The sequence below is a fragment of the Caloenas nicobarica genome, chromosome 17 (assembly GCF_036013445.1).
Source record: "Caloenas nicobarica isolate bCalNic1 chromosome 17, bCalNic1.hap1, whole genome shotgun sequence".
NCBI classification, from domain to species: Eukaryota; Metazoa; Chordata; class Aves; order Columbiformes; family Columbidae; genus Caloenas; species Caloenas nicobarica.
In genome coordinates, this window is record NC_088261.1 from 13283564 (window position 1) to 13426546 (window position 142983).

The 142983-nt window shown below is 41.9% G+C and overlaps 4 protein-coding genes and 1 pseudogene across 4 annotated transcripts; 1 reads left to right on the forward strand and 4 right to left on the reverse strand.

Annotated features, from left to right (window-relative positions):
• Positions 1-5949: 5949 nt before the first annotated feature.
• Positions 5950-6882, reverse strand: LOC135995621 (olfactory receptor 14J1-like). The gene has a single exon (XM_065647073.1). The coding sequence runs from the start codon at positions 6880-6882 to the stop codon at positions 5950-5952; it is 933 nt and encodes a 310-aa protein (XP_065503145.1).
• Positions 6883-17143: 10261 nt separating this feature from the next.
• On the forward strand, positions 17144-20063 carry LOC135995539 (olfactory receptor 14A16-like). The gene is made up of 2 exons (XM_065646916.1): positions 17144-17190; positions 19109-20063. Exons 1-2 carry the CDS (start codon positions 17144-17146, stop codon positions 20061-20063), a joined length of 1002 nt encoding a protein of 333 aa, XP_065502988.1.
• Positions 20064-30819: 10756 nt separating this feature from the next.
• Positions 30820-31803, reverse strand: LOC135995721 (olfactory receptor 6E1-like). The gene has a single exon (XM_065647237.1). The coding sequence runs from the start codon at positions 31801-31803 to the stop codon at positions 30820-30822; it is 984 nt and encodes a 327-aa protein (XP_065503309.1).
• A 4476-nt stretch (positions 31804-36279) lies between these two features.
• LOC135995774 (olfactory receptor 14A16-like) lies at positions 36280-37212 on the reverse strand. Its single transcript, XM_065647306.1, has one exon. The coding sequence runs from the start codon at positions 37210-37212 to the stop codon at positions 36280-36282; it is 933 nt and encodes a 310-aa protein (XP_065503378.1).
• Positions 37213-41981: 4769 nt separating this feature from the next.
• Positions 41982-83324, reverse strand: LOC135995506 (maltase-glucoamylase-like; annotated as a pseudogene).
• Between the last annotated feature and the right edge of the window lie 59659 nt (positions 83325-142983).

Genomic DNA, 142983 nt, shown 5'->3' on the forward strand with positions numbered 1-142983 from the left:
TGAGCTGTTTTCCAGCCCCTTCCACCTCTAACTCAGCTCTAGCACTAACCCATGTCCCTAATGACCTCCAGTCTAAACCTCCCCTGGCACAACTTGAGGCCATTTCCTCTTGTCCTCTCACTTGCTCCTTGGGAGAAGAGACCAACACCCTCCATGCTCCAACCTCCTTTCAGGCAGTTGTAGACAGCGATCAGGTCTCCCCTCAGCCTCCTGTTCTCCAGGCTGAACCCACCACTTCCCTCAGCTGCTCCTCATCACACTTGTGCTCCGGCCCCTCAGCAGCTTTGTCGCCTCCTCTGCACTCTCTCTAGTGCCTCAATGTCCTTCTTCTGATGAGGGGCCCAAAACTGAACACAGGATTCAAGCTGCGGCCTCACCAGCGCCGAGCACAGTGGCAACAATAAAGTGTGGCTGATGTTCTCTCTTGACCACACTCCCTTCCCCACTAAGGAAAGGGAAAAGGAGGAAAAGGGAGAAAGACTTACAATTTGGATAGATTTATAAAACAAAACAAGACAAAAATTAAAACTTTCCTCGTAATACTAATAATGAGACAAATAAGGCAAAATATACAAAACCTATATTGTATTGCCCAGAGTAGCCAAAATGCTGCCACAGGGGCTGGTGTCACAGCAGAGGCTGCAGCGAAGACGTCAGGAAGTCCTGGACTGGACTCGGCAGTGCACAGGAACTGGATTCAGGGATGCAAGGACTGGAACCAGGATCAGGGTTGCAGACAGGACAACGGGCAGGCTCCTCTTGAGATGCCAGCCATGGACCAAGAGCCTGAGACCCTTGTGATCTCCCAGCTTTAAGCTGTGCATGACGTGGATGGCATGGAACAACTCAGTTTTCAATTGGCGTCACTTGTTCTGTCCACCCCTCCCTGCAAGTACAACCCCCTCACTTAAGGGACATAAGAGATTCACCAGTGATGTTGGCTGCTATAGCAATAAGATCTAGTCCTAGGCCTCTTCTGCATACCAGCCCTACTGTTAGCTCAGTAAAACTGTCAATATTGGCCGTTGTCAGCTCTGGAGCAGACCGTGTTTGAAAAACATGCATCCAACTGCAGAAATATGCAGTTACTTAGAAGAGCTTAAGCTGAAAGGAAAATTCACTAAAAGAGAATTAGTCTTGTTTTAACCAAAATCAAGACAGCCCTCATCACAGTCTGCACCTTCCTCAGAGAGGCAGCAGAGGTGAGGGGCCAATGTCCTGTCTCAGGTGACCAGTGAGAACAGGACAGGTGGAAATGGAATGAGGCTGCGTCAGGGGATGTTCAGACTGGACATTAGGAGGAAGTTCTTCACTGGAGGGTGGTCGGTCACTGGAACAGGCTCCCCAGGGAAGTGGTCACGGCTCCCAGCCCGTCAGAGGTCAAGGAGTGACTGGACGATGCTCTTTGTCTCGTGGTTTAGTGTTATGTGGTCATGCGAGCAGCGGGGAGCTGGACTCATTGATCCTAATGGGGATCTTCTAAGTCGAGATATTCTATGACTCTGTGATGTTCGAGCTCAAGAATAGTCCATCCCAGACCCATTTGTGCGTGTGTGTGTTTGTCTCTTTCTGGGCTAACTGGGGAGATGAGGAGATCTCTGGGAGGGATCTAAACCTTATGTGTGTCATATGGATGAATGATTTCCACTAACACAGTCAAGTGTACAGAGAGACATGGCGGGGTTGGGGAGGTGAGGAGCAGGTTCTCCATACAGTGATGGACCTCAGGCAGACTGCTGCTCCTTCCTGTCCACACCTCCTCAGGGGACACTCTGCATCAGTATCAATGGGAGAATTCTCCTGTCACTTCTTCTAAGTGCTCCTTCTGTACCTTCCTCCTTCACTCCACGCTTGAAACTTATCTAATTAAGCGTACAAGTGTTGAAGACCAGATGTACATGATGGAAGCGACAGGGCTTTATCAGCCCTGTCTGCTAATTGCCAGTCCCAGGCAGATACCTCAGGTACACTGGGGCCTCTGGAGGTTTGCACTGGGGCCTTATGGTCAGACCATGGAGCTCTGCCTGAAAACATGACAACTGCTCTCAGTTCTTCAAAAAACAAACAAAAAATATAAAACCACAACTCACTCATCAGCTGACATGATTCAATGTTCAAAATAAAATGTCCATGATTTTCTATCCTGCCAAAATATGGATTTTTACAATATGTATGAATTGCAGGAGAAGAAATATCGTAGTTACCCTGTGCTTGTATTTCCAGAACTCTGCCTATGATACTGTGTATTTAATCCCCCTGAACATCCAGGTGTTTCTACCTGTCCTTATTCAACCCACGTCTGCAGTCAAGTCTTCAGAAGCCTGTCTGGACATTTGCACTTTACACTGTTCTCCAGAGTTTCTTCTCCTCTCACTCTTCGCTCTTTCAGATCTCTCTCACCTCTCTCCCTGCTTTGAGCTTCAGGCAGGTAAAGCTGAAGTGTCTTTCAGCAATTGCTCTCATACTCCCTGTAGGCAACTCTTCAGTTGTGGTGATGGACCTCACTGGAAGTTGCTTAAACTAACGACAGAGTATATTTTATTCTTCGTTATGTTCTGTTGTGTTTTCTTTCTCATTATCTTTTTTGCTTTTGCCAATTAAAAAAGCTTCTTTGTGCCTATTTAAATCCAGATCTCTAAGGAAAGCATGAAGTAATTCATGGAGAGAAGCTGTAACAATCAGGTGCAAACTTGAGTGGAGAATCTGATGTAAAGAAAAGTGATGTAACTCCCAGGGGGCCAATGAGCCAAACACGGAAGTTGGAGAGGTGAGGAGCAAGGGTGTCCATCCCGTGTCTGGCCTCAAGGGACTGCTTTTCCCACCTGTCCAACCTCCTCAGGAGACACTCTGCACCAGTATCCATGGGATCCCATTCTTCTCTCACTTCTCCCTAGTGCTCATTCAAAATGTCCTCTTTACCTACCCCCCTGAAACCTCTCTAATGAGCTCTATAATTCTTCAATACTTGAAGAAAATGATGGAAGAGACACGGCTTGTGAGGGCTTGGAGAATTTTAGTGAGCCCATGGAGTATATGAGGCTCATGAACATCAGTTACTCAGAAGAGACTCAACAAAGCTCTCAAGGAGCCAAAGGCAAAAGCAAACCCCAAAGTTCCTTGAAGCATTAATGGGCCCCACTGAGGGCTGTTCCTGACAAAGCCTCCCCAGAGACTCGTTAGAGCAGATAATTGGAGGCTGTGATGACAGGGAGGCCAAGGCCCTGTGCAGGTGGCTCTGATGCTCAGAAACCCCTTGGTTTGCTTTCTGAAGCAGAAAGGAGAAGCCCTGACCTCCAGGCAATGGGGAGGGGGATCCTGTCGTTCACACATGGCTCAGGGCTCTTGCTGGGACCGTGGGATGTGGGTGTGCAAGGCCGAGGGAAGGACAACACTGGTACAACAACCTCCAGCTTCCCCATGCGCCTGCAAGGAGACAACGAGGCCCCAGCACCATTGGGACAACATGTCTTCTCCTAGGCCTCAGTGGCAGAGACAACTGCCATGGCCAAGGGGACAGAGACCTGGGTTGTGTTGGTGCCTTCCAGCCTTGCCAGCACCCTTTGCCATCTCAACCACAGGCTGTTCTACATGGTCCTACACCTGCCCCTCTTTCCCTGCAGGCTGTAGACACCCATCTCTCTTCCCCACCTGCTCTCACCCCAGCATTTCTGTACCTTCACTGATGTGTCTGCACCCTCACTGGCTGTTCTTTGGAACACAAACCATGGGCTGATCCAGCTCCCTCTGGGTGACCTCTTGCACCACGGCACTGCCCTTCTAGGGACATTTCTTCCTCCTGCTGTCCAGTCTCTACCTTCCAAGTTGCACTTTGTGACTTTTTTCTCTCTCCTGCTCTTTCCCATATACCAAGGAAACCTCAATCATTCCAGAACTTACCCTTCAAGCAGGGAGTCCTGCCTGTTAGGCTTCTTGTGGTCTTTCAGCTGCCCAGAGAGAAGGAACCTCACCATGAGCTCCTAAATCCCAAGACTGATGCTGGCGTTTCAGCTTCTCTGATAGACACAACCTTGTTCCTGCTGCTGTCCCATCATGTACTCGGGTGGGATGGACATGACAACCCGTCTCCAAGGCCTCTTCCTGGGTAGAGCCTGTGGGCACTTTGGAAGAGGTACCTTCCCAGGTGACACTAGTAACTGGCTGCACAGAGGACTTTGTACCACTGATGATATTTGGGCTTCATGGTTCACCCAGCTTCCCACTCAGCATCCACTTCTTCAGCCCAGTCAGCACCACTCTGGCCAGAAGGAGACCATGTCTGACGTCTTGCAAACTCCCTGTACACAACATGCCTTTCTTTCCCTTGCACATTTTGGTTCAGCAATCCCTTCCTTGTCCTTCACATTCCTAGAAATGGCTGCAGGAGGACGTGTCCCATCCCCTTCCCAGGGATAGAGGTAGGCTGGCCAGCTTGTAATTCTCCCAGTTCTTGTTACTGCTCTTCACGAAGATGGGTTTGAGGTTTGCCTCTTCCAAGGATCCCAGAACTTCTGATTTTACTGTTCTCATGAGAGCACAATCCCGCATCATGGTCAAAGGTGACGTAGCAGACAGCAGCACTTGCAATTTGCCTGTCCAAGGCAGCTGAGATGAGTCACACTGGGCCAGTGGGGTTTGTTCCTGGAGTCACACGCACAAATGTCAGGGTTCTGTCAGGTGCCCATCTCTCAGCTGGCCTCATGGACTCCTTATGCACCCAGGGATGCTCATAGACAGAGTCTGTCCCTTTCACACACAGAGGCAGGAGTCACAGTGTCTCTCTGGCCTCCTGTTGCCACTCCCAAGGGACAGGAGACACCTCAGCCCTGTGGTGTGTCCCCCTGCTCTGCACTCATCTGAGATGTCCCACGTCATGAGGAATGGACATGGGGACCTCAGTTCAAGGAAGCACATCCCAGTGCTGCATTCAGGTGGTTTCCCATGGGCTGTTATTCCCAACATGATGTGACCTTGAGAGACTGTCTGTCTCAGAGGCCTTCAAGGCACTCCAAAGAATAGCTGATGGCATTTCTGCTCACGTACATGATGTGCATGCTCTCTTCTCCTCTGTACAATGCAAACATGGACTGCTGACCTGCTCATTCAGGAACAAATTCTCCAAGCTGGTGTGACAGCCCAGGGCTGGAAATGGTGGCTGTGAGGGCCAGTCCATGACAATTGCCCTGGGGCAGCTTCCACGGGGTGTCCAGTGCACAGGGGCAGAGCCCAGACCCTGCTCTGCTGGTCCTGCAGGTCTCTGGCAGGAGGCCTGGCTGTTAGAGGACACTGCTGAATGCCCCAAACCTGCAGGCCTACAGTTTTTCACTTTTTCAATCTGTCAGCCACTGTAATGGGAATGTTCTTGAGAGAAACTTTGTAGGAAGAGATAAACCTTCAGGCCCTGTCCATAGGAGATCACCTTGCCAGCTGGAAAGGCTGTTCTGAGGCCACCTCTGTCACTCAAGTGCCCATTGCCTGTCCCTGCCTGCGCTCACAGGACTCACACAGAGCAGGACGGTGACCAGGCTGCCAGAGCACTCAGGCCTTGCACCAACACAAGGGATGAGAAGGAGAGTGTGGGAGTGGAACGAGAACAGCTCTGGAAGGCCAAGCGCTGGTGCTCCCTGGCAGTGCTGCCAGGCTGGACTCTTTTCCCCTCCTCCCATGCACACAGGAATTTTCCCTGAACCTCCAAAAAGGCCTTAGAGGAAGGATATAGTGAAAAACAAGTTACTACAGGAATGTTTATTTTGTTTAGGAGACAAGACGAGCACGGCTCCTCATTTACACAGGCAGTGGCTATAAAAGAAAAGCAGAGAGAGAATTAGAACGGGCATGACAACATTATCACAATAAAAAACCAAAAAACCAACCAATAACAGAAAATGCAGATGACAGGCTGGGCCTGCAATTAGCTACATTAAAAGTCTTATGTAGAAGCAGATGGGCAGTTTATTGCTTCAGAAAACAATAAGATATGAGTTTCCACAGGGCATCCTTGAGCTCCTGGTTCCTCATGCTGTAGATGAGGGGGTTCACTGCTGGAGGCACCACTGTGTACAGGACAGACACCACCAGATCCAGGGATGGGGAAGAGATGGAGGGGGGCTTCAGGTAGACAAACATGGTGGTGATAACAAACAGGGAGACCACGGCCAGGTGAGGGAGGCACGTGGAAAAGGCTTTGTGCCGTCCCTGCTCAGAGGGGATCCTCAGCACGGCCCTGAAGATCTGCACATAGGACACCACAATGAAAACAAAACAGCCAAAAGTTAAACAGACACTAACTACAAGAAGCCAAACTTCCCTGATGTAGGCATCTGAGCAGGAGAGCTTGAGGATCTGGGGGATTTCACAGAAGAACTGGTCCAGGGCATTGCCCTTGCAGAGCGGCAGTGAAAATGTACTGACCGCGTGCAGCAGAGCAGTGAGAAACCCAGTGGCCCAGGCAGCTGCTGCCATGTGGACACAAGCTCTGCTGCCCAGGAGGGTCCCATAGTGCAGGGGTTTGCAGATGGCAACGTAGCGGTCGTAGGACATGATGGTAAGCATAGAATACTCTGCTGTGAACAAGAAGATAGAGAAAAAGATCTGTGCAGCACATCCTGCGTAGGAGATGGCCCTGGTGTCCCAGAGGGAGTTTGCCGTAGATTTGGGGAGAATGGTGGAGATGGAGCCCAGGTCGAGGAGGGCGAGGTTGAGCAGGAAGAAGTACATGGGGGTGTGCAGGTGCTGGTCACAGGCTATGGTGGTGATGATGAGGCCGTTGCCCAGGAGGGCAGCCAGGTAGATGCCCAGGAAGAGCCAGAAGTGCAAGAGCTGCAGCTCCCGTGTGTCTGTGAATGCCAGGAGGAGGAACTGGGTGATGGAGCTGCTGTTGGACATTTGCTGCCTCTGGGCATGGACACTGTCAGAGGAGGTAATGAAAGTAACACGTTAGGGGAGACTTCTCTGAGCAAAATCAAAGCCATTTCTCACACACCCTCCCCTGCTCCACACCCCCTTGTCCTTTCCCAGACCTTCCTTCAGCTCCGTGGCTGAGCCCTGGGTGCTGCTGGCTGGAGGTGCCGTGAGGAGCAGGGCCTGTGCCCGCTGGCTGCCCAGGAGTCAGCCCTGCTCTGCAGCAGGGGTCATGGAATGGGGGGCAGGGGCCAGTCCTGGGGTTCAAAGTTGTCACCTGAAACTGCTGATGCTGAAGAAGAGCCTGTCAGCATCTGCACTATCACCAAGAATGAAACAGGACGGTAAAATGAAATTTGAAATGTTTGGGTTTTTTAAAGCTTCACAGAATCACAGAATGTTAGGCAGTGGAACGGACCTTGAAAGATCATCTAGTCCAATCCTGAAATTCCCCTGGAGAGTGTTCTTGGGTGTCATAAACCCTCAGCATTTCTCCTGCATTCAGGGAGAACAGAGCAAGTCCTGCAAGGCAAGAGAATGCCTGTGGGTCAGTGCAGAGTGAGGGCAGCTGCTCTGTACCTCTGTCTTGCTCCAGCTGCCCTGGGCTGGCACCTTGCTGAGATGGAGGCTGATCACACTGCCATGTTTCCATGAAAAGCCACCAGGCACTGCTGAGAGCAGAGGTTTGCAGGTTGGAAAAAAGGACAGGTCAGACTAAAGCTGATGGGTTCAGCAGATGTGGTGCTGCTGCTGTCCATGGGCAGAGGAGTGGGTGAAGGGATGTTCTGAGGCTTCTGGCAGATATGCTGATTAATCAGAGTTGCAGTTCAGGAGTCTCAGTGACTTGTTAAAACTTGAGAGCTCATTTTGCATTTATCCTTTCCTACACCTGCCTTTCCACTAGCCTTGGAATAGGAAACTGAAAGGACAGACATGGGAAAGCTTCTTATCTTAAGAGTAATATCTGTAACCAAGCAGCAGAAGGACCCTCCCCTGCCAGGGGTCGCTCCTTCCCCCCACAGCTTCTCCCCTCAGTGTTGCTGGGATCTCCCCGGGCAGGCTGAGCGCTGACCCTGGCAGGCGGCAGAGTCCCTGCCCCGGCACAGCCCTGGGGTGCAGGGACCCTGCTCTGCAGGACAGCCCTGGCCACCCCTGCCTGCACATTTGCATTTACACCCCACAGCCATCCTTGGGAGAATGCAGCATTCATGTCTTGTCACTCTGACAGTGCAGAAGGCAATCCCTGCTCTGCAGCACATCCTTCTCCTCTGATCAGAGAATCTCTGAGAGTTGTACTTACATCTCTTGCAGGCTCTGCAATGTGACAGCTTTCTGAGATCCTACCAAGATTTGCAGATGCATGCCCTGCAGCCACAGGCTTAATATCTGTGAAGATTTTTCTCCAAGTGAGCTCTCCTCTGTCCTCCCACTCCAGACTGTGTTTCCCCTCTCTGTGCCTGGCTCCTGTCCCCTCGGTGCTGCAGGCAGAGCCCTCAGCCCTGCTGCGCTTTGCAGAGGAGCTGCTCCTGGGCAGAGCTGTCTCTCTGCAGCACTGCCGCTTGCCATGAGCTCCCTCTGTCCCAGGAGCCCAGCCCAGCTCAGCAGCACAGGAGCAGCCCATGATGTCCCTTTCTCTGGCTCCTCTGGGCTCCCTCCAGTAGTCCCTGGGGCTCCAGGGGCACGTTCTTTGAGACAACCTCAAGTAATCACTGATCTTGATCCTCTCTCGTCTGCAGAGACACTTCTTTCCAGCATTGTGTTCTTTGTATTAAAAAATAAATTGGTATGAGAATCATCTTTTCTTGTCCCAGGCAGAGCTGACTCAAGCGGGGACGCAGGCCCTGTTAAGTTCAGCCCTGCTGGAAGATCACTGGGCCTGCTGAGCTTCCCTGTATTTCAAGGCTTCAGGCAGGCGCAGCCTCCTGCTCTTTCTCACAACAAAGCAGGAATCTCAGACATAGTGATAAGGTTCCTAGAGTTTCTCACAGGCCTATGTTATCTAACACAGACGTTCTACTCATCAAGCACACAAGGTCAGTAAAACAATTAGCGTGATGTATGTGCTTTTCCTACAGACAGGTACAAGTCACTTGAGCGTATTTACATTTAACTAACCTCCTCGCCAAATCTTCCGCTACATTCCCATACACATGGGCTCTTGGACACTTGGTACCAGGTTTCCTTGGGGCAGGTCAGAGCTGGGCTGGATCCACAGCTGGCGTGGTTCAGCCCAGATGGGAGGCAATGTCCTCAGCCAGGGACCTGATTGGCTGAGCTGGAGCTGTCAGTGTTGCAGACAGAGCTGTGACACGGACGGAATAAACTTGCAAGGCAGGGTGGCAGAAGTTAGTTCATCTGGTCTTCAAGGACAGCAGCCTCCAAGAACAGCCTGGAGGCTAGACCTGTAAGGCAATTCAAGAGCCTCATGATGAGCTGTTACTACTTCAGGACCAGTTAAATGAGAAACAAAGATAACGTGTGGCCATTGATGAATTTAATCAGGGTAAGAATTGGTAGTCTCTGTGTCCCTTGTCCTCCATCTTCACCAGCAAGGTCTCTCTGGACTCTGTGACTGGAGGCAGAACAACCAGCAGTGGATGGAGATCAAGTCAGGGGTCACTGGAGCTAACACAATCCTTTCCAGTCTATGGGACAGGAGGGGCAGCATCCCAGGAGCTGAGACAGCAGGACCATGTCACAGTGAGGCCACTCTTCCCCATCTTGGAAAGCTCATGGAGACTGGGGGGACTCCCTGACCACTGGCAGTTCTCACACATTGTGTGCACTTTTCAAAAATGGCCAATGGGTGAGCAGGGGAACTAAGGGCTGTGCCCCAGAACATGGCCACTGGGACCCCATTTCTGGGTGTCTGGAAGAGAAGGTGACGGGGTTTACCCAGGGTAGGTTGTGTCTGTCCATCCTCTTTGCTTTCTGTGAGGAAAGGACAGGGTTGCACGATGTGGGGAGAGCAGTGGTGGTCTGTTACCTGGCAGTCAGCAAGGCATTCAGCACCATCCCCCACAATATTCTTGTGTCCAAGGAAGGATAATAGGATCTGCATTGGTGTGTAAGTAGATGGGTAAAAACAATCTGGATAGTTGGGCTTGGAAAGGTGCTATAGAAAGGGAGAAACTTCCCAGTCATGAGGACAGTCAAGCACTGGAAGCTGTTTCCCAGGAGTGCGCATTCACTCTACCCAAGTGTCCAAGATGTTTTTGGATAAAGCCCTGAGTAATCTGGTCTGACCCTGCTTTGAGCAGGAGGTTGGTCAAGACACCTCCCGAGGTCTCATACAGCCTGAATAATGCTGTCCTTCCTTCCCCTTCATGTTTTCAATTGAGGTAGAGCTCTCAGGATCTCTCTGACCACAGAAGTAATTCACATGAGGTCCAGGGCTGCTTTACAAGTGCCCCCAAACAGTCCTGACCACATCTTGTGCATCCCTTTTCATTTGCCCCAACCCAGCGTCATCTTTTTTTGCTGTCGTCATGCCCACCTTGTTGATCCTTTCAGAGCAGGTTGCTCAACAGGTGTCAGCATCCGTGTACAGAGTCTGCACATCAGCCAGGCAGCAAAGCCATTGTTACAGAAATGGAGACGAGGCTCTTGACCAGCTCCTTGTCTGGCTTGTCTCCTGACCCATGTGGTGCTTCGGGCTGTGAAGAGAATCAAAACCAACTATTTGACTGGGGTAGTTTCATCTGACGTGTCACGCAGGGCAGATGAAGGGAGCTCAGAACTCCAGTCTCCGCTGCACAGTTGGGACTTCAGAGACTGGAAATGCAGGTGTAAGTGTGTGTCAGTGGACACCACATAAAGATTCTGGATTCCTTTGTGCCTTTGCAGTGAGCTGGCATCTGCTCCTTGGCCTTCTTTGGCTAAAAATGAAACTATTCTCCTATGCCACCTCCACCTCACAACAGGAAAAAAAAAAAAAAAAAGGAGAAAAGTTATGAAAGAAGGATGATTTTGGGGTAATTCTGTCCAAGATGTGTACTCATTAAATGATTAAAAACAAAAAAAAAAGTGAGAGAAAAAGCATTGTTCTAAGAACATCTTTCAAGACACAACTACTAAGGTGTAGCAGCTGTTTTGAAAAGCAAGAATGACTGCTAGGAATGAAATTAAACATCTTTAGTTCATCATCATCACCAGTGAGAATAAGGAGTTCCCTGTTACTGCTATTAGTTGGTAGTACCACTCTTCTAAAACATCCTTGAGAGCATCTCTGTTGTCCCTCGGCTACAAAGCTCGGACTGCTCAGAATTTGAAAGGATTGTTTCAAACCTCTGTGACCCAAATCTCTACAGCCATCTCTCCTCAACAGTCTTTTACCCCAGGAAGAGGAAAAATTCCAATGCAGGCACCAAACCCGTGTCCAGTCTGCCGGGAGAGCCAGGACAGTTGTGCCACACAACAGCAGCCTCTGAGGGAAGCTGGAGGTGATGGGAATTGAAATGGTTTCCACCCAAATCACAGAATAATGGCATCATAGAATCATTTAGGCTGGAAAAGACCCTTAAGAACATGGAGTCCAACCGTAAATCAAACAGTGCCAAGTCCACCACTGAACCATATCCCTAAGCGCCACATCTCCACATCTTTTAAATGCCTCCAGGAATGGAAGCTCCAATCCTGAGCTGGCAGGACACCATTGGCTGCAGTTAGACATAAGATACTTGTCATGACTGTGAATTCAGACCTCACTGGCAGGATGTCTCACAGCCCTCACTGAGGAGGGCAGGGTGTTGGGGAGATGGGAGCACGTTCCAGTTTCCCAGATCCCAGGACAGAGCCCAAACCATCCTTCCCTTGAACTCTGGCATCCAGTTTCCTGAGACGCAAAGCTGGTGGGCCTTCTGTGGATAATCATGTTAAAAGGCATGAAAAGTCCTTCAAATGTTTTTGTAATTTATCAAGGAATGCCAGTTTTTAAAGAAAAAAAAAAAAGTTTAACATGCTTATATTTACATATCTGTAAAATAGTACTCTGCATCTGTGGTAGCCCCTAAGTGGTTCAGATGACGGGTGGCCTGGCAAAAGTCACCCTGTTCCTCCCCAGGTGCCATGGACACTGCTCATTTGCCTCTCCAGAGAGTGGCAGAGGCTGCATTGCATTCTCGGGACAGATTCCTTCCAGGAGAGACACAGACACAGGGGTAACTCATCAGGTCTTCATGGCATTTCACTCGGCATCTGTTTTTGTGTAATTGGTGATTTCCTGTGACTGCCCTTTCTGCACAAATGATCATAAAAACACAATCATTTCGTAACACATGGTCATAAAGGGGCTGTTATGGACAAGAAAGCTCAGCATGGGCTCTGGAGAGAGCGAGGAAGTTTATAATAAGCACCAGGAAGAACCAAGAAGCTCAAGGCCTCTTCTGAGGAGCAGGAGACCCTGAGCGGCCGTGACTGGCCATGTGTAGGTGTGGGAGAGGGTCAGGGCATGTCAGGGAGAAACAATGAGATGGCCGATGGCTTTAGTGAACCCTTACAGCCATGTCTGAGCCCCGAAATGGAAAGCAGTTGACGTGTGCAGGTGGAGGAGGAATAGGAGGAAGATTTTCCTGGGAATATGGAAGGAAGAAAGGCCTCTCTTGGGCTAATCGTGTATGGTAGTGACATTTCCATCTTGTGGGCATGGCTGTGCCTGGGAGATGGGGAGTGGCCGCTGCTGGGGGTGGCTGTGCTCAGTCATGGCCCATGAGCTGACCTTGCTCTGCTCCTCTCTTACACTGCCCACACTTGGATGGTCCTCAGGAACCATCCATGAACCTGGTAGATGCTTGAACATCCTGGAGTGATGGGGTACAGCTACAAATAGAGGGTTCAAGCAAGTTTGGGACTGGGACATTGAGGTGACTGGTGACCATTGCCAGGTCTATGAAAGAAGCTGGATGAGTTGTGAGGAACTCACAGGCATTTCCAACTCCACAGAAAACCAGAGCCTTGCAGTTAAAGCAACAGCACCTGACATAAAACCCACCCCCAAAACACAAAACACTGTCCACAGGCAAAGCCTTGAAAAACATTTGAGAAAAATTTGCAAGGTCCCAGGGGTCAGGTCTCAGCCATTCTGGGTATAAACAAGCATCAAGGGCTGACATGGCACCAGAGCCACCTCCACATTGCCCTCACCACCTGTAACCAGTGCCTCCTAGTCTTTCCTTCACCAGCCTCCAGGGACAGGGACCTCGACTGGTTGTTTCCTTCACAGCTGTGTCAGTGATGGCCCTTCGTGGGGTCCCAAACACCCTCAGAACCTTGGGGTTTGCTTCTGCCTTTCACTTCCTTAGAGCTTTGTTCATTCTTTCAGTAGCTGCAGTTCAGGATCACGGCACCAGAGGGCTCACTAATATCTAAAATGCCCTTTCATGGCAATCCTCTCTGCATCATTTTCCAAAAGGCTTCAAGTCTGGTGTGGGTGATTAGGGAGATTTCAGGAACAGCCAAACAGAGAGCATTTCCATAATAAACAGCAATAAACCAGTATTTCTTCTGTTTCCTTCCCTGCTCACCCTTCCCTCCCTTTCCAGAACAGGTGGTCTCAGCAGTCTCCTGTTCATATTGATCTGGAGCGTCTCCTGATGAAGATTGAAGATGTCAGAAAAGTGGGTGCCTGAATCACCTCGTGAGTGAGGAGACAGGCCAGGACAGCTCAAGAGGAATCACACTCCTCTGGACCAAGAGGTGGGTGTTCCTGGGAATCTCAGGTGCCACAGCACAGCGATACTTGTGTTCAGGGAGCTGGTGAAATGACCCATTTCCTTTTCTGTAATGGTGTCTGAGTTTGCTCAAGTAACCCCTGACTTGAGCCCCATCCACTCCTGGGTGTTCTCCAGACTCCTGCCTTCAGGAACAAAGCCCCAGGAGACCTTGCTGGTGAAGATGGAGGCAAAGAAGCTGTGAAGTACCTCAGTCCTGTCTGCTTCTACTCTTACAAAGTTCAGCAGCAGGTCCATGTTACCCTGGTCGGTTATTTTACTGTAGGGAAGCAGTGTCAGCTCATCTGGCTGCCCTCAGCCTCCCCTGCAGGTTTCAAGTCCAGGGCAGCTGTGGCATCATCGCCACATCAATGGAAAACGTTTCTAAATTCCTCCTTTACAGCTCGACATGCTCCCACCTCCTGTGTGTTGCCTTTTTCCCCTGGAGCTCCGTCAGTTCAGACAAGCAGCCTCACAAGATAAATGCTACTTCTCGTAGGTACTCAGAGAGATCATTCCCATTCTTAGAGCAGGCTGTCCTGTAAGGCCTGTCAGATTTCCTGAGCTCCTTCAGCCTTCAGAGCTGCTTCCCTGGCACCACCTCTATCAGCGCCCCCAGTCATGTCAAAGTCTTCTCCTCTGGAGCCCACCAGCCTGTGCTCTGCTGCTGGCCTTCCTCCCTCCCCTCTGGTGCCTGGGACCCCACTGTTTCCTGCTCACACCAGCCAAGGTGGACACTGATGTTCACATCCTCGACCAGCTCTGCCTTGTTTGCCAGTTCCAGATCCTGGTGAGCATCACCCTTGTTGGCCCACCAGGCAGACATGTTAAGAACTTGGCCCAAGATCCTCTGGACTGTTGGCACCTGCCGCTTTGCCTGGCCAGTGAATGCCAGGGCAATTACAGTTCCCCATAGGAACCTGCTCATTGACTGGAGACTTCCTCTGGTTGCTGATAGAACATCTTTCCCATTTCTTCTTCATGGTCAAGGAGTTTGTAAAATCCAACACGTTGTCACCCTGTATTGGATTTGCATGGTCAAGTCTTGGAACCAGGCTGAGTGTGGCTGTGCTACACTTGTCACCTCTCGGAGAAAACAACAGGAGTTTGACCGATGTCAGACAGAGCTGATTTCAGCTGGCACCAAGATGGACCCACTCCTTGACAAATCTGAGACACTCAGTGATGCTGACAGCACCTCTGTGATATTGTATTTGAGAATGGGTAAAAAACACTGCACAACAGCTGGTGGGAGAGAGGAGGGAAAAAATGTGAGAGACAAAACACTATAGACACCAAGGTCATATCCCATGGGACCCAAGTAGGCTCCTCTCCTGAAATCGTGCTCTTTGCCTTGCTATCTTCTTCCAGGAGCCTCAGCTCTACTTTCTCATCCCTGACCAACTCTTTCTGGTTTGTAGGTGGGAAGTCCCACAGGGCACCTCACCTCACTGAGTCTTCAGTCACCCGTATCAAGAAGATGTTTTCAATGAGGTCCAAACACCTTCTGCATGGCTGGTACCTTGCAGATATTGAGATATCGTAAGTCTGCTGTGAGGAAACGGCCCTCCAAACATGAGGCTTCTTTCACTTGTCTGAAGGAGTCCTCATCTAATTCCTCTTCCTCATCAGTGAGTCTGTAGCTGATGTCCACCCACCACAACATTGCCCATGTTGTTCTGCCCTCTCATGCTGACTCCTCAGCTCTGAGCTGATATTCTCTGTCCCCAGGCAGAACTCCACACATTCCTGCTGCTCCCTCACATAAAGGGCAACTTCCCCTCGGAGTCCAGACCTCTGGCATGATGAGAACCAGACCCCCAAGACCCCCCAGTTTCTCCAGGAGGGGCTGTTTGTAGTGCCCTGAAACTCCTCATGCTGTTATCTTTGGAGAGACACTCTCATCAGGATAAGCCATCTGCATGCAAACATCAAGAGCTGACCACAAATGGAGCTTCACTCCAAGGAGGGTCCAGACCTTGAGAAAATCTGGGATTCCGCCATCACAAAGCTCTGAAAAAGCTTTATCGGGGTAGGAGAAGAACCCCATCCATCAGGACAGAGCAGGACCTGACACGCTGAGCAGTGACCCTGAGGAGAAGGGCCTGGGCACTACAAGGGCCACCACACAAGCCCGTGCTGCACGCTCACCGTGAACAAGGCAGCTACACACGGGGCTGCATGAGGAGGAGCGTGGGGACCCAGACACCTGGAGTTCTCATCCCATTCAGTTCAGCACTGGTGTGACCCCACACACAGGTGTGTGCCAGTGTGCGGCTTCCCAGTTTGGAGAGCTAGGGAGGAACTGGAGAGTGTAGGGCTCTGCCAAGGCAGGGTTCAGGACCTTGTGCACATGGTGTGGGATGCTGAGGGACCTGGGCTGCTTTGGTCCAGCAGCGCTGGGGAGGCTGCAGCAGTGTAGGAGGAGCCTGAGAGTGCTTGAAGGGTGGTTTCAGAGATGGTGGAGGTTTTCTTCATAGTGGGAAAGAGCTTGAGAAAGAAATAGCACCACAAAGTGCAACTGGGGAGGTTCTGGCTGGACATGTGGAGGAAGGAATGTGACTGGAAGGGCAGTGCTGTGGTGGAGCAGGTCACCCAGAGGGAGTCTGCATCAGCCCAAGGCTTTGTGCTTCAAGGAACAGCTGGGGAGGACAGAGAGAGATCAGCAAAGGAAGGAAGATGCTCAGACAAGAGCAAGGTGGGGCAGCAGGGGGGATGTCTCCAGCCTGCAGGGAAAGAGGTGCAGGGGATGCCACAGCATAGCACAGGCTGTTGTGGAGATGATCAAGGGATGTAAAGAGGCTGAAAGCCCCCAACAGACATGAGCTCCTTCTCCCCTCAGCTATGGCTGTTGTCTCCACCTCTGATGCCTGTGAGGAGACACCTTGTCCTTAAAGTACAGGGGCCTCATGGCCTCCTTGTCCCCAGCCAGGAACCTGGGAGGTGTCGGACCATAGTCCTGCCCTTGGCCTTGCACAGCCCCACATCACACTGTCTCAGGAAGAGCCCTTTGCAACATGGGAGGGACAGGATCTGCCTTCCCAGGGTTGGGGGTCAGGGCTTGGCCCTTTCGTTAATGAAACACAACCAGGTTTCCTGATCATCAGAGAGACCTTCACCTTGTTTTTCCTGACCTGTCATCTTTGCCTCCAGTTTTCTTCTCTAACCAGACACTGGGGTCAGTTCCTCAGTAGTGTTCCTCAGTGGGACCCATTAACATTATAAGAAACTTTGGAGTTTGAATCTGACTTTGACTTCTTGAGAGGTTTCTTCAACTTCCTCTCTGTGTCTGAGGTTCATGGACTCAACGCCAAAGCCACCAGAGGGGTCATTAAAGCGCCTTGGGCTGTTCCTGTGCTGCTGAGCTGGGCTGGGCTCCTGGGACAGAGGGAGCTCATGGCAAGCGGCAGCGCTGCAGAGAGACAGCTCTGCCCAGGAGCAGCTCCTCTGCAAAGCGCAGCAGGGCTGAGGGCTCTGCCTGGGGATCTCAGGGAGATGAGCGAGGCAGAGAGACCTTGAAGGTGGTCAGGACTGGGAGGATGACTGAGAGCTCACTGGAGGAGAAATCTTTGCAGCCCTTGCCATGGTAAGTCTCTGGGTGCAGGGCAATGCAGCTGTACATCCTGGAGGCATCTCCTAAAGTTAGCACAGGCACAGTTTGTGGGATCTGTAAGGAGGGGCCTCTTGTTCAAGCAATATTGAACAGCTGTGAAGCCGGGTGAGCATGCAGGTGTTTCCAGGGCTGTCCTGCAGATCAGAGTCCCTTCACCCCATGGCTGTGCCGGGACAGGGACTCTGCCGCCTGCCAGGGTCAGTGCTCAGCCTGCCCAGGGAGATCCCCATGACACTGAGGGGAGAAGCTGTGGGAGGAAGGAGCGACCCCTATGAGGGCAGGAAGGGATCTTGTGCTGTGGAGAGGGAGCTGTGTGGGTCAGGGCTGCTCACAGCTCCAGATCACCCCCAGGACTTTTTCCAAGTAGATGCCTCAAGAAGATCAATGCAAGGATTACCAGACAGGTAAGATGCTTTCCTGAGCCTTTCTTTTCATTTTCCTGTCCCAAAGGTTGGGAGGTGCACAAAAGGATAAAAAGAAAATGAGCCCTCATGCTTAAAGAAGTCACTGAGAATACTGAACTGCAACTTTGAGTGATGAGTACATCTGCCAGAAGGCTCATAACATCCCTTCACCACTCCTCTGGCTGTGGGCAGCACCTGCATCACCTTTGCTGGACCCCTCAGCTTTAGTCTGATTTGTCTTGTTTTCCAAGCTGCAAACAGGAAGATGCCCCCAGGCAGTGCCCTGCAACAGGCAGGGCATCTGTAGAGCCAGGGTGAGGGCACAGAGGGTGTGATGGAGTATGTGAGCACTGACAGGGAAAAGACATGACACATGGCAAGACCTCCCAGGGGGAGAATCTCCAGGCAGCAGGGAAATGATCAGAAATTAGAGGCAACTAAACCCGGAATTGTTATAGGAGGCAAAACACAGAAAACTCCCTGTGATCCCCCACAGTGCCGATCCCTCCTCTGAGCAGCCCCCTCACCTCCTCTCCCACCCAGAAAAGCCTCTGCCCTCAGGGCCGGGGGCTCCAAGGCATGAAGCAGCTCCTGTGCAGCCAGAGCTCCAGTTCCCTCTGCAGAGCACAGGGGCTGAGAGCAGCTGCCCGGCAATGCTGGTATGTGGGAGGTGGCTGCACAGCTGGGGAAGGGTGACGCTGTCTGAGTGCCCGGCTGCCTCTGCCCTGGCCTCTCTCACACCCACCCTCACCGCATTTTCCTTCTTGCTCCACTGCTCTGGGCCACTGTTGTTGTGAGCTCGTTCTTGCTGTCAGGCTCTCTGGGGATGGGAGTTTCAGCTGCAGTCACAGCCTGATCTTGTGGGTCCTTTCCTGCAGGTGTGTCCATGGGAACACATGTCCCAGCTTTCCTCTGCCCTGTGGGGTGTGGGCAATGCAGTCTGTGGGGCTGCAGAATGAGCTGAATCTCCCTGAATCAAATGCCGTCATTACAACACTTGGACATATCCTTCAGGTGTCCTTCCAAGCTGGGAGCTTTGCTCCAGGATGCAAACCTGTCCTACAGCATCTTTGTGTTTTCTGAAAGGCACACAGAGAAACGCAGAGTTGCTACAGCAGAGAAAATGCTGTCGGGTTTGTGCAATGTGCCATGTGTGTCTTGGGCTAAACGTGAGATGCTGAGACCTTAGGTAAGGGTGAGACATCTTGTGGTTCCATCTGACAAAGCTGAACCCCAGGACTGGCCCCTGCCCCCGTTGCCATGACCCCCTGCTGCAGAGCAGGGCTGACTCCTGGGCAGCCAGCGGGCACAGGCCCTGCTCCTCACGGCACCTCCAGCCAGCACCACCCAGGGCTCAGCCACGGAGCTGAAGGAAGGTCTGGAAAAGGACAAGGGGTGTGGAGCAGGGGAGGGTGTGTGAGAAATGGCTTTGATTTTGCTCAGAGAAGTTTCCGCTAATGTGTCGCTTTCATTCCCTCCTCTGACAGTGTCCATGCCCATCGGCAGCAAGTGTCCAACAGCAGCTCCATCACCCAGTTCCTCCTCCTGGCGTTCACAGACACACGGGAGCTGCAGCTCTTGCACTTCTGGCTCTTCCTGGGCATCTACCTGGCTGCCCTCCTGGGCAACGGCCTCATCATCACCACCATAGCCTGTGACCAGCACCTGCACACCCCCATGTACTTCTTTCTTTTCAACCTCTTCTTCCTCGACTTGGGCTGCATCTCCACCACTGTCCCCAAATCCAAGGCCAATTCCCTCTGGGACACCAGGGACATCTCTTACACAGGATGTGTTTCTCAGGTCTTTTTCCTTTTATTTGCAATATCAGCAGAGTGTGCCCTTGTCACTGTCATGTCCTATGACCGTTACGTTGCCGTCTGCAAACCCCTGCACTACGGGACCCTCCTGGGCAGCAGAGCTTGTGTCCACATGGCAGCAGCTGCCTGGGCCAGTGGGTTTGTCTATGCTGGGATGCACAAAACTAATACATTTTCACTGCCACTGTGCAAGGGCAATGCCCTGGACCAGTTCTTCTGTGAAATCCCCCAGATCCTCAAGCTCTCCTGCTCACACTCCTACCTCAGGGAATTTGGGCTTCTTGCTTTCAGTGGTTTTCTGGTTTTGGGAAGTTTTATTTTCATCCTGCTGTCCTATGTGCAGATCTTCAGGGCTGTGCTGAGAATCCCCTCTGAGCAGGGACGGCACAAAGCCTTTTCCACGTGCCTCCCTCACCTGGCTGTGATCTCCCTGTTTATCAGCACTGGTGCATTTGCCTACCTAAAACACCACTCCATCTCCTCCCCATCCCTGGATCTGGTGGTGTCTGTTCTGTACTCAGTGGTACCTCCGACATTGAACCCCCTCATCTACAGCTTGAGGAACCAGGAGCTCAAGGATGCTCTTAGGAAGCTGATGACTGGATGTTTTCAGCAGCCATAGGCTGCTTAATTCTCTCTGAAAATTGCTCCCAGTGTATGTCATGACAGGCTGAGTTTGTCTTTCCTTTGCTATATTTTTTTTCCTTTTCCTCATATGATGATGTCTTCAAAGTAATGTCACTAGACATCCCATTAAGTATCCTCACATCTTGTGTGACTGAGACAGTTTGTGTAAATGAGGAGTTTCTCATTGTATTTGAGTGAAATAAATGAACCTACAACAGCTTTTTTTTTTTTTTTTCAGTCTGAGGTCCATCCTCAGCATAGCTAGAATGAACAGGAAATGAAAACACCTTCCTGGATGCACCAGCGTGTGCCTGGAGCAGTAAGAGGTCTTGAGGACCTTAAGGGCCAGGGCTTTTCTGCTGGCCTGGAGAGAGGGGATGGCCTGGAGGGGCTGCAGACCTCTCAGGATCTGCTGGAGAGGAGAACAAAGGACACAGGTGCCTCCTTTTCCTTTTGTCGTGCATGTTCACCCACCTCTGGGGTGGCTCCTCTCGGAGCCCCAGGAGCTGCTGTGCCCTTCAGAGGGGCAGAGGCTGTGGGGTGACTGCCCAGAGCACCTGCAGTGGGCACTGGTGAGGGACCAGCCCCGACTGGGCTTTGCTGGGGAGAGGGTGTTGATGGTGGAGAGAGGGCAGGGGAGGTGGGAGAGACTCGAGGGAGTTGGGATGGGCTGGAAAGGACCTGGGAGAGAAAAACATCAGCATGTATCTCATGCTGCATGACCACGCAGGGTGAAGACTCACACCAGGGGTTGTGGTGCAGAGCCAAGGATTGTGAGAGGGATCAAGACATGCAGGTGCAGGAGAGAGGAGGCTGTTCTGTGCCCTTGGTGACATGGACAGACCAGGAAGGTGGCCCAGGGCCTTTGTCACCCCCCAGCCACTGGGCATCTCTCCTGGGCCATTTCCAGCACTGGCTGCTCACCCCAGGTTTATGGGTGAGGTTCCCTGTGAGGCCATTTAATAACAGCAGAGAGTGATGCTGGGGCTGAGGGACTCAATGCCTTCTGTGCCTGGGTCTTTACTGGAACACCCTCCCAGGCCTCTGTGCTCAGTGAAGGGGTTCAAGGAGGAGAGCACGTCTTGGCAGGAACCTCAGGAAACCCCAGCAGGACAAATACCAGCGTCTGCCCCTGCAGGGGACTCACCCTGGCAATGGCACAGGCTGGGGCTGCCTGGCTGCGAGCAGCTCTGTGGGAAAGGTCTGGGTGGGCAGGGAGCTGGGCAGGAGGCAGCGTGTGCCCTGGTGCGCGGGAGGCCAGGAGCACCCTGGGCTGTGCCACCAGGAGCACGGCCAGGAGATGGAGGGAAGGGATTCTCTGGAATACTCCATCCAGATCTCAGATCCCAATTCAGGAAAGATATTGGCCAGATGGAGTGGGTTGAGCAGAGGGCCCTGGGGACAGCCAAGGACTGGAGCACTTTGCCTGTGGGGAGAGGCTGAGGGAGCCGGGCTTGTGCAGCCCAGAGAAGGGAAGGCTGGCAGGGACCTCATCACAGCCCGTCAGTACCAACGAGGAGGTGATGGAGAACACACAGCCAGGCTCTTCACCATGGTGTGTGGTAGAAGAACAAAAGAGAATGGGTGGAAGGTGAAAGAGGACAGGTTCAGCCAGGACATAAGGAAATTTTTTTTTTCCCCAGGAGCTCAGCCAAGTGCCATCTCAGGTCACCCAGAGAGTCTCTGCAGCCTCTGTCCTTGTGGGTTTTCAATCTCTGATTGAAGGCTTGAACACCTTGGTCTGACCCAGTTTCTGACAGGTTGGACTGCAGACTCCTGAAGTCCCTTCAGCCTCAGTTCTCTTATGATCCCATTGTGATGTTGGGCTCTGTTTCTAACTGGAGCAGAGCAGACGATTATGGGCCATGAATCCACCTGTGCTGTAGGTGACCATCTAAACTAACATCTCAACCAGTGAACCAGTCAGCACCTCAGTGTGACTCGCTCTGGGCAAAGCGTGAGGAGTCCTGGGCAGGGAAGGTTTAGAGGGCATGGGGTGCTATGAAGACAAAAAATGATCTTGCCTTAATTCCTGCAGGCCCATCAGATGTCAGTTAATGTCAATGAAAATTAATAAGAACTGAAGACAAAGTTTCAAAGCAAAGAAAGGTGTCAACATACTTTTTTTTTTTTTAAGTCTTTGGGGGTTTTCTTTTCTTCAAAAGTAAAGTGTTTTCCAGAACTAAAAATGGATAGAGGTCACACATGTCTTCAGCTACACAGATAAGCTTTAAAAAGCTTTTAGCTTAAAAGCTTTTTCCATATTACTTTTTTACATGTTACACATTAGTTTTGTACATATTAAAATTTTTTCTTTTCCTTTTTTTTTTTTTTTTTCCCCCTAAGTCTTTGCGGGGGGTTCTTTTCTTTGAAAAGGAAAGAGTTTTCCAGAACTGGGAATGGATTTAGGACACAAATGTCTTCAGCTACAGGGACACAAACACCTGATGCCAGTGTAGATGCCCCAGGCCCAGGAACCCCTGCCCAGGCTCCACCTGCATTGCAAGGTGCTCTGGTCTCCCCCAGGTCCTCTGTGACAGATGCCAATCCCAGGCCAGCACCTCAGGTACACTGGGTCTTCCAAAATGGCACTGGCTCTTTATGGTGAGACAACTGATGACTGATGTCTGCCTGGAAAGGCGTACTTTTTATTTTTGTTTTTTGATTTTTGGGGGTTTGTTTGTTTGTTTATGTGGTTTTGGTTGTGGTTTGGGTTTTTTTAACATATTAACTAAAAAAAATAAAAGGCAAAAAAGTGAATTACTGGGAAGTATACTAAGGGTAGGAAAAGAAATATTGGTCTTCTCCTGTACTTCTATTACCAACACTCTATTATTTCATCTCCCTCGTCACTCAGGAAGTTTCCACCTCTCCTGATTAAATGTCCATGTCAAAGGACAACTTTGCAGCAGACTGTCTGGACATTCCCCGTTCCCAGTGCTGTCAGGTTTCGTCCTCCACTTGCTCTTTGGTCATTCAGTTGCCTCTCAACTCTCTGGTTTCTGCTTTGAGCTTCAGGGAGTTACAAACTTGCCCCATTCTTCAGAGATCCAATTAACCTGTTAGTCAGCATGTTAATTGTGTTTCTATCTATCCTTTCCTATCTTTCTGTCTAAACCAGTTCTTGTGTGGATGTCAGTTGTGGATGGTGGATCTCGTTAGATCCAGCTTACACACACAGTTGAGGGAAGTGTTTTAGCGTTTATTGCGTAGTGTTTACACAGGAGAGCGGGTGGATGCTGGTGTACAGGAGCTGCAGCATCCACCTGCAGAGCTCAGTGGAGAAGTCTGATGTGAGGAAAAGTGATGCAAGTGTCTGGTGGCCAATGAGGGAACTGGCAGATGGGGGTGGGGGGTGAGCAGCAAGGGTGTCCATACAGTGTCCAGCCTCAAGGGAGTGTTCTCCTGCCTGTCCAGATGTCTTCAGGAGACCCTCTGGATCAATGTCCATTGTAGAATGCTGTTGTAACTTCTTCTATATGCTGAAAAATGATAGAAAATACCCTTGAAAGAAAAAACCCTCCTTTATGAAATCTTCTTTGAAATCTTCATCAGTAAGTGTCCCATTGAAACTTCTCCAATTAGTTCTACAAGTCTTGAATATTTGCAGAAAATTACAGAAAGAAACATTGCTCGTTAGGGCTTTCTGTGTTTTAATGAGCCCCATGGCGTATTTGGTGCTGAGTCCACGAACCTCAGATACCAAGGACAGACTGAAGAATCTCCTCAAGAAGTCCAAGTCAGAAGCAAACTCCAAAGTACCTTGAAGCATTAATGGGCCCCACTGAGGGCTGTTACTGACAAAGCTTCCCCAGGGGCTCGTTAGAGCAGATAATTGGAGGCTGTGGTTCCATCAGGCAAAGGCAAAGTGCATCAGCACAAACCCTTGGTTTGTTTGATGAAGGAGAATGGCCAAGCCTTGAGCCCCTGCCTCTAGGAAGGGAGATCCTGTCCCTCACGTGTGTCTCAGGGCTCTTCCTGGGGATGTGGAGAGTGCAATGCCCAGTGAAGGACAATGGTGTGACACTTCCTGGCCTCCCTGGGGGGTGCAAGGAGGCGATGGGGTGCCATGGGCATGACAACGATGTGTCTCCTCTTAGGCCTCGGTGGCAGGGACATCAGCCATAGCCGAGGGGACAAAGACCTTGGGTCTTTCAGGGACATCCAGCATCATCCTGGGCCATCTCCACCACAGTCCATCCTACACTGTCCCAGGCCTGTGGCTGTTTCCCCACAGGCTGCAGACACCCCATGCACTTCTCCACCTTGTTCTCATCCCAGTGTGTCCCCATCTGTGCTGTTGTCTCTCCATCCCCCCCAAGCTGTTCCCTGAAACACAAAGCCATGGCTGATCCAGGGTTCCTCTGAATGAGCACAGCCCAGTGCTCAGAATGACATTTCTTTACCCTGAGGTCCACTCTGGACCTCCAGAGCTGCAGTTCCTGATGGTTTTCCTTTCTCATGCTCTTTCCCACTCAAAAAAAAAAAAAAGATAAAAAAATAGTGCCATCATCTTGGGAAGTGATTTTCAAGAGTTCTTGAGCTACTACTCTTCTTCCCTGTCATAGTTTTACCCCAGTCAGCAGCTAAGACCACAACAGCTGCTCATGTACTCCCCCAACTGACCAAGTGGGATAAAGAAGATAACCAAAGGGAAGGGCGAAACCCGTGGGTTCAGAAAAAGCATTTTAGTAAGACAATAAAAATCGTATAATATAATATACTACTACTACTACTAATATACTACTACTACGTATATAATGAAATAAAAAAATAAAATAAAATAAAATAAAATAAAATTAAATTAAAAAATTGAGAGGAAATATAAAAAAATCAAATTAAATTAAATTAAGAAAATATACTCAGTGCAATCCCTCATGTAAGTCCAGTCACAGAGAACAGCCAGTACTGGAGAAGGGAGCACCTTAGTCCCAAACAGCCCATCCCAGCAAGACAGAGCAAAAAGGCCCAAGGGCCAACTGCAAAATGGCAGAACAACAAAAGGCTGAACTCACTCAAAACTCCCAACAGAACGAAACTTCCAAACAAAACTAACCAAAGTAGCTGCAAATCCTGAACTAACGGAAGTAACTAGCCAGAAAAGTCAGCTCCAGCTTTATACTGAGCACAACACTAATTGTAGGTGTGGGAATATAATGGAAGATTGGCAAAGAGGCGATTTGTAAATACACTTAAGTGACTGTACCTGGGGTATAGAAAAACACAAATGACACTAAACTTTGTTTAGCCTTGTGTGCTTTGCAAGTTGAACCTCTGCCTTTATATAACAAAGAACTGTGAAAGTCTTAAAGGCACATCCTCAAACAACCTTGAAATTCCTGCTCTATTGCAGGTCAATATCAAAGCAGTGTGGTAAACCGCGCCTGCATGAATCCCTGATATACAGGTGAAACAAGCAGGTCCAGGGATCCAGCCAGGACTGAGCTCTGCAGCACCTGCACTCTTGCGAGTGTCACCTCTGTCCAGGTGCTTTTTTAGGGATCCCCCAGTTAGTGAGGTAAAGAAAACAAAATACACTTTGCATTTCATCTGCGGTTTTTGGTTGTTCCTGTGACCTGCCTGTGTTGGCTCACACATTTGGCACTGTCAGCACCACCAGAAACAGCCATGCCATGGTTTGCAAAAAGGTCGAGGACTGGGGCAGCTGTGCTGGTGACTCCCTGTGTTCAGGGATGGCCCAGCACCGAGCGCTGGGCCCCCGTGGCCACTTTCCTGGATCAATTGGCTCTGCCACAGGCACAGCCTGAGATTGATGACAGGGCAGTGGTTACCCCGCAGGCAACTGAAACGGCTCTGCATGTGTTGCCATGGAAAGCAGCATTGGATTCTTCTCACGAGTTAGCCAGCAGATGGGTATGGTAATTATTTACCCATCCTAGAGCTCCTGACCCTGAAGTTCTCGCATTACAAGGTATCAATGGTTGTGTGCAGGAGTTTTACCACCGTATGCTGAACCTGTCAAATCAGTGTCATCCCTCAGAACCTGGTGTGCAATGCAAAAATGTATTAATTGGACGTGGCAGATGGGGATGGCTCATGCATTGCTTTTACGATCCAATCTGGACAGTGTAGCAGTAACAAGCGTCAAAATGCAGTTTTTGAGAGGAGCGCCTGCCTCACTAAAACCCTTGACTACAGCAGCAGTGACAAATGCTACGGGTAATGTAGGAGCTCTAATAAATTCCTTGGGGGACATTTGGGCTCTAATTTTGGGACCCTCTGTTTGGGTGGTAAATAAAGGCAAGGCAGCAAAACCAAAAGGAATTACAGCATGGGTTATGAGGACACAAATGTAGAATGATCTTGTACAAGCTGGTATCCCATGGTCAGAAATAGATGGGATCAGAACATCAGAAATGTTTTGCCGACAGCAAAATTAATGCTTACGCAAAAAAGCCGAGCGCCCCTCGCCCCATCACCAGCACTGTGCCCACTCCCACCTGCCAGATCAATACAAGACCAGTTTGCCTTTACCTGGCAACAAAAGCAATATACTTTCCAAGTATTGCCTCAGGGATACACAGAATCATAGAATGTCCTGATTTGGAAAGGACCCACAGGATCATCGAGACCAACTCCTGTCCCTGCCCAGGACACCCCACAGTTCACACCATGTGTCTGAGGACGTTGTCCAGTCTCTTCTTGAACACTGTCAGGTTGGGGCCGTGACACCTCCCTGGGGAGCCTGTTCCAGTGTCCAGCACCTCTGGGTGAAGAACCTTTTCCTCATGTCCAACTGACCCTCCCCTGGCACATCCTCCTGACATTCCCTTGGGTTCTGTCATGACATCTCCAGCTCTTCAAGCAATCTTGGATGAATCCCATCAGGCCTCATTGACCTGTAGGGATCCAGCTGGAGTAGCAGATCCAGTACAATTTCCGGATCGTTTGGGAGTTTATCATTCTCGCAGGCATGGTTTTCCAGCCCAGGTTTATGGGGGCCCACAAGTCCATCATCAGTGTTGAAGACCAAGGTGAAGAAAGCATTAAACATCTCAGCTTTGTCTATGTCCCTGTTAATAAGGTGACCATGCTCATCAAGTAATGGGCCCAAGTTATTTGTAGTTTGATTTTTGCCATTAATATATTTTAAAAAGCTTTTTTAATTGCCCTTCTCACTATTGAACAGCTTCAATTCTAATTGAGCTTTGGCAGCATGAATTTCCTCCCTACAATAGCGAGCAGCATCTCTGTAGTCCCCCCACATTGCCTGACAAACACAGCCCCTCCATTTGCCACCAAATGATAGTAGCTAGTGTCACACTCTGGTCAGGTACCATTTCTGTTTGCCGTTATATTGCTGATCATGGCAGTGTCACAATAAGAAACTGAAGCAGCTGTCAAATCACTGAAATTTCATTTACAGGACCAAGGCTGGGCAACTAAGCCAATGAAAACACAGGGCCCTAGTGCTACTGTACTATTTTTAGGAATAGTTTGGCATGGACAGCTCAGAGAAATACCAAACAGTCCAGCAGTTTTCTGTACCAGCCACAGTAAAACAATCGCATGCCTTTGGGGGATTTTTAGGGCGTTGCAAAACTTTTATCCCCACATCTTCTGTGGAGGTGGATTCCACTTGTGAAGGGTTAATAGAAAAGCACAACAAAGTTGATACATTTAAGTCACAAAACACTAGGGAAGTAAATAATATGTCCTCTGCCAAGCTGCATGCTGAAGATGTAAATGTGCATATAGCTTGTGGACATCAATCAGCTTATACTGCACGTGCAGGGAACATGGCTCACAATCAAACCCCTTTGCTATTATAGACTTGTAAAACATGTGTACATCTTTGTGCTACTTGTACTCAGGTACATTTAAGGGCATTATGTAGGCCATGGGGAAGGATAAAACGGGGTCAGTGGGCCTTGTATACCTGTCAGGTTGATTATATTGGCCTCCTACCCCCATCTAGGGGATGGCAATATGTACACACTGCTGTGGGTACAGTGTCAGGACTAACTACAGGGGAAATGGAATTATTCACACCAATGGAACCAGTGAGACTGCAGCCTATTGATGCAGATGTAAAAAATCATATAACTCCAGAGAATGCTGTGCAGTTCTGTACCCTGATTTCTCCTCTTATGTTACATCCTTTGCTAATATCACATTCTCAAGTTCTCGTATTTCAGTTATCTTCAGTGAACACCTGTGTTTTATCTAGAGGTGACAGCATTGGAACAATGTTATTGGTGTCACAGACCCAATGTCTAACCGAAGTCCAATGTGAAACAGTGCAGGCCATGAGTTTCCAATCTGTGTGGGCAACTACCCCACACCAGGTTGTTAAACCCAGAGTGATACCAGCTGAAGGAGCAGGAGCAACAGCGTATGTATTACTGGAAGGTGACAACACTCCTGTTGATTAACTGAGATTTGTCCTGGTAAACTTAGATTTGTTCAGCCTCTACAGTATCATTTGCCTTTAATGTTTAGGAGAAATCATTTGCCTTTAATGTTTAGGAGAAATTAACAGCCGCAGATCTCTTAACAATGTGTTTCATTGGCATGACAACCCTGGTAGCTGTATTACAGAATTCTGCTCTGCTAAGGGATTTTGACATTAATTTTCTTATTGTTGCTTTCTCTGAGTAGGTAGTGGCTGCAAATGCTGCTTTGATTTTGAAGGCATGTGTTGCTTCAACATAGATGATGAACTAGCCAGCGTGGAAGGCGACATTTCACATCTTCGGGACTAATGCATTAAGTAGCGAGATCTGAACAGGCTGGAGAGTTGGGCAGGGAAAAATTTAATGAAATGTAACAAGGGCAAGTGTAGAGTCTGGGCAGGAACAACCCCAGGTTCCAGTATAAGTTGGGGAATGACCTGTTGGAGAGCAGTGTAGGGGAAAGGGACCTGGGGGTCCTGGTGGAAAGCAGGATGACCACGAGCCAGCACTGTGCCCTTGCGGATGGGAAGGCCAATGGTACCTGGGGTGGATTAGAAGGGGGGTGGTCAGTAGGTCCAGAGAGGTTCTCCTGCCCCTCTACTCTGCCCTGATGAGGCCGCATCTGGAATATTGTGTCCAGTTCTGGGCCCCTCAGTTCCAGAAGGACAGAGAACTGCTAGAGAGAGTCCAGCGCAGAGCCACGAAGATGATTAAGGGAGTGGAGCATCTCCTGTGTGAGGAAAGGCTGAGGGAGCTGGGTCTTTTTAGCTTGGAGAAGAGGAGACTCAGGGGTGACCTCATAAATGATTATCAATATGTAGAGGGTGAGTGTCAGGAGGATGGAGCCAGGCTCTTCTCGGTGACAATCAATGATAGGACAAGAGGCAATGGGTACAAACCGGAACACAGGAGGTTCCACTTAAATATGAGAAGAAACTTCTTCTCAGTGAGAGCCTGGAACAGGCTGCCCAGGGAGGTTGTGGAGTCTCCTCCTCTGCAGACATTCAAACCCGCCTGGTTCCTGTGTAACCTCATCTGGGTGTTCCTGCTCCGACAAGGGGGATTGGACTGGATGAGCTTTTGAGGTCCCTTCCAATCCATGACTTTCTGTGATTCTGTGAAGTGAAGCTATCTACTGATAATGCCTGGCTGAATTACTCATTTAATTCCTTGGCAAGATGAATGGGACACCTGAATCAAAGCAGTATCGTAGAGATATGTTTTTCGCTTTTTCTGTATGTGTTTATTGTGTCTCCCTGTAAATTGCTCTGTGCTGCACCTCACAAGCCCAAATGAACAACTCTGGCTTTGCTGTCCCCAGCAGGAGCTGTCTCTTGAGTGAGGGCGTGGAATGTGCGGCAATAACGCAAGAATGGGAAGGACGAGAATTGTATAATACGCTCAAGCGACTGCAGCTGTGTTGTGGAAAAACACATAAATCACAAGTAGAACCTCTGTGTTTAGACAACAGGCCTGTGAAAAGAGTCATAAAGGCACCTTATCGTACATGCTTGAGATTCCTGCAGGCAAAGATCAAAGCAGTGTGGTAAACTGCGCCTGCGTGAATCCCTATATGAAATTAGCAAGCTGATTGATCTTCTACCAGGGCTGAATCCTGCAATGCCCGCATCTCCGGTTGTGTGACCTTTGCCCAGGAGCTTAAGTCCTGTTTCAGGGATCTCCTGGTAGCGAGGTAACAAAAATAAATTTGCTCTTTGCAATTGCATGTGTGGCCTCTGGTTGTTCTTGTGACCCACCTGCGTTGGCTCACACAGACAGGACAGACGGCAATGGTTGGGGTCCTTCCCCAAACTTCTCATGATAAGTCCTGTGCAATCCAAAAACGTTCTTCCCCTGCATCGAATAATGTGTCCTACACCCCTGGGCAACAATTCTCCTAGTCCAAGTGATGATCCAGAGAGCTGCTCTCAGTGACTCTTCTTGATGGGTTTCACACCTGGACGACGAGGCTGATGGCTCTCCCAGGGCGGCCCTGGGACAAGATGTTCATTCCTCAGAGCCTGTAATCTGGGTTCCCACTTCCCACTGAGCCTCTGTGCTCTTCTTGGTTTTGGAGATGGGCTCTTGATGAGCTGGTGGCTCTCCAGTGATGGGGCTGAGAGCAGCTGGGGCAGGGTATTAACTGAGTTACTTCTCCTGCCATTGTTAGTGCCTTCTTTGTGTGTGCAGATGAGCTTCTAACCATTTAACACAATCCAACAAGAACACGTATTTCCTGAGGCATCTGTGTCTGGAGGTTACATACATATGCATTGGTATTATCTAACATACGATAGCAGATCACTGGTATTGCTGTCCAGAAATGCCGCATGATTAGGGGAAAAGCTGTGTTGTTATACGGGCAATGGCTTCATTCAGGGCCAGTATCACAGTCTTGTTTCTGAGACTGTAGATGAATGGATTTAAGAATGGGTACAGGACGGTGTTCAGCAACGCTACAATGCTGTTAGTCTCCAAGGAAACATATTCTGAAGGACATGCATAGAGAACAACACAGCTCCCATATACAATGGCCAAAGTGGTGAGATGGGAAGAACATGTGGTAAAAGCTTTTTTCCTCCCAGAGGCTGCTGGAAGATGTAGAATACAGAAAAGGATGCACATGTAAAATGCCAGAGTTAAACATAAGGAACCCAGAATGACAAATGATATGAAAACAGAGTCTATTTTCCAGAGCAGGCTGGTGTCAGAGCAGGACAGTTTTAATAAGGGGGAGTTGTCACAGAAAAAGTGGTGGATCTTATTTGAGCCACAGAAAGTCAGCTGGGAGAGGATGACCAGGCGGTAACTGAAGAGTGTGAAGCTTGTGACCCAAGCAGCAACAACCAGGTGGATGCAGAGCTGAGGCTTCTTGATGGCAGCATAACGCAAAGGTTGGCAGATGGCAACATAGCGGTCAAAGGACATGACAACAAGTAGAACAAACTCTGTACAGCCCAGGGCAAAATAGAAATAGGATTGGGCAAAGCAGCTGCTTAGTGAGATTGTTCTCCTACCAGAACCCAGGATCACAACCAATTTGATGCTTGTGGAGGATGTAAACCAGATTTCCAGGAAAGCCAGATTGCCAATGAAAAAGTACATAGGGGTTTGTAGGTGGCGATCCGTGTACACAAGGAAAATGATGGTGATGTTCCCCATCACTGTTGTCAGGTATATGAGCAGAAAGAACAGAGAGAGTAAGAGCTGTAGTCTTTGATCAAGCCCTGAGAAACCCTCTAGGATGAACTCAGTAACTGCAGTTCCATTTTCTGGTCCCATGTTGAATTTCGGTTCGTCATGCCGAGACAGGAACATGTCAAAAACCAAGTGTGATAATTCCAGTCTGGGTGAAAGGCTCTCCAAAACCTTCTCTGCTTCCTTCCTTTCTTCCAGTCTTCCTACAGCAGACAGAGTACTTCAAGCATTTCTCATACTCTGATTTTTCTATATCAAATATCAGTCGGAGTTCTCAGAGAATTTGTTGTCTTCTTTCAACCTTTTTCAAACACTCATAAAGAATTCTTTCTTCATAACAGGGGATTTTAAAGTCTCTTAGCTATTTATCCCATTCCTGGCAAATTCCAAATTCACGCAGACCTGTTCCAAACATCTGTCACACCTATGTGGCGAAGTCATCTCTTCTATTGCACAAACGCTAAACTATCAAATCAAATCAAATCAAATCAAGTCAAATCAAATGCAGGTTGAAATTTTTTCTTTCTACTTTTCAGTACTTGCCTTTTTTGACTAGGAATCCCTAAGTAACTACTGATTTCAGAATAAGCAGTATCAAGCATCTCTTTCGTAGTCCCCTGCTTTCTTCCACAGCTTCGTGCTCTCTGTTTCTTCAGGAAAGGGGAGGGGAGGCTGGAATAGGGACCAAGTATAACGCATCTTCTTTAGTACTCTAAATAATTACTGAAATTTGTTATGGTTCCACACAGTCTCATCTGACATCCATCTGCACTGAAATGTAGTTGCTTCCAAACAGTTGCTCATTTCTATTACTATCAAATGTCCTGAACCTTTTTATTTCTCTTTTTTTTTTGTTTCCTCTAATTAAAAAAGTCCCCCTGTGCCTGTTTACATCCAGATCTCTAAGGAAAGCACAAAGTAATTCCTGCAAAGAAGCTGTAACAATCAGGTGCAAACCCCAGTGTAGAATCAGATGTAAAGAAATGTGATGTAACTCCCTGGGGGCCAATGAGCAGAACAGGGCATTTGGGGAGCTGATTATAGATTTCCTGCTAACAATTTGAGTAGAGAAACATTATTCACTGGAACTGCTCTGTTTATGTTGGCACCTTTCATGTTTCCTCATCTGCCTTTTTAATTTTCTTCTTCTTTTCTTCCCTCCCTCCACCAATTCTGTCTTCCAAAACCTCTCCAAGGAAAAGAATGATAGAGTAAGTCAGGTTTGAAGTGAGCCCTGAGCACCACCTTCTCTCATTCTCCTGCTCAGGGCAGGGTGAACCAGATGAGGTTGTTCAAGGCCTCTGCCCAGCTTTGCACCATCCACAAAGGAGCTGAAGTTTCACTCCATCACATCATACAGGGGGAGAATAAAGACATTCAACGGTGTTGGCCCAAGTGCTGGTCACTGAGGGATTCCGCTGGTAACTGGTTCTATGGGGCACTTTGTACCACTGGGGACATTTGGGCTTCATCATCCAGCCACCTTCCCACCCAGCATCCACTTCTTTAGCCCAGAGAGCACCAATCGCATTATAAGGACATCACGGGACACCATGTCTGAGGCTTTGCAAAATTCCATGTCCACAACATGCCTTTCTTTCCCTGCCCATTTGGGTTCAGCAATCCCTTCCTTGTTTTCCAAGTGCCTGGACAAGGCTGCAGGAGGATTTGTCCCATCCCCTTCCCAGGGACGGAGGTAGGCTGCCCTTCTTGAAGACAGATTTGACAACTGCCTTTTCCAAGGACCTCAGAACCTCCCTGATTACTCTGGCACGTTTGAGACCACAATCCAGAATCACAGGTAAGTATGACATAGCAGGCAGACATGAAATTAATCTGTGTGGGACAGTGGTTTTTTTCTGGAGTCACACAGAAATGTCAGGGTTTTGTCAGGCGTCCACATCTGAGCTGGACTTGTGGACTCCTTATGCACCCAGAGATGTTCGGAAACAGAGTCTGTCCCTTTTACACACAGAGGCAGGAGTCACAGTGTCTCTCTGGCCTCCTGTTGCCACTCCCAAGGGACGGGAGACACCTCAGCCCTGTGGTGTGTCCCCCTGCTCTGCACTCATCTGAGATGTCCCACGTCATGAGGAATGGACACGGGGACATTGGTTAAAGGAAGCACATCCCAGTAATGCATTTAGACAGTTTCCATGGGATGTGACTCCCAATGTGAAGTGACCTCAAGACCCTGCCTGTCCCACAGAATCATTGAATGTCCTGAGTTGGAATGACCCACAGGATCAATCAGTCCAACTCCTGTCCCTGCACAGGACACCCCACAGTTCACACCGTGTGTCTGAGGACGTTGTCCAGTCTCTTCTTGAACACTGTCAGGTTGGGGCCGTGACACCTCCCTGGGGAGCCTGTTCCAGTGTCCAGCACCCTCTGGGTGCAGAACCTTTTCCTCATGTCCAAATGACCCTCCCCTGGCACATCTTCCTGCCATTCCCTTGGGTTCTGTCACTGGTCACAGAGAGAAGAGCTCAGCCCTGCCCCTCCTGCTCCCCTGCTGAAGCTGCAGCTGCCATGAGCTCTGCCCTCAGTCTCCTCTTCTCCAGGCTGAACAAACCCAGGGACTACACCCGCTCCTCATATGGCTTCTCCTCCAAACCCTTCCCCAACTTCGTAGCCTCTTCTGGACAGTCTCCAGTAGCTTTATCTCCTTTTGATCCTGTGTCCCCAGCCCTGCACACAGTGAATGCTCCAGGTGAGGCCGCCCCAGCGCAGAGCAGAGCGGGACAATCCCCTCCCTGCCCGGCTGGCCGTGCTGTGCTGGATGCACCAGGACACGGGTCCCTCTTGGCTGCCAGGGACACTGGTGGCTCATGTTCAACTTGCCGTTGACCAGAACCCCCAGATCCCTCTCCGCAGAGCTGCTCTCCAGCATCTCATCCCCCAGTCTGTATGTCCAGCCAGGGTTGCTGTGTCCCGGGTGCAGAATCCGGCACTTACTCTTATTGAACTTCATGTAGTTGGTGATTGCCCAGTTCTCCAATTTGTCCAGACTCCTCTGCAGGGCCTCTCTGCCCTCAACTGCCAACAGCTCCTCCCTATTTCATGTCATCAGCAAACTTGCTAAGCAATCCCTCAAGTTCTGTGTCCAAATCATTTATAAAGACATTGAAGAGTGCTGGCCCTAAGATGGGCCTCTCTGGAACCTGCTAGTGACTGGTCGCCAGCCTGACATGACCCCATTTACTAGAACCCCTTGAGCCCAGCCCGTCAGCCAATTGCTCACCCACTGCACTGTGTGTTTACCCAGCTGCGTGCTGGACATCTTGTCCAGGAGGATCCTGGGAGAGACACTATCAAAGGCTTTACTGACATCCAAAAAGATCATATCGACAGGCATCCCTTGGTCAGCTACGTGGGCAACTTTAACCCAGAATGAAATTAAGTCTGTCAGGCAAGACTTTCCCCTCATGAACCCGCGCTGGCTGGGACCAATGACTCCGTTGTTGTTCAGATGTTTTTCATCTGAATGAGTTACCCGGAGTTACCCCCGTGTCTGTGTCTTTCTGGCCAGGAGTCTGTCCTGAGAAGGGGACCCAGCCTCTGCCACTCTCTGGAGAGACAAACCCTGTGTCCATGGCACCGAGAACACAAAGGGTCACTTGTGCAAGACCACCCTTCATCTGAACCACTTAGGTATGTACTTGTGGATGGGGTATCAAGCCTTATAGCGTAAACGCCCGTGTAATTGGCACTGCCCAGAATGGCTACTGCAGACACAGACTGCTGTGCTGCAGAGCTTTATATTGAGGCAAATTAAGTGAGGAGCACTGAGGCCAATTCTGTTTCATGTCTTTATCAATGATCTGGACAAAGGGATCGAGTGCATCCTCAGTAAGTTTGCAGAGAACACCAAGTTGGCTGGGAGTGTTGATCTGCTGAAGCGTGGGAAGGCCATACAGAGGGATCTGAACTGGCTGGATCGTTGGGCTGAGGCCAGTTGTATGAGGTTTTACCAGGCCGAGTGCCAGGTCCTGCACTTGGGTCACAACAACCCCACGAACGCTCCAGGCTCTGGGAAGAGCGGCTGGAAAGCTGCCCCATGGAAAAGGACCTGGATCTGTTGGTCAACAGTGGCTGAAAATGAGCCAGCGCGTGCCCAGGTGGCCAAAAAGGCCAATGGTATCCTGGCTTGTATCAGGAATGCTTGGCAGCTGGACTGTGAGAAAGCTGCCAGAACACTCAGGCCTTACACCAACACAAAGCATCAGAGACAGTGGAAGTCGAAAGAGGGCACGGCTGGAAGACTAAGCACTGCTTATCCCTGAATGTTCTGCTGTCTCTCTGTTCCCTTCCACCCACCCACACATACAGGAACTGTCCATGCAGCTCCAAAATGGCATTGGAGGAAGGACCCAAGGAAAAAAATATAATTGCTCCAGGTACATTTCCTTTGTTGAAACACACAGGAAGCACAGCTCCTCATTTACACAGTCATAAAAGAAGACAGTGAAATCGAAAGGGGATGGCAATATTATTAATAAATAAAAAGCAACCACCAATAAGAGAAAAAAAAAAAAAAAAAAGAAAGTCTGAGCCTGCAATGATATAACTGTTAAGCAGAAGATGATGGGCAGTTCATTGCTTCAGGAAACATCCAGTCATCAATGTCCACAGGGCATTCTTGAGCTCCTGGTTCCTCATGCTGTAGATGAGAGGATTCACAACTTGAGGAACTACTGAGTACAGAACAGAAACTATCACACCCAGGGATGGGGAGGAGATGGAGGGGGGCTTCAGGTAGGCAAACATGGCGGTGATGATGAACAGGGAGACCACGGCCAGGTGAGGGAGACAGGTGGAAAAGGCTTTGTGGCGTCCCTGCTCAGAGGGGATCCTCAGCACGGCCCTGAAGATCTGCACATAGGACAACACAATGAACACAAAACACACAAAGAATAAAAAGGCACTAAAAAAAATAATTCCATCTTCCCTGAGGTAGGAGTGTGAGCAGGAGAGCTTGAGGATCTGGGGGACTTCACAGAAGAACTGGTCCACGACATTGCCCTTGCACAGTGGCAGTGAAAATGTATTGGCCGTGTGCAGCAGAGCATTGAGAAACCCAGTGGCCCAGGCAGCTGCTGCCATGTGGACACAAGCTCTGCTGCCCAGGAGGGTCCCGTAGTGCAGGGGTTTGCAGATGGCAACGTAGCGGTCAAAGGACATGACGGTGAGAAGAGAATATTCTGCTGTACCACAGAAAAAGAAAAAAAAGACCTGTGCAGCACATCCTGTGTAGGAGATGTTCCTGGTGTCCCAAAGAGAACTGGCCATGGATTTAGGCAGAGTTGTGGAGATGAAGCCCAGGTCAAGGAGGGCGAGGTTGAGGAGGAAGAAGTACATGGGCGTGTGGAGGTGCTGGTCACAGGCTGTGGTGGTGATGATGAGGCCGTTGCCCAGGAGGGCAGCCAGGTAGATGCCCAGGAAGAGCCAGAAGTGCAAGAGTTGCAGCTCCCGTGTGTCTGAGAATGCCAGGAGGAGGAACTGCATGATGGAGCTGCTGTTGGACATCTCCTGTTTCTTGGCATGGAGGCACTGTTCAAAAAAATGAAATGACAATTTAAAATGAGGGAAGAATCCTCTGAGAAGGCCAATGCATCTTTTCATAGAAATCACCCCAATTGAAATGCATTTCCTTTCTCTGGTCTGTGATGGCTGAGTGTGCTGTGAGCAGCAGGACCTCTGTACGTGTGCTGCCAAGCAGCCAGCTTTGCTCTGCTGCAGTGGGGACAGGGGAGCTGGTTTGTGACAGATCCAGCATTCATAGTGAATGTCAGATGTCATCCACCGTTAATGGAAACGTTCAGTATCTGTGCTCATGACTCTCAAGAGCATGGGCTGCAGAGGGGAGCCTTAGCATGTCTTTATAATAATACTGTCCATGGTTTTTATTTACCACCATCACATATGGTGAAGGGAACAAGTCTTCATTTTCATGACTGAAAATGCGAAGAGTCATGTGGCAGGACAGGCAATAGGGCTCAGCTTCCTATGGCTTAGAGCAGAGTCAGGAGGTAGCAGTGTCTTTCAGTTTTTTTACCCATCTCTTGAGAGATTTTTCTTGTGCTGCTTTGAAGATGATTTCACACACAAATAACTCTGAAAAAACCCAAACAACTGGAGTCATATAGAAGTGGGGGAGCAGTGTTTGAAAGGGCAGATCTGCAAACTCTTCTCAGTCCCAGCCCAGAGGTGGAGATCTGATGGAGAGAGCAGGACACGACCCCTCACTGAGAGAAGAAAGGACTCTGGCAGGACAGTGCGGACCCCAAGGAAAGGCTCAGCACTCCTGGGATCCTACAGCAGAGCTGGGCCTTTCTGGGGGCAGCTGGTGAGCCCAGCAGGACAGGCAGAGCAGAGTCAGGGCTCCTGAAGATGGGATGTGCTAAAGAGACAGTCAGATCATTGCCCAGCAGACAACACCCAGCAGCCACCTGCAGAGAAGGAGCAGAAGAGCTCCTGAACACCCCCTGCTCTGCTGCCTGGAGCTGTCCCTGCCTGCAGCTGTGTCTCTGTCTCCAGGTCTCCTCCTGTCAGTGTCACAGACCCCATCCCAGCCGCTGTGTGCTCAGCTCTGCCCCGCAGACCCCTCCCAGCAGCCGGGCACTGCCCAGGGGCAGCTCTGTGTGGGCCGGTTCTGATGGGAACTTCAGAGCAGCCCTGATGAGGCTGGAAAAGTCATCCTGATGCTGTCTGTAAGCCACAGTGTATTGATTTCTGATACTCCAAGGTTTATTTACCTCTAAGAGAAGCAGATTTGGGATTTCAGTGCGTCCTCCTGAACTGAGACATGAGTTTCTATGTTGCATTGCCTCTATGTCTATTTTGTTCCAAAGTAGGACATTGAAAGAACAGGATCCTCCCCTTTCAAGTAGCATTTGCCATGCCATGCTTCTTAAAAAGTCTCCTGAGTAATTTCCTGGGGTCATCTTCTGCTGTGAGCAGCCCTGACCCACACAGCACCTTCTTGGCAACAGGACTCTGCCCTGCCAGATGTTGTTCCTTCCCCCCACAGCTTCTCCCCTCAGTGTTGTTGAGATCTCCGTGGGCAGGCTGAGTGCTGACCCTGGCAGGCAGCAGAGTCCCTGCCCCGGCACAGCCCTGTGGTGCAGGGACCCTGCTCTGCAGGACAGCCCTGGGCAGTGCAGCTGCAAAATTGGCTGCTTTGATTTTCAAAACTGCTGAACAAGAGTCCCCTCCATAGAGATGCCACCAGCTGTGACTGTGTCAGTTTTAGGAGATGCCTCCAGGAGATACAACTACATTGCCCTGCACCCAGAGACTTACTATGTCAAGGACTGTGAAGATTTCTCCTCCAGTGAGCTCTCAGTCATCCTCCCAGTCCTGACCACCTTCAAGGTCTCTCTGCCTCGCTCATCCCCCTGAGTTCCCCAGGCGGAGCCCTCAGCCCTGCTGCGCTTTGCAGAGGAGCTGCTCCTGGGCAGAGCTGTCTCTCTGCAGTGCTGCCGCTTGCCATGAGCTCCCTCTGTCCCAGGAGCCCAGCCCAGCTCAACAGCACAGGAGCAGCACAAGATATTTTAATGACCCCTCTGGTGGATTTGATGCTGAGTCCATGAACCTCAGACCCTGGAGGAAGTTGAAGAAACCTCTCAAGAAGTCCGAGTCAGATTCAAACTCCAAAGTTTCTTGTAATGTTCATGGGTCCCACTGAGGAACACTACTGAGGAACCATCCCCAGGGTCTGGTTAGAGAAGAAAACTGGAGGCAGAGATGACAGGTCAGGAAAAGCAAGGTGAAGGTCTCTCTGATGATTAGTAAAACTAGTTGTGTTTCATCAATCAAGGGGCCAAGCCCTGACCCCCAACCCTGGGAAGGCAAATCCTGTCCCTCCCACATTGCCCAGGGCTGTTCCTGGGACAGTGTGATGTGGGCTGTGCAAGGCCAAGGGCAGGACTATGGTCCAACACCTCCCAGGTTCCTGGCTGGGGACAAGGAGGCCATGAGGCCCCTGTGCTGTAAGGACAAGGTGTCTCCTCACAGGCATCAGAGGTGGAGACAACAGCCATAGCTGAGGGGAGAAGGAGCTCATGTCTGTTGGGGGCTTTCAGCCTCTTTACATCCCTTGATAATCTCCACGACAGCCTGTGCTATGCTGTGGCATCACCTGCACCTCTTTCCCTGCAGGCTGGAGACATCCCCCCTGCTGCCCCACCTTGCTCTTGTCTGAGCATCTTCCTTCCTTTGCTGATCTCTCTCCATCCTCTCCAGCTGCTCCTTGAAGCACAAAGCCTTGGGCTGATGCAGACTGCCTCTGGGTGACCTGCTCCACCACAGCACTGCCCTTCCAGTCACATTCTTTCCTCCACATGTCCAGCTGGAACCTACCCAGTTGCATTTTGTGGCATTATTTCTTTCTCAAGCTCTTTCCCACTATGACGAAAATCTCCACCATCTCTGAAACCACCCTTCAAGCACTCTCAGGCTCCTCCTACACTGCTGCAGCCTCCCCAGCGCTTCTGGGCCAAAGCAGCCCAGGTCCCTCAGCATCCCACACCATGAGCACAAGGTCCTGAACCCTGCCTTGGCAGAGCCCTACACTCTCCAGTTCCTCCCTAGCTCTCCAAACTGGGAAGCCGCACACTGGCACACACCCGTGTGTGTGGGGTCACACCAGTGCCGAACCGAATGGGATGAGAACTCCAGGTGTCTGGGTCCCCACGCTCCTCCTCATGCAGCCCCGCGTGCAGCTGCCTTGTTCATGGTGAGCGTGCAGCACGGGCTTGTGTGGCGGCCCTTGTAGTGCCCAGGCCCTTCTCCTCAGGGTCACTGCTCAGCGTGTCAGGTCCTGCTCTGTCCTGATGGATGGGGTTATTCTCCTACTCTGATACAGAATTGGCCACTTGTCCTTGTAAATCCTCTGAGGTTTCCGGTGGCTGAAAGTGAACTGAACTGAAGCTGAACTCCTCCCTGAACTGAAGCTCCATTTGCTCAGCTGTTAGTGTTTACACGTAGCCAGCTTATCCTGATAAAGGTGTTTCTCCCAACATAACAGTATGAGGAATTACAGGACACTACAAATACCACATCCTGGAGAAACTGTGGGGTCTTGGGGGTCTAATACTCATAATTCCAGAGGTCTGGAGTCAGAGGGGAAGTTTCCCTTCATGTGGGACAGCAGCAGGGATGCGTGGAGCTCTGTCTGGGGACAGACGATGTCACCTGAAGGTTGAGGAATCAGCATGAGAGGGCAGAACAACATGGGCAATGTTGTGGTGGGTGGACATCAGCAACAGACACACTGATGAGGAAGAGGAATTAGATGAGGCCTCCTTCGGACAGATGAAAGTAGCCTCATGTTTGCAGGGCCATTTCCTCACAGCAGACTTAAGATATCTCAATATCTGCAAGGTACCAGCCATGCAGGAGGGTTTTGCAGCTCATTGAGAACATCTTCCTGACACAGGTGACTGAGGAGTCAGTGAGGTGAGGTGCCCTGTGGGACTTCCCACCTACAAACCAGAAAGAGTTGGCCAGGAATGTAACAGTCAGGGATGAGAAAGGAGACTTGAGGCTCCTGGAAGATGATAACAAGGCAAAGAGCAGGATTTCAGGAGAGCAGGCTTTGGCCTACTTGGGTCCTATGGGATATGACCGTGGTGTCTGTAGCATTTTTTCTCTCACATTTTCTGCCTCCTCTCTCTCACCTGCTGTTGTGTGAAACACTAATCCCAATAAATTTACAACAGCATTCCCTTCTATGAAACAAAAATCCCAATAAAACTTCAAAATTTTTTTGTTTTTAGTTAACATTCAAACATCATGTTTAATTTTACACAACTTCGGATCAAAATGTTGGAGTACTCAAGTGCCTGGCTAAGGCCGGGCAAAATCTTCCAAGGATTTCTTGCAAGTGCCTTAATATTTCATAGATCAACAACTGCAGAATCTTTTAAATTTAAATCAATTCACGTGATTGCCGTTAAACAATTCTCTGTAATCTCAACTCATAAACAAGTGGGGAAGCAAAATGTAGGCAGATTTATTGCCCCACATGACTTCAGTTCGTGCCAATATTTTTATAAAATAAACTTTGACTTAGGGGAATCATCTCATTTCACATTCATGTCTTCATTTTGAAAGACTGAGTTTGTCAAATTCCTTTAAAAATTCTACATTACGAGGCCAGCACGAAACCATGACTTTGTTCTGCACAAAATAACTTAAAACAACTCCCCTGTACATGTTTATACCACAACATATCTGAAGAACTCAAAAAGAATTTGTGAACACGAGGAAGTTCTGCGGGATTTGCAGGCGTTTTAACTCCACTGCAACGTGTAGCCTTGGCCTAATTGAAGTTCCAGGCCAGTAATTTCCAGGACCTTGTAAAAACAAATTTTTAAAAAGCCATATTATAAAAAATTGATAGTTCTTATTTCAGATTGCTTCTCATTACCTTCTTAATTCATCTTTTTTGATATTATATTATATCCTATCCTATTATATCATGTTATCTTACAACCTATTATATTCTATCCTATTATACTATATTGTATTAATTATATTAATTATATCATATATTATATTACATTATAGCATATTATATAGTACTATATTATATTATGTTACGCTGCTGTTGATTTTACATATTATATTTCTATTATCAATATCCCTTTCCTATAAAAATTCTAAATTTTAATATATTAACACATTGTCTTTTGGCTGAAAGGCAGATGGAAACACGACTCAACAGAACACTGAGTCATAAATTCATAACTAAATAACAATCAATTAAATTAAACATCAATGGATTTTAGCTCCAGGGGTCTCACTGAACAGCACGACCATGATTTGTGACCAGAATCATTAATTCTGGAGGAAAACTAAATGGATTTACCTGTTTTTCACTGTTGTAGGACACGACGTGAGGAGATGGCATTTCTTGCCCATCCTGTGACACCATCACTCTCCGGACAGTTGAGCTCAGCCCCAAAATTTTAATTTGAGTGAACTTCAGATTATTTGGATCAGTGTAACCTTGGTGCAAAACCTTTATCTCTAAAACATCCTGAAAGAAAAGTAAAAAAAAAAAAAAAAAAAATTTTTTTTCCTTGGGCAGTTATTTGTCAGAAAACACTTTTTCACTTGAGGCTCACAATTTTTTTCTTCTTCAATTAGAAAAAGTGCTGTTATTTATTTTCTGAATGTTGGCAGTTTTGATTTTCCCCATTCCTTCACCTCTCCTGCTGCTGAATATTAAACAGATTTGTCCTGATGTGAATTTCAAAGCACAGGAAAGGATGAAAACAATTTGTTTTCATAATTCAAACCTTTTTTTTTTTTTCCCTGATTTTCTAGTATTTCTCTGGAGTTTCCCAAACTACTGAATTCAGTGGAAAGATTTTTGTGCAACCATCGATTATTGCTGAAGTCCTGCGGGCATTTTGCTGATTTATTTTTAATTTGCCTTTTACAAATGCAAAAAAAATGCTTAAAATAGATTGTGAAGCTCTTAATTGCCGAACTTAATTAATAATAATACAGTTATTTTATTGCATTCTTCATTACTGGTCGATTTACAAGTGTTTTAATTAAGCTTTTCTTTACCAGCTTTCTGTAAAAGCAGGAAAAGGTGCATTTATTATGTTATTTTACAACTGAAAACAGCAAAAAAACCCACCCTTTCTCCCTTAGCAGTTAATGTCCAATCACTTGACAAAGTCAAAATGAATGAGAAATATGAGCATGATAGATAAAATACTAAAATTAAAATGCAGATTAGAATTAAAATTACTGTTAAGAATAACAAATTTTGGCCAACTGGATAGTGAAACAACACAATTCTTACAAATTCTTACAATATACAAAGCATTTATTTTAAATCAATAGTCTGTATAATTCCCGTCTAATTTAATTCCAGCTATCCAACCACTTAAAACAGAAATTTAAAGCTGATACGCAGGAAATTGCAATAATTGTAATAAGCAGCACCAATCACTGACTTTCTTACACAGTATTTGCTCTGTGGTCTATTTTCCATGCTGAAGAATAATGATAAAAATTGTGAATAGCAATAAAAATTAAGAATAGTGATATAAATTTAGAATAATAAAAATTAAGAATAAAACCTCGTTACAAATGGAGTCAGTGACTCCACACCAGCCTCTGTTCAAAGGTCCTGCTGGGAACCCAACTGGCTCTTTTCCATCAGGACATTGGATGGTGGGAGCAGAAAATCTTGTCCTTTATTGCAGCAGTGAAAAAAAAACAAAAAACAAAAAACCCAAAACACAACAAACCTGGGGTGTGAGAAGCAAATATTTCTGTACTATTAATAAATAAATTTTAAAATATTTTGCTAATATCATCTATTGTATCTTTATCTTACTTTTTTAATTTCTGGGTTTGTGTATGGTTTCTAATTTGCATAATAATACAATATCCAGAATTTATAAATAAATATGTGTTTGTTGATGGAAGTTCTAGTCTGTCCAAGTAAATTTGTGTCTATATAGATTTATGCTAAATTGAGGCTATAAAATATGCACAAGCTGATTGGCTGAAATGTCTTAATTTACATAAGTGGTTGAAAACTGACGTGCAGGTGACGCAGCCGAAACATACTCTGGCTTGGAGGTCTCAGGCTGAGCCAGCTACTTCATAAATATAAATACAAATATGTGGAATAGCCTCACTGACATAAATTAAGTTTCCCCAATTTTTTGCAAAATTAGTTTATCAATGTAAAATATGCTATTGCATATATTGTCTCTTTGAAAAAATAAATAAAATATAAAATAAAACAAAAATAAAATTACAAAAAGAAAATAAAATTTAAAAACCAAAATAAAATGGAAAATAAAGCATATCAAAGTAAAATAAAACAAAAAATAAAGCTAAAGAAAGTAAAATAAAATTTAAAAGAGAAAACAACCCCAAACCAAACAAAAGAAAATAAACCAAAAGGAAATAAAGTAAAATAAAATAAAACAAATTAAACAAAACAAAACAAACCAAACAAAACAATAAAACTGAAATATCTGCAACAGTTTCCAGGACACTGGTAACAGCTTGTCCATCACACAGGATCAGCAGCACATTGGGATATTGACACATTTTTTAAATGTCAAATTAAAATACTTCAATTAAACACACCAGGGTAATCACCCTGGCTATTCCAAAGCCGTTCGTTACCATGACATACCTGATGAGCAGTAAATGAGGTCAGCAGGTACTGCCCCGTTTCATACGCCTCTGGTAAAAACACACAGCAAAACAAAATGGATTTGCTGGTCACCTTTATATTTTCAGTTAAATAGAATTTTAATTAAAGAAAATATATATATATGCACATATGTGTTGTGCAGAGCCTGCAACATTTTTTATGTTAAAAAAATCACAATTCTGTGTATTACTTGTGTTAATCTCAGGGAATAATTTATAGTTATTACGAGACTACTAGATAGGTGTTATCTGAAGATAATTTGAATTTATTAATAGAAAGGAAATTAGTTAAATTCATCTATAGATACATTCCCCACAGGTTTGAAAATAAATTCTTATTATAAACATTTTTGTCCAGGGCGCAATTCAATTTATGCAAAATATATGTTCTATAAATAACAACACTGCTATTATTTTACCATCACTGCATTCATTTTACATTTTATCTTTTTTATTTTACATTTTACTGTAAATTTAGAATAATTACAATTATTACAACTGAATTTAATTTTTTTTAGTTTCATTAACTAAGTTAAATCATTGTACTATAATATTTTTTTCTGATTTGTGCTCATGCTTCCTACGCCCAAAACAAAAGTTAACTGCTCGTGTTGGCAAAAAGGCAAAATTTATATATTGTTGATGCTGAATTAGTTAATTTATCGTGTGAAAACTAAATGTTGTACTTACCGATGCTCACCCCGTCATCCCAATAAAGCTGCCCTTCTGCAACTGAACTGTCATTCAACGCAACGGTAAGTGACAACGGGTTTTTTCGGCTACGAAATAAAATTTAAAAAAATAATAACCTTTTTCTTGAGAAAGCATGTTTTATGGTTTTCAGGTGCTATAATTTCTATTCTAGATATTTTACACAATTTATCTCTGGTACCAACCTTCCCCAATTCAGAGTGTTTAAACATGACCACGGGGAGGAAATGAAAAGGAGAGAAAAAAAAACCTATCATATAATTAAGATTGATTTTCTCAAGACTGCAAATGTTCACACAACATGGGAGATATGAAAGCAGAAAATTTCACTTTTCCTAGGTTGAAATTAAGGAGTGCAAAAAAAATGCTCTCGCTATGTAATTAAGACACAATTTATTTGCCAGGCTACTAATTAAATATCTCCTTTTAAAAAGGAATCATCATCATAATCAATTAATACCTGTAAAATGTGGTATTAGCAGGACTTTGCTGAGTGAGGATGTAGCCGCCTCGGATGTGCAGGTTGATATGTCCCAAAGGAGCCGATAAATTTCTGAACTGTCCCCTAAAGTCAACATACTCATCCTATTTATGATTAATAAATTAAAAATAATTTTTAAAAATATAGTCTCTTTGTTGAATTACCCATTTAAAATTTTTTTGAATGAAAGTTTGTAAATACAGACTAAATATATTTTATATCTATTATATATTATTTATATTATACATATTATATAAATATATAATATAGCAATAAATATATGATAAATACATAATGTAGAAAATAAATACATAATAAATATATATTAAATACAAAATAAATATAAATGCATCCTAAAGGAGTTGTTACTGCAAATCCTTTTTTAACAGAGAACTATGTATTTTCAAGATAAAATCTGAAATGCTACATATATAAACCAATTTCACAACACCTGATAATCATAGTGATGTTTGAAGCCTGAGGCCATAGAAACTGTTTCAATGTTTTGTCTTCTTCCCCTCCATTCTTGGAAAATAAGGTATAATTTTCATTGAAGGGTTTAAGAAAAATAAATATAATATATTTTTAAAAATTACTTACGGTATGATAATCATACCATCGGGCATTGGGCAGGTAAGCGTTCACCACTACAGCACCCTGGAATTAAACATTTTTGGTTTAAATCTATTAAAGCCCAAAAGTAACTTTTAGCTCAAGTCAATTCTAATATTTTCATCAATTTCTAATATTGCCTAAATCTTACCCCCTTTTTTTTTTTTCTAAATAATTCACCTGTTCCAGGACAGGGCTGATGAGCAGTGCCGGTCCCCACAGAAATTGTTTATAGATCTCCCATGTCAGTTTGTCATCCACAAACCTGTAAAACAAGTAAAAGTGATGGAACCCTCAGTGTCAGCATTTCCCCATATATTTCCTCCTTGAAACCTTTATTCTCCAAAAAACTACAATTTCCTCAACTGTAAGCATGCTCCCAGTAATAATAATAATATCTATTTATAATTATTAATATATAATTATATATAAATAATAATATATAAATAGTATATAAACACGTTTATTACTGTTATTGCTTATATATTATATAAATGTATCATATAATATGTATTATATGTACAGTGTATAATATATAATATGTTACCTAATGTATTATTTTTATGATAATATAATGATGTAATAATTATAATATAATAGGTGATACCTATAAATAAATATTATGTATTAGGATACATAATATAAATAATATAAAATATAGCAAACAATAAGTAATAAATATGCAATAAATATTATGTATTATAAATATATATTATATGCCTGTATATTCTCTCTATATTATATACTCTTATATAGTATACATTTTATATAGTGTAAAATTTTATTGTTATACAGGTTATTTCAAAAAGATGGACCCAATGTGAAATCACACAGCTTTGAAATTGGGTTCATCCTAATGTGAAAATATGTATTGAGATCCTAATGTGAAAATCATTAGGGAAATACCACTTATTAATTTTCATTTCTGCTGTTTCTTTAGGCTTGCTGGCCTATGTCTACATATATTGAATTTTATATTTAGGATATTTAGAGCACAAAACTTAAAAAAAATATCTTACTTGCTATTAGCAAGAGCTAAATTAAGTAGTGGCCCAGTTGCTTTCTGATTTGAACCATTTTTTTTTCTTTTTTTTGACAGGTACTTTGTCAACATCAGATCTTAAATGAGGGAAAATTAGGTTGGGATTTCACACTGACAATTCAGTATTTTTTAGGGGAACATAAGAATTTGTAAATATTAGACTTGAACGTTAAGGCATTAAACAGTTTTGGCACATATTGCCCCTTCTGAACAGGTACAAATAAAGTCTTCTGACTCTAAATATATGCTTAAAACAAGCAAAAAAACCCCAACCAACCAACAAAACACCCGTATCAGTAATATCACTCTGGATGATGACAATGAGCTTTACGATTTATATATCAAGTTTATTTGTAGTGAAGAAAAAAATGGTGGCCTCCGTTTTGAGCCCTGAGGCAATCTGCCACCTGGGGTGCCGCCATTCTGAGCCCTGAGGTGATTCTGGTGCCGCTATTTTGAGCCCTGAGCTGAGGGGCCCAAGAATGACCCCAGGATTTGCAGTTTGGCCTCCCCAGTGCCCAGCATGGGGGACGGTCACTGCCCTTGTATCACCACCAGTGTGGCCAGTGGTACAAGCCAGGATGCTGGTGGCCTTTTTGGCCACCTGGGCACACGCTGGCTCATGTTCAGCTGCTGTCACCAACACCCCCATGTCCAGATCCCTCTGTAGATCCTTCCCACCCGCCAGCAGATCAACACTCCCACACAACGTGGCGTCATCCACAACTCCCTGGGGGTTCACTTGATCCCCGGCCTTGATCCTGCAGATTTCCCTGGGAACTGCTGGTTAACGCAGCGGGACAGACAACACGACACGTACTCATGCAGCAGGGGCCGGACGACGGTGCTGCCATGGGCGTTGGCTTCGTACATCAACGTGTACAGATACGGCAGGAGAGAATATCGGATATTCAGCACGTTCCTGGAAATGTCTTCGAATGTGGAATTCCAGGCAACAGGATCTTGCCTCTAAACAAAAGAATATCTTGTTATTCAAAGAGGATTATTTTGTTAGGAAGAGATGGGGAAAAAATAACTTCAGCATCTTTTTTTCATCTTATTACGCATCAACTCATATAATTCAGCAGCAGTAATTGTCAAACATGCCTTAAAATCAACATAGCAACGCACAGCTGAGGAGATCTGGTTGGAGCTTTGCAAATTCCTTCAGTTCCGAGTACTTTTATTTATTTCTCTGTCCTTTAATGAAAACCAAACAGATCTGCTCAACCTAAAGCTCTAACGTGAATAAAAACACTATTTCCCTTACTGCCGTTTTCCCAGTTTTACAACTTTCTATCATACATTCCTCAGCACAGTCTGGCATTTAGGCAGTTATTTTCATTTATTCTTAAAAGAAATACAATATTTTAAAGCATGAAGTGGGCGAAGTACAGGAATTTTAGATACTCAGGTATCTCATTGTGCTGGTCCCTTTTCTAATTTGCTGAAAATTATGAATAATTAGAGATGACAAAAATAAGGTCAGTGTTGCCCCTTTAAATCTGTAGTGTCAAAGTAATTATTTTAGTCTTGTAAGTGCGGCATATTGAAATAATTAACTACATTTTTAAAATAACTCTTGTAGTCTTGTAGAGTTGGTATGTTTAAGTAGAATTGGAACATGTGAAAAATAACCATTTTATTCTTATAGTTGTGGTGTGTTTACATGAAAATGGCATAAATGAGGAATAAAAAAAATAAAGGAAATGGGGAAAATATGAGAAAAAAAAAAAACTTGGTGAAAGAAAATGCAGAAGTTGTCCACCTTTGATCCTTCACCATTGTGATTCCTTGAATACGGGTAAAAGGCACCGAGCTCCATCCAACGAGCGCACAGCTCATACTCTGAGTTTCCGAAGAAGCCACAGATATCAGCTCCTGTCTGAAAATTAAAAAAAAAAAAAATCCAATGGCAATACTATTTTGTTAATAAAGATAACTGAAATATAAAGTAATAAATCAGGAGCTTACATAAGATATTCCGAAGAGACTAAACTCCATCATGCCTGCAATGAAATTAAAAAATAATTCAATAATTAAAAAAAAAAATCCAATAATAACAACTACACTTTTCTATTTGGTATAGTGAGGGTTTCTCAGGATGAGAAAAGGAAAATAATTTCCAGAATTCCCCCATTTCTTCAGAAGCAAAGCAGCAGATTTTGAGTAACAAGGAGAGGATGGGTTTGAGGACAATGTGTTGCTCAAATGCACAAATCAAACCCAATGCCTATAGAAACCATGAACTTTCTTAAGAGGTGATAAGGATGAGGTCAAGAAGAGATTGGCTGTAAATTCCAATTTTCAACCTGTTTTGGCTGAAAAAAAAATGAAAGGAGATCAAGACGAAGCATGGAATAAATTTGCTATTAAATTAATTTTTTATTTCTTAATTAATAAATTCATTTTATTTTATTTTATTAAAATTATTAATTTTTATAAATCACATTATCAGCAACGTACCAATGATGGATTTATCCAGCTGGTTCCAGGCAGCCGTGTTGTCCCCCAGCCAATGTCCTGACCACTTCCCGCTGCTGGGGAAGGTCGAGCGGGTGACGACGATTCCTCGCTCCCCCGTGATGCTCCGCAATGCACTGGGAGGAGAAACCAATGGGATGAGAACTAAAAATAACCATAAAAAGTCTTACTCATGACTCCGAAAATAAAACTGGTGCCTCATCTTCCTGTAGGGAAGCTCTGCCTGTGACCAGGAGCAGCCGTAAACCAAATGTATGGGGTTTTAATTGCAATTATGATCCATACATCTCCAGAAACTAAGAATTAAGTGTCGATCAACTTGTCGTTAGAAAATGAATTTTCAAAACCAGGTGTCACTAAATTAAGGATTTCCAGTTAAGACTTCATGGGAAAACACAAGTGTGGCCCAACTTACGCATTTTTTTAAGGGTTACGTGATCTAGTCCAGGGCACGTTAGTCTGTTATTACAATAATAATTATAGTTTGCAGCAACAGTTAAAAATTATCTGAACAAAATTCAAACCAGGGGACAAAACAGAAGCACAGGGAATATTAGACCTGTCAGCATGAGTTGCTGAAAAGGCATTGGAACAAAAAAATAAGCTTCTGATCCATGATTGTTGCAAAAGAAATAAGATTATTTGAAACAGCCAGCACAGATTTGTCTAAAAATGGTCATATTAAAGTTGAAGTTTTTGTCTCAGAGTGGGAATGGGCCTCACAGCAAAGAAGAACCAGTTGATGGGACACAGCTTGGAATGAAATTTGATTTTATTTAGCTTTTCTGTAAGCAAAAAAAGTTGCATGGTTTAGGTCAGGAGTAAATAACTATTCAAGGATGATGTTGAAGGGAATTTAATTTTCTTTATTTTCTTTTCTCCCTCATTCCTCAAATAATAAATAACATATTTGATGTCCTTAAAGAATTCTTGGACTACTACAGCAAGATCCCTGTACGGGTAATCAAGTAAAAGAAAAAAAAAAAAAAAAAAAACAACAAAAACCAACAAACCAACCCCATTTAAATCAAAAAGAAAAGTTTTTTTTAAAAAAATTAACAGAGTTAGGCCGAATTCAATTCACTTAAATTCCCTTAGTAATGAAATTGGACTAATGTGGTGTAGTTATATACAATACATATTATTATATAAATTATAGTGCCTCTAAACCAGAGGAAAATATTTCTTGACAGAACCAATGATCATATTCCTCTTCATGTTTAATTGCTCTCTGCTTAAAATAACCAACTTCCTTTAGATTTGGATTATTATTATCATCATTATGATCATTATTATTATCTTCATCATTATTATTATCACCATCATTATTTTGTCCTTCCCATCTCGTCGGCTATTAAATGTGCCATCTGCTCAGTCAAAAATTCAAGTAGATTTTTCTTTACTTATGCTAATATTAAATAAATAAATAAATCATTGAATTAAATTAATAAAAATATTACCAGGAGAGGGATTAGGGTTGTGGAGATCTTTAAAAACCTCATTAAACTAGAAATGAAGCATTATTATTATATTATCATTCAATCAGAAGCTATTGAAAATAGGCTACAATATGATTTGCTATGGAATATATAATCAAATTAGCCTTGGGATTGAGAAAACAATTTCTAAAAAAGGAAAACTTAAGCACACAATTTACATTTCAGAAGTGAATTTTCCCTTTTCAGCACCATTTCATTTATTTTAATGAAATTTATTTAATGAAATATATAAATTTTCATTTATTTAAAGAAATTCACTTAAGTATGGTTGGATTGTAGACTACATTTTAAAATTTATGTTCATTTTCCTTCCTGTGATGCAAGGGCAAAAGAAGCTCAGCGCTATAATAAACCAATTTTTTGCAGATATAAAAAATGTTGTGTATTTGAACCACTCAAATTATCCGCAAGTAACCGAATTGAAGATATTCAGATGAATAGAAAAATTATGAGAAAAAAAAGATTTCTAGTAAATAACTCTGAAACTTTTTGTCATGAGAACAGAGACATCAAATATTAATTTGCAACAGTTTTTGGAAAGAATGAAAAAAAGTTACTTACTCGAGGGTGGGTTTTGTTTGTGACCACCCATAAAGGTTGTGGACATCATAGTGACGGACGGGGGAACCATCAGGGAGGAATTGCTGCCCCTCCATGCAGAGCGTCTTGAAAGCCAAGCCCTCTGACCGCGACCCCAGCTCTAGCAGAAACGGAATGAAAACATGCTTTTTTTAATAATTGGCATCCAGTAAGAATTTTAACAAGTTGTTTGTTTTGGTTTTGTTTGTTTGTTTGGTTTTAATAGTATTTACTTCCCTTTGAAATATTTACATGGTCATTTATTTTATTTTAATGAAAATGACATTGGATTTCAGACGTTTAGGAAATGCTGACATTTTATTTCAGAAATTTAGGAAATTCTGGAATTCCATTGCAAAACTTTAGGAAATTCTGAAATTCCCGATGCTCAGTAAGTACCTGGGCCCGCAAGAGAAATATTAATAGCAACTCAGTTCTAGATGCTCTTACTGAAGAGGATAAAGGCTAAACAGAATTTATCCTAACTCAGAAAATATTGCACATTTTTGTAAAGAACACCATATACACAAAGAACTTTGGAGGGAAGTCCATTCTGAATATTTTGCTTCCTGAGAAATGGTATTCAACACATCAGGAGGCAACAGGAGGATTCTAACCAAGCAGCAGTGAGTTATTGCTAATTAATAGTGATTTACATCAGTAGCAAAGCCCTCCTGAGAAGAACAAGGATTTCAAGATCATTCCTCAAATTAGACTTTAAAATTTTACATATTATAACAACTTATCAGAGAAGGCACAAGGATATTTTTGAAAGTGTTAGTCATTAAGTGCATTTTTTCATCTTACAAAATCCCGACAGTCGCAGTCTTGACTGTGTCCAAAGCAAAGTCCGAAGATAAAAAATAGATACAAAAATCTAGCAAAAAATATTTATTTTAAAATGTTTAAATTTTTTACAGCAGTGATCAGACTCACGGGGCACATATGGTGGAAAATTGAGCTCTTGGTTTCTGCAGCCGCCAACGGCACCATTAACGAAGCTCGAAGGTTCGTTCATGTCCTGAAAAAAGAAAGCAAAATGCTAGATTAACATACTCCTCTTCGATTTAATACATTAGTTCCTTTCAGTTATTTTAGTTGTGCCCTGAATATTTAATTGTCTTTGCCAGCAGGCTGACCAAGTACATTAAATGAACAGGGAAATTCAGATTTTCAGGACTATTCCACTGGTTCAATGGATACTTTTTTCTGATGAGAAATTCCCTTCATAGGCAGATTCTGAATTTCTCATTTCCCAGAGAGTAAAGTTTCCATTTCCTGTTTCTCAACTACATTTCCAGAAAAGGGCAAGTTTTCCTCTCTGAAAAGTGAAAGCAATACAGAAAATATTGCTACAGATACATGAACATCTGAAATCTCTGAATTTGGTAATGATGGTGCTTGTCCTCGGTGCCCGTGATTCTCAGGTTGCAGCCAGGATATGTGAAAATTCCAAATATTTTCCTGGGTTTCTAGATGTTTTGTGGTTTTCTATAGAAATACTATTAATATTGAGTAGTTTCCAGCGCTGTTGCAAGTCCATGTCATTTAAGAAGGAAGCTAAACCTATTTATCTAATTTTACCTTGCAGAAGTAATAATGGAATAAAAAATAGTCTCTCACTGCCAATAAAACAAATTAAAGGAAAATAAAACAATAGAATAAGATAGTAAAAAATAAACCAAAAACAAAATTAAAAAAAAAAAACAGGCACGCACACAAAAAGCTAAACTACAAAAACAACTTTAGGAATTCACAGAACAACAACAACACTGCAAAAGAGCCTTTAGGTGGGTCACAAGTAAATAATGATAATTTGAGAAAGTAACATTTTTTAACATGGAAAAAAACGGCAGAAATAATGATGCTGTTCAGAAGAAGGATTTTTAAACTTCTGAAATTATATTTAGCATTAAACGTCTATTTCCTCCCTTGGAGGCACCAGAAGAGGGTTTTGAGGTGTTGAGAGCCAATCCTGGGATAAAAATATGAAGAAAATCTCAGAAATAGAATAATTTTCAACACTTACTATCCAGATGCCATCGAATTTCAAGCTTTGCGATGCATTGTGGGGGTTGGTGTAGACTTCAGCGATTTCTCTCGTCCACCATTCAGCTGTGGAATTGCGGAAGAAATCTGGAAAAGCAGTGTACGCACGGTAGATCTGGAAAAGAAAAAAAATCGTTGAAGCATAGACACAGGAGTGTCCTACTACTAAAGTGTTGGGATTAGTTTAGTTATGTAAAAAATACAAATTTAATTTTTTCTTAAATAATTCATGGGTTTGCTACAGTTTTTAGATGTTCTGACAAAAAGGTGTTCTGACTCTGACTTCAGAGTGAGGATAATAATGGAAATAAAATCAGATTTTATTTAGGTTTTTTGGATGTTCTGGTAGAAAAACTGGACACTTTCTGCATCTGACTTCGTAGACGAAATTTTTCAGACATTTAACTTCTGTAAACCTTAATGAATTTGCTGCTCCCTCTCTATTTGTGTCAGTCCCCAAAGATAATCAGCATTTACCTCCACTTGGGTGTCCCAATCCAGTGAGTTGTTAACGATGACGTTGGGAAGATCTGGCCAGACCTGGGAGGAAGAAAGAGATGGTAAAATAATCAAATTAAACTGGATGAAAAAAATGAGGATCAACAGCAATAAAACTTCACTGCCACATCGTCCAATGGCGACGCAAACCAAATATATTTCCATTTGTAGCATTTGATGTGTCATCTAAATTTGGGAATGTACGTGAAATTAGATATCTCCTCTCCAACACCCGACCTTGTTTGATGCTTATTTAGTAAAATAATCCTCTTTTTTAAGAACCCCACCTTTCCGTACATGATGTCACCAGTATCGGGCCATTTGATGAAGACGTCTTTCTCCAAAGCTCTTGTGAAGGCGAGGTAATTGGTTTCGTTACCAGATATGGCTGGGTCCTAAAATTAAAGGATTCATTAATTAATAAAAATACTACTAATAATAATTTTAAATAATTAATAAATCATTAATTAATTAATAAACTAATTTAAAAATAAATAGAATTTCTATGCTCAAAAGACAAGTCCTGAAATGCCATTGAACACGTTCTGTATTCTGCAACGCTGTACTGTATCTTAAAACCAGAATTCAACTGGAATTTAAAGCCGTAATTTAAAACAAGAGTTAGACACCCACCAGGATCAGGATAAACCTCATTCCTTCTTCTCGGATTTTGTTGATTAGAGCTGGTAATCCCACAAAGCGTGAGTCCAGAGTGAAGTCCAGCTGCCGTTCCATATAATCAATATCTGCATACTGAATATCCTGTAGTTTACACCAAAAAAAATAAAGGGCTTTTTTTTGTCATTTCCTGAATGACATGATCCACCAGCAAGTTCATCATCCATTTGCAAAAATGGGCAAGCTACTGATTTTTTGTTTGTTTGTTTTTTTGTTTTAACGTAAAATTGGAATCTGCTGCAGCTTAAAGTTCAGGTTATCGGATGAACAGACTCACACAACCCATCCAGTCAGAAATTCAACTTTCACCATAGTATTTAGGGTGAAAAAACCCAGAAATTCATACATGTGAACAAAAACATATTTGTGCAGGTGTATAAATATATATTGATATAGATGTTGCCTGCGTCCGTGTTACTACACACTGTCCAGAAACAAGGGAATCGCTCCATGCCAAAATAATTGGATGTTTGTAAAACATTAAAAGTTAATGTTTGTAAAATGAAAGCCATGCTTTTCATAGCTTTTAGGTAGCTTTTGGTAGCATTTAGGTAGCTTTTGTAGTTTTCCCCTAAATACACCAAAATGTAGCTTTTTCAGCACAGGACGATGTATAATACAAACAAAACTGCTTTGCTTTGTTTCCCTGCAAAGCGCATGGAAAAGTTGAACTGTGGCATTAATTGTAATATTTCTTTTACTGTTTTAAATTAGATAATACTCCGAAACCAGAAATTCAAGCAGCATCACAATATGTAATGACTCTCAACGTACGTAGGGTATCCTGGCTGCTTTCATGTCTTCCACCAACTTAGCAATTTCAGCATCATTTTCATATCCGTAGCGGCACAACTGGAATCCAAGTGCCCAGTAGGGTGGCATGACAGGTCACCCAACCAGCTGAAAATGGAAAAAAGATCATCATAATGATGATAAATCATAAACATAATAAATCATAAACAATGATTACAATTAAAAAAGTAAATATAAAAATACAAACAAAATGAAAATGGGGGAAGAGGGGCAAGAGGGGGAACCATAGCAAACCAAAACAACCCCAAAACGCTTTGAATTTGTAAAAGGAGAACAGTACTGCAGTGTATTCCTGAACAACGAGCTCTGGTGTCGGCCCCAAAAAAACGTAAAAGTCCAGAATTCCCCCAGTTGTGCGATAAGTCAGAGCAGAGCTGGAAGGTCACATCTGGAATAGTGCGAGAAGGCAACAAATGCTTGTGTAAGGCAAAAACTGAACACTGGAGTGAAACACATGGAGAAAAGAAAGCAAAATGTTGAGGTTTTTTTTACCCATTGCGTTGCTGTTAAGCAAGAGAACTCCGTGGGCGTTGCCGTCCTCTTCAAGACCCATGTAGAATGGCTGGAAACCATATGAATTCAACTTGTACTGCAAAAAAAATAAAGTATTTTCAGTTGGAATGACATCATAAGCGTTCGGTTATTTACACCCAACAACAAATTATCCATTATCAATAACAAAGTTAATAAACGATCTGATGCACAATGGTAGAGCATGCAGCAAAAACTGTTGAACGTTGAACATGCAGTGGAAAGCATTGACCAGGAGAAAACATTTTCAGCTTCAAATTTTGAGGTCGATCTGTTTCAGATCACTCAAGGTGGGGAGGGAAGAAAATGTATTTCTAGATTGAGAAATTGCTAATTTGAAAGAGCTTCCCTAGGAGAAAACGTTATTCTTTTCCAGTATTTCTAGTTAGCTGTTATCATCAAGACAAGATGGTGACTTTCTCTTAGTTTTGATTTACTCAAAATGTTTCAATTTTCAAATTATAGCTGTAATAATGCACGGCTGTTCCATGATTCATTCCTTGCAAACTGTCAATATTTGTATTATGTGCTAGTGCTAGAGTCAGGTTATGGTTGAACTCAGTGACCCTGAGGGTCTCTTCCAACCTAAATTCTACGATATTACGATTCTATTCAAAACCAATACATGGGTATGCTGAGACTATTTATTTATTTATTTGTTTAAATTCATAAGTATGAATTCAATCCCAGAGTTGCAGGATCTCATGGCTCAAAATGGCAGCACCAGAGGTGGCAGGATCACCTCAGAACACAAAATGGTGGCACCAGGGGCACTAAAATCACCTCAAAACACAAAATGGTGTCACCAGAATCACCTCAAAACATGAAATGGTGGCATCGGGGCATCAAAATCACCTCAGCACACAAAATGTCAGCACCAGGGACACCAAAATCACCTCAAAACACACACAAAAAAGCAGAAATTCCAGGTAAGAAAGCAAAATGGACTTTTTTTTAAATTCCACGTACTCCGGGAGGCTGGTCCCTAGCGAACATCCCCCAGGTGTGCCAGTTCATGTTGCGGCGAAACGCAGTGTGTTCGGTTTCGCCAAATCCGTACAGATATTGGGAGGCCAAACGGGTTGAAATCTGGATGAACATGTCGCTGAAGGTGAAGGTTGGAAGCTGCGAATCCCAGCTGAAATGGGGGAAATAGAACAAGATGGCAGGAAGTGTCTAAAAATCTCATTATTCTCCAATTTGGAGTAAAGCTTTTATGGTTATCAAGAAAACTTCAACAACATTAGGACTTCAATAATTTAATGTATTTTTTGCACAGATTATGTTGAAATCTTGGGTGTAAATCAAATTTTCTTCTGTTAGAAACTAAGTCATACTCTGATAGTTCTTCCAGCAACTACCATAGACGTGGGAGGCCAAATCATGGAATAAATACTTTTTGCCAACCAGAGTAAATTAAGACAATTTGCAATTAAATTTTTATTATTTTAAAGAAGAGTTTAGTATTTGGCAGGTGGGGTTGTTTTATGGGACGGACACAAAAACTTGTCTTGTGGCATTTAGAACAGATGGGACAATAAAATGTTTTGGCTGGAAAGTTAAAAAAAGAAAAAGGAAAAAGGTGAAGAAAAAAAAGGGATGGGGAAGAAATAATGAAATATTGAGGTGAAATTAAATTAAATTTATAAATAAAAGAAAAATGAAATTAACAAAATTAAATGAAAAATTTAAATTGGCAAAATGAAATGAAAAAATAAACAAAAAATGAAAAATACAAATTAAAAAATAAATTTTAAAAAAAGGAAAAATAAAATCAGTATAATTAAATTAAAAAATTAAATTAAATGAGTGTGGCTTACATCACCATCCCTGTGCTTCGGCGTCGGACCTGGATGCCAAATGGTTTGTCCTGAACCACCACATCATAAAGTCGATTCTCAACTGTGCTCTCGGGGGCCGTGGGGAGATTTAGCGGAACTGGCACCTTGTACCGTTCATTTGCATAGTCATAAATCTATACATGGAAAATGCACATGGAATATGCATAAATTAGCAAGTTACATTTTCAAGAATTCAAGATAAAAATAGTGAAAACATTTTCTTGTAATCACAGAAGTCAGGGATTGGAAGTGACCTCGAAATACCATCCAGTCCAATCCCCCCGCCAGAGCAGGAACACTCAAATGAGATTACACAGGAAGGTGTCCAGGCGGGTTTTGAATGTCGCCAGAGAAAGAGACTCCACAACCTTGCTGGGCAGCCTGTTCTTCTCATATTTAAGTGGAACCTCCTGTGTTCCTGTTTGTACCCATTGCCCCTTGTCCTATCCTTGATTGTCACTGGGAAGAGCCTGGCTCCATCCTCCTGACACTCACCCTTTCCACGTTTATAACCATTAATGAGGTCACCCCTCAGTCTCCTCTTCTCCAAGATAAAGAGACTCAGCTCCTTCAGCCTTTCCTCATAAGGGAAGGGAACTTTCCTTGTTGCTTCCCCACATCCTCTGACAACAGCCTTATATTCTTCCCAGCTCCACTCCATCATCTTCGTGGCTCTGCAGTGAGCTCTCTCTAGCAGTTCCCTGTCCTTCTTCTACTAGAGGGGCCCAGAACTGGACACAATATTCCAGATGTGGTCTCACCAGGGCAGAGTAGAGGGGCAGGAGAACCTCCCTCAACCTACTAACCACCCCCCTTCTAATCCACCCCAGGATGCCATTGGCCTTCCTGGCCACAAGGGCACAGTCCTGGCTCATGGTCATCCTGCTGTCCCCCACGGCTCCCAGGTCCCTTTCTCCTACACTGCTCTCCAACAGGTTGTTCCCCAACTTATGCTGGAACTAGATGCAAGACTCTATACTTGCCCTTGTTCTATTATTTCCTTAAGTTTCTCCCTGCCCAGCTCTCCAGCCTGTCCAGGTCTCTAGATGGCAGCACAGTCTTCTGGTGTGTCAGCCACTCCTCCCAGTCTGGTGTCATCAGCAAACTTGATGGCAGTGCACTCTATTCCCTCATCCAAGTCGTTGATGAGTATTTTGAATAGTACTGGTCCCAGTACTGACCCTTGAGGGACCCCACTAGATACTTCTATTGGCCAATACAAATTAATCTACAGACTGAAAGACTTGGACTCGGACATAGAAAATTGTTCCATTTTTTCTCACCAATAACAGTAAAAAAATCTGAATTACTGAATTATGGTTGAGTCCATTTCCTGAAATAAGCATTCCATTTCAATATATGGTCTTTTGCAAATTCCTTTAAAATATTTGGGTTGGGAAATTAAGAACCTTTATTTTGGGCCAGAAATGGCTTATTTAATTTTGGGGGTATATTGATTTAAATATATTTTTATGTGCGGTAAACAAATTTCAATATTTGGGTTGAATTTCTAGCCAGATTTAAGAGACTTTTCTTCGGGTATCATAGAAGTTGGCATGAGTCAATTCAAGCCTAAGAGCAATAAAAGCAATTTGGTTAAAACGAGAAATTTATTTGGATAACAAAAAAAATATGAGCAAACACATTATTCCTGGAAATCACGTTATTCTGACCAGTGGAAGAACATAAATTTGAAGAAATTCACCTTAAATTGCAGCATGTGGTTGGTGTGATATATCACCTCCAGGCGCAGGGTGCTGATCGGTGACGTGGATTTCTGGGACGCTTCGAGGTCCTTCCCTGTGAAGGTGACATTGGCTGTCACACCAGATGACACATATGTGACATCAGCAACGGAATAATCGTTGTCAGGGCCGTTGTAGTAGCAGTAGGGGATGCTAAAATCAGAGGTGACTTCCTGCGCGTGGAAATGTGATGAGTTGATTTCCTTTCAATTTATATTTGCTTTCTCAAATTCCTTCAAAATATTTGGGTTGGGAAATCAAGAATCTTTATTTGGGGCCAGGAATGACTCATTTAATTATTTAAATTAACAGAAACAAATAAAATAAATTAATAAAAATATAAATGAAATCATATTTAAATTAATATCAATTAACTAATAACTACTTAAATTAATTTAAACTTTCTGGTTCACCGACTTTTTTAAATTACCTTTTGTTTTATTTTTATTTAGCAACAAGATTTCCAAACCTCTTGTTTTTAACCAGCTAACTAATTAATTTTGAATTTGGCCCCAGAATCTTCATGCTGGTGTTAAACAATAAAGAAGTGGCACTGAACCCACCGATCTCTAGACTATGTTAATTATAATTAATTAGCTCAAGTCTGTTCAGTCCCATCTGTATCATCACAAAGTGACCATGATTTGATATTCCCTCTATCTGTGAATTTCACCTCAAAAAAACAAAAATTAAAAAACAACTTTAAATCTTCATTGTCTGGCCATTTTGGACACCTTCAAGAGAATGTGCCCAAAATTAATTCATATAAATATCTGGATTTATAAAAAATAGATATTTAAATTAGATCTAGCAGGGTTTGGCGCTTTTTTTTTATACAATGAGGGTGGATGAAAATTCTAGGATTTCTTCTGAGAATCTTCTCGATTCCAGAGGAATCTGGGTCATTTAAATATCGTCCATTATTTGTTCATTATTTACTGAGATTTATTTATTTTTTTAGTGAGTATAAGCCTTGGTGATTTCAAGTCTATTTGACTTTTTACAAATTTGTTACCAACTTACAAAAAATGCCAAGGTTTTCCTCTATTTTTCTCATACTTCAGAAGACCAGAAGTTGTTGAAAATTGTGGTATTTTCAACAAAAGTCCTTGAAAGGACAAATGAGACAGTTTCTTTTGTTGTTAAAAAAAAAAAAAAATTCCCCAATTCGTTTTCAGAAAATTTTCCTACCGCCCAGATGCAGCCGAGCTGTTCGCAGTTTTCCTTGGATGCATTTGGGTTGGGATCACAATCAAATTTCTCGTTATTGCTGATTCCCAGTGTCCATCTTAACGAGTATGATTTTCCAAGTTCCAGCTGGAGCCCTTGTATGAGAGTAACCTATAAATATTAAACAATTAAGCATTATTAAATTCTATTTTTTTTTTTCAGATCCTTAAAAGCAAGAAATTTCCCTGAACAAAACTCAGCACCTCTGCAGAGAAACCTTCATTTTTACAAGCTTACATATTTGAAATTCCTGCCTGGAACATCTGAAAAAGATCTGATCCTGCAGATAAGTCCACTTTTCGAAAAAATGAATTTTTATTCTAAAATTTTAACTTCTGTGGGGTTTAGTTTTAAATTTAATTTTTAAAATTTTAACTTAAATGTTTAATTTTTACAATTTAAAAAGTGTTGAAAAGTGTCAATATCATTTATCCTCCTACAATATCGACTAAAATCCTAGAGCTGTTCCTCCCCTTATAAATTAATCTACCTGTGTAAATAAATGCAAATATAAAAGTTGTGTTGCATGCAATGTTTGAGGAGATCCTTTTTAATGTTATTATGTATATTATTAAAACAAATGCCTATATTATTAATATAAAATATGTGTATTATTAATAACATAATTAACATTATTATTAAGGTAAACATCATAATTTTACTTTTTAGTAAAATACATCACCTATACTGTGGCATTTGCCGTAGTACTAAGTAATCTGCATTTCAATATATAAAATACAGGAAAATTGGACTGAAAGGTTTTATTTTTTACCTTATTTACAGGATCATAGGTGAAATTATGTGATGTAATTTGCATGTTGTTGTTCTGCAACACGGTGACGGACACTGGTTCCTGGAGCAATCCCAAAATTTTTATTTCTTCGAACATCAGGTTGTTGGGATCCACGTAGCTGTTGTGTGTGACGTTCATTTCTAGAACGTTCTGAGGAATAATGAAATAATTTTGTTGAATTGCCAAAATTTCTCCCAATTTAAATTGGCGAGCAATGTTATTTTCCTGGGTTATATATATATAAAATTCTTATGTAATTATAGATGTTTCTGTATTAAATGCATAATATACGTATGCATATAATAAGTTCATGTTCTTCATCTCACTCATTATAGACATTCAGCTAGATTTTTTAAAAATATACCAGATCTTCAGTCAAATTTTATAATTTTTGAGATAAAAAAATCCATTCATTTCCTTCCTTATCCCAACTGCCACGGATGCTTTACAATTTCTGTGCTCTATAAACTGTTATAAACTCCAGAAAGTTGTTTTGGGGGTTTTGAGTTTTTTTCAGTTCTGCAGAAAATTTGGAATCTGCAGATATTAAAAATAATTAGAGGAAGAAAAGACAAATTTTATATTTCCTTCTTGGTCAAGTGACAATATTTTGAAATGGCAATTTTTCAGATACTTCGCTTTTAATTAAAAAATCTAGGAAAATAGGGAGAGAAAAAAAAGAGAATATTAGTGATTAAAATTTTAAATTAAAACTAGATCCTTTAAGAAATATTTATACTTACATTGGAAACTTTGAAGTCATAGGAAATGTAGTTTTTTCCGGTAACCGTGCCTAAGATGTGGAATGAGATGGCACGAAAAAAATAAAGCGAGAAGAGCAAAAAAAATTCATTATTATTATTAATAATTAATTCTTAATATAATTATCATTAATATATCGTTAATATTTTTATCATTCCTGTTAACTCCAAAGCTGCCCTACTGTGGGACAAACTGCAACAACTTACAATATGTTTTGAAGAGGAAAAAATGAACATTCTGCCAATACAAATCTTTTGACAAATTGACCTGGGGTGTCAAAATGTCTACATTTGCCTGAAATTTTGATTTTTTTCATTGTCTTTTTCCAGTTCAGAGGTTGAGCTCTGATGTTATTAATATGTGCTACTGGGGTGCCAAAAAACACCTAACCTGCCCATTTTTGCCCGGACGTTATGTATTTTTTTTATTTTAATTATTCCTACCCTTAGAAACCTATTTTTTTATTACTTTTGACAGCCTTTTCTTGATGTCTGTCATAACCCACTTTTTTTTTTCTCCCAAATTATTAATAATTTTCTCTTGCGTGAAGGAACAAACTCCAATTAAATCCAATCGAGTTATACATACTATAAACTTATTAAATGAATAAAATTATATATAAATTTCATTGGATTCTACAATATAGAGAATTTATTTTCTTTATGATAATTCCAATAAAAATAAAAATTAAATGAAAAATGAAAAAAACACATTAAAATAAAAAATAAAATAACCCCGCAAATTAAAAATAATAAAAAAAGAATTAATATAAAATAAAAATAAAACCAGAAATGTAGTGAAGGACCACAAACTCCGATGAAATTCAATTGAGTTATACATATTATAAACTTATTATATGAATTAAATTATGGATAAATTTAATTGGATTTTGTAATATAGAGAATTTATTTTATTTAATATAATAATTAAATTACTGAAATTGAATAAATTATCTATATTATAAAATCAAATTAAATTTTAAACAATTAAAATTATGAATATAATAATGCCGAATATAATATAGAGATATAGTAATAACATAGTAATAATGCAACAATAGTTATAAAAAATAAATATAAAAATAAAAGAATAAAACCTTTAATACAAGCTTGAGTATTTAATAAAATATCTTCTAAAAATAATTTTGGAATAAAGGTTTAAACTGTTTTCTGTCTTTTCTAGAAAATGTATCTTGAAGGATAAAACTTCAAAAGGCACCTGAAGGATTTAAATATCTAAAGTGATTTAAATCTCATGAAAAATGGATGCAAAACCAAATCCTCAAAAATTCAATGTTGTTCATTTTCCAAAAATTCCTTTGCCTCAAAATTAAAATAGTATTTTGCTTGGCGTCATTGCTCCAGAATCACCTGGACTCTGAAGTTGTCCATTGGCACAATTAAAAAAAAAAAAGAATTTATCCTAAAATAAAAGTTTTTTTACTTCATTTGAATTAAGTTCTGAATTTAGTGTCACACTAAAGTTTTTTTCTTAATGGTTGGCTAAATCTTTGCATAAATTAGACTGTTGTGAAATCTGAAGAAGAAAAAATTCCAAAAAACTAAGAAGATTGCATTTTTCTACATGTAGTAATAATAGCTTGTTGCAACTTTATTAAAGAAAAATTTAATTTAAATTTTAGGTAATTTAATTTTAAATGAAATTTAAGATTTAATTTTATTATTAAAATTTAATTTTATATCACAATTTAATTTAATTTCAATTATAGTTATTTTACTTAAATTAATTACATCTACTTTAATTTAAAATGTAATTAATTTAAAATATAATTAATTTAAAATATAATTAAATTTAAAAATTAAAATTAATTTATTTAAAAATATTTTTAAATGAAACAAATTACTTTTAAAGCTTAAACATAATTTAAATTTGTTAAATTATGCTCCTCCCATGAAATCAAATCCACGATTCAAACCTGCAAGTATTAGTATTCGGATTTTCGTAATTCCTTCATCATGACAGTCAACTCACCTGTCGATTCTCCATCATCCCAGAATAATTCCCCAATGGCTTCATTAGTGTCATCCAGCGCGATGATGAGTCCCAGGGGATTCTTACGGCTGTAAGGAAAAAAAAGCAATTGAATATAATAAATTATAATTAATTTAAATTAAAGTATATAATAAATAGCTAGATAGTCTGTAATTTTCTTATCAAGACTTGAATGTTCAGCAGGGTTTTGAAACTTTGTGAATTATAAAATTATTTTAAAAATTTTAAAATCCCCCCTCTGGTTCATCACTGACCATATTTTGTCTCCAGCTGCAGCAGCAAGAAGTGACTGGGAGTTATTGCCAAATTTCAAATAGCAAATGCGGAAGATTACTAAATAATGATATACCAAAACCCACAGATATTGTCACTGTTAAGAACGTAATGTTGTGATGTAGGATAATATTAATAGTAATGCTAATAAAACACTGATAATGCCGATAATACTGCTAGTGGTAATATTAATGTTGATATTTATGATAATTCTAATTTAAAAAAATAAATAAAAAATAAAAAACACATTAAAATGAAAAATAAAAATTAAATTAAATTAAAAATAAAATTAAAAATTAAAATTAAAAAATAAAAAATAAAATATAAATTAAATATAAATTTAAAAAATAAAAAAATTAAAATTAAATATAAATTAAAAATAAAAATGAAATCAAGAATAAATACAAAACCAAAACCCAAAAACCAAAACCCAAAAACCAAACCCCAAAATTAAAATAAAATTAAAAAATAGAAATAGAAACCAAACAAAAAAACCCAACAAACAATATTCAAAATACTAAGTATAAAAAGAAAAAATAATTAAAAAAATAAATAATATAAAAATCAAACAAAAAAAATTAAAACAAAATCAAAAATAAAACCAAACCCAAACAAAAAACAATAAAAAATAAATACAAAAATTAAAATTAAAAAAATTACAATTAACCTAGCTAATTAAAAATAAAAGCAACAAATAACAAAAAATAAAAACAAAAAATAAAATAAAAAGTCAAAACTTTCAAATAAAAATAAAAACAAACCTGGAAATGATGATAAGGATAGTAATGCCATTTTTTTCCTGCAACCAGGTGGCCATGAGTCCCCTCCTGCTCCTCATTCCCCAGCAGTTCAGGCTGGGTTTACTCAGTTCAGGCCGGGTTTACCCTGTTTAGGCCAGGTTTACCCAGCAGCTCAGGCCGGGTTTACCCATTAGCTCAGGCCGGGTTTACCTGGCTGCCGTCGTGCTGGCCGGGCGCTGGGTGGGGAAGATGTGTCCGCCGCGCAGGTGCAGCCCCAGCCGCTCCGCGGGTAGATACAAGTCCCAGTGCTGCCGCCGCACCCACAGCCATCCACCCTAATTAACAGGGGAAATAATTAATTATTCCTGCACAGGTGTCGCTTCTTTCTTCATTTGCCGTTTTGCAACATCTGTATCACTGGCAGCCGTGAATGTCCAACCAGCAGAGACCACAACACTGCAAAATTCTATCTATAGATAAGTCTACTTATAGAATTTCATTTTACTAATTCATCTTATTCTAGCAGATTATTTAATTAATGAGCAACCCCGCAACAGCCTCTAATGAACCACAGCCCTTTCCCACTCACTGAAACCACTACCAGGGGGTGGGAAATGGATTTTCAACAGCAACCTTCTGTGTGTTAGTAAGAGTATGAATATGTACTATATATTGTTTAATATCATAATTAGATATTCGTTACACATTCAATATAATATATTATATATTAATTATATCTTTAATATATTAAACATATTATAACATATATAATATTGCATATATTATATTCATTATATAGTCAATAGATTTTAAAAATATATGTCATATATTTTAAATAATTGATATATAATCTAGATATCTAATATCTATTTAATATTTATTTTTCTAAATGTATGTAATATACAGTGCACATATTATATGTAAAACTATGTACAAATATCGTGTAATGATATAGTAACAATACAGTAATAATACAATATGGTAAAAATACATATATGTATTGGATGTTATATATATAATTTATTTCTAGAAAGGAGATCAGCAACGTTTTGTGCATTATTAATGATATAATTAATCTATTAATATCTTAATGTATTTCTTAATATATTTCAATATGTTTAATTTATTTAATATATTTAATATAGTCTATCTTTATTGGTATAGTTCATATGTATAGATATTAGATATATCTTAAATACATATTTAATATCTATAAAATGTATATTTATTAAAAGACATAATCTATACTATTTTGCGCATATTATATATTCTATGTAATAATCTATGCAATTTATTTCCAGAAAGGAGATCAGCAACATTTTGTGCATTATTAATAGTATGAACATACTCTTATGTTCATATAGATTTTGAAATATTGAATATATTTAATGCTATTTACTTAATGAATATATTTTTATATCTTTTAATATTGTAATTAATATGTTGGTAAATTAATAATTTTAATGTTTCATTCAACCCGTTGCTCCTCAGTCCCCAACTCAATCCCCAGCCCCGTCACCCTTGGTACCCCCTAATTAATCCCAATTACTCACCGAATGGTAATCGTACCAGACTGCATCAGGGATGTACGCCTGGATCACCTCCACCCCCTGGCAGTGCAAAACAAAATTTATTTCAATTTCAAGCCTTAATTTCAGCAATGTCACCCTTTGAACCCTTTCTTCTTCTTCTTCTTCTTCTTATTCTTATTCTTATTATTATTATTATTATTACTGTTGTTGATGTTATTCATACTACTAATATTATTAACTATATTGTGATATAATACATTAATCATATCCCTTATTAATATTATTACTATAACTATTAATATTATTATTTCTATTATTGTTGATTTTATTATTACTCTTTAGGAACATTGTCGAATCTTAATTTTCTTTATTCGATGTTAGCTTTTTCAGATATGAAAAAAACACAACACATTTTGTTTTGCAAAACAAAAATTCCTGTGGATTTTGGACAAGATTTTGCAATGGGAAAAGCATCAATTTGTTATTTATTTTTTCTCTTGTTGAATCACAGGGAAAAAGTGAAATCAGGTGAGAAATGAAATGCAGAATTTTGCAAAGGGAGAGGAAGATTTGCTTAAGGACAGGAAAGCAGAACTAATCGGATATAAAATTTAATGGTACAAAATGGCAAAATTTTCTAATTCAACAGTGATAAAATTATATTGTGGGCTCTCTCACAGTGAGTAGAAAATAAAGGAAAAAAACACTTATGAGGAGTCCAAAGACAAGCATCTGATTAATATGCTTAACTATATAAAAAGGTAAACATATAAAAATAAAATATAAAAATACACACATATAACGTTAAAATTTAAATAAAAATATTAATATATGAAAATAAAACAAAAATTTAAATTATGAATATATAAATATCTAAATTTAAAATTAAAACTTATATTAAAAATATTTCTAAATATCTAAACTTAAACTTCACATTTAAATTAAATATATATATAAATCATAAAAATATATAACATATAAATTTAAAGAGAAAATGGAGTTTAAGGAGAAAATTAAATTTAGAAAAAAATGAATTTAAAGAGATAATGAACTTAGAGAAAATGGTATTTAATATGCATGAAAGAAGGATATAATCAAAGTTTATATTAAGACACGTGTTTCCACTGGAGATGTATTAAAGCTCATAAATAAAATAGAAATACAAATACATTTAAAAACTCATGAAAATAAAAAGCTCTTTGGGAATTCTCTTTCCCATTGTCACTAAGATAATTCAGGCTAAAATTCGACCAGGGCAATTTGTCCAGTTCATCAGGGAAAACGTATTAACATTTTTAAAGTAAAATTTTATTTTATTTCCCAGTTTAAAAAATAGAGCAGGAGTGTGAGTTCAGGGAAATACATCTGCCAAAAATAGGAGAATTCAGACTTTTAAACCAATTAAAAATATCACCCCTGGTCTGAATAAGAGAGAAAATCCACGGGTAGTTTCAAACAGAGGGAATTTTTTTTTTTTTTTGCTTTTTTTTTTTACCAGCACTTCCCTGAGGTGCTGGTGACTCGAGGTGAATTAATTAATTACAAATAATTAATTGAGAATTACTGGCTCAAGCACAGGGGTGATGAGGAGCCCAGGACCCCAGAGGAATTGTTTATCCACATTCCATGTCACTTCATCGGAATAAAACCTGTTAAAAAAATAGGAAAACAGAGGCATTAATTGCACTTATAGAATAACAGATTAATTAATATTGTCAGAGGCAATCCTAATGTTTCAAGGTCACGGTTTTCTAAAATCACTATTGAAAAGTGTCATATGGTGATGCCACAAGACTATTAAAAATTAAAAGACATTATAATGTTTAAAATACTTTAAAAACTTAAAATAAATAAAATAAAAATTTAAAATTTCAATTAAAATTTAAAAACTTATTAAAATTTTGTAATATATATCCAAATGGAGAAGAATTTAATCAACTGCCAATGGCATTTTGTAACTGCAAAATGATTTGAAATGAACATTTTTAATGCTATTTTTATTTTTTTAATCAATTTAATTAAGTTGAATTAACTTTTTAAATGCTAGATTTAGGTTGTGGTTGGACTCGATAAGACCCCAAGAATATCTTAAACCAAAATGATTCGATAATTCTATGAATATAGACATCTGCACAGATGCCAACGGGGAAATTGTAAATTTGTAAATTCCAGGGAAATTCTGGGAGTTGTGGGAAATTTGTGGTTCGCACTCGTGGAGCAGTGGCCGTGCCACTGTGTCGCCGCGGGTGTGGGCGCGGTAGAAGAGCGTGTACAGGTACGGCAGCAGCGTGTAGCGGATGCTCAGGTAGAGCTTGGGGAGTTCACCAGAATGGAATTGGCACCAAAAATGGCAGGATCCTGTGGCTGGAAAGAGACAAACACAAATAAAATAAAAATAAAAAGAAGAAATAAGAATAAGGAATTAAAAAATAAACAAAACCATAAAATATAAATAAAATAAAGATCAAAACAAAGTAAAAATAAAGTAAAAATAATAAAGTAAAAATAAAGTAAAAATAACAATAAAAATAAAAAAATAATGAGAAATTTAAAAATAAACAAAAACATAAATAAAAATAAAATCTAAATATAAATAAAGTAAAAAATATATACAATGAAAAACTAAACCCAAGTAAAAATAAAGAATAAAAATAAAGCAAAAGTAATTTTAAAATAAAAAATAAAAGTAAAAATAAAAATAGAAGTAAAAATAAAAATAAACGTAAAAATAAATGATCATTGCTCTTGCGCATTCAGGATACAACAGCAGCGGATGGCTCTCACAGCAGGAAGCACTTGCTGCTCGTTGGAGCCACCATCAGGTCCAAATCTGGTGTCACATGAGGATTTCAGAATTTCAGAAAATGAAATTACGCTGAACGCGTTTCCTGGTACCATAAATTAACCCGACAAAGCTGAACCTTCTTGAGCAAGGATTTCCCAAAGCATAATTTTGAACCAGCATAAGCATCAGTGAGAGAAATTTAACTATCAGAATTTAATTTAATTTTCAGAATAGAAAGTTGTACCAGAATAGAAAGAATAGAAAGTTGTGGGATTTACCACTTACGATACATTTCTCAGTGTTGTGGTTCCTGGAAAAGGGGTAAAATGCTCCCACTTGCATCCACCATCTGCAAAGTTCTTCTGACACATCTTCAAAGAAACCGCAAATATCTGCTCCCACCTGACAATAAAAAGAAAAAAAATGTTGTCTGGCATATTGCACCTCAAATCTCTACCAAAAAAAAAAAATTTTTTTCAATTCATCCCTACTTGCTGACCAGGGTAACACAGTCATTCAAAACATCTTTGCAAAATTTCATTTCTACCAAATTTTATTTCTGCAAAATTTTGTTTCTGCAAAATTCATTTCTACCAAATCTTATGTCTACAATATTTCATTTCTACCCTTCTTCCAAACCAATCGTCTGTACCTAAATTTTCCCATTGTATTTTTCTCTAGTTGAAGCACAGAATTTCTGAAGTTTCTAAGATTTTTGGGTTTTTTTTTTCAAGAGAACTAGTCAGGTAAATACAGATTTTTCTGTATTTTTTTCCACCTCCAAGGTCTGAAATTAATTTTATAGCCACACTATCTCCACACTGGGAGTTGGAATAATTTGTACTTAAGAATTGAAATTGAAATTAAAATTAAACTAAATATTAATTCAGAAAGTAGTTCAAAAGTCACATAAATTCAAACTCTGAAAAGTAAAATGGGTATTTAATGAGCCTCGCTTCAGTTATTAATAAATTACAAAGAGCAGAGGTACCAGTGGCTGGAAATGAAGAAAATATTTGATAATGAAAACTAAACTAGATAAATAATGAATAACAACAATGATAATAAAATAAATACTAAGAATGAAATAAATAATAAAATCAACAATTAGGTAAATAATTAAATAAGTAATGAAGATGGAGTAAGATCAATTAAAAAAATCAATACTGTGGTAAATAATGAAATATTAAAAGAAAAATAAATTACTTTATATGATTGATTGTATTTTAATTTATATATTTTATATAAATATATTCTATATATATTTTATATATATTCTTTTAATTTACTTATATGTTTATGTATTTTAATGTTTTATATAATTATTTATCTGTATGATTTGATTTATTTTATTCTATATTCTATTTTAATTTCCATTAGTTAATGTAATTTATTAATAAATTTATTTATAATACATAATTATCTGTGCATTTTTCTTTAATTGTATTTTTATATCCTATTTTAATTTCTATTAATTCATGGTTTATTCATACAATTATTTAAATGTTTAATTTTTAAAATTTTTGAATTACTTATAGATTTTAAATTTTTTAAAAAAATTATTTCTTAGAATTTTATATTTGCAGTTCCCGCACATAGGGGATGCCGAAGAGGCCGAACTCCAGCATGCCGGGAATGGCCCAGTGCAGGTGCTCCCAGGTGGCTGCGTTATCCCCCAGCCAGTGCCCGGCAAATTTCCCCGACCCTGCAAACGTCGACCGTGAGAGCAGGAAGCTGCGCTTGCCTGGAAAGAGACGTTCAATGGCACTGGAAGAGAAGGAGGTTGGGATTAGGGAAATTAATCAAAATAATAAGATAAAGGAAAAATATAAAAATTAAAATGAATAAAATGAAATAAAATTTAAAACATTAATATGAAAATAAGGATAACGATAAAAACAAATACAAAACCAAAAGAAAATAAAGTGAAAATAAAAAAGTGAAAATAAAAAAGTGAAAATAAAAAAGTGAAAATAAAAAAGTGAAAATAAAAAAGTGAAAATAAAAAAGTGAAAATAAAAAAGTGAAAATAAAAATAAGTACAAAAGCAAAAAATAAAAAAATTAACACCCTTCGAAAATAAAAATAAAAAATAGTTGTGGAGATGAGTGGATTTGTATCAGGCAATTTCCTATTTCTTTTTATTTCTTCATTTACATTGTTAAATAATCTAAGGACACAAATTCCCTTAAGTTTAACCAGGTGGTTTTTAACTACATTAGTAATATTAAAATTTCTTTATTATTAAATATTTTTTATTAAATATAGTCTTTCTGTAAATTTTTGTCTGCCAACTTTCACCATATTTGAACTCCAAATAATTTAAGGTCAGGTTTCCTTTTGTCTTCCTCTCCCCAGCATGTCATCACTGATATCCAACACTAGGACTTGGAATTTTGATTCACAATTTAATTATAATTTTTAAAGAAAGCAGTGAGACTTCAGATTTTGAATCATAATTCAATTCCAATTTAAAAAACACTACAATTTAAAATTTTGATTCAGAATTCTATTCCAATTTTTAAAAATTTCCAATTTTGAATGCCCAGGTTCAAGCCATGGCAGGGAAATGTTTCTTGATCCCCAGATTCCACAGGGGATGAAATTGCTCCTTTTCTCAAAATAAAATTGCTCATTTTCTTGAAATACCATTGCTTATTTTCTCTAAATATTGAAAATTTCCCTTTTTCACCCAAATTTTCAGGCGGATTCCTCACCGTTGTGTCGAGATGGTCATGGAGTAGCCAAACAGACTGTGAACGTCATATTGTCGCCCCCAGTGCTGCACAGCGTCCATGCAGAGTGTCTGGGCGTACAGGAGTCTGTCAACAATATCTGCAGTGCATTGAAATTGATAAAATTCCCTCATTTTTTAAAAAAATAAATCAATTTAATTACAGGAAAAATCAGTATTTCTGTTCTTGGTGGTTTTTTTTTTTTTCCCTTCATGCACATTAATGACATTTTGTCCCTTTTCTCAGTTTTTAACCCCAAGAACAAAGCGACAATTTCTCCCTGGTGTCGTACAATGTTACTGCAGGTTTCCAATTTTATGAATTTAATTTTTTTTTTCCAATTTAATAAACTTAAATCCACCTTCCAGATCGATTTTGCCTGCAAAGAATGATTTATCCAAAACAACAACATGCCAAATTTTTTAATAATTTGATCTGACCATGTACTGGCAAATTTCAATTTCTTGAGAAAGAATTCAAACTTTTTAGCTGATTGGACAATAATTCACAAATATTTTGATTTATATTATTTTTCACTCCACAGCTAAAGACGAGGGACTTACGGGGCGTGAAAGGAGGATAATTCAGGTCATTCTGCTCACAGCCCCTAGTTGAGCCTGGAATAAAGCTGGCTACTTCATTCATATCCTGAAAAAATTGCAAATTGCAAATTTAAAATATCACGTTTATGCATAACAATAATTTCTGGGTTTTCAGCCAAATATACAGGTACAAACCCAGCAGCAACTTGAAGGACGTCATCCAGCAAGGAAGAAATGAATTTACAAAGTAATTTTAAATATTTAAAATAATAAAAATAAAAATTACAATAAAATTTATAACAAAATAGATTAAAATGAAAATAAAAAGAAAAATAAGCATAAAAATTAAAATTACTACTAATTAAAAATCTTTCTGAATGTCAAAAAGCTGATTTTAAGTGGTGATGGTCACTCCACTCAAACTGGAGAAATTAAGCAAAATAATTCTTCCCAAATCCCGCGTTAAGAACAAATGTTATTTGTTCTGGCCTGGAAATTATTAGAAACAATATATTATAATCATATATTATAATTAATATACATAATATACATTATACTATAATTATTTTCTGGAGGGAAAGAATTTCTCCCAAAAGGTGTCATTTATTAAAACTAAAAGCTAAACCAGTAATTACCATCCTGGACTCAGTTCTTGGATAAATTGAATCACATTCAATTATTTTAAATTACTGAAAGAAGCATCAGATTAAATTTCTAACAAAATCCATCTGACGCCAGAAAAACAAGTATTTTACCCAAACACATTGAACAGAAAATACACAAATTCCACATGGATTTCAGGTTATTTGCAGGAAATGTTCCTTTGAATCAATCCAGACCAATCTGCCTTCTTTTTGCAAAATGTGAAAGTTTGGGGGAATTACTCACAATCCAGATCCCGTCGTAGGGCACCTGGTTGTAAAATATTTGACATTCCTCCACCCACCAGTTGGTGCACTCGGGGTTGGTGAAGTCGGGGAAGACGGTTCTTCCTGGCCACACCTGCCAATAAAAATGCAGAAATAATTGATTTTTTTAAATGAATTTGCAGAAAGATTGAAACTCTCAGGTTTCCTTCAAAATCCTGGGCATTGTTCTATTGGAGAAACATTTGGGAATAAAATTAATAATTTTGTAGGACAGCTTTGATACCATGATTGGAAGAAGGTTTTTGAGCTGTAAATCACAAACATTACCCTTATTAATTAATATGAATTATCATTATTAATATAATATATATTTTAATATATTAATTGCAATTCTAATTAATATGAGTTATCGTTATTAATTATATTATTCTTAGTTTTACACACAGAAACAAGGCAGAAAGCAGCTTCAGTAACTGATGAGTTCTGAACTCATCAAATCAAATATTACTTTGAAGTAATGAAAATTTTCCAAATTTGTCATCTTTTTCTAAAGAGTAAAGTGGGAAATAGAAAATAAAAAGATATCTTCCAAACCTTCACAATCTCTTTCCTTTTGAAAAAACCAAAATATTAAGAAAATTTGAGAATGTTGCAAAGTTTTGAAAATAGCAAAAAAATTGCTCAAATTGACTGGATTTTTTTTACCTCTCCAATTAACGGTGTGACTCCATCTGACTCATTAACCCAAATTTTCCGGTTTTGGCCCCTCTCATAGGCCAGGTAGGGGGAACCATCAGCCAGAGCCTCAGTACTGATGGCAGGATCCTAAAAAAGGGAAAAATCAGCCCAAAAGAAGAGTTTTCTCTTGGTTATTGGTTCTCTAGAGCAAGTCTGTAGAGCCCAGTGGCTACACAGAATGATGTCTACTGTCACAACATTAATAACAAAGGAGAAGGAGAAGAAGGAGGAGGGGAAGGAGGAGGAGAAGGAGGAGAAAAAAATAAAAAGAAAAAAGAAAAAATCAAAATAAAAATTAAAATTGAAAATGAAAATGAGCATGAAAATGAACATGAAAATAATAAATAATGTACACTAATTATGCAGAGCACAGCAACAATGCAGAAAGATGTGTCATGTTAAAACATATATAGCGTTATGTTAATAGTAGTAATAAAAATATATATAAATAAAAAGCTAGAAAAAATTTTAGATAATAATAAATCAATAAACAATAATAAAAATGAATACAATTAATAATATGTTATTATCTATAATTATTAAAATAATATTAAAGTAAATTATTGTAATATATAATATATACAATGATTATGTTACGTTATGTTACATAGGATAGGATGTGATATGATATTAATAATTTTTTATATGTAACTGTTGTCTACACCAATTTTTTGTTTGCTACACTGTTTCTGTAGGACCCAGCACCCACATGGAAAGATGTCTCAAGTCACAACATACATATTAAAATATAGATATATATGAAATATATATATTGATAATACTGCTATTTAAAATGAAATAATATGATTTAAAATGGAAAAATATTTTTTTTTAATTCTTACCAGGATGAGGATATATTTTTGCCCATAATTATGCAGAAAGCTTTGAAAACTGGGGAGATCTTTATAATTCACTTGGTCATAAGTAAAATCTTTTCTGGCCTCCATGTAGTCGATGTCCGTGTACTGGACGTCCTGCGAGAAGACAGTTTGAAATTTTGGTTAAAAATTGGTGAAAATTTGGGTTAAAAATTCCCAGAAGCAGAAGGATGTGGACACCTACAGGATTTTTTTCGACTGCTATCGGTTCCTAAATTGGGGAAAAGAAAACAGCAAGAAATATCCATGTACTGGACTTCCTGGGCGGAGATGGTTCAAAATTGTGGTTACAAATTTTGTTTAAAATTCTGATTAAGAATTGGTGAAAAATTGGGATAAAAATTCCCAGAAAAGCAGCTGGATGTGGGCACCTACATAATTTTTTTTAACTGCTATCCATTCCTGAATTGGGGAAAATTTAGCTAGAAATATCTGTGTACTGGATGTCCTGTGAGGAGATGGTTCAAAATTTTTGTGAAAATTGTGGTGAAAAACTGGTGAAAATTTAGGTTAAAAATTGAGAGAAAAAATAGTGAGAAATGAGGAAACGTGGAAAGAAACATATTGAGCTGGAAAACTGAACTGAAAATTTACTCCCACAAAAAAAGTAATGAATGACGTTTAAAATTTGTACAGAAAACTGAAAAAAGAGGAAAAAAATCTGATTTTTACTCACATAAGGGAGGCCGATGGCTCGATTCCGCTCCACGACGGCCTTCACCTCCTCAAGCGACTCATAGCCATAGCGGCTCAGCTGGAAACCCAGCGCCCAATAGGACGGGAGTGCCGGCAGCCCGATAAACTGGGAATTCAACCCCAAAATAGTGAGTGGCGGCGGTTTGATAACACAAAATTCTCTGATTCTCTCTCAAATTATTCTATAATTCTATAACGATCCTATAATTCTATAATTCTAAATTCTAAAATGATTCTATAATTCTGTAATTCTAAGTTCTAAAATTATTCTATATTTCTAAATTCTACAATGATTCTCTAACGTACCGTCACTTACTCCTGCACCACCTGCTCGGGGGTGTCACCCAAAAAGACGTAAAAATCGAGAATTCCCCCGATTGTGCGGTAGGTGACAGCCGGTGTTGGCTGCAGGGCAAACTCTGCGAGCAAAAAAATGCAACGAGATCAATTTGGGATGTTACCTAAATCTCAAACAAATGTGGTGCTGAGATGAAAGACTGAAAAATTATAGAAAATATCAAACAAAAGTATTGAAGGAAACCCAAACCCGTTACAGGAACTTTAAACACAGGTGGAAATTTTCAAGGTTTGGTTTGGTTTTTTTTTCCTTAAACATGATCATTTAAATAACATATTTACATTTCTTTTGTAATATTTATCGAGCAAACATCCTTACGCATGGTGCTGCAGATCATTTTTTTTTTTTCCATATTTATGGAGAAAATATCCTTACCCATGGCATTGCTGTTCATCAAGAAAACGCCAAGCGAGGCACCGGTGGTGTCTTCCAAACACAAGAAGAAAGTCTGAACGCCATATAAATTATCCATGTTCTAAAGGTAAACAGAAACATGATTTTTTTTTTTTCAGTCAAACTTCATGCACACTGTGGTATCTCAAAAATATCCCACATGTGAAGTTAAATGTGTCAAAAGGAAATAAAAATAAAATTGCCAACATGAATTTAATTATTTTTATTTTTCTGTTTTTTGGGAATATCTTTGAGTTGCTTAAAATCAAAAGCCTGAATTTGAGGAAAACAAATTATTTCAAAGTTAAAATTTATAAATTTCATCTTGAGTAAGGATGGAAAGAAAACAAAGGAGAACTTTTCTACAAGTTTTCTCGAGGCAAATTCTAATTTTCTGTTCAAAATACAAAATAGACATTGCAGCCTATAGATGATGCCTCAAAATTTTGAAAGATAATTCTAAAATATTAATTAACGGAGCTGCTGACATTAATTAACATCAAGCTGCTCCCTGAATCGCTTTCGTGTCACTCCAAATTCAGTGTATCCTCCTAAAAAATGTTGCGAATCTGAGTCAGAAAAAGGAATAAGCAAAGAAAAATAATATAAAAGCTGATTTGAAATCAAAAATTGAATGAAATCTCAAATGCAAAATCAAATACTGATTTTAAACCATGAATCCAATACTGATTTTAAATCACAAAGGTTTGCACATTGACACAGTGATAGAGCGATATTTTGCCAAAACCACACAGATTTGGGGTAAAACGCCTCATTGCAGATGGAAGAATACGCATTTACATTTTTTGAAAAGTGTGTACCCTAGAAATCACCTGGGGAAAAAAGTAGAAAATGGAGAAAAAAGTAATTGCTGGCAGACCTGCTGCTAAGGGCATGTTTGCATTATTTCTTAAGATATGAGACAACAAAAGGAAAAATTCTAAATCTACTGAATTTTGCACATGGCAGTGCACGGACAGGAAAAAACCCAACAAATTCAATCCAAATATTTCCAAAAATCTATTTCAACAGGATTTTTTTTTGCTGTATCTCACATTTTTGTGACATTTGATGAGCGTTTAAGGGAGAGAACTTGGTGGATATTGATGTGCCAACTATGGCTGAATTCAAAAATTTACCCCAAAAGGAGAAAAATCTAAAAAAGTTAAGATCTTACAGCTGAAGGGGCGGTGTCTCGGCTAAACATGGGCCATGTTTTCCAGTTGACATCATGTCGGAATTGCTTGTGCACGTGCTCGCCCACCCCATAGAGGTTGTCGCTGGGGAGTTTGATGGAAATTTGTAAAAATTGTTCAGAGTAGATAAGTGGCCCAATGGTAGTGTCAAACCTGGAAAAAAAAAGTTAAAATATTGTGTAAATTCTTTTATTTTATCCATTCATATTCATAAACTTCTCCCCAGAACCCCAAATTTTTATTTAAGAATTTTCATCTTGTGCCACTACTAATTTTTGTAGTCTGCATCTCATAATTTGGCCAAAATCATGTAAAAATACAGGATGTTTTTAATAATAATGTATTAATTATGAATTATTTTCATTTAAACCATAAAACGCAACATTCTTTTTTTTTTCCAAAATAAATTAAAATCTAAGGAAAATTTAAGCAATCTCCAAACAGCCCAATATTTTTTCTTCAAAATTAAAAGAATTTAAGGAAAACTGAAGCAATCCTCCATAGTACTGTTTCAAATAGGTCCCAAATTATTTTGCCAAATTCAATGAAAACCCGTGGAAAATTTGAGAAATGTTTTAGAGTGCTGTTTCTAATAGATCCCACTAAATTAAAAAATTCATGTGCCAAATTAGTCCTGAGCACTCACTGCTTCTTTCACATGCTTGCTAATGAGGCTATTAAGAAAGCAAATAACGAGAAAAACAAAATAAATCCTAATTACTAAAATTTGAAGAATTCATAGCAGTCAGCTAAGTAATCACTTTAAAAATGTATTTAATAAATATATCCTCTCAACGCTTCCACCTTTTGGTGGGTTTTCACGCTGTCAGTCCAACTTTGATTTCTTGAGGTTTGCAGTTGTGGTTTTTTTAGAAAACAAAGACATTAAAAATTTCAAGTGGAAAATAAGATGGTAACATCTAAAACCCATGAGAAAGAGCTCCTAAACCCCCAAATTTTATGTAGAAAGAGTCTTTCCATCCTGTTCATCCATCAAAAGAAGATGACAAAACCCAAACCCCATGAGATAGACCACCTAAAATCTCATTTTTTTGTGGTCTTTCAATCATGTTCATCCATCAAAAGAAGATGGTAAAGCCCAAACACAGTGAGACAGAGCTCCTAAAATTCCCAATTTTATGTGGAAAGAGTCTTTCCACCCCAATTTTTTTTGTGGAAAGCCTTTTTCCATCTTGTTTATCCATCAAAAGAAGATGGTGAAACCCAAACCTGATGAGATAGAGCTCCTAAAATTCCCAATTGTTTGTCTTTCCATCATGTCCATCTATCAAAGAGAAGCAGCTCTTTGCAAACCAAAAGGGCACTGGAGGTAACTGAGCTCCAGTGCGAACAACTGGTGTCACGGTTTTCTGGAGAAAACGCCCCAGAATGACTCACACAACTTTCCCGCTGCTGGCCCGTGTCACCCGGAGGCCGAAGGGGTTTTCCTGGACAGCCACGGCGTAGGTCAGGGTGGAGGCGGCTGGAGCCGTGAATGGGCCCACGTGCTCATGGGGAACTTCAAACCGTTGGTTCTTTGGGTCTGTGAGCTGTGCAGGGTTAAAGGACAACAGAGGTTTAGTGAACAAAATTAGAAATTTGGAAATTAGAGAAAGGAAAAAAAATAAAAAGAAGAAATGAAGAAGAAAAAAGTAAAAAGAAAGATGAGAAAGAAAGATGAGAAAGAAAGATGAGAAAGAAAGATGAGAAAGAAAGATGAGAAAGAAAGATGAGAAAGAAAGATGAGAAAGAAAGATGAGAAAGAAAGATGAGAAAGAAAGACGAGAAAGAAAGACGAGAAAGAAAGACGAGAAAGAAAGACGAGAAAGAAAGACACAAAAAACCCCCACAAAAATAAATACAAAATTAAATACAAAAATAATAAGTACAAAAATAATAAGTACAAAAATAATAAGTACAAAAATAATTACAAAAATAAAAAAATAAGTACAAAAATTAAAAAATAGGAGGAAAACGGAAAAAGGAAAAAGGAAAAAAGGAAAATATTTTAAAAGAGTTTTTAAAAGAGAAAAATATAAGGAAAAACAGTAAAGAAGGAAAAAACAGTAAATAAAGAAAAAATGAAGAAATGGGAAGACAAGAAATGAAAAAGAAAGGACAGTTTGAAAAAATGGAAGACAAAATTGGATCTTTTTAAAATGAATTTGCAATTTTTCTCACAGAGAAGAGGAATTATTGGCCTTTATACACCCCTCCAGAACCCCATCCTGCCCCAGTCCCAAATCTGCCCCAACTGGTGCCCAAGTCACCATGAAGCGCAGGCGAGTCCGTGTCTGGAACTGCACGGTCAGCAGAACGGAGCCGATGTCCTGGCCAAAGAGTGATGGCGATGGGAGACGAGTCAGCGTCGCTTCCAGCCCTGGCGGGGGAATAATGAAATTAAAATAAGGTCAAATAAAATATAAAATATAACATATAAAATTATATAACATATAATAAAATTAATTAAACTAAAGCGAAGCAGAGCAGAGCAGTTTTGGTGTGGACTCACCCTGGGGCGTGTCCCATGGCCCCGTGTCCACCCTGTAGCCGTGGGCAGAGGAGAAGAAGCACCAGGGGGCACTGCTGCTGCTGAGGGGGCTCCAGCAGCAGCCACGTCGCGCGCACAGTGCCTGGGGCGAAAAACCCATATTTTGGGACAAAATAATCCCAGAATAACACCCACCCACCCACAAAATATACAATATTTATAATATCTCTATATATTTGCACACACAGATTTGGGGATGAAAACTCATATATTGTACAGAGAAATGGCACAATAACACCCACTCATTCCAAATATATCCAATATTTATAATATTTCCATATTTTGACTCTGGCTCCAAGTGGGTTTTCAGGTGGCAAAGAGCATGGAGAAGTTTTGGGGATTGAAAGTGGAAAATTGTTAATTAATTCTGAAAATAAAATTAAAATTTTGAACATTTGGTCTTTATTAAGACCATGAGTGACACGAATCAGGTGAAGAAATTATTGAAACGGGGGAATTATTGTGGTAACAGGCAAAAACGTGAAAAAAGTCATGTGCTGAAGGCTGGATAAATGCTGGAGATTTTATCTTATTTTATTTCTTTTTATCTTTATTTTATTTTATTGTATTGTATTTTATTTTATTTTATTTATTTTATTTTATTATTTATTACCCTGCCTTTGATAACCTGGGCTTTGATAGTATTTATCACTTTGTATAAATAATCATTAACTCTCTCCGGGCCATAAAAACCATAAAACCCATATAACCCACCCAACAGCTACTGACCCTCTCCACCCCCAAAAGTAATTTAAAATGTAATTTTTAAATGTAATTTAAACATAATTTTAAAATGTAATTTAAATGTCTTTTTAAGTGTTATTTAAATGTAATATTTAAGTATAATTTAATGTATTTTTTCCAGTGCTATTTAAATGTATTTTTTCAATGTAATTTATATGTATTTTTAAATGATTATTTAAATAAATTGCATGAAATGAGCTTACATGGCATTTAAACAAATTGTCATTTTCCCAGAGAGCATTTAACCTGAAATCCACTTAGCAGTAAAACAAGCAGCAGCAAATCACCATTATTATTATTATTATTATTATTATTATTATTATCATCATCATCATCATTATCATTATACATTTATTTATTAGTTAATATTTGATGTGGGTCACTTGGTACAGTTCAAAAATATCAATGATTTTAGCAGCCAAATTGTATTAAATGTTATTTTATAATATTTTGAGAGTGGTTTTTACAGGAAAACCAAAATAATGCAAGATTTTCTAAATTCTGATCTCCATTACCAATGGACATACAATTTTCTTCAGAAAATATTGCAATATTTCTGCCTAAAATTTAAATTTAAATCAACACGTGGATTTTGTCACTGCTCCAACTGCAGAAAATTTCTCCGAGGAAAAAAAATCCAGCTTGGGTTGAAATTGGTTAAATGGGTGACTGTTGGTGGCTGCACCTCACCAAAAATTTTTAATTTTTAAATATTATTTCTATCTATTATAATCATATTTCTATCAAAATAATTTTATTTATATAAAATTTTAGAGAGATATAAAAAAGTAAATTTTAAAATATATATGCATTTATATAGTTTATTATCTATTATATGTAACTATATCTTAATGTATTATTTTTATATGTAATTTTATTTTATCGAAGAGATAATTTGATTTCTTTTTTAATTTGGCACTTACGGGTGCTCTGGGACGCAGGTTCCCTCGTTGCTAAAATCCCGATGAGGACACAGGCCACAGCCACCACCAGGCAGAAGAGGACAATAAATATAATTTCCAATTTGCTGAATTTCCTCTTTTCCATCTCTGCCCAGAAGAAGGAAACAAAAAAATTACAATTTTGGGAAAATCTAGAAATTATTTCAATATTAAATCACATCCCTATTACCAGAAGGGCCAAGTGCAAAAATTACCTTTCCTTTTCTGCATTTAAATATTCACAAAACAAAATTTTCATTCCACTCTAATTATGAAGAATTTTTTTCATTTTCCTGAAGCACCCAAACTAAAAATGAATTGATCTGCACATTTTAGTTCTGTAAGTTTGATTTTTTCCAACCAACAAAAAAATCCTCTTGTATAAATGAGGATATTAATTGTCCCTAATATATCTATCTATCTATCTATCTACAGGGTGAGAAAGTTATTTGTAGAATCTTTATTTTTATTGTTATATCTTTATTTTTCTTTCTTTTTTTTTATTATTACATTTTTTCTTGCCCACAGCACACATCCAAAACCACCACAAAATACAATTTTCCATTCTTTCCTTCCCAAATATTTAAATACTAAAAATAATAGATGTTTGACTTACAAATGTCTCTTCGACCACCAGGTAAATAGCCAGGAAAAATAACAAAAATTTGTAGAAAAACAGTAAAATAACCTGTGTACCTGACGTCCCTTTTGCCCTTTTCTGGCATTTGTGCTCGGCTGTAAATCCACTTTTTATTCCCTCTTGTTATCAGCCAGGCACATCGTTTGCTAACGACATCGGCCAATGGCAGCCACGTGTTGTTTTTTTTTTTAAAAAGATTTATAACTTCATTTTACTGATTCAGCAGAGTCAGCAGAAACAGGTTTTTTGCTTAATTCTATTTTCTGCTGTTGCAAAATCAATGCAAATCCTGCAAAATCAAAATCCTGTAAATTCAAAATTCACGAACGAAGAAGTCAGGGATTGTGAAAACAAGTAAAAATGCTATAAAATCCAAGATATTTTCTTGTATCCTGATTAGATTTGCAGGAATTAATTGTTAATTATTAATTATTTATTCTTAATTATTATTAATTATGTCCTGAAAAATGGTAAATAGAAGGCAAGAGTATTCTGGCAAATCCATGAAAATTTTATTTCAACTCAGCAAAGTTTCCTGGGACCTCCCTGGGTCAAACTCCACCCTCCAAGAAAAAATCAGCCACTAGGAACAACATACCTCCCCCCTAAATCTGCCTTTTTCACACCAAAATGACACAATGGCTTCCCCAGGCATTCAGGGAGAAAAAGAGAAAAAATGAAACTAAAATTAAAATTTAAAAAAATGTATTACAGAAGTCAATTCATGTTGAAAAAACTCATTCAGAAACTCTACTGAAAAAAAGAAAATTAATTACAAATGTCAATTGGTATTGAAAAGAATCATTCAGAAAGTAAAAAAGAATAAAATTAGAAAGAAAAAGGAAAATATAAACTATTCCTGCACTTCCCCCTTTATGGAATAATTTGGTTTAATTTTCCTTTTTTTTTTTTTTTTTTAGGGAGGGTGCTTTCAGGGTTAATTTTCTGCTTTTCTGTTAAAAGTGGGGAACAAAGTCCCGATTCAAAGTCCCAACCTTGTGCAAAGCTCCACCTTGTGCAAAGAGCGAGGAGGAAAAATCATGACATGTTCCCATGTGTTTAGTTACAGAACTACTCAATTATCCTGCTGACACAGACAAAAACTTCAGAAAATCTCTTTTTCCCCTTATTTTTACTTTGTTTTTTTAATTTTCCACACGAGGAAATGGAAGCCCGCTAAGCCTGGCTTAACCCCAGCCCACAGGTCACCCTGAAAAATGTTTATCCCACGGTGAAGCCGGGCTCAAAAATCAGGATTTTTCATTCTACAACAATCTTACACCAAGAAATTTCAACTTGTTTTCCTAGTTGGGTCTTGAAATTTCAACCAAAATTGTCTGTGTGTTTAAAAATGGGCCAAAATTGCACTTTTTGGGCCAAGTTTGAGGAACCATGAAGAGAAGGATCACAGTCTGAAAAGGAATCTTGGTGGGTTTTAAAATGGCCAAAATAGCATTTTTGGGGCCAAATAGGAGGGATCATAGATAGGACGATCACGGTCTGCAACGGAATATTGGTAGCTCTTAAAATGGGCCAAAATAGCATTTTTGAGGCCAAGAATGAAGAATTGTAGCTGGAAGGACCATGGTCTGAAACTGAATCTTGGCGGTTTTGAAAATGGGCAAAATAGCATTTTCTGGGCCAAATATGAAGAACCATAGATAGGATGACCACGGCCTGAAACTGAATCTTGGTGGTTTTTGAAATGGGCCAAAATAGCATTTTTGGGGCCAAGAATGAAGAACTGTAGATAGGAGAGCCAATATCTGAACCGGAATCTCAGTGTTTTTTTACACTTCCTTGTTAATTTGATTTATTGCACCAATTGGCCGCATTCCCAACCAAATCAGAGGAGGAACTGAGGGAAACACTCATCATGAAGCTGTAAAGATAACGGTGACCGCTGGAGACCTCGCTGCAGACACGACAAGAAAACGTGAATTTTATATTACTGCACGTGGAAAAAAAATAATAATATTTTTTATTGCTAGTGAAAGTACAAACAGAAACTGAGGCGGCATCAGATGCTGTAGGAGGAAGTTTCATGATGGTTTGAACTGCGGAATGTTGAGCAGTTGCTTGTGTTTGCAAATTAAGGACTGCTGTTCTTTTGCTCAGGGTTTCCATCGAGCGCTTGGGCTACTGATGAGCTTCCTGTGTGAGAGGATTGAGTTGAGTCTACCTGCTGGAAAGCAGCTCTGCGGAGAAGGACCTGGGAGTTCTGGTAGACAACAGGTTGGCCATGAGTCAACAATGTGCCTTTGTGGTCAAGAGGCCAATGGTACCTGGGGGGCATTAAGAAGAGTGCAAGCAGCAGGTCAAGGGAGGTGAATCCTCCCCCTCTGCTCTGCCCTAGTGAGGCCATGTCTGGAGTTACTGGGTGCAGTTCTGGGCTCCCCAGTTTGAGAAAGACCAGGAATTACTGGAGAGAGTCCAGCGGAGGGACACAAAGATGCTGGGGGGTCTGGAGCATCTTTCTGATGAGGAAAGAATGAGAAAGCTGGGGCTGTTCAGCTGGAGAAGCTGAGAGGGATATGATCAATGTGATAAATATCTCCAGGATGGGTGTCAAGAGGATGGACCAGACTCTTCAGTGGTGCCCAACAATAGGAAAAGGGCAATGGGCACAGACTGAAGTACAGGAGGTTCCATCTGAACATGAGTAGAAACTTCTTTAGTCTGAGGTGCCAGAGCCCTGGAACAGGCTGCCCAGAGTGTGTGTGGAGTTTCCTTCTCCAGAGACATTCAAACAAGACGTGATCCTGTGTGATCTGCTCTGGTGACCCTGCTTTAGCAGGTGGGTTGGACTGGATGATCTCCAGAGGTCCTCTCAACTCCAACCAGGCTGGAGAGGTTGGACGGACACGGAGGTGAGGTTCTCAGGCACGTGGGTTAGTGACGGGGTTGGGTTAACGGTTGGACTTGATGATCTTGAGCGTCTTTTCCAACCAAAATGATTCTGTGATTCTGTGGGTCTTGTGATGAGAACTGGCTCCCAGTTTAGGGTGGAGCAAAGAGGATGAGGGACACAGGAAGGGATGGCGGTTTCAGGCTTGTCTCATTATTTCAGGGTTGGGAATTGGGTAAGGATTGGGGTAGGAGCTTTGGTAGAGCTTTGGGATAGTAGTTGGTGGAAAAGTATATGGGAAGTGTCACCATCTGCTGCACTAACGTTACCTCATCAAGGACCTTTTCAGCCTACCAAGAGCAATAACAAATAAAACCGGCAGTGATAAATGAAACCGCTGAGGGACACAGACTAGATAGCCCAGTTATAACGGACTCAACAACGGGGACCAAAGGTCTTCGGTGATTAACAGGTGGGTCAGAGGGACATTTCCATGTGGAGCACTGGAGAAGCCAAGCTGAACCTTGCACTTGATGAGGAGGAATTGAGAGAACCATGAGGATTTGGGATATTTGGGGGGTGCCTGTGGGACTCTGCGAAACTCAGGAATTGGGAATTTAATGCGATTTAATTTGTGCCCACTGCCTCCCATCCTAGGGGTCCGCTGAGAAGAGCCTGGGTCCATCTTCTTCATCCCTTCCCACCAGATGTTTCTGCACATCCATGGGCTCCCCCAAGCTCTCTCTTCACATCTCCCTCAGCCTCTCCTCCCAGGACAGATGCTCCTGGCCCTTCAACATCCTAATGGCCCTTTGTTGGATGCTCTCCAGTATCCCTGCGTCCCTCTTGTACTGGGAGTCCAGAACTGGACACAACCCCATGGCCTCTCCAGTGCTGAGCAGAGGAGAAGCATCACGTCCCTCAACCTTCTGATAGGATGAGAGGGAACGGCCTCAAGTTGTGCCAGGGGAGGTTGAGGTTGGAAATTTGGGATAATTTCTTCACAAAATGGTTGTCAGGTGTTGGAACAGGCCACCCAGGGCAGTGGTGGAGTCACCATCCCTGGAGGAGTTAAACAGACGCGGAGATGAGGTTCTCAGGGACACGGGTTAGTGACGGGGTTGGGTTAACGGTTGGACTCGATGGGCTTTAGGGTCTTTCCCAACCAAAATGATTCTGTGATTCTGGCAAGACTCTGCCCAGCGCAGCCCTGGACACCATTGGCTGCCTTCGTCACATGACTGGCTCACGTTCAACCTCGTGTCCATCACAACCAAGGTCCTTCCCAGTGAAACTCTTCTCTAGCTGGGTGCAAACTGGTGGTTAAGCATGACGCACCCCTCTCCAAGCTACACTGACCACTCCCCACCACCTTCTCGTCCTCCATGCCTCATGAAATGTTTTCCGGGTGGGTTTCTCCATCATCTTCCTGAAGTGGAGGTCAGGCTGACCTGCCTATGCTTCCCTGGATCTTCCTTCTTGAGGACAGGAGTGACATTTGCTACCTCCCTGTCTTCAGGAACCTCTCCCACTTGCCAGGACCTTTCAAAGGTAGACACCAGACACCAGTGTGTAGTCTCCTTCTCTGGAGACATTCAAACCTGCCTGGACACAATCCTGTGTGATCCACTCTAGGTGAACCTCCTTTAGCAGGTGGGTTGGACTGGATGATTTCCAGAGGTCCCTTCCAACCCCAACCAGCCCGGGATTCCGTGTCCTTCACCTGGTGTTGTGGATGAGCAATTCGGGGTCCTGTTCGTGTTTAGATCGCAAAGAAAAGTGCAAATGAACAGAGTGTGCTGGCAAGGTCCATTTCATGGACAGAATATGCCAAGGAGAATTGGATAAGAATTGGTTTTGAATTATTTTTACAGGGACAGGAGATGGAAAAGGGCAGGAGGAGGCCCTCCTGTTGAGTCTCAAGGTTCAGAATGGATCCTCTTGCTTTCTAAACTCCTTCTCAGGAAAGTCTAGGTGTGGCCGGATCTAAACTTAACCCCAGGCTTGGTCAATGGTTTAAGTCTAGGAGGCATAGAGGGTTATATGTGCAGACACAATTCTTTATATCGCTTGGCCAGGATCTCAAAATTTCATCATTCTGCATCTCGACCCACTTAAGATCCCAGGTCTCTCGACAGAAATCCAAAGGCATCAAAGTTCACAGAAATAAATAATTTGATGGAGCGGTACAGCAGCAGGGTTGGCTGGAACTGGTGCCTTCACAGAGGCCCCAGCCCTGCATAGAAATCCTGGGGATTTTATACCTTTATGGACTATTCACCGGTCCCTCACACCACGATTCAGTCCAATTGCAATATTTGAGTCTGGCCAGTGGTACAAGGACAGGGACCTCAAATCCTGGGGTCAGTTTTGGGCCACTCACCTGAGGGCTCAAAAAGGTGGCACCAAAATCACCTCAGAGCTCAAAATGGCAGTACCAGGGCCACCAAGATCACATCAAAACACAAAATGGTGGCCCCAGCGGCACCAAGATCACCTCAGGTCTCAAGTCTGGGCTCTTCTCATGATCATCGAATCCTTTCACTGACTTTGGTTTTTGCCCAAATTAACCCTGTTTTTCCTCAGCAAAGCACAAAAACGGCCTCATCTCAATGGTGTCCATGATGGTCTGTAGCTTCATGCTGGTCTTGAAGGCCTCATCTTGCCCAAATAAATTCTATTTTTCCCAATAAAGTGCAAAACAGGTCTTGTCTCTCACGTGTCCATCACAGCCGCTTTTGTTTCCATGAAGTAGCACTTTACAACACACGGCTTAGGATTTCAGCAAATTTAACTTAGTAATAATGTGAGGCAGAGAGGACACTAAAAATCACACAATCTTATAGTTCTAAGTTATTAATTCTATTTATTATGCATTTTCTTAAGCTAAATTATTAATATGAAACTTAAATTTGGCTTATTTAGCAGACAGAGCTCACAACAGCTCCCCCTGGTTGTCGTATTTATGGAATAAAGTGGGTTTTTTGGCGTCAAATCGCCCACGGTGGGGAATTTCTGCATGAGGCTCCTTGCACCCACAATTTTTCGGGGTTCACTGTGCAGTTCTGCCCTTTTTGGGGGGTTTATTAACAGGAGTTTTGGCCTCTGACCGCCCCCCACCCCAATGCCAGAAGAAAACAGGCAACACCAGGATGAAGCACAATCTGTATTTGAATTTTTTATATTTTTTTTCCCTCAGAAATGCAAGAAATAAAGGGGGGAAGGGGATACAAATTGAGCACAGGAAAGGAAAAAAAAAAGGTTATAATAAAAAAGAAGATATTTCCCCCCCGCATTTTCCCAGCCCCTTTTACCCCCAAAATTTGGGATCTGGGGCTGCCAAAGCTCCACCTGCACTGGGAAGAAGGTGTTAACAGACCCAAAACTACCCCCTTTCACCCCAAAACCAGCCCCAGGAACCTCTAGCCCCCCAATATGACGCCACCCAGAGCCATTCCCACTGCTCCCAGTTTCTGGCCAGGACTCAGATTCCACCCCCCCCGTCCTGAGTCTCCAGGACCTGGGGCTGTGTTTTGGGACAGAAACCCTCAATTTGAGGGCAAAATCTGGGAAAACTGGGTTAATGCCAGGCCTGGGGCAGCTCCCTCCTCCTTCCAATATACCAGTGAAAACCCCACCTTCCTCCAAGTATACCAGTAAATCTCCCCATCTGCTCAGTACACCAGTTAAAAACTGCCATTCTCCCAGTATACTAAGGAAAAGTCCCCTTCTTCCCAGTATACCAGTTAAAAACACCTGATCTTCCAGTGTACCAGTTAAAACTCTCATATCCACCCAGTATACCAGTAATAAAGCTCAGTCCTCCCAGTATACCAGTGAAAAAATTCTTGTTTTCCCAGCACACCAGTGAAAACGGGCCTTCCTCCCACCATACCAGTTAAAAAGAAAACTTCACCCAGTATACCAGCAAAAAGCCAGTTTTCCTCCCAGGATACCAGTTAAGAGCCCCTGTCTTCTCAGTACACCAGTTAAAAAAAATATATTCCTAGTATACAAGTCATTAATCGCTGTCCTCCCAGTATACCAGTTAAAACCCGCTTTCCTCCCAGCATACCAGTTTACTCTTGTCCTCCCAGTACCTAAAGGGCCTTCCTCCCAGTATACCAGTTCCCCCCAACCCCCCACTCCCCAATCCTCCCAGTGAGCACCTGGGGGGCACGCAGCCGCTCCTACCCCCCCGCCCGCCTCACCCCCCGGGTGCCCTGTGGCTCAGGGCCAAGGTCTCCAGACATGGCAGGGTGGTCCTGGCAGCCCCCACCCTCCACGAGCGCCTCCTCCTTGGCGCAGTGTGACCATGAGTCCTCATGGCTGCTGGTGCCATGGCCAGGCTTGCCCCAGATGGAGGGGAAAGGAGAGGATGAAAGTGCAGCTAGGGAGGCATGAAGGACACTGATGTGCCGGGCAGTGGAGGCCACCTGAGCTTTCAGCCAGGGCCATGAGGGACCAGGGAAGGAAAGACCGCAAGCCTGGACTTTCTCTTCCACTTGAGGGAGAGCCAGGGTTCTTTACTGTCCTATTTATCTCTCAGATTAACCAATTTCTATCCCATTTCTATCTCTGCTTATGAAATCCTCCAAGTTGGTCTCTGCCTTTTGGCCACCTGCGCTGACAGAAGGTCCATCTCCAGTCCCAGCACTATGGCACTTGTGTCCCCTGCTGTTACTCAGCATTTTCCTCCTTGCCCAAATTGATGCTATTCCACCCAGGAAACAAACTGGCCTTGATGAGAAGCTTCTGCTTAGGACCCCCTTCAGCATCTGGGCAGAGGGATCATGCTGATGCTGCTCTAAAAATTCCAACCCTGACCTTGAGCAAAGGTTGTTCCTGAGGACGCTGCTGCGAGCGAGTGTCGGGGGTTTACAAAGCTGAATTTCACATTGCAGGGGTGAATCTTCCTGCAACGATTGCAGGAGATCCAAGACTGCCAGACTGGGAACTTCACATCTTGTTGAAGGGCTGGGAGTTGTAGTCCTGGGGCTGCCAGGCTGACATGTTTCAGGCCCAGTTTCTGCTTCAGCAGATCCTTCCCCCTGCTCAGAGACATTTTGCATCTTCAGACCATACCCAGAAATACTGAAATTTGTCCCCAGCTGGTGAGGGGTTTGCCCCTTTGAAGCCCCGTCGAGATGTTTCACTCGAGTTTTGAGCTTAGCCTTTTCCTTGTGATGGACAGAGATGCCACAGGAAGGTGAAGAAGGGAAGAAATGAGAGAAAATGGCAGGGACAGGGGAAATCCCTTCATGGATGAATCCTGCCAAAGTTTCATCCTTCTGAATGGCTTCTGAACAGACATTTAAGGGCACACTGAGCCAAAATGGGGCCTTTGCAGGAAACCTGCCTTCTTTTTCCTTTCCTTTCCTTTCCTTTCCTTTCTTTTCCTTTCCTTTCCTTTCCTTTCCTTTCCTTTCCTTTCCTTTCCTTTCCTTTCCTTTCCTTTCCTTTCCTTTCCTTTCCTTTCCTTTCCTTTCCTTTCCTTTCCTTTCCTTTCCTTTCCTTTCCTTTCCTTTCCTTTCCTTTCCTTTCCTTTTTCCTTCCCTCTTTCCTCTTTCCTTCTCATCCCATTCCCTGTCACATCCTTTCTCACTAACCCTCTGTCTGACTGGATGTCTCGTCTTTCCTCTCATGTTTCCGTTTCTCTCTAACTCTGTCCTGCTCCCTGTCTCTTTTCTTCAAATTCCTCCATCTCAGTCCTGCAGCCCAGCACTAGTTTTTCCTCTTCCCTCCCTTTGTCCTTCTCCCTTCTCTTTCTCCCTCTGTCCCATGTCCTTCTTCCCATCTTTTCTCTTTGAGTCTTTGGGCCAGTTTTGCCCCAAATCTGGGGATGTTTTGAGAGGCCCGGAGGGTGACAGGAGGGACAGGAGGCAGTGACAGGCCAGGGGACAGCAGGCATACCAGCAGCCCGGAGAAGTGACAGGCCCAGGGCTGGCAGGCTCCCCCTCCCCTAGGGGGCATTCGTCTGCCACACCCAGGTGACATAGATCCTTTGTCACAATGCCAGGTACCCTGGTGGGGATGCGGTGACACTGCAGGTGACAGGGACACTGCAGGAGTTTGTTGCAGCTCAGCAATTTCTCAGTTCCCCAAAGAAGCCAACTTCTGCAAATTGCTGGTTTTGCTGTTGAAATGATGTCATCAGGTGGGTGTTTTGGTGTAATACACTGAAAAACCGAGCGGAAATGGTGAAATATTCCTGTGTTACGCATGATACCTGTGCCAAACCACCATGACAGAGCCTGACTAGATCTGCAGCATCTTTTTTTTGTTGTTTTTGTGAAAGTACAGTATAAAAACCATCCTCATGAAGAGATCTTGGCATTTTAGGCTCAGTCTAAGTGTCTCAGGTAGTTAGTTATTTTGTTTGGGCCTAATCTAAAAGGTCTGATGGCTTTCCTCCTCGTCTAAAGATGAATGTGGTGTAAATAGAAAAGCCATTGTCGTGGAGGGATCTTGGTGTTTCAGTCTCCGTCCAAGTGTCTCAAGTAGTTGGGGCTTTTTTGCCCTTCTGTGAAAAATATTTTGCTGCTTGTGCTTCATTATCAAACCTGAAGATTTCTCAAAATGTCCCGTTGGTGTGTGGAGATGCTAAAAGTGTGATGTTACGTATAAAATTTTGCTTTTGTAACTGGATTCTCATATTAATATACACTCATGAATTGACTAATTTATTTTTATTTTCTATATTTATGTTGTTTTCAGAATATACAGATGATAGCGCCCCGATCCCTAAGAACTCATCGGAAATTGTTGGAAGAATCCCAGCTGGAGCAGTTAAAGCTCCCAGCAAAACACACATTTTGTAAGTATTCTGAGAGCTTTGTATTCTTTGTGAGGCGTTTCAGTGTGTTTTAAACATGTTTATGGATATTAGTTTACAGAGGCATTCAGATTGTATCTTGCTTATTAAAGTGGCTGTTAATTTTTGTTGTGATGGGGTAGATTTGAATGGATCTGACCCAAAGCAGACTTTTCGGCCTACATTTTTAGGCCTACATTTTTATGCCTGCATTTTTAGGCCCCCATTTTTCAGCCTAAAACTTCAGGCCTACATTTTTAGGCTTACATTTTTAAGCTTACATTTTTAGGCCTACGTTTTCATATCTACATTTTTAGAACATGGGGTTCGAACTCTGACAGTGGTGACTTTTCAGATGATTCTGCTGGGTTTGTTCTTGGTGTTGGTTGTTCCGAGAGCCAGGGTTTAGATCCCATTTCCTGTACATGGAGAGATTCCTTGGTTTATGTGTTTGCTTTTATAGTAAAGACATGGTAGCATCAACTTTGAATTTGTTCTTCTCTGGGAAGAGTCTCATTCCCAGTGTTTGACTACTTCTTCTGTTTGGGTGAGGGGGGTGGATATAGCAGATATTCTTAGGCCCCAAATCTGAGGTTTTTGCACACTAAAGATAAAGATCAAATAAATACGAAGGAATGAAGCAACAGATCAATGAGTATGTGGAATCTCAGCAAGTTTTCAAGTGTCATAAATATTTCCAAAAATATTGCAGTGTTTCCAAGCAGTTTCTGGCAATTAAGACCTTTTTTTTTTTTTAATCTGTCGTGGGGCTCCGAAATTACATGAAACCCTTGGAACTGCTTTCAAATGACATTTCTACTGCTATTTTTAGTCAATATAGCATATATTTTATGACATATTTAGTATTTTGGCACTTTTGTGGCTAAACATGGCAGATACCTGATCACAGTGCTTGGGCTTCCACAAAGAAACACCGTTCTAAAGACATTTTTGTTATTTCTTTGTCAGATCGTAGAATCATAGAATGGTTTAGGTTGGAAGGAACCTTCAAAGGTCATCTAGTCCAACCCCCCTGCAATGAGCAAGGACATCTTCAACTAGATCAGGTTGCTGAGAGCCCCGTCCAGCCTGGCCTTGAATGTTTCCAGGGATGAGGCATCTGCCACCTCTCTGGGCAACCTGTGCCAGTAACACTCTCATGAAACTCTCACAAGCGCAAAATCAATTCTCATATAGCTTTAAGTACACCCAAAGATTCCAACCTAGTTTAGCATCACAGAAAGATACATGTAATATGTCAAACAGCAGGCACAGTGCTTTCTCTGTTTGCCAGAATATTTTCATCATGGGAACTGATTTTCTAACAGGTTGATCTTGAGCAGACAGACAGAGTGAGAGATATGGAGAACTGTCAAAAGAAACAAGACTAACCAAGCTGTTCTTTCAGACAGGTGATTGATTTGGAACGATGCTATGTGATGGCTTGTTGACGACTTCTCCAAAGGCTTGCTGCCTTCTCTGCCTCTACTTCTCTTCTTCTTTTTCAAACAATACAATAATTTATAAGGATTATATCATACCAATTTTCGGAACAAGATCCTCATCAGTGTCTTTGAAGAAGCATATGTAGATAACCAGCCCTCTCTGGATCTATGAAAGATTACAGAAAACTATGTCAATGTTTCTCATTGTCCACCATGTACACTCATCATTAAAACTTGTATCCAAAATTACAAAACTATACAACAAAAAAAGCTTCCGAGAGTACTTTTAGTTATTTAGTATAGCTTCAGAGATGGAGTATAGAGACCACACTGTAGAAGCTTATGAGATATATACTGATTATCTGCACAGGGCTTCTACGTACAAGCCAATTTATTAGCTCCATGTGAAAACAAAGTTGGTTGGAATGTACAGCGTACAACATTAACATAGACAGGTAGGAATGTGATATTGGTTTGGTTTTTTTTTCATGTGCACTGAATGCACCAAGAGAGAAGAGTTTATGTATAAGAATAAATTTCCACATTCCCTAGGTGATCAGAACATAAAGTTTTGCTGTTCAGGTTTTAGAATCTGGTTTCACTGCTTTTTGTTGGGTCTGGGTGCTTTATTTAAGTTCTGATCACCTTTATTTCTCCTTCTAGAAGTCAAAAGGAGCCAGTGAGTGGAACACCAAAAGCAGTATGTAAAAACCTCATCCTTTTTCTACATACTGCACTGAATTTTAATCAACACAGCCTTGTATGAGTTTTCCAAGCATTAACGTAACGTATTTTCCAATAAATGTTGTTAAATATTGGACTCAGCAAGGTAAAAAGTGAATCATGCCGTTGTTGTGAGGACAGTTCTGTGCAGCTACATGATTCCTTGTTGTGTCCTTAAATACTTGGGGATTTGTTCCTAAAGCTGTGTAATTGAAGTGATTTTGTTGGGGCCCTTCTGAGTACAAAAATATCTTCAATAGCTTGCCATGATTTTAAATATCATTGCTACACAACTATGAATTTACATTTGGGAAAGGGCCGGCGTTTTTCTTCAGGTTTGCAAACACTGTCATTCTGCTGCTAAAATACTGTATAAATGAGAAACATAAGGAAATACTTGACTGGTAAATGGTCTGGATCTGGATTTGCCACTTAGGTCAAACACTATGTGTCTCTACACGTTTCAAAATAGTCCTTATACTATAAAAAATATGTGGTGGTATTTATATTTTGTCTTTATTTTAATGTAAATTGCATTTATTGTATTCCAACTAATTCAGATGGGGTTTTATTTCTTGAAAACTGTTATTTTAAATAGAAGCCATGATGATCCAGTCCTGCTGGGAATACGATCCAGCCAAGTGAGTGTTGGTCATGTCAGATCTCCTCTCTGAAAATGATGGAAAACTTGTTGAGATGTTTGCTTTAACAAGAGTGACACATTTTTCTTTTTTTTTCCCCAAAAAACTTCTAGTTATGTGAAGAAACCTCCACCATTGTACACTTGTTTTCGTTGTGGAAAACCCAGCCACTATATAAAGAACTGCCTGACAAAAGGGATAAGACCGGCGGGGGGGCTTCTGGTGATGATTTTTTCTAATCTTTGAGTTTTCAATTTTAATATTATTGTATTCCATTTTAATACTATCATATGAATAATCGTTTCTCTTGGGGTGAAATACAGAGGTTGTCCAGCAATGTTGCAAAGCCCTTCAAAATACAAGGCAACCTGGAGTTCTAAATGTAAAGTTTTCTTTTTTTCTAGGTCATAAAAAATAAATATGGCTGTAGATCATCCTCTATGATCCTCCATGCCTGTTTTTATCTATTTCACTATTACTGGAAATTTTTCTGGTTTGAACTGTTTTTAATGACATTTCACAGTTTTTAGGATTTTGTACAAAACTGAGATGTTTCTATTGACCCCGTCTGTTGGATATTTATGTGTTTTAGTTACACAAGTCTTTTGTTGAATATTCATGCAACCTTTATGCTCAGCAAAATGAAAGGATTAAAAGCTTTTGCTAATTAAAATCATAACTGAAATGTCATTTGAAGTGTAGGTCTTCATATGAAATATGTCTGCATTTCAGTTCGGAACAGGACAAAACTTTTGAGCCTGTTCCCAGCATTAAAAAGAGCACAGGAATTCCCAGGAGTTTCCTGATGAAGGTGTCTGTACAAGGGGTGCGATGCTGACAAACACCAGAAAATAGGCAATACTGATTATTAATGTGTAAGTATGGAATTATTTGGCCTGACCCAAAAGGCAATGAGAGAAACCACTGTCGCGAAGGGAGTAATTCAGGGGTCTGCTTGCTGCAGAACAATATTTAGATTTCTTAAAGAGAAGTGCAAATTAAAAGAGTTCGGTGTCAGGTTCACTCTATTATTTGCTGCATGAGGGAAATATGCTGTCGAGGCTTGATTGCGGGTGACAATAAACCGCGGCAGATGTATCCTTAACCTCCTCTTCCCCCCTCTCCCCCTTTAGCCCCTCCCTCTCCCCCCTTCCCACTAAGGACAGGCGATTGGGAGGGAAAGAAGGACAGAGAGAAGAGAGTTGGAAAAATTTAAAATGTTTTACTAATGCTACTAATAAAAAAATAGAGAAAATAATACAAAACCAATCTCGAAAGTCCCAGCAACTGCTCTGGCAGATGTAGGACCAACACCTGAAGTCCTGGGCTGGACTCTGCAGTCAACCGGAACTGGATTCAGTCTGTCACTAGGCCTCAGTTCGCAGGAACAACTTGCAAGGTCCTCTCCTAATGTCGGCCATAACGAAAAGAGACGAGATCCTTGTGATCTCCCACTTTTACACGAAGTATCACGTGAATGGGATGGAATACTTAGTTGGTCAGTTTCAGTTCACTACTTCTCGTTGCCCCTCTCGTGGGATGTATATCCATCCTTACCAGTCCAGTGACCTTGCATACCACTGCTATGTCTACCAAAACACGTATCTAGCTTTCAGGAAAGCACAGTATGTAAGAAGACTTCGGCTGACAGAAAAAATTCGCTAAAAGAGAAACTTGTTTTTAACAAAACCAGGACATTCCACCTCTTATAACATGCCATTCACAGCATACTTAGGCCTTATCAATACATTCTAATTAATCACTACTACTATATATATATACACATATACATATGTATACGCATACATAGCTGTAATTCATCATTCTTTTAGTCCATGGACCATCCTTCGAAAAGTTCATTAAGTTCGTTTATCACAACAGTCTCCCAGGGCAGGAAAAAATGGTACATCTAGTGCCACAAATGACCACTGTTTGTGGGTTAAAGACATCAGCTTCAAAGAAGTTTTTTTGCGCCGCTTGAAGGAGCTAGCTCTGGTTTCATCACCGTTGTCTTGACCTGAAAGACACTTATTAAACACTGTTAGTAGGGCAATTAACATAATGCAGTTCAGTATTGAATATTCTCACCTAAAATCAAATCCCCTTGAGCTACACACCAAACTTCTCCATCTTTAAGCATCACCCACCAGGTGCTGCCAGGTCCTTGGGCAAAAACAATCCCACAAATGGCCTTGCCTTTGCCTGAGGCAGGAGTAACCCAGACTGCCTTTCCTAACATACTTTTCCTGTGTACTACAGGGACTTTATCTCCTTCTACAGTACGTAGAATTTCTGATTGGGCAGGCCCGGCTCGATCGGTTGATCTCCTAGTGTCGACCAACCAAGTGGCTTTTGCTAAACGCGAATCCCAGTTTTTAAAGGTTCCACCACCCGGTGCCTTTTAACAAACCATTGTAGCTTCCAATTTTCCCAGAGGCTGGTGCATGATATGGAATATGATATACCCACTCAATACCATGTTCTTTGGCCCAATTGTCTATAAGACTGTTTTTGAAATGAGTACCATTGTCTGATTCAATTCTTTCTGGCGTGCTGTGTTGCCAAAGGACTTGCTTCTCAAGGCCCGAGATAGTATTCCAGGCTGTAGCATGAGGTACAGCACATGTTTCCAACCATTCGGTGGTTGCTTCCACCATTGTAAGTACATAACGCTTACCTTGACGAGTTTGTGGAAGTATAATATAATCAATCTGCCAAGCCTCTCCATACTTATACTTCAACCATCGCTCTCCGTACCATACTGGCTTTAACTGTTTAGCTTGTTTGATTTCGGCGCAAGTTTCACATTCATGAATAACCTGTGAAATAGTGTCCATAGTTAAGTCCACCCCTTGATCACAAGCCCATTTATATGTTGCATCTCTACCTTGATGCCCTGAAGCATCGTGGGCCCACCGAGCTAGGAAACGTTCACCTTTATGTTGCCAGTCCAAGTCCACTTCACCTACTTGAATCTTAGCAGCTTGATCCACTTGCTGGTTGTTTTGATGTTCCTCGGTGGCTCAACTTTTAGGCACATGAGCATCTATCTGCATGACGAACTTTTACAGGCAGACTCTCTAGCCAAGCAACAATGTCTTGCCACAGTGTGGCAGCCCAAATGGGTTTACCTCTGCGTTGCCAGTTGCTTTTCATCCATTGCTGTAGCCACCCCCACAAGGCATTTGCCACCATCTCAGTATAAAGTACTGGCCACTTTTCTCATTCAGCAATGTCCAAAGCCAGCTGGATGACTTTTACTTCTTCAAATTGACTAGATTCACCTTGTCCTTCAGTGCCTTCTGTAACTTGTCGTGTGGGACTCCACACAGCAGCTTTCCACCTTCCATGTTTGTGGCAGTGTACTTGACTGAACAAGGACATTGCAACAATCTCATGGACTATTCACCGAGCCTTGCTGATTAGGTCCTGGTCCAAGGACACGATGTAAACAGCAAAAGCTGCTTGAGCAAGCATAAAAGCAGGAACTGGCAAGAAGCAGTTAACTGCAAGAATGCAAGCAGTTACCATATTTGGGGACACGTGATGTAGTAATAAGAGCCAATTAGCAATGTAGCTATGCACGTGAACAGCTCGTGGACAAACTTTATATCCAATTAAATAATAGCGTGTTGCGTGTACAGAAATAAGATAGGTATAAATATAACTTTGTGAGAGCGATAAAGTGGCTTCAACTATGATCATATTGGTATGTCGTTGAGTCCGTTATTCTGCTCCCGCAATTGGTGCCTGAACAGGGACCCTCAGATCTTTTGCACCGTTTGGAAACGAATGAAAAGAGAAGAGGGATGGGAGGATCCCGACCAATAGTTCAGTGCCCTGGCTGAAATGTCCAAAGAGACGGAAAAGTGTCCAAAGAGACAGAAAAGCATCCAAAGAGATGGAAAAGCTAGCCTTTGAATACTCCCAATGAGGAGAGGAGCATCCGTAAAGAGATGCAGATCTTACCTGAAAAAAGAGGTAAGCAGTCAGGGGAGGAGATGGGGCAGCCTTTAAAGAGGAAGAGGTGATTCTAAAGCTCCTCCAACATATACTCTCTACGAGAGGTATAAAATATGACGAAACCTGTCTTAAACGGCTTCTATTATGGAGCAGAGATCAAGGGTTATTAATTGATGTAGGAACTGCCTTTGAGTTATGCACTTGGGAAGCTATCAGAGAGGCCCTATGGGTAGCATTAGCGATGGCTCGAAAGAAGTTAAACGTTTTGCTACATTATGGAAGTTAATTAAGACCACGCTTCAAGAAATGAAAGCTAATTGTAAGGCCACGGTTTCTGCTTTTGCTGCACTCTCTCCATGCCCTGGTGACAATGAGAGAAAGAGGAGAGAGGGGCATGACTCTGCCCAGAGTACTTTTGGCCTCACTCTACCCGCTGTTGTCCAATTTGCACCCCCTGTTTCTATGCCCCCAAACAACCGTGCCGAACTCTGGGAGGCGGGGAAGTCATTCCACTGGAAGTACACCAGAAGCAGATTTCTAGAGAGATGCCGCCATCTAGTGACCATTCGGAAGATAACCCTTCTATGGTCATTCACAATAGCGCATGAGGTAGCGAATTGTCTGTACGAAAAACTGCAGGAATCAAGGTCATCTACTGTGGCAGTATACTTGACTGAACAAGAAAGTTGCAACAATCTCATGGACTATCCGCCGAGCCTTGCTGATTAAGTCCTGGTCCAAGGACACGATGTAAACAGCAAAAGCTGCTTGAACAAGCATAAAAGCAGGAACTGGCAAGAAGCAGTTAACTGCAAGAATGCAAGCAGTTACCATATTTGGGGACACGTGATGTAGTAATAAGAGCCAATTAGCAATGTAGCTATGCACGTGAACAGCTCATGGACAAACTTTATATCCAATTAAATAATAGCGTGTTGCGTGTACAGAAATAAGATAGGTATAAATATAACTTTGTGAGAGCGATAAAGTGGCTTCAACTATGATCATATTGGTATGTCGTTGAGTCCGTTATTCTGCTCCTGCAATTGGCGCCCGAACAGGGACCTTCAGATCTTTTGCACCATTTGGAAACGAACTAAAAGAGAAGAGCGATGGGAGGATCCCGACCGATAATTCAGCTGCCCTGGCTGAAATGTCCAAAGAGATGAAAAACTCATCCACAGAGACGGAAAACACATCCACAGAGACGGGAAAAAATGTCCACAGAGATGGAAAGGCTAGCCTTTGAATACTCCCAAAGAGGAGAGAAGCACCCGTAAAAGAGGTGAAGATCTTACCCCAAAAAAGAGATAAGCAGTCGGGGTAGGAGATGGGGCACACAGCCTTTAAAGATGAAGAGGCAGTTCTAAAGCTCCTCCAACATATACTCTCTATGAGAGGTATAAAATATGACGAAACCTGTCTTAAACGGCTTCTATTATGGAGCAGAGATCAAGGGTTATTAATTGACGTAGGAACTGCTTTTGAGTTATGCACTTGGGAAGCTATCGGACTTCTGGCCTCATTCTACGTGGTGTTGTCCAATTTGCACCACCCTGTTTCTATGCCCCCAAACAACCGTGCCAAACCTAGGGAAGTGGGTGGCTTTCCTGGGCTAGATTTGGAAAAACAAACAAACAAACAAACAAACAAACAAACCCCACAAAACACCAACAAACCAAAAATGTGCACTGTTCTAAACCCCCTGTTGCTAATGATTCTGCAGCACCGTTAAAGTCCATGTTATCTGATGACTCGGATGAGGATGAGGGTCTGCAGCATTCTCTTGAAAAGTTAAAAAGAAAAGAAAAGGACTATGTGTATGTGTTGCCCCGAGATCAGATAAAAATCATGAAAGACTCAAGCAACATTAGACCTATGCAATGTAACAGATATAGATCCATTAGGACGGAATGATGGGGATTCGTTGGAAGGGGCAGGTATGCCCCAACTCTCGGAAGAGACACTAATTGGCACACTACAATTACAGGCGTGATTAGTTTCTGAAATCCTGAGGCAGTCAGCAGACCTTGCATATCAAGCTATGATAAAGGTGCCTGAAACCGACAAAGCAGCCAAATTATTTACAACTATTAATCAGGGTCCCAATGAGAATTACATGCAATTTATTGACCATCTTCAAGAGGCCATCAATAAGCAGGTTGAAAACGTAGACGCTAAGGAAGCACTAATGTTGAAATTAGCAGTAGAGAATGTTAATGTTTGCTATCAACGTGTTATTTCCGTGTTTTACAGTACATACTACGTGCTTCTGTGTATTGCCTCTCTGAAAATCAAGCAGCTTGTCAGGAATGTGAGTTAATTGTTTTACTGGTTGTTTTTACAGTTGTTTTTTTTGTGGCACTGATTGTATAAGTGTGCCGTAAAACCTTCTCCCCACTTTTCCCACTCGTGCTGCAAGCAGCCCTTTGCTTCCCGCCTCCTCCTCCACTTCTCATGGTTTTTTACTTACGAGATGGGGTCGGAAATGACTGTTTTCAGTCGTGTTCCTAAGAAATAAGTATTGGGAGGTATTTTAGAATATAGGAAAGCACTTGGAAATATGAGGAAAGAGGATCTTGCTAAATATTGAAATCAGTGGTGGCTGCTGTTTAAGTTAAATGATTGGGAAAACTGGCCGGAGAATAGAACCTTTAAGTATCTTTAAGTATAACACAGCAATCATAGATGTCTTCCTTGTTAGCCTGTTTTCTTTGTGGCTATTTGTTTAAGCATGTTGCAGTTTTAGTAGGTCTTTGTCTGTTGTATGGTACAGTGAGTTTGCAGACTGTTAAATAATGAGAATCCATGGACTCAAAATGTGCGTTTCGTGATAATACAGAAGACCATGAGTAGTTTAGGTTTTTTTATTGCGTGAATGTGATGATAAAATTTTGTGTGTAATAGCTGTTACTTTTGTTTCTAGCATGCTAGCTTTATTCCAGCACAACTCTATGATAGACTGTGTCTCATCTTGGTGGCTTCAACTATGATCATATTGGTATGTCGTTGAGCCTGTTATTCTGCTCCTGCAGATGTTTACCTACAAGACAGCAAGATCCATCTGTGAACAGTGCATACTGCTTTTCAGTCTCTGAAAGGGTATTATACAGTGGTGCTTCTTCAGCACGTGTTACTTCCTCCTCATCTGGAGACATCCCAAAGTCTTTACTTTCTGGCCAGTCTGTAATCACTTCTAAGATCCCTGGGCGACTGGGACTCCCAATTTGAGCTTGTTGCATGATCGCTGCAATCCATTTACTCCACATAGCATCGGTTGCATGATGCATGGAGGGAACTTTCCCTTTGAATATCCAGCTCAGCACCGGCAGTTGAGGTGCCAGGAGAAGCTGTGCTTCAGCACCAATCACTTATGAAGCAGCTCAGACTCCTTCATATGCTATTAGTGTCTCCTTTTCAGTTGGAGTATAGTTGGCCTCAGATCCTTTGTATCCTCGACTCCAAAAACCCAAGGGTCGACCTCGGGTTTCTCCTGGTGCCTTCTGCCAGAGGCTCCAGGTAGGACCATTATCTTCGACTGCAGTGTAGAGCACATTTTTAACATCTAGTCCAGTCCGAACTGGTCCAAGGGCCACTGCATGAGTTATCTCATGCTCAATTTGTTCGAAGGCTTGTTGTTGTTCAGGGCCCCACTCAAATTGGTTCTTTTTACGAGTCACTCGATAGAGAGGGCTCACAATCTGGCTGTAGTCAGGAATACGCATTCTCCAAAAACCTACAATGCCCAAGAAAGCCTGTGTCTCCTTTTTATTAGTAGGTGGAGACATAGATGAAATTTTGTTGATCACGTCCATTGGGATCTGACAACGACCATTTTATTCCTAAAAACTGAATCTCTCGTGCAGGTCTCTTGACCTTGCTTCGTTTTATGGCAAAACCAGCATCCAAAAGAATCTGAATTATTCTCTCACCTTTCTCAAAGACTTCTTCCTCTGTGTCGCCCCATACGATGATGTCATCAATATATTGCAAGTGTTCTGGTGCTTTACCTTCTTCCAGCGTGGTTTGAATCAGTCCATGGCAGATGGCAGGACTGTGTTTCCACCCCTGGGGCAAACAATACCACGTGTAATGGATGCCCCTCCAGGTAAAAGCCAACTGCGGCCTGCATTCTGCTGCTAAAGGGATAGAGAAAAATGCATTAGCAATGTCAATGGTGGCATATCACTTGGCTGCCTTTAACTCCAGTTCAAGGCAAGGGTGCACGGAGCACTTGGGCCAGTCACAATTGGATGCTTTTGCCAGTTTTTTTCCAGTTAGGCTCATTTCAGCCTCTACAACAGTCAGTTCCTGGAATCCCCCAGTCACTCCAACAATATTGACGGGTAGTATTCCTTTATACTTGGAAGGAAATATCGTGCACTGAGAACCAGTGTCCACCAAAGCTTTGTACTCCTGGGGGTGTGTTGTACCAGGCCATCATATCTGTACAGTCCAATAAGCTCTGTTATCCCTTTCCTCCACCTGGCTGGAGGCAGGGCACCTCTAATTTCTGTTTTGCACAGTCTCTGAGTGTGAATTAGAGGTTCCTTCAAGAGCATCAGAATCTCTTCTGCCCCTTCTGTAAACTGAAGCAGCCATTTTCCTAGAAGTTTTTCCTTTTAACTCACATACTCATTCTTGAATTTCTGAAGTAGGTCTTCCATGACACCTACTCATGTTTTCTCCCTGCTCACATAGGAAGAACCACAGTGAATCTCTTTTCGTGGAATGCCTACATCCTCTCTCTTGAGACTGGAAACACCGTCTCCTAAATAGCTGAAACATAGGTTTGTACAGGTCATGAATGGTACGTGTCTTCTCTGAGTGCTTTGATTTCTTGCAACAGCTTTTCAAACCGGTCATCAGATTTTTCACACAGTCTCTCCACAGCAGAGACAGAAGCCTATAGTGAACCAGCAAGGCTGTCCTCAAAGTCCTGGAGCTGCTCAGTCACTTCAGAAATCCTTTGTCTGCCTCCAGCTGTCCAGATCATTGATGCCAATGACCTAGCATATGCAGGTGGTGCACTTTGTACAAATCTGTGCCACATAGGTCATGTACAATTGATTCTATCTGGGTCCGTCCCTTCTTGGTTGTTTGGCCCAAAATAGATGATCTCTCGCACAGCTAATTCTCTCAGGAACTGGACACCTCTCTCCATAGTATTCCATTTCCTTGATGTGCATATACAATCTTCCTTGTAGGGAAATCTTACTTTCATAGTTGTCAGGAGTCGGGTCCAGAGGGTAGTGGAGTTGTGCTCTCTTGAAATTGCCCTATCAAGGGTGGAATCCTTTGACAGAGATCCCAGCTTCCTAGCTTCCCTTCCTTCCAATTCTATGGTTTCAGCTCCATTATCCCAGCATCGGAGCAACCAGGTTACAATATTCTCGCCTTCACGACGACTAAAGTCTTTTCGCAGATCTCTCAGTTCACCTGGAGAAAAGGACCGAGTGGTAGTCACTTCCTCTCCTCCCTGCACTGATGATGCCCCTTGGGTTGATGTTGGCCCTTTGCCATCATCTGCAGCACGAGTAGTCTTTCTTGTGACTTTCTTACAATCAGCAACTGATGCTGATATGGGCTCACCATCTTTTGATTTATTTCCAGAGTCTAAATGACTGGCACTGGCACTGGCATAATCACAGTGGTTGTTATGGTTACAACAGCAACAGTGCCCAGTGTGTGAGTGTCCTGGTTTTGTTAAAAACAAGTTTCTCTTTTAGTGAATTTTTCACTGTCAGCTAAAGTCCTCTTACTAACTGCAGTTTTCCTGAAAGTTAGGTACATGTTTTGGTAGACATAGCAATGGAATGCAAGGTCATTGATAATGATGCATCCTGCGAGATGTGCAAGCAGGAGGTGAACTGAAAAATTGACCAACGAAAGTATTCCATCCCATTCACGTCATACTCCATATAAAAGTGGGAGATCACGAGGATCTCATCCATTTTTCCTTATGGCCGACATTGGGAGAGGACCTTGTGAGTTGTCCCTGCGAACTGGGGCTTAGTGACAGACTGAATCCAGTTCCGGTTGGCTGCAGAGTCCCGTCCAGGACTTCAGGTGCCGGCCCTACACCTGCCGGAGCAGTTGCTGGGACTTTCAAGATTGGTTTTGTATATTTTGTATTATTTTCTCTATTTCTATTAGTAGCATTAGTAAAACATTTTTAATTTTTTCCGACTCTTTTCTCTCTGTCCTTCTTTCTCTCCCAATCACCTGTCCTTGGTGGGAGGGGGGGAGAGGGAGGGGCTAAAGGGGGAAGAGGAGGGAGAGGAGGTTAACAATACATCTGCCACGGTTTTATCGTCACCCTGCAATCAAACCACGACAGTGAGGAAGGAGGGGCTGCCTTGTTAGCCTTTGAGGCTGGAGGAGTAACAGTATCTACAGTCGAGGAGGCAGTGACCTTGGCAGATGGGCTTTGCAGAGGAGCTGGAGCTTGATCCTGTGAAGCTGTGGTGTCTGCGACTGGGGACGCAGCGGCTGCAGCTGCCGCTTTCACTGCTTTGCTTTGTTTTGAGTGGCATGTGCCTTTTGCCTCAGCAGACACAATGCAAGTCTCAGGACCCAAAAGAGATGCAAGCCTCCTATTTAACCTAATTTCTCTTAACACTAGCACAAGCACATTCAGCAAGCCAGACAGCACCATCATAGTCCTATCAAAGCTCCAAGGATATTCAAAGCTCTCAAAAACATTTGTAATCTGTCCTAGCGAGAAAGTGAAAGTATTGTTAGTCAGCCTTTCTAAAGATTTGCTTGACCAATTAGCAAACACATAGCTGTATTGCTCTTTTACCCCTCCCAGAGGTGTTTCAATGTAAAGCAGAAACAAGTAGAAATTCATTATCGGCTGCAGCATAATGAAGTAAACCAGTGCTAAACCACACAGCATAATCATAACCATCGTCCAGTTTCCTGTTGTTATAAAATGTACAGATCGATTCATAAAATAAGCCCAACACAGGTAGGGGACCACAGAACACAATGTAGAAAGTAGCTGATACAACTTATGCACAGCATCTTTAAACCAACGTAATTCACTCTGCCTTAATACCACAAGATAACATCCGAAGCACAAAGACCCATGAGTATCATGACTATATGAGTTGGCACTGTGCCAAGAAAATGGAACGGTACCTCAGAGCAGTAGCAAAGCCAAAAATCTCCAAATTTACCCCTTTTTGGTGCCAAATTTTAACCCTTTCTCCACCCCACACTGGGCACCAATTGTGTATCAAGGCTTGATTGCTGGGTGACAATAAACCGTGGCAGATGTATTGTTAACCCCCTCTTCCCCCCTCTTCCCCCTTTAGCCCCTCCCTCTCCCCCCTTCCCTGTATGCACAGGTGATTGGGAGGGAAAGAAGGACAGGGAGAAGAGAGCTGGCAAAATTAAAAATGTTTTACTAATGCTACTAATAAAAAAATAGAGAAAATAATACAAAACCAATCTTGAAAGTCCCAGCAACTGCTCCAGCAGGTGTAATGCCGGCACCTGAAGTCCTGGACTGGACTCCGCAGCCAACTGGAACTGGATTCAGTCTGTCACTAGGCCCCAGTTCGCAGGAACAACTCGCAAGGACCTCTCCTAATGTTGGTCGTAAGGAAAAGGGACGAGATCCTTGTGATCTCCCACTTTCACATGAAGTATGACGTGAATGGGATGGAATACTTTGTTGGTCAGTTTCAGTTCACTACTTCTCGTTGCCCTCTTGTGGGATGTACATCCATCCTTATCAGTCCAGCGACTTTGCATACCATTGCTATGTGTACCAAAACATGTATCTAGCTTTCAGGAAAGCACAGTGTGTAAGAAGACTTTAGCTGACAGTGAAAAATTCACTAAAAGAGAAACTTGTTTTTAACAAAACCAGGACATACGCCAAGCCGAATGCCGCTGACCTTCTCTCCAGATGCCTGTAGCTGTTCATGAAGCAAACCTTCAGGTGTCTTCCCTCCCTGATAACCGTTTGCTTTGGGGGCTGTGTCTTGGAACTCTGAAGACAAACTCTCAGGCGAGGCCATATCTGTCATGGTGCAAACGGTCAGGATTCTTCTCTCCCTGATAACCATTCACTTTGGAGTCTGTGTTTTAGAGCTCCAGTAGCAAACTTTCAGACGAGGCCCAATAACCATATGCAGAGCAGACTTTCAGGAGACAAAATTATTAGAAAAATAAAAATTTAATGGAGTAGAAGAGCAGGAGGGCTGGCTCAAGGTGGGTACCTGTGCAGAGGTCCATCCAAGCATAGAAAACTACAAACTTTTATATCTTTACAGACCATTCACACCAAGATCCAGTCCAATAGCAATATTTCACCACCAGGTCCTTTGCTCCCCTTTGGACCCTTTTTTCCTGACTCCACGTGGGCCTATGTTTGGTTCAGTTGTAGAGACTGGTTTTGGTCCATATCCTTGAAAGTGCCATTTGTCTGGATGAATCCTTTCTTCTCAGTGAAGTGCAAAATAGGCCCCACTTCGCAGATGTTTGTAATGTCTCTATGTTAGCCTTCGATCATTGTTTTCCCAGCAAAATGCAAGCTAGACTTTATCTTGCAGGCATTTAGTGTACTCTGCAGTTGCTTTTGGTAAATGAGCTTAAAATTTTAGCAAATCTAGTCTACCAAGTAACATGAATCAAGGAGTATATTAAAAATCATACAACCTTATATCTCTAAATAATCCATTACATTTGGTGTGCATCTACTTACGCTAAATTATTAATATTGAACTTCAATTGGGCTCATCCACTGACCTGTGAGTAGTAAAACCATTGACATACAGCTCACTTATTTAGCAGGGAGAGCTCCAAGTGGCTCATCCAGGCTGTCATATTTATAGAATGAAGTGATTGACTCATAGACAAATCACATACAGTAGGAAAAGTCTGCATGAGACTCCCTGCATCCACAAGCCACCGGTGCTTAGTTGCTGTTCCGCTTCCCTGTGGGTCTCCTGGAAGGAGTTCTTGGCCTGGCTATGGCTCAGGCCTTTACCTTCTCTGGAGCCTGGACCAAACTGCTGCTGGTTTGGCTGGGGGGAGGTTGAGTGTATCCGCCACAACCACATGTGGGTGTGTGAGTGGCAACATCAGCAAGTTGCGCAGCACCTGTAGTTATGGGGGAGGAAGCATTGTCACAGTGTCCTGGTTTTGTTAAAAACAAGACCAGTTTCCCTTTTGGTGAATTTTCCTTTCAGCTAAGTTCTTCTAAGTAACCGCACTTTCCTGAAGTTAACAGAATATTTTTTTTCTCAGACACTGTGCTCTGTGCTGATAAGATGACCAATGGAATGCTGAAGAAGCTCATGTTTAGATTTATTACTATGGTAACCAAGGTTAACTGATAACGGGACATATTTGCAAGGAGAGGCAGAGGGAACAGGTGACTAAAACTGACCAACTGAGTATTCCGTCCCATATACGTCTTCTATCCTATATAAGAGGGAGATCATGAGTGTCTTGCTCTCTTCGACCATGGCCGGCATCTAGAGAGGACCCTGCCTGTCATCCCTGCCAACCTAGACCTGCAATCCCTGCATCCAGTTTCTGGTTTGCTGTGAAGTCCTGCCCAGGACTTCTGGGTACCTGCCCTGCTGCTGCTGGAGCCACGTCAGCTCCTAGCTCCACCATGACTGGAGTGATGCCAACTCCGTATTGGACGTTCAAGACTGGGTTTTGCATATTTTGTATATATATTCTCTATTTATTAGAAGCATTAGTAAAGCCTTTAAAACCTTTCTAACTTGCAATTCGAAGTCTGTCTTCCTTTCTCCTTATCTTCCTTATCATTTTACCAATCTCAGGAAAGGGTGGGGAGAGGGTGAGGGGGTAACAGAGAGCATCTGCCTTGGTTTATTGTCGCCTTGCATTAAACCTTGGCACACTGTCTCGCAACCTGAAAATTACATCTATTATCTCCCTTTGACGAAATCCAATGCTTGGAAAAGTTTTCCTTTACCCATCTTTAACTTTTTTATTTTCCATGTCCCCCTCCATGGAAGCTTATGCAAGAGGGAAGAAGAAAAACCTCCTTTTTTACCAGCGGAACCACCCTCCTCCTCCTCAAACCACAACCATGTTTCAGAGGAGTTGTGTCTCATTTGTAAGAACATAACGACAGATGCTGTTGTTATTCCCTGCTGTGGAAACAGCTATTGCGACAAATTTAAGTGTTTGTTAATTCCAAACAACACATCTGCTCTTCTGAAAGAAGAAAGATAAGAAAGAAATATCATTTAAAATATCAGATAAGAAATATAACAAAGAAATATAATTTAATCTGCATTCTTCTCCATGGGAGAGTTGGTTCAAACCTCCAGCACTCAAACCTACTCATGTTTTTTGAGATGTGTTTTATTTGTTAATCTTGAGGTTGGTGACTTCTCACTGGATGAGATGGTAGAAAAAAGACCAGTCGAAACCTCCAGATACAGCCTGGTCTAATTAGACTAATTAGAACACCAGGACACATCCCAGTCTACATCTTCAAATGCAAAATATCAAAACTCAACAGTTGTTTGCTGCATACAAGAAACTTTTTACGCTATTGAACATTTATAGCTTCATGCTCTCAACTCCAGACCCCAGCATCACACCAGGGTGGTCTTGGCATGACCCCAGTGGGGGTCCTAGTGTTGATCGCAGCATCTCACCTGAGGAGTCAAACCATGACAGGCTGGCAGCGTCCCAGGGGCATCCCAGAGTTCACCTCAGCATCATGCAGGGGGGTCCCAGAATGATCCCAGGGTTTTACCGGAGGGGCTCTGGGGACATCCCGGGGTTAACCCAGGCATCCTGCTGAGGGGGTGAGGCAAGACGGGGTCATGCCGCCGGGGTCCCAAGGGACTCCCAGGATTGACGCACCATCACGCCAAGGGCGTGCTGTAACGACCCCAGGGTCATGCCTGCAAGGTCCTGATGGGGTCCCAACATTGACCCGGCATCACACTGTGGGGGTCCCGACATGACCCTGAGCTTGTGCTGGTGGAGTTCAGGGAGGGTTAGGGTTGACCCCAGCATCACATCAGGGCCATCAAGACATGACCTGGAGTCATGCCAGTGGGGTCCTAGGCCAGTCACTGTATTGACCACGGCATCACGCGGGGAGGGTCGAGGCATGACCCTGGGGTCATGCTGGTGGGGTCCTGGGAGTGTCCTGGGGATGATCTAGACATCACGTCAGGGGTGCCCGAGTCATGCTGGCGGGGTCCCGGGATTGACCCAGGCTTCATGCAGGAGTGGTCAAAGCATGACTTGCGGTCGTGCTGCCGGGGTCCTGGGCGGGTTGCGGGTTTGATCCTGGCATCATGTTGGGGGGGTTGATGCATGACCTCAGGGTCATGATGGGGATGTCATGGGTGGCTCCCAAAGTTGACCACAATATCACGACTGTGAGTTTTCCTACAGAATCCATTACTCTCGGCATACCTAGTTGTACCAAGAGAACCGCTTAGCCTGCGATCTGAAAGAGAAATACAACAAAGCATGCTGCACAGAGAAAGAACAGCACAGCATCTCTTCACAAGCTTGTCTGTGATATATGGTTGAACGCAAACACGTTTGTGCTTCTGTGAGAGTAAACACCTCGGTCTAAGTTTGTTATTGCACACATTGGTGCAAGCAGTTGTACATACATACAGTCCTTGGGTGCGGGGCTTTCAGAAGTGTGTCTGTAGGCACGTGTGAATATATGCCGCTGTCTGAACACGCATACTCCATTGTTCACCCACAGATATGCAGACGCATTTTCACACGTAGTTTTGCATGCACACAGGTACCTCTGTAGATAGGCGACCGTGTAAATGCAAGTGCACACACAGACAAAATCGGACCCCTTTGCTTCTGTGTGAACATGCAAATTTATACCGCAGACATTTGTATGCTCACAGACACAGGAACTTGCATACATGCAGCCACATAACCACTAGCTTTTTGACACAGGCTCTGCTGGTTTTGGAAATTTTTCACATACAATACATCTATACTAAGAAATAGTTGCAGAAGTGTAAGGTTAGGGTGGCGTTAGTTATTTCACATTCTTTGCTGTCATCTAGCGTCCTTTTACCGGTACTGCAGTCTCTTTCCGTCGTGCTTCTGAGTCTTTTCATGTGTCGCTGACCGACCTCTCCACGTTGGCAGCTCTTGGCAGAAACACAAGAAGTACACACAGAAGTAGTTGGTGAGTTTCTTTCTCAGAATACACCTATGAATTACTAGTAAAATATAAGCTAAGCACTCTTCTTCTAAACAATGTATCAATTCATCTTCTGTCTCTCTCTTGTCATGCAGAAGCATCTAAAACGTGAAAAATATCCCCTCGTTTTGCAGGTCATGTCGGCAAGATCCCAATGGCATCCCAGATATTAGCCTGCCATCACACCAGGTGGGTCCCAGCATGACTTCGGGGTCATGCAAGCAGGGTCCCAGGGCTGACCTCAGCATCATGCCATGGGTGTTGAGGCATGACCATGAGGTCATGCCAGCAGGTCCAGGTGGGCTTCCAGAGTTGAACCCTTTTCATGCCGGGGAGGGTAGAGGCATGACATCAGGGTCATGCCGGCAGGGTTCTAGAGGGGTCCTGGGGTTTAATCTGGCATCGTGCAGGGAGAGTCGAGGCATTGTGCAGGATTTTTGGGTGCAAGGTTTCGAAGTGCATTGTTTGGGGTGCAGGATCTGGGGGTACAGGATTTATGGGTGCAGGACTTAAGGGGCAGGATTTAGGGGTGCAAGATTTGGTGGCCCAGGGTTCTGGGCTGCAGCATTATGGAGTGCAGGATCTTGGGGTGAAGGGCTTTGGGGTGAGAATTTGGGAGTGCAGGGTTTGCATGTTCAGGAACTGGGGGTGCAGGATTTGGAGGTGCAGGGTTTGGGTGTTCAGAACCTAGAGGCACAGGGTTTGGGCATGCAGGGATTGAGGGGAAGGACTTGAGGTTGCAGGATTTGGGGGTGCAGGGTTTGAGGGGGCAAGATTAGGGAGTGCAGAGTTTGGAATTCAGGATCTTGGGGTGCTGGGCTTCAGGGTGAGGTTTGGGGGGCCAGGGTTCATGTGTTCAGGAACTGGGCGTGCAGGAATTGGGGGTGCAGGGCTTGGAGGTGCACAGTTTGGGAGTTCAGTGTTTAGGGGGTGCAGAATTTCGGGGTGTAGGGTTTGGGGTGCAGAGTTTTTGGCAGGAGGATCTGAGAGTGCAGGATCTGGGGATACTGGATTTGGGGTGTAGGGTTTTCAGTGCAAGTTTTGGGGGGGACTTGATTTTGGGGTGCTGGCTTTGGGGCTGCAGGATTTGGAATTTCTGGGTTTAGGGTAACAGGAATTTGGGGTGAAGGGATTTGGGGTGAAGAGTTTGACAAGGCAGGATTTGGGGGTGCAGGGTTTGGAGGTGCAGGATCTGGGGTGCAGAGTTTTGGAGTGCAGTGTTTTGGGGTGCAGGGATTGAGAGTGCAGCTTTTTGGGGTGGAGGGTTTGGGCAAAGAGGACCTGCGGATGCAGGATTTGGGGGTTCAGGGTTTCGGGTAGCAAGGTCTTGGGGTGCAGGGGCTTGGGATACAGATTTTGGAAGTGCAGGGTTTAGTAGGGCAGGAATCAGGGTGCAGGGTTTGGGGGTAGGATTTTTTGGTGCAGGTTTTAGGGTAAAGGGTTTTGGGGTGCAGTGTTTCAGGGTGAAGGATTTGGGGTACAGGGTTTGGGGTGCAGGGTGTTGGGGGAAGGATCTGTGGGTTCAAGATCTGGGGTTGCAGGATTTTGGAGTGCAGAGGTTTGGGGTGCAGGAGTCTGGGGTGTAGGATATGGGGAGTAGGATCTAGGGGTCTGGAATTTAGGAGTGTAGGGTTGAAGACTGAGGGGTTTAGGGGACAGAATTTCGAGGTGAAGGGTTTGGGGGTGCAGGGTTTGTGGTGAAGGATTTGGGGTAAAGGATCTGGGGGTGCACAGTTTGAGGGTTCAGGCTTTAGGATTGCAGGATATTGGGGTGCAGGGTTTGGGGGTGTAGGGTTTTTGTGGTACAGAGTTTGGAAATACAGGGATTGTGGGGCACAATTTGAGAGTGCAGAGTTTGGGAAGGCAGGGTTTCTGAGTGATGGATATTAAGTTGCAGGTTTGGGGGTGCACGGTTTTGGGATGCAGGTTTTGAGAGTTTGGGGGAACGACTTAGGGTTCAGGGTTATGGCAGAGCAGGATTTGGGGGTGCAGGGTTTAGGGTAGCAGGGTCTTGGGGTGCAGGGGTTTGGGGTGCAGGGTTTGAGGGGTGCTGGGTTTTAGGGTGAGGGACTTGGGGGTCAGGATCAGGGGGTGCAGGATTTAGGGATGCAACGTTTGGAAGGGCAGGCTTGGGGGTGGCAGAATTTGGGGATGCAGGGTTTGGGAGAATTATTTGAAGTGCAGGGTTATAAGAGTGCAGGATTTTGGGGTTCAGTGTTTAGGGGTGCAGGGTATGTGGCAGCAGGATCTATGGGTTCAGGGTTTAGGGGTGCATTGATTTTGGAGTAATGATCTGGGGGTGTGGAATTTGGGGCTGCAGGGTTTGGGGAACAGTATTTTGGGTGCAGTGTTTGGGGGTGCAGGATATTGGGGTGAAGGATTTGGGGGTGCAGCAGTTCGGGTCGGAGGGTTTGAGTAGCAGGATCTTGGGTTACAGCGTTTTGGGGTGCAGGGTTTGGGGGGGCAAGGATAGGCAGGATTTGGGGCTGCAGGGATTTAATGTGCAGGATTTAGGGATGCAGCATTTTGGAGGAAGGATTTGGGGTACAGGACTATGGGGCTGCAAGTTTGGGGAGTGCAGGATTTGGGGTGCAGGGTTGAGGGGTTAGTATTTGGGTTTTCAGTGTTTGGAGGTGTACGATTTCAGGGTGCAGGATTTGGGGTGCAGGGTTTAGGGGTACAGGGGTTTGGAGGTGCACGGTTTCGGGGTAGAGTTTAGGATACAGGTTTTGGGATTGCAGGATTTGGGGATGCTGGATTTGGGGGAGAATGTTTTGGGGGGCTGTGCTTTTGGGGGTTCAAGATCTGAGGGTGCAGGCCTTGGGGATTTGGGACGTGGTGCTGGTGGATTTGGGGGTGCAAGGTTTGGGGTGCAGAGTGTGGGGCTGCATGGTTTGGGGGTGCATTGTTTTTTGGGGAAGAATTTGGGGGTCCAGGGTTTGGAGTGCAGGGTATAGGGTAGCAGGATCTTGGAGTGAAGGGGTTTGGGGTGAACGGTTTGGTAGAGCAGGATTTGAGGGTGCAGGTTTTGAAGTGCAGGGTTTGGAGGTGCAAGATCTTAGGGTGTACAATTTTGGGGTTTGACCTCCGATTTTATTTATATTATTAACATCACTCTGATTTTATTTAGGTTTTTTGGATGTTCTGGTGGAAAACTGGGCACTTTCTGCATCCGACTTCGTAGATGAAATTTTGTCAGACATTTAACTTCTATAAACCTTAACAAATTTGCTGCTCCCTCTCTATTTGTGTCAGTCCCCAAAGATGATCAGCATTTACCTCCACTTGGATGTCCTAATCCAGTGAGTCGTTAACGATGGCGTTGGGAAGATCTGGCCAGACCTGGGAGAAGGAAAGAGATGGTAAAATAATCAAATTTAACTGGATGAAAAAATGAGGATGAATAGCAATAAAGCTTCACTGCCACATTGCCCAATGGCGACGCAAACCAAATATATTTCCATTTGTAGCATTTGATGTGTCATCTAAATTTGGGAATGTATGTGAAATTAGATATCTTCTCTCCAACATCCGACCTTGTTTGATGCTTATTTAGTAAAATAATCCTCTTTTTTAAGAACCCCACCTTTGTGTACATGATGTCAGCAGTATTGGGCCATTTGATGAAGACGTCTTTCTCCAAAGCTCTTGTGAAGGCGAGGTAATTGGTTTTGTTACCAGATATGGCTGGGTCCTAAAATTAAAGGATTCATTAATTAATAGAAATAGTAATTTAAAATTATTTTTAAAATAATTTCTTTAATTAATAAAATAATTTAAAAATACATACAATTTTTATTCTCGGAACACAAGTACTGAAATGCCATTGAACACGTTCTGTATTCTGCAACACTGTACTGTATCTTAAAACCAGAATTCAACTGGAATTTAAAGCCGTAATTTAAAACAAGAATTAGACACTCACAAGGATCAGGATAAACCTCATTCCTTCTTCTCGGATTTTGTTGATTAGAGCTGGTAATCGCGCAAAGCACAGGTTCAGGGTGCTGTTCCATATAATCAATATCTGCATACTGAATATCCTGTAGTTTACACAAAAAAAAAAAAAGGACTTTTTTTGGTCCTTTCCTGAATGACATGATCCACCAGCAAGTTCATCATCCATTTGCAAAAATAGGCAAGCTACTGGTTTTTTATTTGGTTGATTTTTTAATGTAAAATTGGAATCTGCTGCAGCTTAAGGCTCAGGTTATTGGATGAACAGACTCACACAACCCATCCAGTCAGAAATTCAACTTTCACCACCGTATTTATGGTGAAAAAACCAGAAATTCATACATGTGAACCAAAAAATGTTTGTGCAGATGTTTACATATATATTGATATAGATGTTGCCTGCATCCGTGTTACTACACACTGTCCAGAAACAAGGGAATCGCTCCATGCCAAAATAATTAGATGTTTGTAAAACATTAACATTTGGTGTTTGTAAAACGAAAGCCATGCTTAATTTAGGTAGCTTTTGTAATTTTCCCCCAAACACACCAAAATGTAGCTTTTTCAGCACAGGACGATGTATAACACAAACAAAACTACTTTGTTTTGTTTCCCTGCAAAGCGCATGGAAAAGTTGAACTGTGGCATTAATTGTAATATTTCTTTTACTGTTTTAAATTGGATAATACCCCGAAACCAGAAGTTCAAGCAGCATTGAGTATGTACATAGAGTATCCCGGCTGCTTTCATGTCTTCCACCAACTTGGCGATTTCAGCATCATTTTCATACCCATAGCAGCATAATTGGAATCCCAGTGCCCAGTAGGGTGGTATGACAGGTCGCCCAACCAGCTGAAAATGGAAAAGAAATCGGCATAATTATTGCAAATAGGTGAAAACAGAATGGAAGAAAACAAGAATGATGACAATTTAAAAAGTAAATATAAAAATAAAAACAAAATAAAAAGAAAAAACAGAAAAAAATTAAAATAAATTTAAAATACATCAAAAATTAAAAATAATAAAAAGAGAATAAAGAGAATAAAAATAGGAATAAAAGAAAAACAAGAAAAAGAAGAAGAAAAAGAAAAAAAAGAAAAAGAAAAAAGGTGAACCAAACCAAACCAAAAGAACCCCAAAACCCTTCAAATTTGCAAAAGGAGAATGGTACCACGGTGTACTCCTGTACGACAAGCTCTGGTGTTGGCCCCAAAACCACGTAAAAGTCCAGAATTCTCCCAGTTGTGCGATAGGTCAGAGCAGGCATGGGCTGGAAGGCAACAAATGCCTCTGTAAGGCAAAAACTGAACACTGGAGTGAAACACATGGAGAAAAGAAAGCAATTATTTTTTTTTTTTTTACCCATTGTGTGGCTGTTAAGCAAGAGAACTCCGTGGGCGTTGCCGTCCTCTTCAAGACCCATGTAGAATGGCTGGAAACCATATGAATTCAACTTGTACTGCAAAAAAAATAAAGTATTTTCAGTTGGAATGACATCATAAGCGTTCGGTTATTTACACCCAACAACAAATTATCCATTATCAATAACAAAGTTAATAAACGATCTGATGCACAATGGTAGAGCATGCAGCAAAAACTGTTGAACGTTGAACATGCAGTGGAAAGCATTGACCAGGAGAAAACATTTTCAGCTTCAAATTTTGAGGTCGATCTGTTTCAGATCACTCAAGGTGGGGAGGGAAGAAAATGTATTTCTAGATTGAGAAATTGCTAATTTGAAAGAGCTTCCGTAGGAGAAAACGTTATTCTTTTCCAGTATTTCTAGTTAGCTGTTATCATCAAGACAAGATGGTGACTTTCTCTTAGTTTTGATTTACTCAAAATGTTTCAATTTTCAAATTATAGCTGTAATAATGCACGGCTGTTCCATGATTCATTCCTTGCAAACTGTCAATATTTGTATTATGTGCTAGTGCTAGAGTCAGGTTATGGTTGAACTCAGTGACCCTGAGGGTCTCTTCCAACCTAAATTCTACAATATTACGATTCTATTCAAAACCAATACATGGGTATGCTGAGACTATTTATTTATTTATTTGTTTAAATTCATAAGTATGAATTCAATCCCAGAGTTGCAGGATCTCATGGCTCAAAATGGCAGCACCAGAGGTGGCAGGATCACCTCAGCACACAAAATGGTGGCACCAGGAGCACCAAAATCACATCGAAAAAAAAATAGCAGCACCAGAATCACCTCAAAACACAAAATGGCAGCACCATGGGCACATTTCTATATATAGTAATACTAGCTTATCGTATCTTTATTAAAGAAAAATTTAATTTAAATTTTAGTTAATTGAATTTAAATTTAAATTTAAGATTTAATTTGATTACTAAAATTTAATTTCATTATCACAAATTATAGTTATTTTACTTAAATTAAATTAATTACATTTACTTTAAAAAATAAATTTTAAAAAAGAAAAATTAAATTACTAAAATTAAATTTAAAAAATGAAATTAATGAAATGAGTGTGGCTTACATCACCATCCCTGTGCTTTGGCGTCAGACCTGGATGCCAAATAGTTCGTCCTGAACCACCACATCATGAAGTCCATTCTCGACTGTGCTCTTGGGGGCTGTGGAGAGATTTAGCGGAACCGGCACCTTGTACCATTCATTTGCATAGTCATAAACCTATACACGGAAAATGCACATGGAATATGCATAAATTAGCAAGTTACATTTTCAAGAATTCAAGATAAATATAGCGAATAGCTAAAGAGACCCAGCTCCCTCAGCCTTTCCTCATAAGGGAAGGGAACTTTCCTAGTGTCCTCCCTACATCCTCTGACAACAGCCTTATATTCTGCCCAGCTCCACTCCATCATCTTCGTGGCTCTGTACTGGACTCTCTCCAGCAGTTCCCTGTCCTTCTTCTACTAGAGGGGCCCAGAACTGGACACAATATTCCAGATGTGGTCTCACCAGGGCAGAGTAGAGGGGCAGGAGAACCTCCCTCAACCTACTAACCACCCTCCTTCTAATCCACTCCAGGTACCATTGGCCTTCCTGGCCGCAAGGGCACAGTGCTGGCTCATGGTCATCCTGCTGTCCCCCAGGGCCCCGAGGTCCCTTTCCCCTACACTGCTCTCCAACAGGTCATTCCCCCACTTATACTGGAACCTGGGGTTGTTCCTGCCCAGATGCGAGACTCTATACTTGCCCTTGTTCTATTTCCTTAAGTTTCTCCCTGCCCAACTCTCCAGCCTGTCCAGGTCTCTAGATGGCAGCACAGTCTTCTGGTGTGTCAGCCACTCCTCCCAGTTTGGTGTCATCAGCAGACTTGATGGCAGTGCACTCTATTCCCTCATCCAAGTCGTTGATGAATATTTTGAATAGTATTGGTCCCAGTACTGACCCTTGAGGGACTCCACTAGATAATCGTATTGGAGTCTACAGACTGAAAGACTTGGACTCGGACACAGAAATTTGTTCCATTTTTTCTCACCAATAACAGTAAAAAATCTTGAATTACTGAATTTTCTCACCAATAACAGTAAAAAAATTGAATTACTGAATTATGGTTCAGGCCATTTGCTGAAATAAGCATTTTCTTTCAGTATATATTCTTTCTCAAATTCCTTTAAAATATTTGTCGCAAAGCGACAATGATTTGATATTCCCTCTATCTGTGAATTTTGCCTTCAAAAAGAGAAAACCAAAAATTTAAAAATTACTTTAAATCTCTATTGTCTGGCCATTTTGGACACCTTCAAGAGAACATGCCCAAAATTAATTCATATAAATATCTGGATTTATAAAAAATAGAGATTTAAATTTGATTTAACAGGGGGATTTTTTTACAATGAGGGTGGATGAAAATTCAAGGATTTCTTCTGAGAATCTTCTCAATTCCAGAGGAATCTGGGTCATTTAAATATTGTTATTTATTTATTCATTTATTATTTACTTAGATTGATTTATTTATAATGAGTATAGGCCTTGGTGATCACAAGTCTATTTGACTTTTTACAAATTTCTTACCAGCCTACAAAAAATGCCAAGTTTTTCCTAATACTGCAGAAGACCAGAAGTTGTTGAAAAATGGTGATATTTTCAACAAAAGTCCTTGAAAGGACAAATGAGACAGTTTCTTTTGTTGAAAAAAAAAAAAAAAAAATCCCAATTCGTTTTCAGAAAATTTTCTAATCGCCCAGGTGCAGCCGAACCGTTCGCAGTTTTCCTGGGATGTGTTTGGGTTGGGATCAGAACTGAATTTCTCATTATTGCTGATTCCCAGTGTCCATCTTAACGAGTATGATTTTCCAAGTTCCAGCTGGAGCCCCTGTATGAGAGTAACCTATAAATATTAAACAATTAAGCATTATTAAATTCTATTTTTTCTTCAGATCCTTAAAAGCAAGAAATTATTTACCCTCCTAGAATATCAACTAAAATCCTGGAGCTGTCCCTCCCTTTATAAATGAATGTACTTGTGTAAATAAATGCAAATATAAAAGTTGTATTGCATGCAATGTTTGAGGAGATCCTTTTTAATGTTATTATGTATATTATTAAAACAAATGCTTATATTATTAATAAAAATATGTATATTATTAATAACGTAATTAACATTATTATTAAGGTAAACATCATAATTTTACTTTTTAGTAAAATACATCACCTATACTGTGGCATTTGCCCTAGTACCGAGTAATCTCCTTTTCAGTATATAAAATACAGAAATATTTCAGTCCAATTTTCCTATTTTTTACCTTATTTACAGGATCATAGGTGAAATTATGTGATGAAATTTGCATGTTGTTGTTCTGCAACACGGTGACGGACGCTGGTTCCTGGAGGAATCCCAAAATTTTGATTTCTTCGAACATCAGGTTGTTGGGATCCACGTAGTTGCTGTGCGTGACGTTCATTTCTAGAATGTTCTGAGAAATAATGAAATAATTTTGTCGAATTGCCAAAATTTCTGCTGATTTAAATTGGCGAGAAACATTATTTTCCTGGGTTATATATATATAATTTTTATGTAAATTATAGATGTTTCTGTATTATATGCATAATATACATATGCATATAATAAATTCATGTTCTCCATCTTACTCATTGTAGACATTCAGCTAGATTTTTTTAAAATATACCAAAACTTCGGTCAAATTTTATAATTTTTGAGATCAAAAGATCCATTCATTTCCTTCCTTATCGCAACTGCCACTGATGCTTTACAATTTTTCTGCTCTATAAACTGTGATAAACTCAGTAAAGTTGTTTGGGGGGTTTGGGACTTTTTTTTCAGTTCTGCAGAAAATTTGAAATCTGCCGATATTAAAAATAATTAGAGGAAGAAAAGACAAATTTTATATTTCCTTCTTGGTCAAGTGACAATATTTTGAAATAGCAATTTTTCAGATACTTCATTTTTAATAAAAAATCTAGGAAAATAGGGAGAGGAAAAAAGAGAATGCTCACAGAAAGTACTAGTGATTAACATTTTAAATTAAAATTAGATCCTTTAAAAAAATATTTATACTTACATTGGAAACTTTGAAGTCATAGGAAATGTAGTTTTTGCTGGTAACCGTGCCTAAAATGTGGAGAAAAAAATTGTCTTTCCAGGGCAGAATGCGATGGCATAAAAAAAGAAAGTGAGAAGAGCAAAAAAAAAGCATATCATTACTATTATTATTATTAATAATTAATTATTAATATAATTATCCTTAATATTATTATCATTCCTGTTAGCTCCAAAGCCGCCCCACTGTGGGACAAACTGCAACAACTTACAAAATTTTTTGAAGAGGAAAAAATGAACATTCTGCCAATACAAATCTTTCGACAAATCGACCTGGGGTGACAAAATGCCTACATTTGCCTGAAATTTTGATTTTTTCATTGTCTTTTTCAAGTTCAGAAGTTGAGCTCTGATGTTACTAATGTGTGCTGCTGGGGTGCCAAAAAACACCTAACCTGCCCATTTTTGCCCGTACGTTATTTATTTTTTAAAATTTTAATTATTTCCTACCCTTAGAAACCTATTTTTTATTACTTTTGGCAGCCTTTTCTTGATGTCTGTCATAACCCACTTTTTTTTTTTTTCTCCCAAATTATTAATAATTTTCTCTTGGGTGAAGGACTATAAACTCCAATTAAATCCAATTGAGTTATACATACCAGAAACTTATTAAATGAATAAAATTATATATAAATTTCATTGGATTTTAAAATATAGATAATTTATTTTATAATTTATTTAATAATGGAGAATATATTTTATAATTCAATTAATTGAATAAATTGTCTATATTATAAAATCCAATTAAATTTTAAACAATTAAAAATATTAATATAATAATGCTAAATATCATGTAGTGATATAGTAATGAGAGTAATAATACAGCAATAGTTATAAATGAAATGTAAATATAAAAATATAAAAATAAAACCATTAATACAAGCTTGAGTGTTTCATAAAATGTCTTCTAAAAATCGTTTTAGAATAAAGGTTTATACTGTTTTCTGTCTTTTCTAGAAAATGTATCTTGAAGGATAAAACTTCAAAAGGCACCTGAAGGATTTAAATATCTAAAGTGATTTAAATCTCATGTAAAATGGATGCAAAACCAAATCCTCAAAAATTCAATGTTGTTCATTTTCCAAAAATTCCTTTGCCTCAAAATTAAAATAGTATTTTGCTTGGCGTCATTGCTCCAGAATCACCTGGACTCTGAAGATGTCCATTGGCACAACTGAAAAAAAAAAAGAATTTATCCTAAAATAAAAGTTTTTTTACTTCAGTTGAATTAAGTTCTAAATTTAGTGTCACACTAAGGTTTTTTCTTAATGGTTGGCAAAATCTTTACATAAGTCAGACTGTTGTGAAATCTGAAGAAGAAAAAATTCCAAAAAACTAAGAAGATTGCATTTTTCTACATACAGTAATAATAGCTTGTTGCAACTTTATTAAAGAAAAATTTAATTTAAATTTTAGGTAATTTAATTTTAAATGAAATTTAAGATTTAATTTTATTATTAAAATTTAATTTTATATCACAATTTAATTTAGTTTCAATTATAGTTATTTTACTTAAATTAATTACATCTACTTTAATTTAAAATGTAATTAATTTAAAATATAATTAAATTTAAAAATTTAAAATTAATTTATTTAAAAATATTTTTAAATGAAACAAATTACTTTTAAAGCTTAAACATAATTTAAATTTGTTAAATTATGCTCCTCCCATGAAATCAAATCCACGATTCAAACCTGCAAGTATTAGTATTCGGATTTTCGTAATTCCTTCATCATGACAGTCGACTCACCTGTCGATTCTCCATCATCCCAGAATAATTCCCCAATGGCTTCATTAGCGTCATCCAGCGCGATGATGAGTCCCAGGGGATTCTTACAGCTCTGAGGAAAAGAAAAAAAGCAATTGAATATAATAAATTATAATTAATTTAAATTAAAGTATATAATAAATAGCTAGATAGTCTGTAATTTTCTTATCAAGACTTGAATGTTCAGCAGGGTTTTGAAACTTTGTGAATTACAAAATTATTTAAAAAATTTAAAAAGCCCCCCTCTGGTTCATTATTAAACGTTTTATCTCCAGTTGCAGCAGTGAGTAGTGACTGGGAGTTATTGCCAAATTTCAAATTGCAAATGCAGAAGATTACTAAATAATGATATACCAAACCCCACAGATATTGCTACTGATAATAACGTAACCTTGTGATGTAGGATAATATTAACAGTAATGCTAATAATAATACTGATAATACCGATAATACTGCTAGTGCTAATATTAATGCTGATATTTATAGTAATTCTAACTTTAAAAAATAAATAAAAAATAAAAACCACATTAAAATGAAAAATAAAATCAAGAATAAATATAAAATTAAAACAAAAATAAAAAAATAAAAATAACATATAATTTAAAAATAGAAATAGAAACCAAACCAAAAAATAAAACGAAAAACTATTTAAAACACTAAAACTAAAAATAAAAGTAAAAATTATTCCAAAATTTAAATAAATTTTAAATCAAACAAAAATAAAAATAAAAACAAACCCAAAAGCAAACAAAAATTAATAAAAAATAAATACAAACATTAAAATATAAAATAAATATTAAAATTAGCCTAAAAATTAAAAATTAACAACAAAACAAAAAATAACAAAAAATAAAAACGAAAATAAAATAAAAATTAAAAAATCAAATTCAAACCAAAAATAAAAATAGAAGAAAAGGATCTCTTAAACCAAAATGATTCGATAGTTCTGTGAATAGAGACATCTGCAGAGATGCCAATGGGGAAATTGTAGATTTGTAAATTCCGGGGAAATTCCGAGAGTTGTGGGAAATTTGTTGTTTGCACTCTCGGAGCAGTGGCCATGACACCGTGTCGCTGCAGGTGTGGGCGTGGTAGAAGAGTGTGTACAGGTACGGCAGCAGCAGGTAGAACTTGGAGGAGTTCACCAGAATGGAATTGGCACCGAAAATAGCAGGATCCTGTGGCTGGAAAGAGACAGCGAGAAACACAAATAAAATAAAGTAAAAATAATGAGAAGAAATAGGAATAAGGAATTTTAAAATAAACAAAAACATAAATATAAATAGCATAAAAAATTTAAACAGAATAAAAATAAAGTAAAAAAATGAAAATAATTTAAAAATAAAATAAAAATAACAATAACAATAAAAATGATCATTTCTCTTGCGCATTCAGGATACAACAGCGGTGGGTGACTCCAACAGCAGGAATCACCATCGGGTCCAAATCTGGTGTTACATGAGAATTTCAGAATTTCAGAAAATGAAATTATGCCAAACACGTTTCCTGATACCATAAATTAACCCAACAAAGCTGAACCTCCCAGAGCAAGAATTTCCCAAAGCATAATTTTGAACCAGTGTAAGCATCAGTGACAGGAATTTAACTATCAGAATTTAATTTAATTTTCAGAATAGAAAGCTGTACCAGAAAACAAATTTTGGCAGCGGGATTTACTGCTTGTATTTCTCAGCATTGTGGTTCCTGGAAAAGGGGTAAAATGCTCCCACTTGTATCCACTGTCTGCAAAGTTCTTCTGACACATCTTCAAAGAAACCCCAAATATCTGCTCCCACCTGACAATTAAAAAACCAAAACAACAAACCAAAAAGTTGTCTGGCACATTGCACCTCAAATAATTTTTTCAATTCATCCCTACTTGCTGACCAGGGTAACACAGTCATTCAACACATTTTTGCAAAATTTTATTTCTACCAAATTTTATTTCTACAAAATTTTGTTTCTACAAAATTCATTTCTACCAAATCTTATGTCTACAATTTTTCATCTTTACCCTTCTTCCAAATCATTCGTCTGTACCTAAATTTTGCCATTGTATTTTCCTCTAGTTGAAGGACAGAATTTCTGAAGTTTCTAAGAATTTTTTTTTTTTTCCAACAGAAGTAGTCAGGTAAATACAGATTTTTCTGTATTTTTTTTCACCTCCAAGGTCTGAAATGATTTAGTTTATATTTAAATTAACTCTTCTAGTTTATTCATAAGATTGTTTATAATTTTAATTTTATATATATATTTTTATATATATAATTATTTAACTATAAATTTTTCTTTGTATTTTTATCCTATTTTAATTGATATTAATTCATATAATTTATTCATACATTTATTTATACTTTTAAATTTTATATGTAATTTTGATCTATACTTCTTTCTTTGTCTTCTCAATCCCAAGGCTAATTTGATTATATATTTCATAGCAAATCATGTTGTAGCCTATTTTCAATAACTTCTGATTGAATGATAATATAATAATAATGTTTCATTTCTAGTTTAATGAGGTTTTTAAAGATCTCCAGAACCTTAACCCCTCTCCTGGTAATATTTGTATTACTCTAATTTAATGAATTGTTTATATAATATTAGCACAAATAAAGAAAAATCTACTTGAATTTTTGACTGAGCAGATGGCACATTTAGCAGCTGACAAGATGGGAAGGGCAAAATAATAATAATAACAATAATGACAACAACAACAGCAACATATTCTATTTATTATCAGCCAAATCTAAAGGAAGTTGGTTATTTAAGCAGGGAGCAATTAAACATGAAGAGGAATATGATCATTGGTTCTGTCAAGAAATATTTTCCTCTGGTTTAGAGGCTCTATAATTTATATAATAATATGTATTATATATAATTACACCACATTAGTTTAATTTCATTACTAAGGGAATTTAAGTGAATTGAATAGTATTCTTTCATAGGAATTCTAGTGTCACAAAAGCTTCAAAACTTGTAGAAAAATTGATAATAAGTTATTTGAAACAGGAGTTTTTTTGCCGTCACAGTGGAGGTATCAAGTCAGTAAAAACGTTTCATCAGTGAAGGGCTTTAACTGGCATTTTTGGGTGAAATTCTACAGATTGCAGAGGAATTCTAAGAAATCAGACAGCATGATCAACAACATATTAATACGTTTTAGCAAAAAGTGAAATTAAGATAAATTAAGAAGCAAAAATTCGGCCTTACTCTGTCATTTGAAAAAAAAAACCTACACTTTTCTTTCTGATTTAATTACGGGGGGTTTTTGTTTGTTTGTTTTTGTTGTTTTTTGTTGTTTTTTTTTTTTTTTTTAATTTTACTTGATTACCCCTACAGGGATCTTGCTGTAGTAGTCCAAGAATTCTTTAAGGACATCAAATATGTTATTTATTATTTGAGGAATGAGGGAGAAAAGAAAATAAAGAAAATTAAATTCCCTTCAACATCATCCCTGAATAGTTATTTACTCCTGACCTAAACCATGCAACTTTTTTTGCTTACAGAAAAGCTAAATAAAAATTTCATTCCAAGCCATGTCCCACCAACTGGTTCTTCTTTCCTCTGAGGCCCATTCCCACTCTGAGACAAAAACTTCAACTTTAATACGATCATTTTTAGACAAATCTGTGCTGGCTGTTTCAAATAATCTTATTTCTTTTGCAACAATCATGGATCAGAAGCTCAGTTTTTGTTCCAATGCCTTTTCAGCAACTCATGCTGACAGGTCTTATATTCCCTGTGCTTCTGTTTTGTCCCTTGGTTTGAATTTTGTTCAGATAATTTTTAACTGTTGCTGCAAATTGTAATTATTATTGTAATAACAGACTAACGTGCCCTGGACCAGATCACGTAACCCTTAAAAAAAATGTGTAAGTTGGGCCACACTTGTGTTTTCCCATGAAGTCTTAACTGGAAATCTTTAATTTAGTGACACCTGGTTTGGAAAATTCATTTTCTAATGACAACTTGGTTAATACTTAATTCTTAGTTTCTGGAGATGTGTGGATCATAATTGCAATTAAAACCCCATACATTTGGTTTACGGCTGCTCCTGGTCACAGGCAGAGCTTCCCTACAGAAAGATGAGGCACCAGTTTTATTTTCGGAGTCACCAGTAAGACTTTTTACTGTCATTTTTAGTTCTCATCCCATTGGTTTCTCCTCCCAGCACCTTGCAGAGCATCACGAGGGAGCAACGAATCGTTGTCATCCACTTGACCTTCCCCAGCAGCGGGAAGTGTTTGGGACATTGGCTGGGGGACAACACGGCCGCCTGGAACCAGCTGGAGAAATCCATCATTGGTACGTTGCTGATAACGCAATTTATAAAAATTAATATATTTAATACAATAAAATTAATTTATTAATTAAAAAATAAAAAATAATTTAATTCCATTTGTTGTCTTGATCTCCTTCCATTTTTTTCAGCCAAAATGGGCTACTCACTTGGGCAATTGGAATTTACAGCCAATTTCTTCTTGACCTCTTTCTTATCGCCTCTTAAGAAAGTTCACGGTTTCTATAGGCGTTGGATTTGATTTGTGGGTTTGAGCAACACATTGTCCTCAAACTCGTGTTACTTTTGGGCTTTAACAGATTTAAAGCAAAAATGTTTAATTCCAGGGTGCTGTAGTGGTGAATGCTTACCTGCCCAACACCCACTGGTACAATTATCACACAGTGAGTAGTTTTAAAAAATATATTATATTTATTTTTCTTAAACCCTTCAATGAAAATTACAATTTATTTTCCAAGAATGGAGGGGAAGAAGGCAAAACATTTAAACAGTTTCTATGGCCTCAGGCTTCAAACATCACTGTGATTATCAGGTGTGGTGAAATTGGTTTGTATGTGTAGAATTTCAGATTTTATCTTGAAAATACGTAGTTCTGCATTACAAAAGGATTTGCAGTAACAACTTCTTTAGGATGCATTTATATTTATTTTGTATTTAAAATATATTTATTATGTATTTATTTTCTACATTACTATGTATTTATTATATATTTATTTATTGCTATATTATATCATTCTATAAAATGTATATATAAATGATATATAATATATATAAAATATATTTAGTCTGTATTTACAAAATTTCATTCAAAAAAATTTTTTAAATTACTTTTCATTTATTAATCATAAATAGGATGAGTATGTTTGCTTTAGGGGACAATTCAGAAATTTATCAGCTGCTTTGGGACATATCAACCTGCACATCCGAGTGTAAGAGTCGGTCCAAAGAACAGTATTTGCCTCAACATTGCCATCAGGGACTTGGAGAACAGATGCCCTGATAGAAAGAACCGTACAAGGACTTGGAGAGAGGCCTGAGAGAAAGGCATTGTACAGGACTCTCCGACCTGGGACTACAGGTAACAATAGCTGCTGTCCAGAAGATGGATTTCACCTGCTGCTCCAGCCAAACTTGCCCCCACCTCCTCCCTGTTACTAAGGCCAATGAAGAGGAGCATGCATAGAGGCTCGCAGAGGGTCTTGAGGTCACCCAGTGGACAAGTAAAAGACCCCTGAAAATGAGGCAGCGCAAGCGCAGACAAGTTCTGGCAAGCAAAGCGTGGACTTTTTGGGCCTGCACAGTGAAGTCTGGATTGCAAAACAAAAGCATAGATTGGCCTCAGTCCATGGGAGAGAGAGGAGGTGAAGAAGCATAAAAGATGATTCCTGACTGAACATCGTTGAGATCTCCCTACCAAAGGATCATGGATCATGACAGAAGACCGACAGGACGCTGTTTTGGGACCTGAGACCATAGGGATGGCTTTCGACTCGTGGTGGCAGCTAACCTTCTTTCCCCCTCTCTTTTCCTTTCCTTTTTCATCCACTTTTTCTATTGCATGCCACTTCACAGGCAAAATAATGAAGTTACACTGTTTGAATTATAACCCCTTGGCATTTTGGTTGCCTTAATTTTGTGCTTTGAGATCAAGGTAAACGAACCATTATGAGTCCATCATCGAATGGACTGTGACACGGAGGCGGCTACATCCTCACTCAGCAAAGTCCTGCTAATACCACGTTTTACAGGTATTAATTATCAATTAAAATTTATTATTATTATTTTTTTCCATTTTAAAATGAGATATTTAATTAGTGGCCTGGCAAATAAATTTTGTCTTAATTATATAGCGAGAGCATTTTTTTGCACTCGATTTCAACCTCGGAAAAATGAAATTTTCTGGTTTAATATCTCCCATTTTGTGTGAACATTTGCAGTCCTGAGAAAATCAATCTTAATTATATGATAGTTTTGTTTTGTTCTGTTTTCTCTTTTTCGTTTTCTCCCTGTAGTCATGTTTAAATGCTCTGGATTGAGGAAGGCCGGTACCAGAGATAAATTGTATAAAATGTCTAGAACAGAAATTACAGCACCTGAAAACCAGAAAATGTGATTTCCCAAGAAAAGGATTATTATTTTTTTAAATTTAATTTTATTTCATAGCCAAAAAAACCCATTGGCACTTACTGTTGCATTGAATGACAGTTCAGTTGCAGAAGGGCAGCTTTATTGGGATGTCAGAGTGAGCATCAGTAAGTACAACATTTAGGTTTTTTCATATTAATTAATTATGATAATGTTTGTGATTTACAGCTCAAAAACCTTCTTCCAATCATGGTATCAAAGCTGTCCTACAAAATTATTAATTTTATTCCCAAATGTTTCTCCAACAGAACAATGCCCAGAATTTTGAAGGAAACCTGAGAATTTCAATCTTTCTGCAAATTCGTAAAAAAAATTAATTTAATTATTTCTGCTTTTTTATTGGCAGGTGTGGCCAGGAAGAACCGTCTTCCCCGACTTCACCAACCCCGAGTGCATCAACTGGTGGGTGGAGGAATGTCAAATATTTTACAACCAGGTGCCCTACGACGGGATCTGGATTGTGAGTAATTCCCCCAAACTTTCACATTTTGCAAAAAGAAGGCAGATTGGTCTGGATTGATTCAAAGGAACATTTCCTGCAAATAACCTGAAATCCATGTGGAATTTGTGTATTTTCTGTTCAATGTGTTTGGGTAAAATACTTGTTTTTCTGGCGTCAGATGGATTTTGTTAGAAATTTAATCTGATGCTTCTTTCAGTAATTTAAAATAATGGAATGTAATTCAATTTATCCAAGAACTGAGTCCAGGATGGTAATTACTGGTTTAGCTTTTAGTTTTAATAAATGACACCTTTTGGGAGAAATTCTTTCCCTCCAGAAAATAATTATAATATAATGTATATTATGTATATTAATTATAATATATGATTATAATATATTGTTTCTAATAATTTCCAGGCCAGAACAAATAACATTTGTTCTTAACGCGGGATTTGGGAAGAATTATTTTGCTTAATTTCTCCAGTTTGGGTGGAGTGACCATCACCACTTAAAATCAGCTTTTTGACATTCAGAAAGATTTTTAATTAGTAGTAATTTTTATTTTTATTCTTACTTTTTTCATTTTCATCTATTTTATTCTTAATTTTATTGTAATTTTTAATTTATATTTTTATTGTTTTAAATCTTTACATTACTTTGTAAATTCATGTCCTCCTTGCTGGATGAGGAGTTCAGCAGCTTAAAAATATTCCTTATATTCTTGCATCCTCAAATAGCTGCTGGGTTTGTAACTGTATATTTGGCTGAAAACCCAGGAATTATTGTTACGCATAAATGTGATATTTGAAATTTGCAATTTTTTCAGGATATGAATGAAGTAGCCAGCTTTATTCCAGGCTCAATTAGGGGCTGTGAGCAGAACAATCTGAATTATCCACCATAAGTCCCTCGTCTTTAGCTGTGTAGTGAAAAAAAATATAAATCCTAATATTTGTGAATTATCATCCAATCAGCTAAAAAGTTTAAATTCTTTCTCAAGAAATTGAAATTTGCCAGTACATGGTCAGATCAAATTATTCAGAAATTTAGGGTGTCGTTTTGTGTAAATCATTCTTCACAGGCAAAATCCATCTGGAAGCTGGATTTAAGTTCATTAAATTAAAAAATAAATCAAATAATTATTCAGGAATTTTTAATAATTCATTATTATTTGTTAATTATATTTTTATTAATTTATTTTATTTGTTTCTATTAATTTAAATAATTAAATGAGTCATTCCTGGCCCAAAATAAAGATTATTTATTTCCCGACTGTCGCAGTTGAAACGGACAAATGACATAGACAAAAAGTTCTTCTTATGTTCAAACAGCAGTCTCCATTTATTGCCACAAATGCTTTTTTTAATATAGTCTTTACCAGCTCATGTGTCTGTTTGCTATTGTTACAGGCTGCAATAGTAACATATCATTGGCTAATTTTGCTGTCGTCAATGTTGCTCTTTTACTCCCTTCTTTCTCACGGGTACACCTTAATATCTTCAAGATCAATCTCGGTTCCTATACCCTCCGTCAGGGAATCCACAAACCCACTCTAGTCCCCCACAATTCCTCCTTTTTGTTTTTCGACTAGCCATAGACCTTTCATAGATTTTTCTACTGTACATTGTACACATTGTAAGACACAAGGGACAAGCATTAATATTACTAATACAACCGTCAATAGAACTAGACCATTTTAAAATGAAATCCTTAATCCATCCCAACCATTAAACCATTTGTCTAAACCTCTGTCTTCATAGGTTAATTTCTTGGTCATGTCATCTAACCTTTTAATTGCTTTGTGAATTGATTCAGAATGATCAGACAAGTTCATGCAACACAACCCATCAAAATCTTCACAACCATGACCCTGTGCTAACAACAAAAAATCCATGGCAGCACAATTTTGAAGTGTAGCATGTCTAATTGAATCAACATCTGCTAAAAGCCCAGACAATGCTAAGGAGGTGGCATTAGTCTGTTTTGCTAACCAACATCCCAATTTAAGTGTAATCAAAGCGTTTGCTACTGCAACTCTGTGAGCAAAAATGGAGGCCAATATATTTTCACCCGTTCCCCAGAAATCTATATTATCGTTACAATCTTTATAAAAGGCATGAATACTTATTTTTCCTCTTTTATGCATTAAAATGGTTGATGTGTTTGAAGATAATAAGGTTAACCTCCCTAAAGAACATGGCCCTCCTTTTATGTGGGAAGGAATCCCTTGCCAGGTTCTATTGCCACAAATTAAAAATATTCCTGGAGGTACTTTCAAAGGGGTGTTGGTGGCCTTAGATACATTGGGACTGGTATAATTAAACCAAAAACTCTGATTGCGATATACAGCTGATGAGGCATAATGAGCCGAAAGTGTGGATGGTTCTTGCACCTTGGACGTTTCTGGCCCGTTGTGTTTTATAGTGTCATTCTGGGCTGCGTCGGCAGCTCTACTCTCTACTCATCCAGTTTAATGGACTGGCACTTCTTCCCAGCATCTTGAAGTTTTTAGTCTTGCAGTGGCTTCTTGCACTTGCATTGTCTCTGTTTTGCCAGTCCCATCTCGTGAGGGGCCATGGCATTTGGCTCCTTTTTCTTCTGGGATTGCAGTAGAGGCTCCTCGCCTCACCACTGCCTCCCTGCAGATTCTTTTGATTGAGGATGTCTCTGGTCTTGGAGTCATTCTTGTTGATGAGCATTTTTTGTACTGTTGTAGTCGTGTTGCCTGTAGCATTCTGTGGAGCGTTCTGTGGTGTCAGTCTGCGCATGTGCATGTTTGGCTTGGAGCTGCTCTTCCCAGAGATGTAGAGTCAGGAGTGGGTGGACTCAGCTCTAAGGGTCCATGGTTAATCTGTTGATGTGTTAAATTGTGTAGGCAAAGGTTGTACAGTCATCTGGGATGGAGTAGCCATGGGCAGGGGGAGAGGACAGTCCCTTCACTAGTGTTTTAGCAACTGGATTAGAGCTTCTGGTGGGATTGCTAAATGGAATGCAGACCTGTGGAATGGTTAACATGTTGATCTGTATGTGGGTGACTTGTTTAATGAGTTTGTTTTCAGGTGCAGCAGGACAACTTGGCACAAAAGAGTAACGGAAGAGGTGAGCAGAGCGCCATAAGCAGGTGGGTTGGTGCGTGGTGTCAGAGGGAAGGTGTGCCGTGTGCCTCTATGTAAGCTTGGTTGCTTTTTTCTATTCTATAGGTGTGAAGCAATGAGGAAAGCTGGGTATTGGCATCGCAGTTCCTCGGGCAAGGTGAGCAATGAGTGCTGGACTGAAGCAGCAGCTCATTTTTAGATGTTTTATTGCTGGTGCAGGTGTGAGCACCCTTTGGTTGTGTTTTACAGGTGGTAGCTAATCCTCTACATGGCCAACAGCATGGCTGTTGCAAGTGGCAGAGGACAGGTGGGCGAGCGGCCAAGGTAAAGGAGTGGGAGATGGGACAGACTGCGGGCAGGCTGTGCTTTCTGGCAGTATCTGAGCATGTGCCTGTTTTGGCAGGTGCTGCAGGCAAGCTCTGAGGGGTGAAACCGCATGCCCATTGGTGGCTAACAAGGTGAGGTGGTAGTGGCTGTTGAGGAGCACAGTATTGCCTGGTGACTCAGTTCAGTGTTTCCTTCTTGTTTTGTAGGAGCTTTGTGGGTCCCTTTGGACTTGGATGAGCATTTGCAGTGAGCTAGGGTAGAGGCGAGGAGGAGCGTGGGACTGGGGACTTGTCCCAAGCGATAAATTCGTTTTGTTTCTTGCTGCCTTAGGTGCCATGAGTGATGAGGGTTTCTGCCTGTGCCCCTGACACGACACACTGAATGGAACACCGTGGAACTTAGGAGGAGGTGTGTGTTGTGGAAGCGGTCGGCATTGACCCCACGATATTTACTGCTGGAACTGCTTAGTATGTGTGTGTTTTCTTTTCTTATTGCAGATGATGAAGGGAAACCTGTCGATTGCAGGAAGATCCCTGTTAGCCCATGTGGTGTTTTCCTTTGCTGAGGATGGATTCAGTCCCTTGGCCCTCTGAAAGCTAAGTGGAAGGATAGGGGCTGGGAATTGCAGGGAGAGTTTTAAAGTTGGCGTAGGGTAGAGGCCATCCAGGAACAGTCTCCTTTGGGCTGCTAAAGAGAGCAGGGAACTTTTCAGCACGATGCCAGCTTGTGCCAGGCAGGGCAGCTCCCATCTGTATCTGTGTTGTTGTATAGCTTGGGAAGCCTGCCTTGCATCTGTCAGAGGGCCCTGGAGTCTCGTTGTGCTCAAGGGGCATGGCAGGCATCTGGTGTGCCACCCTGGGGCCTGGAATGCCTGTATCGATTGGCATAGTGCCAACTGGGTACTGGTTTTCTTGCATCAGCTGCTGAAAGCGTGGCTGGTTCTTGCGTCTCGGACATTTCTGGTCAGTTGTGTTTCCTTTCCTTGCCTTGCCTTGCCTTTCCTTGCCTTTCTTTGCCTTTCCTTTCCTTGCCTCACATCGCCTCCCCTCGCCTTGCCTCACCTCACCTCTCCTCACCTCGCCTTGCCTTGCCTTCCCCTGCCTTGCCTTGCCTTGCCTTGCTTGCCTTGCTTTTCCTTCACTTTCTCTTCTTTTCGTTTCTTTTCTTTGTCACCAGGACAAGGACTTCATGCAGAAAAAATAGAAGACACAGCTTTACTATTGCCTTCCATTTCTTCAACCGGAGTCCTCATTCACTTCCAGAATCTAGCAAAACCTTTCACTTCTTCCCAGACGTCGCTAAGACTGTGCCATAGGGCTTCTCCCATAGCTTCCCAAGTGCATCATTCAAATGCAGTTTCTTCATCACTCAAGAACTCTTGAACTCTGCTCCATAATACAAGCTGGTTTTGATAGGTTTTCTCAAATTTTTTTCCTCTCACGGCGGTTCTCCTCGTTCTTCTGGGGATCCGGGTGTAGAAGGGGGTAGGGGGTGGAAAATCTTCTGAATGGTCACTAGATGGCGGCATTTCTCTAGAAATTTGCTTCGGGCGTAAAATGAACAAAGCGGTTTGCACTCCCTTTTTAGGTTCCGTGCAATTAAGAATTCGATTAAAATGTTGTGCTTCGTTCAGGAGCAAAGAAATAGAGGGTGCAAAAGTGATTACACCAGGAGAGTGAGACGTAAAGTACTCTGGGCAGGGTCACCCATTCCTTTCCTTTCCTTGCCTTTCCTTGCCTTGCCTTGCCTTTTCCTGCCTTGCCTTGCCTTTCCCTGCCTTTCCTCGCCTTTACTTGCCTTGCCTTTTGCGTTGCCTTGCCTTGCCTTGCCTTGCCTTCCCTAGCCTTGACTTTCCTTCCCTTGCCTTGCCTTCCCTTGCCTTGCCTTGCCTTTCCTTGCCTTTACTTGCCTTGCCTTGCCTTGCCTTGCCTTGCCTTTCCTAGCCTTGCTTGCCTTGCCTTGCCGCACCTTGCCTTGCCTTGCTGCGCCTTGCCTTGCCTTGCCTCGCCTTCCCTCTCCTTGCCTCGCCTTGCCTTGCCTCGCCTTGCCTCGCGTCGCCTTGCCTCGCCTCGCATCGCCTCACCTCACCTCGCCTCACCTCGCCATGCCTCTCCCTGCCTTTCCCTGTATTTCCCTGCCTTTTCCTGCCTTTCCCCATATTTCCCTGCCTCTCCTCGCATTGCCTTTCCTTGCCTTAACTTTCCCTGCCTTCCCCTGCCTTTCCCTGCCTTCCCTTGCCTTTCCCTCCCTTTCCCCGTATTCCCTTGCATGGCCTTGCCTTGCCTTGCCTTGCCTCACCTTGCCTCACCTCACCTCGCCTCTCCTCGCCTCGCCTCCCCTCGCCTCGCCTCGCCTTTCCCTGCCTTTCCCTGCCTTTCCCCGTATTTCCCTGCCTCGCCTCGCGTCGCCACTCCTATTCTCGCCTCGCCTTGCCTTGAATTTCCCTGCCTTTCACCGAATTTCCCTGCATCGCCTCACCTCGCCTCGCCACGCCTCACCTTTCCCTGCCTTTCCCTGCCTTTCCCCGTATTTCCTTGCCTTCTCTTCCATTGCCTTGCCTCGCCTCGCCTCACCGCACCTTGCCTTTCCCTGCCTTTCCCTGCCTGTCCCCGTACTTCCCTGCCTCGCCTCGTGTTGCCTTGCCTTGCCTTGACTTTCCCTGCCTTTCCCCGTATTTCCTTGCCTCGCCTCGCCTAGCCTCGCCTCGCCTCGACTCGCCTCTCCTCGCCTGGCCTTGCCTTTCCCTGTCTTTCCCTGCCTTTCCCCGTATTTCCTTGCCTCGCCTCACCTAGCCTCGCCTCGCCTCGACTCGCCTCACCTCGCCTCGTCTTGCCTTGCCTTTCCCTGCCTTTCCCTGCCTTTCCCCATATTTCCCTGCCTCGTCTCGCCTCGCCTCGCCTCGCCTGGCCTCCCCTCGCCTTGCCTTCTTGCCCTGCCTTGCCGTAGCAAAACCTTTAACTTCTTCCCAGCCATCGCTAAGACTGTCCCATAGGACTTCTCCCATAGCTTCCCAAGTGCATCATTCCAATGCAGTTTCTTCATCAATCAAGAACACTTGATCTCTGCTCCAGAATAGAAGCTGCTTTACACAGGTTTTCCCACGTTTTATTCCTCTCCTGGCAGTTCTCCTCGCTCTTCTGGGGATCTGGGTGGGGATCTGGGTAGGGGTGGAAAATCTTCTGAATGGTCACTAGATGGCAGCATTTCTCTAGAAATCTGCTTTGGGCGTACTACAGGCGAAGTGGCTTCCCCTCCCTTTTTAGGTTTGGTGTAATTAAGAATACGATTCAAATGTTGTGCTTCATTCGGGAGCATAGAAATAGGAGTGCAGAAGGGATAAAAACAGGTAGGGTGAGACCAAAAGTAGTCTGGGCAGGGTTATCCTTTCCTTTCCTTTCCTTTCCTTTCCTTTCCTTTCCTTTCCTTTCCTTTCCTTTCCTTTCCTTTCCTTTCCTTTCCTTTCCTTTCCTTTCCTTTCCTTTCCTTTCCTTTCCTTTCCTTTCCTTTCCTTTCCTTTCCTTTCCTTGCCTTGCCTTGCCTTGCCTTGCCTTGCCTTGCCTTGCCTTGCCTTGCCGCGCCGCGCCGCGCCGCGCCGCGCCGCGCCGCGCCGCGCCTTGCCGCGCCCTGCCGCGCCTTGCCGCGCCTTGCCTTGCTGCGCCTTGCCTTGCCGCGCCTTGCCTTGCCTTGCCGCGCCTTGCCTTGCCTTGCCGCGCCTTGCCTTGCCGCGCTTTGCCTTGCCTTGCCGCGCCTTGACTTGCCTTGCCGCGCCTGGCCTTCCCTTGCCTTGCTGCGCCTTGCCTTGCTGCGCCGCGTCGTGACTTGCCGCGCCGTGCTGCGCCTTGCCGCGCATTGCCTTGCCGCGCCTTGCCTTACCGCGCCGCACCGGGTCTTGCCGCGCCTTGCCGCGCCTTGCCTTGCCGCGCTTGCCTTGCCTTGCCTTACCTTGCCTTGCCTTGCCTTCCCTTGCCTTGACTTTCCTTCCCTTGCCTTGCCTTGCGTTCCCTTGCCTTGACTTTCCTTCCCTTGCCTTTCGCTGCCTTCCTTGCCTTTCCTTACCTTACCTTGCCTTGCCTTGCCTTCCCTTGCCTTTCCTTGCCTTTACTTGCCTTGCCTTGCCTTGCCTTGCCTTTCCTAGCCTTGCTCGCCTTGCCTTGCCGTGCCTTGCCTTGCCTTGCTGCGCCTTGCTTTGCCTTGCCTTGCCTTGCCTTCCCTCTCCTTGCCTCGCCTTCCCTCTCCTTGCCTCGCCTTGCCTTGCCTTGCCTCGCCTTGCCTCGCATCGCCTTGCCTCGCTTCGCATCGCCTCACCTCGCCTCGCCTCGCATCGCCTCGCCTCGCATCGCCTCGCCTCGCATCGCCTCGCCTCGCCTCGCCTAACCTCGCCTTGCCTCTCCCTGCCTTTCCCTGTATTTCCCTGCCTTTTCCTGCCTTTCCCCTTATTTCCCTGCTTCGCCTCGCCTCGCCACGCATCGACTCACGTCACCTTGCCTCGGCTTTCCTTGTCTTTCCTGCCTTTCCCCATATTTCCCTGCCTCTCCTCGCATTGCCTTTCCTTGCCTTGACTTTCCCTGCCTTCCCCTGCCTTTCCCTGCCTTCCCTTGCCTTTCCCTGCCTTTCCCCGTATTCCCTTGCATGGCCTTGCCTTGCCTTGCCTTGCCTCACCTTGCCTCACCTCACCTCGCCTCTCCTCGCCTCGCCTCTCCTCGCCTCGCCTCGCCTTTCCCTGCCTTTCCCTGCCTTTCCCTGCCTTTCCTCGTAATTCCCTGCCTTTCCCTGCCTTTCCCCATATTTCCCTGCCTCGCCTCGCGTCGCCACTCCTATTCTCGCCTCGCCTTGCCTTGCATTTCCCTGCCTTTCCCTGCCTTTCACCGAATTTCCCTGCATCGCCTCACCTCGCCTCGCCATGCCTCACCTTTCCCTGCCTTTCCCTGCCTTTCCCCGTATTTCCTTGCCTTCTCTTCCGTTGCCTTGCCTCGCCTCGCCTCACCGCGCCTTGCCTTTCCCTGCCTTTCCCTGCCTGTCCCCGTACTTCCCTGCCTCGCCTCGTGTTGCCTCACCTTGCCTTGCCTTTCCCTGCCTTCCCCTGTCTTTCCCCATATTTCCCTACCTCGCCTCGCGTTGCCTTGCCTTGACTTTCCCTGCGTTTCCCTACCTTTCCCCCTATTTCCCTGCCTCGCCTCGCATCGACGTACCTCACCTCGTCTTGCCTTGCCTTTACCTGCCTTTCCCCGTATTTCCCTGCCTCGCCTCGCTTTGCCTTGCCTTGCCTTGACTTTCTCTGCCTTTCCCTGCCTGTCCCTGCCTTTCCCCGTATTTCCTTGCCTCGCCTCACCTCGCCTCGCCTCGCCTAACCTTTCCCTGCCTTTCCCTGCCTTTCCCTGTATTTCAATGACTCGCCTCGCTGTGTCTTGTCTTGCCTTGACTTTCCCTGCCTTTCCCTGCCTTTCCCCGTATTTCCTTGCCTCGCCTCGCCTAGCCTCGCCTCGCATTGCCACGCCTCGCCTCGCCTCGCCTTGCCTTGCCTTTCCCTGCCTTTCCCTGCCTTTCCCTGCCTTTCCCTGCCTTTCCCCATATTTCCTTGCCTCACCTCGCCTAGCCTCGCCTCGCCTCACGTCGACTCGCCTCGTCTCACCTCGTTTTGCCTTGCCTTTCCCTGCCTTTCTCTGCATTTCCCTGTATTTCCCTGCCTCACCTCACGTTGCCTTGCCTTGCCTTGACTTTCCCTGCCTTTCCCCGTATTTCCCTGCCTCGCCTCGCCTCGCCTTGCCTCCCCTGGCCTCACCTCCCCTCGCCTCACCTTTCCCTGCCTTTCCCTGCTTTTCCCCATATTTTCCTGCCTCGTCTCACCTCACCATGCCTCGCCTCGCCTCACCTTGCCTTGCCTTTCCCTGCCTTTCCCTGCCTTTCCCCATATTTCCCTGCCTCGCCTTCGTTGCTTTGTCTTGCCTTGACTTTCCCTGCCTTTCCCTGCCTTTCCCTGCGTTTCCCCATATTTCCTTGCCTTCTCTTGCATTGCCTTGCCTCACCTTGCCCTGCCTCACCTTGCCTCGCCTCGTCTCGCCTCACCGCGCCTTGCCTTTCCCTGCCTGTCCCCGTATTTCCCTGCCTCGCCTTGCATTGCCTTGTCTTGCCTTGAATTTCCCTGCCTTTCCCCGCCTTACCCCCTATTTCCCTGCCTCGCCTCGCTTTGCCTTGCCTTTCCTTGACTTTCCCTGCCTTTCCCCGATTTCCTTGCCTCGCCTCCCCTCGCCTCGCATTGCCTTGCCTTGCCATTACCTGCCTTTCCCCGTATTTCCTTGCCTTGCCTCGCCTAGCCTTGACTCGCCTCGCTTCGCCTCGTCTTGCCTTGCCTTTCCCTGCCTTTCCCTGCATTTCCCTGTATTTCCCTGCCTCACCTCACGTTGCCTTGTCTTGCCTTGACTTTCCCTGACTTTCCCTGCCTTTCCCCGCCTTTCCCCGTATTTCCCTGCCTCGCCTCGCCTCGCCTCGCGTTGCCTGCCCTCGCCTCCCCTCGCCTTGCCTTCTTGCCTTGCCTTGCTGTAGGAAAACCTTTAACTTCTTCCCAGCCATCGCTAAGACTGTCCCATAGGGCTTCTCCCATAGCTTCCCAAGTGCATCATTCCAATGCAGTTTCTTCATCAATCATGAACACTTGATCTCTGCTCCAGAATAGAAGCTGCTTTACACAGGTTTTCCCACGTTTTATTCCTCTCCTGGCGGTTCTCCTCGCTCTTCTGGGGATCTGGGTGGGGATCTGGGTGTAGATCTGGGTAGGGGTGGAAAATCTTCTGAATGGTCACTAGATGGCAGCATTTCTCTAGAAATCTGCTTTGGGCGTACTACAGGCGAAGTGGCTTCCCCTCCCTTTTTAGGTTTGGTGTAATTAAGTATACGATTAAAATGTTGTGCTTCATTCGGGAGCATAGAAATAGGAGTGCAGAATGGATTACACCAGGTAGGGTGAGACCAAAAGTAGTCTGGGCAGGGTCATCCTTTCCTTTCCTTTCCTTGCCTTGCCTCGCCTCGCCTCGCCTTGCCTTGCCATTACCTGCCTTTCCCCGTATTTCCCTGCCTCGCCTCACTTTCCCTTGCCTTGCCTTGACTTTCCCTGCCTTTCCCCGTATTTACTTGACTTCTCTTGCGTTGCCTTTCCTCGCCTTGCCTTGCCTCACCTTGTCTCGCCTCGCCTCACTGCGCCTTGCCTTTCCCTGCCTTTCCCTGCCTGTCCCCATATTTCCCTGCCTTGCCTCGCGTTGCCTTGCCTTGACTTTCCCTGCCTTTCCCTGCCTTTCCCCGTGTTTCCTTGCCTTGCCTCGCCTCGCCTCGCCTCGCCTTACCCCGCCTTTCCCTGCCTTTCCCCGTATTTCCCTGCCTCGCCTCGCTTTGCCATTTCTTGCCTTGACTTTCCCTGCCTTTCCCCATATTTCCCTGCCTCGCCTCGCATCGAAGCGCCTCGCCTCGATGCGCCTTGCCTCCTCTTGCCTTGCCTTTAACTGCCTTTCCACGTATTTCCCTGCCTCGCCTCGCCTCACCTTTCCCTGCCTTTCCCCGTATTTCCCTGCCTCGCCTCGCATTGCCTTGCCTTGCATTGACTTTCCCTGCCTTTCCCTGCCTTTCCCTGTGTTTCCTTGCCTCGCCTCGCCTCGCCACGCCTCGCCTCGCCTCACCTTGCCTTGCCTTTCCCTGCCTTTCCCTGTCTTTCCCCGTATTTCCCTGCCTCGCCTTGCGTTGCCTTGCCTTGACTTTCCCTGCCTTTCCCTGCATTTCCCCGTATGTCCCTACCTCTCCTCGCTTTGCCTTGCCTTTGCCTTGACTTTCCCTGCTTTTCCCTGTCTTTCTCTGCCTTTCCTCGTATTTCCCTGCCTCGCCTCGCCTTGCCTTGTCTTGCCTTGCCTTTCCCTGCCTTTCCCGGTATTTCCCTGCCTTGCCTCGTGTTGCCATGCCTTGACTTGACTTTCCCTGCCTTTCCCTGTATTTCCTTGCCTTGCCTCGCTTCGCCTCGCCTTTCCCCGTATTTCCCTGCCTCGCCTTGCGTCGCCACGCCTTGCCTTGCCTTTCCCTGCCTTTCCCTGCTTTTCCCTGTATTTTCCTGCCTCGCCTCGCCTCGCCACGCCTCGCCTCGCCTCACCTTTCCTCGACTTTCCCTGCCTTTCCCCGTATTTCCCTGCCTCGCCTCGCTTTCCCTTGCCTTGCCTTGACTTTCCCGGCCTTTCCCCATATTTCCTTTCCTTCTCTTGCGTTGCCTTGCCTCCCCTTGCCTTGCCTCTCCTTGCCTCGCCTTGCCTCACTGCGCCTTGCCTTTCCCTGCCTTTCCCTACCTGTCCCCGTATTTCCCTGCCTCGCCTCGCGTTGCCTTGCCTTGCCTTGACTTTTGCTGGCTTTTCCTGCCTTTCCTCGCCTTTCCCTGCCTTTCCCCATATATCCTTGCCTCGCCTCACCTTGCCTCGCCTCGCCTCGACTCGCCTTGCCTTGCCTCGCCTTGCGTTGCCTTTCCCGGCATTTCCCTTCCTTTCCCTGCCTGTCCCCGTACTTCCCTGCCTTGCCTCACGTTGCCTTGTCTTGCCTTGACTTTCCCTGCCTTTCCCTGTATTTCCTTGCCTCGCCTCGCCTAGCCTCGCCCCGCCTTGACTCGCCTCGCTTCGCCTCGTCTTGCCTTGCCTTTCCCTGCCTTTCCCTGCATTTCCCTGTATTTCCCTGCCTCACCTCACGTTGCCTTGTCTGGCCTTGACTTTCCTTGCCTTTCCCTGCCTTTCCCCGTATTTCCCTGCCTTGCCTCGCCTCCCCTCACCTTGCCTTCTTGCCTTGCCTCGCCCCACCTCGCCTTGCCTTCTTGCCTTGCCTTGCCGTAGGAAAACCTTTAACTTCTTCCCAGCCATCGCTAAGACTGTCCCATAGGGCTTCT

What these genes read in the sequence shown, in the direction of transcription:
- LOC135995621 (XM_065647073.1), bottom strand. Translation starts at nt 6,882, where the DNA reads ATGTCCAACAGCAGCTCCATCACCCAGTTCCTCCTCCTGGCATTCACA.
- LOC135995539 (XM_065646916.1), top strand. Translation starts at nt 17,144, where the DNA reads ATGACTGAGAGCTCACTGGAGGAGAAATCTTTGCAGCCCTTGCCATG. An exon ending in TCTTTGCAGCCCTTGCCATG is followed by an intron (nt 17,191 to 19,108) that starts GTAAGTCTCTGG and finishes CTCCTCTGACAG; the next exon opens with TGTCCATGCCCATCGGCAGC.
- LOC135995721 (XM_065647237.1), bottom strand. Translation starts at nt 31,803, where the DNA reads ATGTTCCTGTCTCGGCATGACGAACCGAAATTCAACATGGGACCAGAA.
- LOC135995774 (XM_065647306.1), bottom strand. Translation starts at nt 37,212, where the DNA reads ATGTCCAACAGCAGCTCCATCATGCAGTTCCTCCTCCTGGCATTCTCA.